This window comes from Loxodonta africana, chromosome 2 (assembly GCF_030014295.1).
Source record: "Loxodonta africana isolate mLoxAfr1 chromosome 2, mLoxAfr1.hap2, whole genome shotgun sequence".
Lineage (NCBI taxonomy): Eukaryota > Metazoa > Chordata > Mammalia > Proboscidea > Elephantidae > Loxodonta > Loxodonta africana.
This window is the reverse complement of record NC_087343.1, coordinates 5,642,056-5,786,234: the sequence shown is the minus strand read 5'-3', so window position 1 is coordinate 5,786,234 and position 144,179 is coordinate 5,642,056. Positions and strand designations below refer to the sequence as shown.

Genomic DNA, 144,179 nt, shown 5'->3' with positions numbered 1-144,179 from the left:
ATATAACAGAAACACCACAAGTATTCTCTCACAGTTTGGGAGGCTAGGAGTCTGAATTCAGAACACCAGCTCTAGGGGAAGGCTTTCTCTCTCTGTTGGCTGGGGCGGGGGGGTGGGGGGAGTCCTTGTCATCAATCTTCCCCTAGTCTAGGAGTTTCTCAATGCAGGGACCCCAGGTCCAAAGGACAAACACCACTCCTAGCTTTTCTTTCTTGGTGGTAGGAGGTCCCTCTATCTCTGCTCTCTTGTTTAATCTCTTTTATATCTCAAAATAGATTGACTCAAATTACAACCTAATCCTGCAGGTTGTGTCCTGCCTCATTAACATAACTGCCTCTAATCCTGCCTCATGAACATCATAGAGGTGAGGATTCACAACAGGTAGGACAATTAACATCAGATCACAAAAAGGCGCACAGATACTACGTAATACTGAGGATCGTGGCCTAGCCGAGTTGACACATATTTTGGGGGGCACCATTCAATCCATGACAGTGGCATATACATTTATTAAGTAATTTGCTGCACCATACTGTTTCACGGTCAAAGGTGTCCAGTTTGGTTAATAAATTATATGATCATGCTAGTTAAAGGGAAATAATTATGGAAATTGTACAATATTTGCGATAGAGTGAAAAGCACTTCATCAAAATTTGTTTTGCTATTAAAGTGGTATTTAGAAGGAAATGAGTCTATAATATGGTAGGCTTTCAATTAAAAAGGTACAAAACAGAAAAATCACATTAAAAAAATGATTGTTGTTGTTGGTTGCTGTGCAGTGGATTCTGAGTCATGGCGGCCCCAGCTGTGCAGAGCAGAGCTGTGCTCCGTAGAGTTTAAAAGGCTGTGATCGTTTGGAGGTAGGTTACCAGGCCTGACCTCTGAGGCCCCTCCGGGTTTGAACAGCCGGCATTTCTGCTAGTCGTCGAGCACTTAACTGTTTGTGCCACCCAGGGACTCCATACAAAAAATGTAGAAGGGAATTGCAAAGTAAAGAAATATACTAATGAAATAATTTTCTATTAGTTTCTAGTTTCCTTAGAAACTAGAAAGAAAAAAAATCAAAAGATTATTGTTTAAAAAGATGAATAAAATAGATATACTCCAGCAAGTCTGATGGAGGAGAAGGGGAAGACCCCGTTGCCATTGAGTCAATTCCGACTTACAGTGACCCTATAGGACAGAGCAGAACTGCTCCATAGGGTTTCCAAGGAGCAGGTGGTGGATTCGAACTGCTGACCTTTTGGTTAACAGTTGTAGCTCTTAACCACTATGCCACCAGGGCTCTGAGAGGGAAAGAGAGAAAACAAATAAACAGTCTTAGCAATTAATGTGGGAAATATAAATTAGTTACAGTGGAAATGTCCACAATTTTGATAGCTTGGAGAATGTGAACAATTTTCTAGGCATCTACCAAAAATTAAGAAATAATAAGAAATCTGCATAAGTCCCAACCTTTGAATTGACTGGCCCAGTAAACAAACATCTCTTTCCAAGAGAAAGTAAGACGTCAAGCCCTGACAGATTTTTACACAAGTTTTTTTTTTTTTTTTTAATCACACATTAAAAACCAAACCAGTTGCTGTTGAATTCATTTTGACTCACGGCGGCCCCATGTGTGTCAGCGTAGAACTGTGCTCCACAGGGTTTTCAATGGCTGGTTTTCCAGAAGTAGGTCACCACCGGGCCTTCCTTCTGAGGTAGGTCTGGGCGGACTCAAACCTCCAACCTCCCTGTTAGCAGCAAGCGAATTGACCATTAGCTCTGCTCAGGGACTCCACTGATGGCATCACTCCCTACGTTTTTGGTATACTCCTGCTTTTAGTTAATCACCAGTTCCAGTTTCTGTTTCCATAAACTTTGTCCCTTCCGCCCTCCTGTTGACATTGGTTAGGAGTGAGAGCCACTGGGTGGCTTTAATGTCCCACTTGTAAAACCATCCCAGATGGAGCTATAGAGGCCCACTGAGTATGCAGGGATTTAAAAGCATTTCTGCATTACTCACCTTCCCACTCCATTGTCATTGAGTTGATTCTGACTTACAGCAACCCTATAGGACAGAGGAGAACTGCCCCACAGAGTTTTCAAGGGGCGCCTCGTGGATCTGAACTGCCTACCTTTTGATTAGTAGCCGAACTCTTAACCATTGTGCCACCAGTTGTCCACAATTATTGCTCCATTAACTACTGTTCTCCGCTGAAACCAAAGGCATTTCAGACCCCCTGAAACCAACACTGAAATGCTCTCTTTTATTTCTTAAGTAGCTAAGTAGTTGCTGTTTTCGCTTTATTTAACATCCAAAATACAGATGATTTGCTTGTGAGAAACATTTTCCTATTTAAACATCCAGGCTCCAAATGTAATCAAATTAGGCAAGGCCTGGAAAAACGCAGCAGGTCAAAAGGTGTACCTGCAAAGACCTGAGCTTTGGAAATCTGCACAGCTTTGCCAGCTAAGGGCTCGGTCCCTTGTTCCCCTGAGATCGGCGTTATTTCTGCCACCGGAAACTTCCAATTCTGTACTTTGTGACCTTGGAATCTGGAGGTTGTATTTTTTGTTTTCTTTTTGGTTTTCATTCACGTTATTTTTGCTCCATCAGCACTCGTGGCCCTTAATGATGCCATTTGGAACATTTTTTTGCCATTCATTCTAACTTATAATGAGAACCAGGGGTGGGGTAGCTTCAGTTAAAAAAAAAAAAAAATGGCTTTCCTACCAAGAGGGCTAAACAGCTGGTTTCTGGTTTTCACTTCCTGGAATTTCAGCTCATGGAGAAGACTGGCAACTGTGTGACTTGAATGATGATGGTGGTGATGATGATGATGGTGAAGATGATGAGGACAATATCTAACATTTTATTGAGCATTTCATACAGATTGTCTCATTTATTCACAGCTCTAAGAGGAAGCTACAATAATTTGCACCATACATGGCCAAATGTAAACCAAAAAAGTTGCCCTAAATAGAGAATTAGAGAGGCAGGGTGATTCCAGCTGGTGGAGGATACTAACATCCTTTCTCCCCCAGTGCTGCACTGAAGCATGGATGTTCAAATGCATTGTTTCCCATTCACTCTACTGGGTTCAGGCAGCAACCATAAAATGCATGAGTCATGAAAGGAAAATGGTACGTTGTTACACCGTGCCATGTCTTTACACTAACAGGCACTGAGAAACAGCACTTTTTTTCTCTTCTCTCCCGTCCTCTCCTATTTTCTTTCTTTTATATGCAACATCTGTGGCTCTACCTGGAATCCTGTGTAATGTACCTATGACCAATATTTAAAAAGCAATAAGAAGACCTTACGCACGTACAGCCTCCAGATGACATGAGAGTCAATGTGCCGTGAAAGTCTGTAGTGGACTTTCACTGTCAAGTTTTGATTCAAAATATATTGCAAATTTAAAACAGAACAGGGCAGCATTATAGGAGTGGGAATAAGGGGAGACATCTGATTCCTACAAATTATACAGACGTGCACACAAGGGCAGAAATATAAACCCTGGTCACGTCTCTTGCCGACTGTGTACAGGAAAGCGGTGCTCCTTCAGCGCACGGCGTAAGCCCTGACATCTTGTAGTCCCGTTACCACCCAGTCCATTCTGACCTACGGAGACCCCATGTGTTTCAGGGTAGAGCTGTGCTCCACAGGGTTTTCGATGGCTGCTTTTTAGGAAATAGATTGCCAGGCCTTTTTTCCGAGGCACCTCTGAGTGGACTTGAACCTCCAGCCTTTCCGTTGGCAGCTGAGCATGTTAACCCTTTGCACCACCCAGGGGCTCCTTGACATCTCATGGCCCTGTATAAAAACTGATGGCAGTCGGCTGACGTCTAAATTGCCTTAAACACTCAGGAGAGAAATGAGCTGTGCTCAGGTGTGCTCTTCCTGTTATGATGACACAGGAAACAGAGCCTTACCTTGCAGACAGGCATGGTGCACGTGAGCTGGAACACCTGCTGGGGTTCTGATCCAGAAAGACAGATAACTGGGAAACTCTCCAGCGAAGCACATCTGAAACAAGCAAATATGAGGCAGCTTGTGTAGGAAAACTACGAAAACTCTTCAGTATGGAAGATGGAGGCTACGAGGGGGCATGGCCAAGGTCTGCACAATTCTGAGCAAGACGTGTTATTAATACTCAAGACACTAGAACTGGGCCCATCTCTTTAAGCCTCTAGAAAGGGGGTTTTGGTTGTGTTTCTCCAGGTTCTCTGAGAAGCATATCCCAACATGAGATTAAACATGCAGAATGTGTATTAGGGGAAATGTCTGTGAGACAAAATGGGGAGGGAACCAGAAGAAGCTGGAAGAGCTCAGACCATCAGACAAAGATGAAGGTCTGCCCCCAACAGAGGAAGGAGAGGGTGGTGGAGGGAGGAAGGAAAGGGAGGGAGGGAAGGAGGAAGGGAGGGAGGGGAGAGATGGAGGAAGGGAGGAAGGAAGGAAAGGAGGGAGGGGAGGAAGGGAGGAGGGAGGGAGAGATGGAAGGAGGGAGGGAGGGAGAAAGGAAAGGAGGGAGGGAGGGAGAGATGGAGGAAAAGAGGGAGAGAAGAAAAGAAGGGAGGAGGAAGGGAGGCAAAAAGGAATGAAAGAGGAGAGAGAAAAGAAAGGAAGAAGGGAAGGAGGGAGAGAGGAAGGGAGAGGGAAGAAAGGAAGGGTAGAAGGAAGATTCTAAGGAGAGTTTGGTAAGACCACTGAGTGAGCTCTCAAATCACAGTCCTTCATCAGCAGAGCCCCTTGTCTTCCAGGAAAGGATATGAGTTGGTGCACCTGCCTCACTCAGGCACTGCCTGGGAGCACCCAAGGGAAGTGTGGCCTCAGTGTAAACACTGCAGTGCAGCACTGGACCAGTGGTCAATTAGACGTAGATTTAGGTATAGACATAATGAAAGATAGAAAGAGAGAGAGAGTTACAGATATAGATATAGGTGTAGGTATAGTTATATATGGAAACCCTGGTGGCATAGTGGTTAGATGCTATGGCTGCTAACCAAAGGGACGGCCGTTCGAATCCGCCAGGCACTGCTTGGAAACTCTATGGGGGCAGTTGTACTCTGTCCTATAGGGTAGCTGTGAGTTGGAATCAACTTGACGGCACTGGGTTTGGTTTTGGTTTTTTTGTAATTATATATATAGAAACAGAGATAGTTATAGGTATAGAAAAAGGTATAAAACTCAAACCCACTGCCACCTACTCCGTTCCAACTCATATTGATCCCATAGGGTTCCCAAGGCTGTAAATCTCTACAGACGCAGACTGCCCCATCTTTCTCCCTTGGAGACACTGGTGGTTTCGAACTGCCAGCCTTTCAGTTAGCAGTCGATTGCTTTAACCACTGCACCACCAGGGTTTCTAGATATAGGTATAGTTATATATATATATATATAGACAGAAAGAGAGATAGTTCTAGACATAGAGAGAGAGAGAGATAGGTGGAAACCCTGGTGGCATAATGGTTAAGAGCTATGGCTGCTAACCAAAAGATCAGGAGTTCAGATCCACCAGGTGCCCCTTGGAAACCATATGGGGCAGTTCTACTCTGTCCTATAAGGTCACTATGAGTTGGAATAGACTCAGCGGCAATGGGTGTGTTTGTTTTTATAGATATAGGTGTAGACACAGACAAAGATATGGATACATCTCACTGGTTCTGTTTCTCTAGAGAACACTGACTAAGGCAGGATTAAAACCTCCCTGTCCAGCACTCCTGGCACGCCTGGGCTCAGTTCCTGCCTGGACCTAGTCCTAGTCCCAGTCCGTCTTTATCTGGAAGCTCCACTGAAACCTGTTCAGCATCACAACAACACGCAAGCCTCCACCAACGGACAGGTCCTGGCTGCGCATGAGGTGCACTGGCTGGGAATTGAACGTGGGTCTCCCGTGTGGAAGGTGAGCATTCTACCACCGAACTTCCACTGCCCTCCTCTACTACTAGTTTACCTGGAAGCCCAACGCTTCAGCTGTTGCAATTCTGCATCTGAGACAGCCCTCAAAGGTCAACCCCTGCAGGATGCCCACAGCAAGCCCAAACGAGGGCATTCCGTCCCTTCTGCCAAGACCCTCCGGAGGACGGGCAGCTCTTCCGTCGCTCACAGAGGAGCTACTGTGCAGCCTGGCCCGGCACAGAGACGGCCGGGATGACACATCACAGCGGGTCTCTGGAAGAGGACACCATCAGGACCACGCTTGTCAATTATTGCTTATTGTGTGTCCCTGACAGATGCCAGGAGCACGTGGTGACATGCAGCTGGGCTTTACAGGCTTGGCAGACCCAGCATTTTACCTGGACTCCCACAAATAACTTGCCTTCCCAGGCCACATCCTGGCAGGAGAACCTTGGCCACGCCCCTGCTGGGAGAGTTCATTAATCTATTGTTGAGTCAATTCTGACTCTTAGGTATCCTACAGAATAGAGTAGAACTGTCCCATGGGATTTCCAAGGCTGTAATCTTTATGGAAGCAGACTGCCACATCTTTCTTCCACTGAGCGGCTGGTGGGTTCAAACTGCCTACCTTCCAGTTAGCAACATAAGGCCTGGAATTTCACCTGTGGCCAGGCTATGATGAAACCTGCCAAAGTGCAGTGAGGTGGGGTGGACTCTCCTGCCTGGTAAGAAACATGACAACAACAGGGTATATCATCCTGGTACAGGAGGAGCAAAGAGATGGGAACAATATCCCACCATTATTCACTTGGCAAACTGCCCTGGGACACCGTTAGGGACACCAAAGCGGAAGTGCTCAGCAGGCAGTGGTGTTTATGGCCAGGTGTTTGGTGTCAAGGTGGGGCAGGGATATGGGGAGGGGAGTTAGGAGATATTGGAATCACAGGCCATCAATGTCACAGGAATAAGACCGCCAAGGACAGGGCACAGAGGGAGGCTTGAAAGGCTGGGGGTCGTGCAGTGCACACAGGAGGGGCAGAAAAAGATGCCTGTGTCGGAGCTTCAAACCAGTTCAGTCACAGCTGATGAAGCAAAACCAAAACAGACCTGAATTTTTTTAATTTGGGTGATCCAGAACCATAACCAGAAGAGGAAAAATAACAGGTAGAAACCCTGCAATTCAAAACTTGGAAGAGGCATAGCAAGCCCTTTCAGGGGCCTGATACAGGAGACTGGATTATTTACAGGACTGAGGAGGAGGACACACATTCAAAGCGGTGTAGCTGGCTGCCATCATTGAGGGGGCTCCACTGTTTCTGGCTCTGCACAAAATTCAATGAGCAAGAGATTTGGTTGCTATGCAACGTGTGTGCTGCCCTTGTTTTCCAAGTGGGAGATTAAGTTTCTAGCAGGGCTTCGACCCGTAGTTTTTCCCATTCTGGTTATAGTTCCTGTTCACCCAAATTTTAAAAATTTGCATCTGTTCCAGTTTCGCTTCCTGGGCCAAGATTGACCTGGGAAGAACCGGTTTGAAGCCCTGACTGTGGGAAAAAAAAGAAGGTGCATCTGTGAGGCTCATGAGGAGGCTGGAGAGGGAGTAACCAGTGGGCTGCGAGAGAAGACAGGTTTAAGCAGCAGGATTTGGCTCACACCAAGCTGACACAGAGGTGGGTGGGCCCCAGAGAAGTAAAAGGATGGAAGGACGTGTTCATGGCTCCTACAGGATGTAGGAGGAGTGGGTGGTCCAGTGGTAGGATTCTCACCTTCCATGCGGGAGATGAATTCCGCATTCCCAGTTTTGATTCCTGGTCAGTGCACCTCACGCGTGGCCACCGCCCATCTCTCAGTGGAGGGTTGTGTGGTGCAGTGATGCTGAACTGGAGGGTTGTGTGTTGCTGTGATGCTGAACAGGTTTCAGTGACGCTTCCAGACTAAGATGGATGAGGAAGAAAGGCCTGTTGATCTACGTCTGAAAAGCAGCCAGTGAAAACCCTACGGATCACAACTGTCTGATCCCATTGTGCATGAGTCAGGTGCCAACTTGACGACAGCAATGTCTGACTCGAGTTCACTTCCTGTTAATCCCAAGACCTGAACATCACTGAAATACATGACCACACCTGAAATCGTAGCGCATCGGGTCTCCAAGAAGTCTGTTAATATTCCACAAGCAGTAGGAATTCCAAACCAGAGCACACAACGTGGAATGTCTCCGTAGGAGTTTTGGTATTTGGACATCTGGTATCACACCAACAAAAAGCAGATTGTAACAAGCCAGGGCGAGATGGAGTTTTGCAACGGCTTACCTATAGGGCAGCTCTACTCTATCACAATGGGTCTCTATGAGTTGAAATCAACTCAAGGGCACCTAACAACAATAACCCTTTAACAGGAAGAATACGTCAGTGGCTCAGGGCAGGATTAGCCTTGGTTCAAATGTTTACTCTGAAATTTGTTTTTACTTTGTACAGCATTATCTCCCATCATCAAAATCCATTCTCATCACCTGAAGTGGGTTTTTACGGCACAGCAAGAGAAATGACAGATAACAAGTAGGACTTCAACGAGATGACTGGCCCAAACCATTCTGCTCAACTCCCCACCTCCCATGAGTGGGCTCAAAAGGTGCCCAAAACGCTGAAGCCAGGGCCATGATCTCCTCCCCTCATATGACACCACATTTCTGATGCCTTTAAAACATGTGGCAAGAGATAGGTCCAGTTGTTAAAAGAGCTTTTGTTGTTGTTGTTGTTAGGTGCTGTTGAGTCAATTCTGACTCATAGCAACCCTATGAACAACAGAAGGAAACACTGCTCGGTCCTGCACCATCCTCACAATCTTTGCTGTGTTTGAGCCCATTGTTGCAGCCACTGTGTCCATCTCTCTCATCACGGGTCTTCGTGTTTTTCGCTTACCCTTTATTTTACCAAGCATGATGTCCTTCTCCAGGGACTGGTCCTTCCTGATAACATGCTTAAAATACGCGAGACAAAGTCTTGCCATCCTCGCTTCTAAGGAGCATCCTGGCTGTACTTCTTCCAAGACAAATTTGTTCGTTCTTCTTGCAACATTGTTCACCAACACCTTAATTCAAATGCATCAATTCTCCTTTGGTCTTCCTTATTAATCAGCCAGCTTTCGCATGCATATGAGGCAATTTTATTTCAATACCATCCTTTTTCCAAATCTCAGCTAGAAGATCTAATAATTCATTAACCATGTAAAATTGCTAAGAACCCATTGTGAAAATAGGGTGATGGGCACATTCGTGGCATCTGCTATGCTGAATTATACCTGTATAATAAATTTGTACATATTTAATGCATAATTGTATATAATATAATATAACACACATATATATATATATACTCCCGGCCAGACCGTCCTTACCCCCAGAGCTGGGTTTTCTTAGCCTGTCCTCTTTACATTTCCATCTCCTACTGCTGATCTGAATGCAGTCGACCCCACAAGCAGAACCATCACAGACCTCAGTATAAATGTTTTTGTGCATAATCATGACAGTATAGTGACCTAAGAAATGCTTGGCCACTGAACAGTCAAAGGGCTTTTGCCCTTCACACGTAAGCCACTCTGACCAACAATCTGTTCTAAGGTGTGTATTGTACCTCGCTTCTGCAGTAACTGCTGAATTTTAGATTCCGTACCTTCCAGGCAGCACCTGAGTTCTCGTTCCTTCAGCGGGTGAAGGAACCCTTCTCAATGCTTTATCACTGTTGATAGGTGCTAAATCAGGCACAGAGAGTTTTTTTTAGCTCACGAGTACTTAGGAGTCATTTGATTCGGCATTTGTCCCATAAGTGACTGTAATTAATTTTGGAAATCAGGTTTTCCTGTTGCTGGTACTCAGTGCAGCCCCCTAGCCTCACCTTCACAGTCTCTTTTCTCTGTGACTGGCTCTGTCTTTGTGGGATTCCTCTGGGTGGAAATGGCATCCTGACGGCCAGTGGTTTCCTCACACGGACTTGCCAGAACCTTCCTGAGTGCTGAGGATGCAAAATGCACAGCTGATTCATGACTGCAGTGGGGGTGCCTGGGTGCCCCCTGCGCCCGGCTTACTCAGGCGTGTGACTCACCCAGCTCTGAGGATCCCGTCAGGACGTGTCCTGGAGGACCCCGGGGATGCCTGACGCTGCACTTCCCCAGCACCTGTGTGTGCGTGAATGTGTGTGTCTGTGAGAATGTGAGAGTATGTGTGAGAGTGTGTCTGTGAGTGTGTGAGAGTGTAAGTATGTGTGTGAGAGTGTGTATGTGAGTACGTGTGGATGTGTGTGAGTGTATGTGAATGCGTGTGTGTATTGATGGAGGTGTTCAGAGTAGGGAGAGCCAGGACACTCTGTGTAAGGAACAATCTTGGACTTTATAGAGATTTTTCTTCTTTCCATAGCAAGGGTTGAGACACCTGATTTCATAGGTCCCCTCAGGCATCAGGAATCAAAGCAAGATGAGGGTTTACCTCTCCGTGCTCCCCGAGAGAAACTGTGAGGAGCCCTGGTGATCATGTTCCTAGACCCAGGGGACCAATGGCTCCCTGCAAATCCATGTCCTCCCATATCCTTGGGGCGGCTGGCCAGGCAAGGCAGGGACTTGCCAGCAGCCGGGAAGCATCAGGGGCTGGGACTCTTGACCCAGAACTAGAACCACAGCAGAAACTCTAGCACGGAACGGGCCCTCATCTGCCCCACGCAGCTGCTGGCAACCTGCTACAGGTCGGTTTGTTTTGTTTAGTTTTTAATGATTAATTTGATTGTACACACTTTTACATGTCCTCTTCGCTAATACACAACCCAATGGTAATAAAACAGTACAGGAGGACTTACATGAGGGGTGAGGACTGTTTGTGCTTCTTGTCGTGTGGTTGTTTTGCTAGGAAGTAAATTCTAAGAGACTGATATCATCCTTGGGGGTTGCAGGAGTGTCTGACCCCCAGAAAACGCAGCCTGTCCTACAACCTGTCACAGTCCATCACGGGAAGGAGCGAGGGGATTGAATCAGATATTTCTATGAGGCTGATGAAATCAGGGGAATTCAGCCCCAGACTGAATGCTTGTCTGGCTTCTTAGCTCACGATGGAGCTTAGATTTTTATGACACCTCTGACGAGTACAAAAACCACGCTGCTTGCCAGCGTGTGCAGATTTAAATCCAGTCGAAACAGAACTCTTCAATTACATCAAAGCCGGGATACAGTCTGTCCTCAAATGTGTGTTTCTGCTATTCCTGGCTTTCCCTTACTCCTTTATATCAACACTCCTCAAGTTACGCAGGAAACCAGATGGCTTCACATGCCGATACGCAATCGTGAAGACAAAAAATGCCTTAAGAGTCACCTGTTTGAAGGATCTTATTTCAGAAATGAGGAAACTGACTCCCATAGAGTTGTTTAAAATGACTTGTCAGCAGTCACACAGCTAGGAGGAGATGACAGAAGAAGTAACATGGGACTCAGGTGAGAAGACCTGGGTGTGCACCTAGTTTTATTAGCTTGGGTTGTGTTGCAGATTGAATTATGTCCCCCAGAAATATGTATCAACTTGGCTAGGCCATGATTCCCAATACGGTGTGGTCGTCCAACATTTTGTGGATCATCCTACGCGTTGTAAACCCTAACCTCTATAATGTTAATGAGGCAGGGTTAGAGGCAGTTATGTTAATGGAGAAGGATTCAATCTATAGGATTAGGTTGTATTTTGAGTCAATCTCTTTTCAGATATAAAACAGAATGGAACAGAGAGGAGGAGGATCTCATACCACCAAGAATGAAGTGTGAGGAGCAGAGCACGTCTTTTGGACCAAGGGTCCCTGCACTGAGAAGCTCCTAGACCAGGGGAAGATTGACGAGAAGGACTTTCTCCCAGAGCCAACAGAGAGAATAAGCTTTTCCCTGGGGCCGATGCCCTAAATTCAGACTTGTAGCCTCCTAAACTGCGAGAATGAATTTCTGTTTGTTGAAGCCATCTAGCTGTGGTATTTCTGTTATAGCAGCACTGGGTGACTAAGACAGGCGGTTTTCTCTGGGCAAGAGATTGGCTGGGATCTGTTTTTGGTATGCATTGATATAGGAACATGGGTCTGGTAGAACAATTTTGGATGTTATAGATCCCAACTGTCATAGTTGTCTGGTGCTACTATAACACAAATACCACATGTGGGTGGCTTTAAAGAACAGAAATTTCTTTTTTGGCTAAAAGTCCAAATTGGGGTCACAGCCCTGTCAATTCCTTTCTTTCGGATCCCTTGGACCCTTGGTGAACCTCATGTAACATCTGTCTTCCCTCCTGTGTGTGTTTGTCTGTGTCTAACCTGCTTTGTGTATCACTGAAAAGTGGTAAGGTTTAGAATCCCACCCTACCCAGGTATGACTTCATCAACATAACAAAGAGAATCCTGTTTCTAAACAAGATCACATCTACATGTACGTTGTGGTTTTTGTTGTTGTGTACCTTCGAACTGATTCCAACTCATAGCGACCACATGGGACAGAGTAAAACTTCCCCATAGGGTTTCCAAAGCTGTAATCTTTACGAAAGCAGGCTGCCACATCTTTCTCCCACAGAGCGGATGGTGGGTTCGAACCACCAATCTTTTAGTTAGCAGCCAGGTGCTTAACCGTTGTGCCACTGGGGCTCCTCATCCACATGTACAGGGGTTAGGGTTCCAACACGTATTTGAGGGGGGGCACAACTCAATCTGCAACACTAGCAAATCCTGCAAAATATCAAAATTATCTGAGAAAGTAGAGCTTAGCTTTCCCACCATTGTTGTCTGAATGTGCAGGTCAATTTTTTGAAGCCAAATGGCTGTACAACATCCTTCTTGGAGCTTTTAGAAGCCATCTAGAAGGATCTGAGGTGGGATCAGAGACCGAAGAATCACATAGTGTTTTAGGGAATTCCGAGAGGTCTCAGAGATTGGCCATTCTGTTACTTTCACCTTACAGATGAAGAACAGAACACATAAGTAACTTGAAGAAGTTCACACAATGAATTAAATGACAGAAAACAGACCAGCCGTGGACTAGAGCTTTCCAGCCCAGTACTTTTCCATGGACCAGTCTTGGAAGCCCTGTGGGGCATTTCTACACTGTCTTATAAGGTAGATAGGAGTCAGAATCCACTTGACAGCAATGGGTTTAGTTTCTTGGTATATATCAAAAAAAAAAGAAAAAACACCATTGAAAATCCTATGGAGCAGTTCTATTTTGCCACACATGGGGTCACCATGAGTGGAGTCAACTTGACGGCAACTGGTGTATGTGCGTGTGTGTGTGTTTCTTCAGAGAACCCTGACTCAGAACACTTCCAGCTGCAGCCATAACTGCCCATCTGACCCTCAGCTGTCACCCTCGTTAGTAGTGACCTTGGTGGGTCACTTGCTCTTCTCTGAGCATCAAGTCTCTCACCTGTGGAATGAGGAACCAGAGTCCAGTGACCCCTCAGGTCCATTCTAGCACCAGCGTTCCATGTTTCCATGTCACAGATAGATTTTTTTCATGGAACACAGCTTCAGAAACAAGCCATTTGAGTGTCATCTCTGGCCTCAGCAGCTGCTTTTACCTGACACACACAGAACCCTGTCCTACCATGCTCAGCTGCTGCAGCACCTACCAAAGGGGCCAGTTCTCATGTCTTGGTGAGAAGTGCATTGGAAACCATTTACAAGCATTCGTATTCACTGTGGTCTTTCTAGCATCTGAGTCACATGTTATCTTGAGTGATGTTGACATTGAAGTATAAACAGCATAAAAGCAAACAGGAGTGCCCAGTTACATAATGCAAGTGGATAAAATTGTTTAAATACATTAAGCTTATAAAGAACATCAAGCATGATCTGTGGCCATGGTATCAGCACCTTGGGAATAGGGAGGGTGACTCACTTTTGTGGCATAGGCATTGCTGAACGGGGATCTTTGTTACAAACCTGAGTCGCCTGGCAGGACCCAAGTCATAAAAACACCCCATTTCAAGTGCCTTCAATGTCAGAAACACCCAGATGTACTCCAAAGGGGATTTCGTTTGTATAGACAATGCCCAGCTCCCCAGGAGACTGGGCCCCCTTCATGCTGGCATAGCTGCGGTCACCCTGTTCTTTCCCAAGGATACTCCCAGAGAGGCATTTGGGCCCCTGGCCTCCTGCCCCCTCCAATTCCAGTGACACCAGGAATGTGGTTCTGAGCCAAAGGCTTCCCTGAAAAAACACAGGTTAAACCAAAACCAGCTGCTATGTGGCAGTGAGTCCAGCTGTCGTGTGGGCAGTGACTCCAACTGTTGTCTGGGCTGTGACTCCGGCTGCCATGTGGGCAGTGACTCCAGCTGTCGTGTGGGCAGTGACTCCCGCTGTCGTGTGGGCAGTGACTCCGGCTGTTGTGTGGGCTGTGACTCCAGCTGTCATGTGGGCAGTGACTCCGGCTGTTGTATGGGCAGTGACTCCGGCTGTCGTGTGGGCAGTGACCCGAGTCCACTTCATGAATGCAGGGTGGAGTGGGCAGGAGCTGGGGGGAGGAAGAACCAAGACCCCAGAGAGATGCCAAGCTTATGATCACCTTCAGGTGCTCTCTGCATCTTATGACTCTCTCCAGATCTAAATTGTTTTCTGTCAATGCAGGACTCAATTTTAAAGAAAGCCAAACCAAACCCATGGCCCTCACTTCGATCCCGACTCATAGCAACCCTACAGGACAGAGTAGAACTGCCCCATAGGATTTCCTAGGCTGTAAAATCTTGGCTGCTGTCCAAAACGTCAGCAGTTCGAATCCACCAGCTGCTCTTTGGAAACCCTATGGGGCAGTTCTACTCTGTCCTATAGAGTCGCTATGAGCTGGAATCAACTCAATGACAATGAATTTTTTTGTTTGTTTTTTGTAATTTTTACAGAAGCAAAATGCCACATCTTTGTCACGTGAAGCAGCTGGTGGGTTCGAACCTCCAACCTTTCAATTAGCAGTCAAGTGCTTAACCATTTTGCTACCAGGGCCCCCTTTGGTTTTAAAAAAGTGGGGAATAAAAAGGACAGCGTTTACTCACACTCAGCCCAGAATGCTCTTGGGACTGAATAGACCACCAGGCAGCAGGAGGTGCAGGCTTTGGGGTGAAGGAATCCCTCAAATTCAGGTACAGGCTTCCTGAGCCTCACATACTCTCCCTGTGTGAACAGCCAGGAGGCCGGCCCAGTCCCCACACTCTCTGCCCACATCAGCCTCAACAGACTCTGCTTCTCAGCAGACTCAGAGCACAAAGCAACACACTGTGATGGGGGGAGAGGACCAGTCCTGCTCCTTAAGAAACCTGGGGCAAAGAAGCAATAAGGAGGGCCTAGCAGGAAATGGGCCAGCCCCCAGACTCTGTCGCTTCAGACATGGGCACTTCTAACCCAGAAATTGGCTTCTTCTCTCCGCCTAGGGTGGCCCCTCAAGGATTTCACACGGCCGTGTTTAAAATAGATTCTTCTCCATAGCCCAATTCCAGAGGCTGATTTGTGAAAAAATATCAGAGCAGGTTGTTGTTGTTGTGTGCCACTGAGTCAACTCCAACTCAGTAACCTTACAGGACAGAGCAGAAATGGCCCGTAGGGTTTCCGAGGCTGTGATCTTTATGGGAGCAGATGGCCAGGTCTTTCTCCCAAGAAGCAGCTGGTGGCACGTAACCACTGCATCACAAGGGCTCCCTCAGAGCGGATGGGCAGTACTGGTTAGTGTGGTGGCTTGAATTCGGAGCCTTAGCATTCATTTCCATGTGACTATGATAAGATGATCCAAGGCCCACAATGTCACCAGCCCTGAGGCACAAATCCTGTTGCCCGTCACCTGGACTCCACGGATCCGTGCAGAGAAGAACCGGAAGAAGTGATGGCTCGGGCCTGCTGACCCTCCTGAGCTTGGGCCTTATTTCCTCTTTGCCTTTGAAAGATTCTGAGCACAGAAATATCACGTGGTTACACCGAGGGTCAACGTGCTTCCTCTGCTATGAGGAGAACCAGCAAGTACTAAATGCCACAAGGAAAAGCAATTGCATCCAGGGATTTTAAATCAGAGAAACAAAATCCTGGGCTACCTTGGTGAGATCAGTTTATGATTTCCAGACCCCATTCCTTTTTCTTTTTTTCAATCACACTGTTGACATTTCCATGCAAAAACCTAATAGGCAACAATGGACCTTAAAATATTGGTTTTAGGTGAAAATGTTCCCAGTGTGGTGGGTAGCTGGAATGATGGGTAAGGACATGGAGTGGACGGACCTTAAAACGTTGGCTTTAGGTGAAAACATTCCCAGTGTGGGTAGCTGGAATGATGGGTAAGGACATGGAGTGGACGGACCTTAAAATGTTGGTTTTAGGTGAAAACGTCCCCAGTGTGGGTAGCTGGAATGGTGGGCAAGGACATGGAGTGGACGGACCTTAAAATGCTGGTTTTAGGTGAAAACATTTCCAGCGTGCGTAGCTGGAATGATGAAGTGGACTTGCTTTCTCTCACCTTCGCGAGCCCCCCCTCCCCCCGAAGATCTGGATCACCCTTGAAAGGCACAGGAGGTCCGTTAGGGAAAGTGTTTACGAGTTAAAGCAAAATAAATGATCCATGCAAGCAGACACTGGAAAGTGACCACAGAGACCTAAGGGGGTTTAACGATATGTTGGGACAGAGAAGTTGGCATAGGCAGGAGTGGAAAGATAACGTTTCTCAACTGCTCCTTTAATTACAGCTTGCGAATAGGAGGTTGTCAGTTCCGCCTTCCTTCAGGAAACCGTCTGGTGACGTCTCCGTTAATTATGACTCTCTGCCGATTGTCAGGGAGGCTCACCATCCCCGCCTCCACCCCGGCTGTGGCAGGGCTCAGGTTAGGGCAGGACCTTCTACCATGGGGTTGTCTGTACAGCTCTCCAAAAGATGACGGAGGTCTCTGGGCCATCCACTCGGACCCACGTGGCTTCTCCTCTTCCTCTGACCAGATGCCCCAGCAACACAGGTACCACTGCCATTTCCATGGCGCTGGCCGCCTGGCACCACACGCCACCATCTTCATTGGGTGAGGGCTGTTATGACTCTGTGGTGGTTGTGTCATCTAATGTTGTTTGGAAAGGAGTGCATTCAGTGAACACTTGGACCCCCCTCTCAAAAAATCCCTGGTTGGGAAGTTTCCAAATAATATGTGTAAATACATACCTCTCCAGAAGGTGGAGCTTAACACGACCCTGCACCCTTGAGTGTGGCATGGTGTTAGTGACTTTCACCCAAAGATCAGAGTCTGGAAAAGGAAAAAGGTGACTTTACAGCAGAAAGACCTGCAAGCCCTACCTGGACCAGATAATCAAGGTCATCACCATTGGTCATGTGCGTACCATGTACGCCTGGTAGGATGCCATAAAATGGACCTTCACTTTGTGGTGTTCTTTCCAAAACCCCATAACACCAGTCTAAATGTGAGGGAAGCATCAGAAAAGCCAAACTGTGGGACTTTCTACAAAATACCTGACCAGCATACCTCAAAACCGTCAAGGTCATAAAAAAACAAAGATGAAGAAACAGATCAGAGGAGGTGAGGAGAGAAGGTGATGAAACTCAACATGCCACCTAGATGGGACTCTGGAACAGAGAAAGGACAGCAGTGAAGAAATCGGTGAAACCCAGAGTCTGAAGTTGAATTAATAGTAATCCGCCAGTGTTAATCTCTTAGTTTTGACAAATGTACCATGCGTCCCCGGGTGGCGCAAATGGTTAAGTGCTCAGCTGCTAACCAAAAGGTTGGATTTTATGTCTACCCAGAGGCACCTCAGAAGAAAGGCCTGGCAATCTACTTCTGAAAAATCAACACTGAAAACCCCATGGAGCACAGTTCAACTCTGACACACATGGAGTCGCCATGAGTCAGCATCAACTTGGTGGTGGGGAGCAACAGCTTAATATTATTTTGCCCCATGGTGGATTGGTGGCTCATTGGTAGAATTCTCACCTTCCATGTACAAGGCGAGGAAAGGCTGTCCACTCCTGCACCATCCCAACGATGGATCGCAGATTGAACAGCTGTGATCCAGAGGGTTTTCAATGGCCGATATTCAGAAGTAGAGCGCCAGGCATTTCCTCCTAGTCCATCTTATCTGGATGTTCTGCTGAAACCTGTTTGGCATCACAGCAACACTCAAGCCTCTCCTGACAGGCAGGTGGTGGTTGTACACGAGGTGTACTGGCCAAGAATTGAACCCAGGTCTCCCACGTGGAAGGCGAGAATCCTACCACTGAACCACTGATGACCTCACACTGTAAACCCAAGCTCCTGTGCTCTGTTACCCATCTCGTCGAGAGTGGGGCTGCAGCTGGGAGGTGCTACTTCTCGGGGCCCCACTTCAGCCTGGGCTTATTAACCGTGATAAGGAACCACAGAATGCTGGGTTCTTCCTGCCTCTCCTGGAGATTCTTGTCTGCAGTCTCTCCAAGGCACTGGCTGTATCTTTAATAGACAGAGACCAGGCATGGGGCAGGATGGGGACGGGGAGGAAGGAGGAGAGGCAGGGAGAGAATGAGGAGGTTTAAGTTCTTTTGGGGGGAATAGTCGCCTTCTACTTGAAGACTAAAGACAGTGCCCCATTTGTGTGGTGGCATATCACTTCCGGGGTCATGCACCAAACACCACTGCGTGGAGCACACAAAGGTCTTCTCCCTCCTCCACAGCCCTTGGGGGCGTGCCCACCCTGGTCAGAGCCCAGGCTGATGTCCACGTGGATGTTAAATGAACACATAAGGGTTTTTAATTGACGGAATGAGAAAACAATTAAGGATCTGCGTGCCTTCCCCGAGAAGTAGCCTGATGTCAGTGGGGAGGAAGAGGCTGAATAAGCCCAGGATCTGTTCTGCGGAAACCTCCCCAGTGCGTCCTCATCCCCCTCCACTGGGACGGCCAATTTTGAGTTTCTTGCTATTTCTATTTTCCTGAGAAATTATCATGTTTTATAAATAGCATTTTAAATGTCAGGCTGGCTGGTTGAGTACTTTATCTCCACTTCTTCTCCTGCGGTCTCTTTTTCCCTGCTCGTTTCCTGGGGTTTGTCTAAGGGGATGAGGGCAAGGAGTTCTCAGAAGTCAGTGTCCAGCATCCATCCTGTTTGTTAAAGGAAAGCCTTCCATTTCCTCTCCTCCCCCTCTCAGGCTGGGCACCCTGTGGCTGGAAGGGGGTCATTGTTTTGAAGTTTCCACGTGGCTCCAGCCAGGTGAGCGAGGTCGATGACTGTAGGCTGGGACCCTGAAAGTGACTCCCCAGGGGCCACGCAAGCCCTTCCCTGCTGCCACCGCCCTGGACGTTCTCACCAGCCTGTGTAGGGCTCTGCGGAGGCATGTCCACCCTGCTGGGTGTGGACTGGTAGCCCCAGCTTCCAGTGAGGACATCTTCTGGCTCCTTGTCTGCACCAGCTGGCATCAGCAGAGGGGACCAGTAGGGTGCGCTTGGCCTGAGCATGGCTCTCGAGAGTGGTCCAGAGAACGCAGCATCAGCGTCCCCTGGACTGTTAGAGCTGCAAACCCTCGCCGGCCCAGCCCTGCTGAGTCAGAGCTCTGGGACGAGCCCTGTCTGTGGGTTAGCAGCTCCCCAAGCGACTGGGGCTGCTCAAGGACGAGAGCCCCGGGTCCAGAACACCAGTTCTCAGACGTGGCCCTGCATTTACAAACAGCGATGTCTTCATCACCAGAGTATGAGTCAATCAGCATGGAGTGTGGCGTGGACACTGGGGTCTTCAAGCCTCCCAGGGGCCTTCCAGTGTGTGGCAGAGTTGGGGAAGGAACAGTGGTCAGAAACGAGCCCAGCACTCTAAGCCTCGGTCCTGCCCCTCTTCCAGGCACTCACGGTGCTGTTCCTCTCCGGAAGCAGCTTCGGTGCTGTGGCTGCACAGTAGGAGCACGGGGAGGCCGTGAAAGTACTGCCACCAACACCAGCTGCCGCCAAGTCGGCTCTGACTCACGGCGACCCCGCTGTGTCAGAGCAGAACTGTGCTCCATGGGTTTTCATGGCTGATTTTTCAGACGTAGATCACTAGGTCTTTCTTCTGAGGCACCTCCGGGTGGACTCCAACCTCCAATTATTCAGTTAGTAGCTGAGCACGTTGACCTCTCCTGATGGATCTCTCAGGTGAGTCTGTGTTCCCACGGAGGGTCATCACAGTGAACAAGAAGGTCCTGGTGAGAAAGGCCTCCCCTTGCCTTAGCCCCCCAGCCCAGCCCCTTTAACCCACAGCATCCTCGATTCTCTACAGTAGAGAGGAATCAGTCTCTCTTTTCCTCTGGAATGCTCCCCGTTGGTATTCCGGGGCATCCATAATTCTGGGACATTTTTATGGAAACCCTTTAAATGAATAATCTCAAATTACATTTCACAGAGCAGATTTCAGGGTAATTAAAGGGCCCAGGTGGATAGAAGCACCTAGAGGAAACTAAGGCCTCTGTTTACAGCATTAAAACAGGAGTACAAATCCAAACTGAGAAGTACCTGAGCTCAGAGATCCTTCCTCTGGGAAGGCCTCTCTGACTTCCCCCTGGTCAAAGGCCTCTGAGCTCCAGGTCACTTCCCAGGACTGCAGCCGTCTCCCTGTGGATGATTCGGCTCCTCATTTCCCCAGCAGCCCTGCGAGGCCAGTGCCGGCTGTGAGGTTTCTTCTGTGTGCCCAGGGCCCAGCCAAGGGCTGGCACATACACTGTCCCATCTGGGCAGCCTTGTCAGAACAGTTGAGGTGAACAGGTGAGGTGAACAGGTGAGGGGAGTTTTATGGAACCCACCGGCTCCATGGGAAGTTCACGCTCTTTACACGGGAGTTTAAAGCCAGGTCTACAGACCAGAACAGGAGGCTGGCTGTCCTGTCATGGAGGCCAGCAGCACACCGCTTTTTTTATTTACTCAGGATGATCACACCAAAGTCTGTAAACTGCCTCCCTTGTGAGAGCCTCAGGTCGCTACCTGGAAGGCTGCCAGCCAAGCTCCCTGGAGTCCTAGTCACAGAGAGATTGGCCAGAAGGGGACCTGTCCCACATGCCTCCCCCGGGCGCACCCCAACAGAGCCACCTTCTCATCTCACTTGTGCAGAGAGCGCCATTTCCGCTTTGTCATTGTCCTCCAAGTCCCTGGAGGAGATGCAGAGGACAGAGGCTGAGCTCTGGGGCCTCCAGCACTCGCCTGTCTCCTGCTCAGATCCTGCTCCGACACCCAAACTATGAATAAAGACTCTTAAAATACAGCAAGAGGGATGAATGGGTGGAGCAAGGGCATTTTTTAGGGCAGTGAAATGATTGTGTGTAGATGAGGTATTCTTCCTCCCCTATAGCTCAACTACCAACTGAAAGGATGATGGTTCAAACCCACCCACGGGCATTTCGGAAGAAAGACCAAAAAATCAGCCATTGAAAACCCTATGGAGAACAAGCCTACCCTGACATATCGTAGGTCAGAGTTGACTTAATGGCAACAGGTTTGATTTTTTTTTTTTTTTAAAGGCTCTGAGAGTTATTGCCAAGACCAAGCCAAGTTCTCCGAATATGAATTTAGGACTTGTCTACCACACTGGAGCCCTGGACCTGGACTTGAGCCTAGATGTGGATGTTGGTGATTGTATGCATTTCCTGTGGTGGCCGTAACTAATTACCACAAACTCAGTGACTTGGAACAGGGGAAATTTATTCTCTTAAAGTTCTGGGGGCCGGGAGTCTAATACCAAGGTGTCGACAGAGCCATGCTCTCTCTGAAAGCTTTAGGGGAGGATCATTCCCTGTCTCTTCCAGGTTCTGGTGGCCCCAGGCATTTTTTAGTTTGTGGCAGCTTCTCTCCAATCTCCTCCTTCATCTTCGCATGGTCTTCGCCTCTGTGTGAGTGTGTGTCCTTTTTTTCTCTTACAAGTACACTTTCATTGGATTGGTATTTTTGTTGTTAGTTGCCATCAAGTTGGTTCTGTCTAATGGTGACCTCATGTATAACAAGTGGCATCATTAGGGGTTGTGGGGGGTGCAGACCACACGGGGTGACTCTACCAAAGGGGATGACACCAAGATGACTGTCTATAAAATATCACTGAGGTCAGTTATAACAACAAAAACATTACTTGTAAGCCCAGTTTACATGTATCAATATATTTACAGAAATAAAATTCTGTGCTAATTTACTTTTGGAACGTCCTAATGCCTTCCGGTCGGAGCTGTGATTACTACCAAATTACAATGACGCTTTGAATCCTGTGGTTTCATCTGCCCATGCTACAAGCTTGAACAGTTGTTTTCATCGCTGCCACCGTTTTTATAGACACTGATTTTGTCAAATCTCCTAGTGTTTTAGCTACAATATTCTGGTCATTAGTATTGGCAAACCTATATTGATAACTTTTTTGAGAATGAAGTAGTAATTAAAGGAAAAGAAGGAGCGATACACAGGAATTATGGCTTACGAGTAACATTAGAACAAAAAAAATTACTAAGGATTCTGTCTACCACTTGTCTGTCAGTTCTTCATACTGTGGGGGCCTGCGTGTTGCTGTGACGCTGGAAACTATGCCACCAGTATTTCAAATACCAGCAGGGTCACCGATGGCGGACAGGTTTCAACAGAGCTTTCAGACTAAGACAGACTAGGAAGAAGGACACAGTGATATACTTCTAAAAGAAATTGGCCAGTGAAAGCCCTGTAATTCGCAACAGAACATTGTCTGATATAGTGCCAGAAATTGAGCCCCTTAGATTGGAAGGCACTCAAAAGACGACGGGGGAAGAGCTGCCTCCTCAAAGTAGAGTCGACCTTAATGACATGGATGGAGTAAGCTTTGGGGACCTTCTTCTGCTGATGTGGCATGACTCAAAATGAGAAGAAACAGCTGCAAACATCCATTTATAATTGGAACCTGGAATGTACAAAGTATGAAACTAGGAAAATTGGAAATCATCAAAAATGAAATGGAAACCCATACACATCGATATCCTAGGCATCGGTGAGCTGAAATGGACTGGTATTGACCATTTTGAATCAGACAATCATATTATCTACTATGCCTGCTGGGAATGACATCTTAATGAGAAATGGTATTGCTTTCATCATCAAAAAGAACATTTCAAGATCAATCCTAAAGTACAACACTGTCAGTGATAGGATAATGTCCGTAGGCTTAGAAGGAAGACCTGTTAATATGACTATTATTCAAATTTATCCACCAAACACTAAGGCCAAAGATGAAGAAATTAAAAATTTTTAGCAACTTCTGAAGTCCGAAATTGATCAAACATGCAAATCAAGATGCATTGATAATTACTAGTGATTGGAATTCAAAGGTTGGAAACAAAGAAGAAGGATGGGTAGTTGGAAAATATGGCCTTGGTGATAGAAACAATGTCAGAGATCTCATGATAGAATTTTGCAAGACCAACAACTTCTTCATTGCAAATACCTTTTTTCACCAACATAAATGGCAACGAGACACGTGGACCTTACCAGATGGAATACACAGGAATTAAATTGACTACATCTGTTGGACGAGACCAGGGAAAAGCTCAAGATCATCTGTTAGAACAAGGCCAGGGGCCAACTGTGGAACAGACCATCAATTGCTCATATGTAAGTTCAAGCTGAAGTTGAAGAAAATTAGAACAAATACACAAGAGCCAAATTACAACCTTCAGTATATCCCACCTAAATTTAGAGATCATCTCAAGAATAGATTTGACACAATGAACACTATTGACAGAAGACCAGAGAAGTTGTGAGATGACATCAAGGACATCACACATGAAGAAAGCAAGAGATCATTAAAAAGACAGGAAAGAAAGCAAAGACCAAAATGGATGTCAGAAGAGACTCTGAAACTTGCTCTTGAAAGTTGAGTAGCTAAAGTGAATGGAAGAAATGATGACATAAAAGACCTGAACAGAAGGTTTCAAAGGGCAGCTCGAGAAGATAAAGTGTTATAATGACATGTGCAAAGACCTGGAACTAGAAAACCCAAAGGGAAGGACATGTTCAGCATTTCTCAAGCTGAAAGAACTGGAGAAAAAATTCAAGCCTCTAGTTGAAATATTAAAGGATTCTGCAAGGAAGATATTAAATGATGCAGGAAGCATCAAAAGAAGATGGAAAGACTACACAGAGTCACTCTGCCAAAAAGAATTGCCACTGAGGGCAATGAACCACAAGACAGAGGGAATACCAGACAACACAAGGAGCTTGGGGATTTCTGCAGGGCCCTGATAATCTCTTCCTGTATCTTTGAGGGCAAGAGGAAAAAACAAGGGTTGGAGGATAAAGTGATTAGCAGAGTCCCAGTCTGCATCCTGGGAGGCCTGGATCAGCCTTAGGGCCTAGCCTCTTACCCCAGCCTCATCCCCCATCCCTGAGTCACCCCTTCTCACCAGTCATCTGTGATGAGTCCCCAGTATTGCTCACTGCCAAGGCGACACAGGCTAATGATAATGACAAGCTGACTGATACAGGGCCCCAGTGTGCTGTCCTGAGGTTCCCGAGGTAGACTAGATGTAATGGAGAGCCCCAAACGGGATGCTGGTAAGGCTCCCAGGGGGCGGGTCACTAGAAAGGGAAGAAGTCATGTAAAGAAGATGGGCTTCGTTTTTCTGATTCCCTGGGCTGACTGCATCCTTGAAATTCTGGGCAGAATTCTAATCTTCTAGTTCCTTTCTGCTTGGTCAATAATTATATATTTGGTTCTATCATGCAAAACTGGGAAAAGAAACAGCACGTTTAACTCTAGAAATTGGGCCCATCCAGAGATAAAATGGGAACTTGAGTCTCTTGGGTCTCCAGACATCAAGTGGCTGATCTTTCAGAAGAAGATTGCCAGACCTTTCTTTCCAGGTGCCTCTGGGTGGGTTCAAACTGCCAACCTTCTGGTTAGTAGCTGAGCACAGGGACTCCTAATTTGACCTGAACCCTTCTATCTTTGCATAATCCTTTATCCTGTGCCTATAACCCAGTGGTTCTCAACTGGGGGAAACTTTGCCCACACCCAGAGGATACCTGGGGATGTCCAGAGGTGCCTTTGGTTGTCATGACTTGGGGTGAGGTACTACTCACACTAGAGGGTAGAAACCAGAGATGCTGCTTAACACCCCGTGATGCCAGGACAAGCCGCCACAACAAAGAATGACCCAGCCACAAATGTCAATATCACCAAGACTGTGTAACCCTGTTCTAACTCCCAAAGACATAGGTTCTAAGTTCTGACAGGTATTTCAAACCCAAGATTTGTTCAATTAAACCTAAAACAATTAAGTATTTAAATAATTATATTATAGTGACCCAAAGAGTCACTTCAAGAAAAAAAGTTCCTAGAAGAGGGTAGAAAAGAAGGCAATAACTAATGATTAACTTTCAGCCAGCATTCATGAAAATTGAACAATCTTATTACATCACAGTGTACAGAAAAATCAAGGACCAAACAGGTAGGTGAGTGTTCTTTTGATGCTGGCTTTGTCCCCTGGGCTTACATTCAAACGTGTTTCAGTTTAACAATGATCACAGGGACCCTATAAGCACAGCGTCAGCCATAGGAGAGATACAAGACAAGACCAGGCAGGAGACCGCGCTTTCCAAATTACATGTTTTTCCAGCTTCACACTTCACACTTTAATAATATGTCATATAATTATACATCGTTACAGCGTGTGATGTCACAGACATGCTCAGAATTCTTCTTTTTTTAGCCATTTTCAGTGGCCAAGCTGCACCAAAATGCTTTCCCAATCTTCAAGATGTTCTAGTCTTTTTATAGATCCAACTAATAAAAATAGAGAAAGAAATTGCAAGGCAGCTGCTGAAGGAGCGTCTCGACGCTGGATGCCTGGGCTTTCACTGGTGTTTGGGGGCCATGGCATTTCCCAGAGGTGACACTAACATGCCCAGAGCTGTGTAGGTCATACAGTGGAAACAGTCCTCAGGCTGTGCGTTGTTGTTAGTTGCTGTCTAGGTGGACCCGATTCGTGGTGTCCCCATGTACAACAGAACAAAACCTTGCACCTCCCTGCACCATCTTTATGATCATTGGTATGTTTGAGGCCATTGTTGTAGTTATTGTGTCAATCCATCTCATTGAGGATCTTACTCATTTTCACTGACCCTCTACTTTACCAAGCATGAAGTCCTTTTGTGGTGATTGGTCCTTCTCATGACGTGTCCAAAGTACATGAGACGAAGTCTCGCCATCCCCGCTTCTAAGCAACATTCTGGCTGTGCTTCCTCAGACTCTGGGCCACTGGTTTCTGCCTTTGTGAGGCTGCAATCTCTGCTCTGGGGGACTTCCTCCTCAACAGGTTTGCTTGCTGTACGGGAACTATCTGCTGACTGCCCACCAAGCACCAGGCATTGCACAAAGCCCTTTGTAAGCCGCCTTGGGTTTAACCCCACCGCGCACCCCAGGCATAGGTCAAATCTACTCCCTCTGTCCTGAAGTGGCTGAGTGGGCATTTAAATGATTCCATCTGTTCACACAGCTGGGAAATGAAGGACTGCATTAAAAACTGGACCTCACCTAGGAGACCCTGAGTGGCAGAAACTGTTAACACGCACAGCTGCCAAACAAAAGATTGGCAGTTTGAGTCCACCCAGACATGGCTCAGAAGAAAACCCAGGAGATCTACTTCCAGAAAGTCAGCCATTGAAAAGCCGATGGAACAGTTTTACTCTGCACACGTGGGGTCGCCATAGGTCGGAGTCAACGTGACAGCGACTGGTTTGAATTAAAATTTAGGCCTGGCCAATTCTAAAGCTCCCACCCTTCTCCAGTACAACCTGCTGCTTCAAACTGCTTGCCTTTATTCTTGTAATTAAGGTGAATTGGTCTTAATTCACCTCTTATGCGTAGAGAGCCCCAGAGAAAGCTGGAAATATTTTGTGTCACAAATACATCACCAGGACACTTGAGTCTATAGTTTTACACTCTCAACTCGGGGCCCAAGGACAACTGTTCAGCTTTGTATTTATTTTCCTAAAACCAGTTCTTACTGCATTGTAGACCTGTACTGAGGGCAGTGGTGGTTTGGTGGGAGAATTCTCTCCTTCCCTGAGGGAGCCTTAGGTTGGATTCCCAGCCAATGCCCTCATGTGCAGCCACCACCATCTGTCAGCTGAGGCTTGTGTGTAGTTGTGATGCTGAACTAAGACAGACTAGGAAGAAAGGCCTGGTGATCTAGTTCCAAAAATCACCCAGTGAAAATCCTATGGGTCACAACAGTCCGATCCACCACCGATCTTGGGGTGATGTAGGACCAGGCAGCACTTCATCTGTTGTGCGTGTGGTCGCCGTGAGTCAGGGGTCAACTTGAAGACAGCTAACAACAAGGCCTGCATTTGCTTCTTTCTTTTGTTTTTCTTTTTTCATGCAGAGTGCTATGCCTTTGAGTTGGAACGGGGTTTGTTATGACCGCAGAGGGCAGCTTCCAGGGCAGCGGAGCTCAGTCCAGCTCTCAGGCAGACAGGCCCGGAGCAGCTGTGGGGGCCGCAGCCCTGCCTCTGCAGCCTGTGCTCAAGTCAGGCTCCAGATGAAGTCATCGCTTATTCCTTCATTGCTCCCACTCACCTTGACCCACTTGCTCTCCCCCGTCTAGCCAAAACCTGACTTGGAAGACAGGCTGTGTACTCTGCTCCACAAATCAGGGTGTTTAAGTACTGCCATTTAAACTATGTCAATGACATCATACCTTACTCACAGATGAAAAACTACTCTCAAGGGAACTGAAATATATTTCACGGGACAATGAGAAGGCAGGCGGCTGTATGGTCAGCACCTTGATATGGGCCCCTCCTGGCCTCTCCCATCTGTCAGTCTGTCATGCTGTGGTGGTCTGCATGTTGCTGTGATGCTGGAAGCTACGTAACCAGTATTTCAAATACCAGCAGGGTCACCTACGGTGGGCAGGTTTCAGCAGAGTTTCCAGACTAAGACAAACTAGGAAGAAAGGCCTGGCAATCTACTTCCAAAAACTAGCCGATAAAAACCTTACAGATCACAATAGAATATGGTCCTATGTAGTGCCGGAAGATGAACTCCCTAGGTTGGAAGGCACTCAAAATACACAGTGGACGAAACAACAACCTCGAGCACAGCAACAATTGTAAAGGTGGCACAGGATGGGGTAACGTTTTATCCTGTTGTCTGTGGGGCCACCATGAGCTAGAGCTGACTTCACAGCAACTAACAAAAAGAACAACCACCTGATCTCTCAGGGACACCTTCACTGTCTCCTCCCGACGACTCGCCCTCGCCACCCTCCACAAAGGCGTCCCGTCTTACTTCTCCTCCCCTTCCTCTACCCCATCACCTTCCCTGTTATGATTCAGCCGGGACCCATGGTAAGGCACAAACGCTGAACTAAAAACCATCCCAGAGAGAATTTTACAAGTGGTAAAAAGCTGAATTCTTCTTAGAAAACCTCTTCTGGAAATGGATTCTTCCCTCTGTTTAATGGGAAAACTCACAATGTCCCCACCACCGCTGTGGCCACCCTCTCTCGCCCAGGAACCAGGATGTAAAATGAACCTACCCGTCCAGGGGCGCCGAGGTCTCTGGAGGGAGTTTGAGACAAGAGTACAGACCTCAGGAGCCTCGCTGGGCCCGACTGGGGGACAGGTGGGGAGGTGGCTGGGACACAGATGGGTCCCTGGGCGTCTTTAACACCAGCTGGCCAGCAGCCTTGTCTCTCCTTCTCAGCCTCCCTGAATTACGGCCGATGTGAACGGTACCGAGCTTCTGCCTGGCTCAACCTCTACCATTAAAAAAACAGTACTCACGAGGGAGAGGTTATGTGGGCCATGGAAATGAACGTGGGCTCACTCACGCTTTGAGAGCCAAAGAGGGGCTTAGAGAAGGCCAAATACAAAACAGAAAAAACCCTTAAAACCAGATGCAGAGTCATCTACAACGATGCTTCCCAACCCTGCTGGCCCCCTTTGGAGTGCTTCTGACCCTACAGTGCGCTAAAGCCTTAGCTAGAGCTGCCGTAACTGAAATACCACAGTGGGCGCTTTAAAGAGCAGACATTTGCACACATTCTCACAGTTCAGGGGGCTAGAAGTCCAAATTCAGAGTGGGCTTTGCCTGTTTCAGCTTCCAGTAGCCAGCAATCCTTGGCTCTTTGCCAGTCTTTGGGTGGCATCTATCTTCCCATTTGGTGTCATTGCTGCTCCTTCTTCTGGTTTAGGACACACCCTACACTGATATGGCCTCCATGACAAAGAAACGCTAATCCCAAATAGGATTACAGCCACCTGTGTAGGGACTAGGATTCCAGCGCATATTTGAGGGGGAGACAATTCAATCTGTAACAGCTAGAAAGTGTTAGTGTTATGGAGCCAGTAAGTATCTGCCAGTACTCTTTATTAACAGTCATTAACTGCCCAAAGCTTTCAATCTAGAGGGAAAAATAGAGGCAGGAGGGGGTTTTGATTTATTCTGTCTCTAAGCAGGTTTCTGAGCAGGTAACTCTACAAGCTTCCAGGGAGTGAGATTTTGAGGTCCTCTTCCCCTTTGCACACCTGTCATCATGGGGTGGGGTAGCTGACTTATCGCCCTGTGGTAGCTTACTCTGAACCCTCTGGCTCCCCATCTTGAGGGTCCTGCCTCTTACCACTGAAGACTGAGAGTACAGACCTGGGAGTGACCCTTGGGTGACACCATGAAGGCCCACATGTTACAGGTGTTCTGGATTTAATTGTGTCCCCCAGAAAGATCTGTTCAAGTCTTAACCCCTGTACTGTTAATGTGGCCATGTATGGAAATAGGGTTTGCCTTCTGTTATCAGTGAAGTTAAACGAAGTTACACTGGAGTAGGGTGGGTCCTAGTCTAGCATGTGGTATCTTATAAAAGAGAAGGGCAAACGCAGAAAGTGAGGCACACTCAGATGCTTCTGCAAGCAGCAAGTGAAGGCCCAGGATGGCGGCAGCCACCAGAAGCTGGAGAGAGGTCTGGAACAGTTCCTCTCTCGGACCCTCAGAAGGAATCGACATGGCAGACACCCTGGTTTGGACTTCCAGTCTCCAGAATTGCGGGACAGTAAATTCCTGTTCTCTAAAGACACCCACTTTGTCATATTTTGTGATGGCAGCCCTTGGAAACCAAGACCACAGGTTTGTTGTGCCAGCGGACCCAGGGCGTCTCTCTCTCTCTGAATCTCCCCCGTGCCCAGCGAGTGGCCTTTGAGTCAGTGATTGGAGGAGGGTGCCTTCTAAATGGGGCCACGCATTGCTCCCACCACTCGCTCAGCCTCCCTGGATGTTGAAGACACTGTCCACAGGGCCACAGTTGGACAGTCTCGCCTACAGTCAGGACGCGCAGGACAGCTTTTTGGAGAGAAGTCTTCCAGAAGGACCAATGACAGCCTCTGCCTTCCTGGCCTGCTGGTCCAGACACTCCCTGGAGCTGTCTTCTGTGCCTGCCAGGCAGAGCCAGGCTTCCTCCTCTGCTTCGCTGCACCGGGTTCCCTGTTACAGCACACTTCACTTCGGACAACTGGTTTACCCACTTGTCTGTGTAGAGAGCAATCCCAACCTTGGCTATCCATGATGCCTGGGGAGATTTTCAAATTACCCATGTCTGAGCCTCACCCAAGAGGCTTCATTTAATTGGCCTTTAGGGAGCCAAGCATCAATTTTCTCAAGACACCTCCCCCCAACCCTCACCCAGGTGAGTCAACAGGTTGCCAGGTTGGAAAAGGCTGAGGTAGACTCTGAGCCTCAGAAGCCCTGCTGCTGTGTTCTAGTCTGTTCTTTTCTTTGTTTTATTTCATTTTAGTTATAAAAGCCTAGCATCATTGCTGTCACATTTAGCAAATGTTCGTTGAAGAATGAGTGAAAATTTTGTGTGGCTTCACCAGGCTAAGAAGAGTTTTAAATTTGATCTCTTATTATGCATATGTAAATATGAAGCTTACTCACCTGTCAACTTTGAATTCACTAGAATCAGTCAGTTGATAGAAAAGGAGAAATGTGGTGTGAAAGTGAAAAATACATGTTTCACACCTGCAAAATTGACTAACAGCAGATCGCCTCTGACTCAACTCAAGCAAAAGTAATTTGACTTTAAAATTAGATGAAATACAGAGAGCTGGACGCATAGGGGAAATGGGGGGTAAACGGGGGTCTCTAATGAAATATTGGCAAATGTAACAGGGCCACTGCCCGCTGCGGTTTGAGCTGAGTGCCCCCTATGGCAGACTGAAATGTCCTCAGTCTTTGTGCGGTGAAAACCCTGGCTAACACATCTGACCTGCCTTCAGACAAACAGCGTCTCGTCAGACTCAGCCAACTGGACTCCAACATGTACACCACAGAGGAAAAAAAACCCTTCAGAAGAGCAAGAGATTAAAAATAATTTTGAAAAGTGTATACGATGCAGGAAATAGTATTAAATTAGGTGTTAGCAACCGATTTTTTAACCAATGGAGAAGTCTCAAATTCTTCACGGAATAAGATCTACTGAAAAGCTCAGATAATAGATAGAAGTAAAAACATTTTGCAAGTAAACCGAGGCTCAGCACATTTAAGTCACTGACTCAAAGAACATGGGAAGATGAGCATTTTACTAAGAAAAATAACCATCTCCTGAATATCAGTCCATCTTTTCAGTTCACGAGAAAACCACGTAATAATTAATATAAAATTAATGTAGTAGGTCCGATAACATTTTATTTTCAGCTTCCTTTTTTCCTCATGCTACACTATGGTAACCCATCTGCTCTGTTCCATTGGATTAAAATGTCCTTAAGGGCTGAAGTTACATCTTGCTTTTCCCTTCAAAAGCCCAGTCGCCTTCAAGTCTGCTCTGCCTCGTGGTGATCCCACGTGCGTCACAGCAGAACTGTGCTCCATGGGATTTTCTTTGGCCAATTTTTTAAATTTTTTCAGGTCATCAAGCCTTTCTTCTGAGGCACTTCTATGTGAACTCAAACTCCTAACCTTGTGGCTGATAGCTGAACACATTGACCATGCGCACTGCCCAGAGGCTCCGTACTTTTCCCCAAAATGTGCAAATTCTGTTCCTAAAGCCATTTAACTGTGGTATGTGTACCTGGAGTATCTTATTCTAATTATCTCATTTATACTAACACACGCATATATGTATATAATATATATTTTTATGTATAGATATATAGGTGTGCATATATACATATACGGAGCCCTGGCGGTACAGTGGTTAAGAGCTTGGCTGCTAACCAAAAGGTCAGTAGTTCAAATCCACCAGCTGCTCCTTGGAAACCCTATGGGGCAGTTCTACTCTGACCTGTAGGGTCGCTATGAGTCAGAATCAACTTGACAGAACCTAACAACAACAACAACAATATACATACATACATGTGTATGTTTATATATACGCATATATATGTGTATTTAAAAAAACCAAACCAGTTGCCATCTAGCCAATTCCAACTCTATAGGACAGAGTAGAACTGCCCCATAGGGTTTCCAAGGAGCAGCTGGTGGATTTGAACAGCCAATATTTTGCTTAGCAGTCAAGCTCTTAATCACTACACCACCAGGACTCCTTATATATGTATAATCTTTAAAAATAGATAGATACCGATGGCCTTCAATTCTCTGTGCACTTGACTAGGACATCACTTTTTTGCCTTTTGAGATAAGAAGCCCTTAAAGGCCTCTGACAGATGGATGAATAGATGAATGATAAACGGACTGTGGATATCTAGATGTGTCTTGAATCAAATGACATTTGTACTAGAGAAGCACCATGAAGGTTATCATGCTTGGTACAACCACAGTTTGTAAAATTATTCCAACATTTCTCCAGAAGCAGATTGTGATCAAATGACTAGAGGAATTAAGAACGCGGCAATTTCCCAGCGCCAATCACCTTGTGCAGGGGTAGTCGGCGCCCCCCCCCCCCAATCACATCCTTCTACCCACGTTTCTAACTTCATGCCCTTCAGTTGCAAAGTAGTTCTGGGCAGGCTCTCTCCCAGGATAAGCACCTATTCCTCTCTTGGCAAAGACAGACTAATGTAGAGACAAAGTAATGACCAGGGAATCCTCCTGAACTGCTCCTGGGCCTGACATCCCAGAACGAGAAATTCAGTCCTTTTTGGTTACATCAGTCCTGCCCCCAGAGGGCATTAGGCAATGCTGGGAGACATTTTTGGTTGTCACGACTGGAGGGTCTACTGGCGTCTAGTGGGTGGGGTCTAGGGGTACTCCTCAATACCCTACAATGCACAGGATAATCCCCACTGCAAAGAATTATTTGCCCAAAAATGTGAATAATGCCACAGTTGAGAAGCCCTGGGTTGGATCACTGTAACAGAAATAAAGTCAAATAGGAACATTACTGAGGTCTTTATGACCACCAGAATATGCCCTAAGCGAGGGTCCATGCATATTTAATGGACAACTAATAGATGCTCAAGAAGCCCTGGTGGCTCAATGGTTAAGTGTTTGGCTGCTAACCAAAAGCTTGTCAGTCCAAACACAGCCAGCAGCTCCTAGGGAGAATGACCTGGCAATCTGCTCCCATAAAGATTACAGTCTGGAAAACTCTATGGGGCAGTTCTACTCTGTCATTGTAATCTGTCATATAGAGTCACTGTGAGTTGGAATGGACTCCACAGTGCCTAACGACAACATGGGCTAGGATCTGTGCTAAGAGTTTTGGAAACGTTATTATATCTAACACCTATAGCAACCATTGTTGTTATTAGTCGCCATCAAGTCGGCTCCGACTCGTGACCACCCTATGTTCAACAGAAAGAAACATTGCCTGATACTGTACCATCTTCACGGTCGTTGGTATGTTTGCATCCATGGTCATAGCTATTGTGTCAGTCCATCTCACTGAGGGTTTTCCTGATTTTTGCTGACCCTCTACTTTACCAAACGTGATGTCCTTTTCTAGAGATTGGTCCTTTCTGATGACGAATCCAAAGTAAGCAAGTTTTCAAAGCCTTGCCATCTTCTCTTCTAAGGAGCATTCTGGTTGTATTTCTTTTAAGTTTGATTTGTTTGTTCTTGTGGCAAAAAAAAAAAAAAAAAATTTGCCGTTGAGTTGGTTTCAACTCATAGCGACTCTATAAGACAGAGTGGAACTGCCCGCATTGGGTTTCCAAGGCTGTAACACTTACAGGGGCAGATTGCCACATCTTTCTCTCAGAGTGGCTAGCTGGTTTGACCCGCCAAATTTTTGGTTAGCAGCTGAGCACTTAACCACAGCGCCACCAGCGCCCCTATTCTTCTGGTAGTCCATGGTATATTCAATTTTCTTTGCCAACACCACAATTCAAACATATCCATTCTCTTTCTGTCTTCCTTTTTCTTCGTCCAGCTTTCACATGCATATGAGGCTATGGAAAGACCATGACTTGGGTCAGGCACACCTTGTTGTTAGGTGCATTTGAGTTGATTTTCAACTCGTAGCGTCCCCGTGTGACAGAGCGGAACAGCCCATAGGGTTTGATAGGCTATGATCTTTATAGGAGTGAGCTTATGACCAGGTCTTTCTCCTGCAGGGCCATTGGGTGAGTTCGAGCCCCCAACGTTTTTGTCAGCGTCTAAGCACTTAACCATTCGTTCCACCACCAGCTTAGTCATCAGGTTTTTTTAAACTTAAAAGCGGTCTTTTGCAGCAGATTTGCTCAGTGCAATACATCGTTTGATTTCTTGACAGTTGCTTCCACACAATAAAATCCTTGACAATTTCAATTTCTCCATTGTGTGATAGATATTATTCTCGTTTTACTGAAGGGGAAACTTAGATTTCATAGAAGTTAAATAAATTGCCCAAATCAAATAGTTCTGATTGTGGTGCCCATATGATTCAGCCCCAAAGACTTATTCACCAAAATACCTCTACTTATCAAACGGAAAAACCTCACCAGAGTGTGGAAGATCCAAACTGCAGGCACATATGAAGAAAAGAGAGTAAACTTAATAGAACTCAATACTCACAAAAGTTAGTTCAAGCTGAGAATAAATGTAACTTCACAAGATGCTGTCTACTCATGAGTGACGTTATAACACGGCATTAAGACGGGAAAGTAGGCCATCTGGGACACACGTTAAAATTTACACCAGGAAGGACAGCCATACCATTCCAGAAACCGCCTTGAAGCTGGGCCTCGTCTTGTGTCTCATGGTCAATATCAGTCCACAATGGCTTTTCACGTTAGTCTGAATTTCTTGGTGCCCTGGTCAAAGATAAAATGGGGATGAGTGTGCTATGAATTTTTCCTAGGCTGGCCATTTCTACCTTCAGATGCTCTTCTTAGCTGAGGGCGGGAGGTGGAGAGAGTAAATTAAACTGAGGCTGGGTAAATTCAAATTAGAAAGTGACAGGTACTGGGTAGCCACACACAGGAATAAATAAGCCAGTCTCAACCGCCATTACAGTGAACCCTCCTTGGGGACAAGGCAGCAAGCACCCTAGGTGTATTTTCCAGACTTTCTCCACTTATTTTTAATTTAATACAATTTCCAAATCTGGGTATTTTCATGCTAGTCCCAAATCTGAATAGTAAAATTTTGCTATTTCATAAAATCCAGCGAGTCCTGGACCATTAAAAACAGTCTTTCTCACCAAAATGTGATAAGATATGCAAAAGATTTACTGGAGGCCATCTGGGAGGGAAAAGGAGGAGGGAACTGGAGATATTGAGGAGTTCTTCAGACCATGATGTATTTTTTTAAAAATCTTTTTTTTTTAAACCCCACGAATTTAGCATCTCTTTTTTTTTTGTTCTGTAGGTCAGGAGTCCAACACGGTCTCAACGGGCTAAAGTCAAGGTGTGTCCAGGGCTGCATTCTTTTCTGGGGGCTCTAGGGAGAACCCCTTTCCCATTCATTTGAGTGGTCGCAGGACTCGGTTCTTTGTGGCTGTCGGACTGAGGACCTACAGTCATTTGTGGGTGAAGACTGTCTTCTTGCTGGCTGTCACCTGGCCGCTCATAGCTCCTGGAGTCCCACACTCCTTGGCTCAGCTCACAGACCGTCCCTCCATCTCTGTAGCCAGCAGCAGGCTGCATTCCGCTCAGGCCCCGCCTCAGCCCCACTCTTCCTTAACAAACAAACTCTGAGTCCTGTGTGTGTCTGAGTGACGTCAGGCTTGGTGACGTTTGGATATCGTCATGAAACGGGTCACAATTTCTCCTTGCGGCAGACTAGCCTATGTCACAGGCCGGGCTTTTGTGCAGACTGTTTAAAAATAGCCGTTTGGGGCCCGAGCCTGGCAAGCTCACTGTTCTGTTTGCGTTCTCTTGGAGAGGTTCCCAGGCTGCGGTCTGGCGGAGGCTTCCAGAGAGGGGAACACCACTAGCCTGGCTCCAGAGAGGCTCAGGGAACTCGGAGTAACCAGAAGCCTCAGGGCTGCTTTTTGCTTCAAGATGTGCCTTTAAGCCTTCCCAAGAAGGCGCTGCCATTCATGAATCTGGGTTTTCAGACAAGGACCAGACTTGAGCTTCTCCCCTGTTTCCTGTCCCTGAAACCAGGACATTGGACCCCACGTGTTTCCAGGGCTTCTCCAGCTGTGAGATAGGGTGCAGTCAGCTCCTGGCCCACAAAGCTGACTCCCTGTGCCCCTAGGTAGCCAGGCTTGGCTCAGCATGGCAGTTCCCTAGAATTGCTCTCCCCCATCCTTCCCTCCTTTTTCATTTAATGTGATTTAATTTTAATTAATTTAACTGGTCACTAAAAAAAAAAAAGCTACATCTTCATGTCTAATACATAGCCATCAGCCATGTGAAATGTAGCTCGTGCGTCTCAAGAACAGAATTTTCAATGTTATTTAATTTTAATTGACTTACTAGTCACTAAACCCATTGCCGTCAAGTCAAATTCCAACTCATATAGACCCTATAGGACAGAGTAGAACGGCCCCATAGGTTTCCAAGGCTGTAATCTTCAGGGAAGCAGACAGCCACATCTTCCACCCAAGGAGCAGCCGGTGGGTTCAAACCATTGACCTTTCTGTTAGCAGCCGAGTGCTTAATCACTGTGCCACTAGGGCTCCTTTGTCCTCCCTCTTACAGATGCCTAGGACCATCTTTAAACACCAAAGAGGATCACGTTCCCAAGTTCAGAAGTTAGGATGTCGACATAGCTTTTTGGAGGACATAATTCCTAGCAGAGGGATCACTTTCCCTGGAGACAGGTGTGTGGGGTTCCATGCAACCCGAGTGTACATCAGTGTCATCGCTAGGGGGGTGTGCGGGTACGGACCGCACCAGGTAACACTGTACGAGGGGTGACACCAAAATGAAGTGCCTTCAAAATTTTTTGCAGTGTTTCAGCAGAAATTTATTATTTTTTATAAAAATATCCAGTAATTATCACAACAGCAAAAATATTTTTCCCAGCTTACATGTATCAATATACCTACAAGGGTAAAACTCTATGCTAATTTACTTTTAGAACCTTCTAATGCGCTCGGGTCAGAGCTGTCATTATTACCCAGTTGCAGTGACACTTGGAATCACGTGGTTTCATCTGCACATGCTACATGCAGGCGCTATTGTTTACATTGCTGCTGGTGTTCTTACAATCACTGACTCGTCAAATTTCCTGGTGTTTTAGCTACCATATTGCGGTAATTGGTATTTGTGAACCTATATTAATGACTTTGAGAATGAAGTAGTAATTAAAGGAAAAGAAGGAGTAATATACAGGAATTACGATTTACGGGTAACAGTAAAAAAAATTACTAAGGATTCTGTAAGGTCTGGTACAGGAGGAGGTCCATGGGGAGGGGGTGATACCATGAGTTACTGCACTGGGTGACACCAAACCCAGTGACGCCACTGGTGCACAGGGAGGCCTTGCACAGAAAGGGCACAGGGACCCAGAGAGGAAATGACACTAGAGTCCTCTGCTTCACTGAGCCTGGCAGGACTGGCCCTGGGGCTGGGGAGCAGCAGGCAGTTCATCAGACAGGTTGGATGTGAGTAAAAACATTGATATTGATCAAAAAGGATCTCTCTCTCAACTCTCTCATTTCTCCAGCCCTCAGAACCCTTACCAAAAGTACAAATAGATTCACAAAAGCCACATCCTGCAAGACAACATTCTGCATTCCTCGCTCTGAAAACCACACCACTGTGCAGGTACTGCGTTGGGAAATATTAGAAAACGGTCCTCATGAGTTCTGACAAGGACATTATTCTGTTCAGGGTCATCTTAATTATAAAACTACACAATGAACCTCAGTTTCAACAGTTATTCTTCTCCATCAGGCAGATAATAATTGCTTTTTAAAAATATATGTACATGTGTATACAACTTCTCTTATCTAAGTTATCTGTTTTGAGGAAGTAATATCTATCTTTTTTAATTACCTGATTTTTTTTTTATTCTGCAAAGGCTAACTTTGAATAAAATCTGTTTTCAAGAAAAATATTGCTGTCCAGATGAGAAAACAGCACTAATAAAAACAAAAGAAAAAGGATATTTTCTCAGAAAAGATTAGATTGGAAAGTGATGAAATTCAGAAGGAAGTATTATAAGTATTTGCACCCCCACCCAAAAACCAAACCTACTGCCATTAAGTCGATTCTGATTCATAGAGACCCTATAGGATTGGGTAGAACCAGAGAGTTTCCAAGGCTGTAAATTTTTACGGAAGCAGACTGCCACATCTTTCTTTCGTGGAGCAGCTGGTGGATTTCAACCACTGACCTTTCGGTTAGCAGCCAAGCACTTTAACCACTGTACCAGCAAGTTCCCTTAATTTGCTCCCCCAGATACTTATAAGTGCAAAAAATCAGGAATAAAATTGGGACTGTTCTACCCACACCTGTGCCCTGGTCAGGTTGTGGTGTTCCTAGTCTTGGTCAACCCCCAGGGCTAGGAGATGGGAGGAGGATGAGTTTGGGTCATCTTAGGAGTAGCTTAGTGTTGATTACACAAAAGCGTATCAGGACCAATTCCTTTCTCTAAAAGATGCCTTCATTTCCAGTGTTCCAGCCTATGATTGCATAAAGCAATTTGACCTTTGTTCTTCGTTCCTGAGAGCCAGAACACAGATGAGGCTAATGCATGGGGGACGGCTAGGCCAAGAGGGACAAGTTGGTGGCCCAGTGTTGACTAGCCTCAGGAGGCATGATGTAATCGATCATGAACATGTGATGAGGCCAATAAAGATGCTGAGCACTAAGGCTTGGAGAGCTTCCTGGTTGGCAAAACCATCTGCTCTCAGGAGGTAAGGGAACACGGAAGCTCTGTACTAGGAGCCATCCCAGACCTCACCCTATTCATCTCTTCGTTTGTATTCTTTTTTGGCTATAATAAATCTGTAAGGATGCCTTAACAAAAACACTAAAAGTGGGTGGCTTTAAAGAACAGAAATTTATTCCCTCGTGGTTCTAGAGGCTAAAAGTCCAAATCAGGGTGTCAGCCGTGTTGGTTCCTTCTGAGGGCTCTGAGAGAAGAGCTGTCCAGTGCTTCTTTCCTAGTTTCTGATGGCGGCTGGCAAACCTTGGCATTCCTTTGCTGCTTGTAGATGCATCTGCCTTCTTCATCATATAGTGTCTGTCTTCTCCCCCGTGTGTGTGACTCTCCCTATTATCAGACACTACTCAGAAGGGATTAGGACCTACCCAACTCTGGTATTATATCACTAACGTAACTGATAATTTCAGCAAAGAAAACCCCTATTTTCCCAAACGAGGTCACATTTGTAGGTACAGAGGTTAGGATTCCAACATATTGTTTTGGGGAACACTTGGAGCCCTGGTGGCACAGTAGTAAAGAGGTTGGCTGCTAATCAAAAGATCGGCAGTTCAAAACCACCAGCCACTCCTTGGAAACCTTATGGGGCAGTTCTACTGTGTCCTATAGGGTTGCTATGAATCGGCAATGGGTTTTTTCTTCACCCATAGCAAGAGGATTACATTCTACTAGTGGAGGGTGAAGTAGGGTAGAATTTTAAATCAGCATGTCAAGGCCCATTAGTAAGGAGATAAATTAACCTAGCATTTTCTTCAAAAAGCAAAATAGAATACACTAGGCAGTAGTGTATACTCACCTTCTATGTGGAAGACCTGGGATCAGCTCTCAGCTAATGCACCTCATTATTCTCACCTTCTCTGTGGGTAACCTGGCTTCGATTCCCAGCTAATGCACCTCATATGCGGCCACCACCCACTTGTTAGTGGAGGCTTGTATCATGCTATGATGCTTAGCAGGTTTAAGCACAGCTTTCAGACTAAGACAGACCTGGAAGGCCTGGTGGTCTACCTTCAAAAACCAGCCAATGAAAACCCCATGGATCACAATCTGCAACTGATCCTGGGGATGGAGCAAGACTGGGCAGTGGTCCACTCCATTGTGCGTGGGGTTGCCGTGAGTCAAGCTGACCGTGCAGCAGCTAACAACGACAACAGGCAAGTCTAGGAAAGGACAAATAAAAATATACTCCAGTGCCTTGCCCATCAGAAGAGTAAGTGTCCTTTCACAAAACTTTAACCCTTTCGGGGCTAAATAACAGTTTACTCTGGGTCTTCACTCACCAATCACCTACATTCTGGACAAAAAGAGCTAATGCTGCCTCTGATGCCATTTTGTGTAGGACAGAAGGCATTGGAAAGGTCTGGAGGGTGGCTTAGCCCAGTAACTGCTACACCCAGCAAGCACTGGAAGTCAACCCATCTCATCGAGGGTCTTCCTCTTTTTCACTCTTTACCAAACTTGATGTCCTTCTCCAGGGATTGGTCCCTCCTGATAACATGTCCAAAGTACATGAGATGAAGTCTCACCATTCTCGCTTCTAAGGAGCATTCTGGCTGCACTTCTTCCAAGACAGATCTGTTTGTTCTTCTGGCCGTCCATGGTATATTCAGTATTGTTTGCCAGCACCACAGTCCAAATGCATTGATTCTTCTTCAATCTTCCTTATTTGTTGTTCAGCTTTCCTGTGCATATGAGGCAATTGAAAGGCCCGTGGCTCGGGTCAGGTGTACCTTATGGATCAGGCACACCTACACTAATATAGCCTCATTAACAAAGAAAACTGTATTCCCAAATAGGATCTCATGCACAGGTATAGGGGTTAGGATTCCAACACATATTTGGGGGGTACACAATTCAATCTATAACACTCTGTGCCAGGGATTCTGAGAAAATATAGGAACTCAGAGCCCTGTGGCATTGGCAGGATCCTCGCAGCCAAAGAGCAGTGACAACTTGTTCCGTGATAAGGTCACCAGGGTGATTTCTCTTCACAAAGTGCCTGAGTATTTGTGCCCTCACATCCCTCAGAGTAGTATGGGACTTAGCAGGGCAGATGTACTGAGCTGAGCTGCAGTGATAATCCCCTGCTTAAAAAGCAAATGTCACAGCAGTTTGGACCGTACATAACTGAAACCACAAAATCAAAACCATGACTCAGGTGAGAACAGCTGACCCTCAATAGCTGCAGTCCCTGGATCTCTACACAAGAAAACGGCACAAACGTATTTCTGGAGCGGCAATATCACTGATGTGTAATTGCTTTGATTAGGACACAGCCTTTTCTATTTACTCATTCCCTGATTGGAGTTCGTGGGGGTGCAAATGGTTAAGCGCTTGCAAGATTTTGCAAGTTTCTTATAAAGTTAAATATATACCTATCCTTCAACCCAGTCGTTTCATTTATCACCATTTACTCAAGAGAAATGAAAGCATGTACCCAAAAAGACTTTTGCACATAAATGTACATAGGAGCTGTATGGCCAACACTCAAAACCAAAAGCAAACCAAATGCCCTTCAGTCGGAAAATGGATAAGCAAATTGTGGTATATTATTATAATAAATCCTAATCCACAATGAAAATAAACTTCCAAAACATTGGACTGATAAACAACATCATAAGTGAAGAAGAAATTGATGTTGTCAATGATTTCATTCTACTTGGATCCACAATCAACACCCACAGAAGCAGCAGTCAAGAAATCGAACAACGTATTGCATTGGGAAAGCCTGCTGCAAAAGATCTCTATAAAGTGTTAAAAAGCAAAGATATTATTTTGAGGACTAAGAGGCGCTTGATCCAAGCTATGGTATTTTTAATCACCTCATACGCATGCAAAAGCTGGAAAATAAATAAGGAAAACAAGAAGAATTGATGCATTCGAATTGTGGTGTTGGCAAGGAATGTTGAATGTGTCATGGACTGCTAGAAGAATGAACAGATTATTCTTAAAAGAAATACAACCAGAATGCTCCTTAGAAGAAAGGGTGGTGAGACTTCAGCTTGCTTACTTTGGACCAGGGCTTCAAACAAATTCTGTCGTGGTCTACAAAGCGTAAAAGGAACAGACCCAAAGTTTTACAATTTCGGTAATTCTTCAAGGTAACCAGAAGGGGAAAAATAACCGATTGAAGCCCTAGAATAGGAGATTCAGAAGAGGCATAGTGAGCCCTTTCAAGAGCCTGATGCACACAATTGGATTATTGGCAGGATTGTGGAGAGCCACACACATTCAAAGCTGTGTGGTCAGCTGCCATCTTTGAGCAGGGCACAGCTGTTTCTGACTCTGCTCAAAATCTGATGGTCAAGAGATTTGGTTGCTATGCAATGCGTACTTTCTGGAGTGATGAAAATATTCCACATTTTGATTGAGTTATAAGTTACACAGGTTATACATTTTTTCAAAATCCGCTGAGCTTTAAGATCAGTGCACTTCACTGTAGGTAAATTAATCTTCTGTTTAAAGTAGTTTTAAAAATAAGATACTATTTTCTAGTGCCAAATTTGCAAGGTATATTTTCAATTATATTTTTCAAAGCTGACATGGAGACTAAGACATTTATTGTCATCCACCACTGCTAATATAAATAACAAAAAAGCTCAAAAGACTTCATTGTATTCTAAAGCTTTGGAAATGTATAATATAAACATAATACATACTCTCAGCTTTGACTAATACTATTTCACTCACTACCCCTCAGCTGTGCCAGGAAGTGGAGTTGACTTTCCTTTCTCAGAATACTATATTTGGGCCTATATTTAGACCTTTCACAAAAGGAGATAATATTTAAAGTAGCATTGACTAGAGACACTACCTTGCCATGTAATATCAGCTGTCAGTTCACACTTCCACATAACCAGAAAGTAACTGTCTTTGCCTCAAACAAAGACGAAAAGGACAGGGAAAATGAGGATATTCTCTCTGGAAATATCTTTAGGACCAAGCAGTTTCTCCCTCAGAATTGAAGGCATGACTCATCTTCTCACTCAAGAATGCCTTCAGCTGCCAGAGAAAATCTATACTCCATAATGACACAAGCCATCACAGGTACCTTCTCTGCTCAAAAAAGTTAAGTATAGCCACAAGGACCACTTCAGGGATTGCCACGGTGACTGTTTAAACAGCTCCTCCTCCAGGGAGTCCGTGGCTGTGCTTGATCTCTCAACTTCTGGAGGTCATAAATTACACAATTTATGATGTGACTACCATCTCTTTCCCCTACGTGTCTGTCAGTTTGTCATACTAGGGGGGCTTGCATGTTGCTGTGATGCTGGAAACTATGCCACTGGTAGTCAAATACCTGCAGGGTTACCCATGGTAGACAGGTTTCAGTGGAGCTTCCAGACTAAGACTAGGAAGAAGGACACGGCAGTCTACTTCTGAAAATAATTAGCCAGTGAAAACCTTATGAAAAGCAGTGGAACATTGTCTGTTATAGTGCTGGAAGATAAGCCCCTCAGGTTGGAAAGCACTCAAAACATGACTGGGGAAGAGCTGCCTCCTCAAAGTACAGTTGACCTTAATGATGTGGATGGAGACAAGCTTTCGGGACCTTCATTTGCTGATGTGGCACAACTCAAAATTGAGAAGAAACAGCTGGAAACATCCATTAGTAATCGGAACATGGAATGTATAATTTATGAATCTAGGAAAACTGGAACTCATCAAAAATGAAATGGAACTCATAAACACTGATATCCTGGGCATTAGCCAGCTGAAATGGACTGGTACTGGCCATTTGGAATTGGACAATCGTATGGTCTACTATGCCTAGAATGACAACTTGAAGAGGAATGGCATTGCATTCATAGTCAAAAAGAACATTTCAAGATCTATCATAAAGTAAAATACTGCCAGTAATAAGATAATATCCATATGCCTACAAGGAAGACCAATTAACATGAATATTATTCAAATTTACGCACCAACCACTAAGGCCAAAGATGAAGCAATTGAAGATTTTTACAAAATTCTGTAGTCTGAAATTGACTGCAATCAGGATGCATTGATAATTACTGGTGATTGAAATGCAAAAGTAGGAAGCAAAGAAGAAGGATCAGTGGTTGGAAAATATGGTGATAGAAATGGTGCCAGAGATCGCATGATAGAATTTTGCAAGACCCGTGACTAATTCATTGCAAATACCTTTTTTACCAACATAAAAGGCAACTATACACCTGGACCTCACTGGGTGGAATACACAGGACTCAAAATGACAACATCTGTGGAAACAGACAATGGAAAAGTTCAATATCATCGGTCAGAACAAGGCCAAGGGCTGACCGTGGAACAGACCGTCAATTGCTCATATGCAAGTTCAAGTTGAAATTGAAGAAAATTAGAAGAAACCCACAGGAGCCAAAGTACGACCTTGAGTACATTCTACCTGAATTTAGAGACCATCTCAAGAATAGATTTGACGTGTTGAACACTAATGATCAAAGACCAGACGAGTTGTGGAATGCTATCAAGGACATCATACATGAAGAAAGCAAGAGGTCATTAAAAAGACTACAAAGAAAGAAAAGATCAAAATGGATGTCAGAAGAGACTCTGAAACTTGCTGTTGAACATCATGTAGTTAAAGCGAAAAGAAGGAATGATGAAGTAAAAGAGCTGAACAAGAGATTTCAAAGGGAGCCTCAAGAAGACAAGGTAAAGTATTGTAATGACATGTGCAAAGATCTGGAGATAGAAAACCAAAAGGGAAGAACACACTCAGCATTTCTCAAGTTGAAAGAACTGAAGAAAAATTCAAGCCTCAAGTTGCAATAGTGAAGGATTCTACCTGGAAAATATTAAATGACGCAGGAAGCATCAAAAGAGGATGGAAGGAATACACAGAGAAACTATACCAAAAACAACTGACCAGCGTTTAACCATTTTAGGAAGTAGCATATGATCAGGAACCAACGGTACTAAAGGAAGAAGTTCAAGCTGCACTGAAGGCATTGGGGAAAAACAAGATTCTCGGAATTGATGGAATACAAATTGGGATGTTTCAGCAAACAGATGAAGCTCTGGAGATGCTCACTCATCTATGCCAAGAAATTTGGAAGACAGCTACCTGGCCAACCGACTAGAAGAGATCCACATTTATGCCTATTCCCAAGAAAGGTGATCCAACAGAATGTGGAAATTATTGAACAATAACATTCATATCACACGCAAGCAAAATTCCTTTAGGTGGTACAAACAGTTAAGACACTCACCTGCTAATTGGAAGGTTGAAGGCGTGAGTCCACCCAGCAGCACCTCAGAGAAAGCCCTGACAATCTACTTCCAAAAAATCAGCCATTGAAAATCCCATGGAACACAGTTCTACTTTGACAACTATGGGATCACCAGGAGTCAAGATTGCCATGGGTCAGACTTGACTTGAGGGCATCTGATAACTTATTGAAATACCTCCCCTGTTTCTGTGTTCCTGATTGTATCACGAGTGGGCTCAGAGAGTGGGATGACCATCTAATTGGCTTTGACCTTGAACACAGTGATAGTGCCAATGCCAGTGGAAAATGGGAATACTGGCAGTTAATGGCAAGCAGCAGCATCACAGTTTTGTAATTATCACCACCTGTGGCTGCCTGAGATGAAAAACATGCTGGAAGGAAAGCTTTGGGAGAGCAAGTAGCTGCTGCTGCACTGGACTACTAAGCAGGAACGATGAGGACAATGGCAGAGTGGTGGACTGGGCTGACTCTGACTGCGGGAGAGCTTGCAGAAGGAACAAGATAAGCTCAGACATTTTGAAAACCCCAATCAATACCCCTTCCCCCTCCCCCTTTTCTTTGTCTTGCTAACCATAAGCTTGTTTTGAGCAACATTTTTCAGGAAGTCACAGCAGGTAGTGGCTCCAGCCACTGAACTACCCCAAGCTACACCTTGAAGGATGCACAGATGGAAGAGATCATGTCCTTCAACCCACCCGGGACCCGATTGTCACCGGAAAGAACGATACTTCCCAGTCCATGATTTCACCCGATTCCATTTTGAAGCAAGGGGTCCCACTACACGTACATCTGACTGAAGATGATTCAATATACAGACCTCCAAGTATGGGCATGGGAGGGCTAAGAGTGGAGAGTTCTGGGTACCAAACCCAACCCCCAATGCCATTGGAAACAAAAAGCTCCCCAGCCCCCTTAGACGGTGGCCTTATGGTTGCTAGACCCCACGTTGCTCCTTGTCTGCACAGACAATAAATTTCCATTTTCTGTTTCCCTTGCAACTAATGGTGTGGTGTCCATCTTATTTTGATCAGCTAATTGGACAGGACAAGAACCCTTGTTCGGTTACAGATTTTGGCAACTCTGGCCAGGACCTGTGGACTCTGAAACCTGGGCAGTGAGCATCTTGACCCCTGCAACCCCTTAAGGTGTGCCTCGATCCCGTTTGGTCGGTAAGGAGTTTCAGGTGGCCACTATGATCCCTGCCCCAGGATGAGGTCCACTGGGTCCCCACCTCAGCTCGAAAACAGAAACTGGAAACTGGATGGGAAAGGCCTCAGAATTAAGGTAAGCACATGTGGGACCAGGCTGTTCCACTGGTCACCTGAGGGGGGTTACATTCCACCCTGAAGGGGGTTACAGTCTCCCCAGGGAGCTAGCCAAAGAAGAGAGTGGCAACTGTGCAGTCCTAAGACCCGACCCCAAAGGTTGTAAAATGAGGACAGTGGGCTCATGGCCCCTGGGACCCATCCTCAGCCTAGCTGGGGTCCCTCACCCCATCTGAAACCAAGGGTATCAGGTCACTCTGCCATCGGCGATGATCTTTGTCCATCTGTGATCACCCAAGGTTAATTGGTAGTTGATAAAGGGCATTTAAGTCCCTCAGAGGTTGCCCCACCATCACAACAATCTTTCTTTGGGAACACTCTTTTCCTCTTTCCCTTTCTTTCTCTCTCTCTCCGCTCTCCGACAGCAGAAAATGGGTAATTTAATTTATGGTCATTGATTTCTGGTTAATTCCTGGTTTGGGTTTTGGTTTTTGGTTTAGGGGACATCCTTTTTGCATTGGTATTCTTAGTCTGATGGGCGCTCCTCTAGGTTGGGGGGGCGTCCTTCTGACTGAATGCATTTAAAAATGGTGTTCTTTGTTGGTCTGTGTGTGTGTCTCTTTGTGAGCGTGTAGGTGTAGGAACAGGGATAATCCTAAAAACATTCCAAAGCATTCACCCTTAAGGGTGTACTTCAGAGAACTGAGATTAATTCGGCTGTAATTGTGGGAAAAAGAGAAAGTCCACCATGCCACCGCCAGGGTTGGTGATGAACAGCCTTTACAACTCCAACAGCATGCGCAGCTCCCTCCTGGACCTGTGCCGGGTGGGTAGAAAGGGTGGAGAATTAACCAGGGAAGGCAGTTCAAATGTCCTGAGAATTTGCCCTTGCCATCGCCCCATATGAGGGGTGGACACCCTACAGAGGGACAAATGTGGCCCTGGGTGCCGCAAAGCCAGAACGGAGCCAACAGGGAGGGCTAGTCCCCGGCCAATGTCCCCTCCCTCCACCAAAAACCTCCAGAGGCAAATAGGGGCCAGTTCCCTTTAGTACAGCAGACCTGATTAACTGCAAAAATAACATCTCAGGATGTCTAGAACACCGTCCACCATGACTGTGTCTGAATGGTGGGCCTGGTCCATGCCAGCTGTCCAGACTCACAAAATCAACCTCTAAGAGATGCCAGTTTAGAGATCTTCAGAAGTGGGAGTAGCTTTGTTGAGGGTGGCCAAAGGAGAGTGGGCTATGCAGTTGTCAGCCACACCAAGGTCCTAGCGGCAAACGCTCTCCCAAATAAAACCTCAGCCCAAAAATCTGAGCTGGTTGTGGTGATCCAGGTCTTGTGGCTGGCCAGGTCCAAGTGAGTGACCATTTATATAGATTCGGAGTACGTGTTGTCAGTGTTACACGTATATGAGACTTTGTAGGAGCAAAGAGAGCTTTTAAATTGGGTCAGTAAAGAAATCAAACATGGCCAACAGATTTTACAACTCCTTGACGGGGTGTCACTCCCCGCTATTCTGGCTGTAGTACACCGCAAAGGACATCAACAAGAAGATACAGTAGTGGCCCAAGGCCACCAAAGGGCCAACTTATAGGCCAAGTGAGCAGCGAGAATGGTGACCCCATTAATAGTAACTGATTCTAGCTTGCCATAAGCTACAAAAGACCTTTATAGTTGCAAAAATAGGGGCTGGACAGGAAAGAAACAACTGATGAGGCTTGGAAGAGTAAAAGGGTAGAGAGCAAGACGAATAAAGAGAAAACAAAAATGTGAGAAGGAAGTAGAAAGGTAGAGAAGAAAGGGAGGGATGGCTCCAGACCAGACTGTCCTGGGTTTCCCAGAAAAACCTAAGTGTAAATATATTGATTTATTCTGCTACTAGATCAGGTTTTAGAGTCTTGTAAACAGCTGGCTCTGCACCACTTGTCATTCTGTATGGTTCCTCTCAATATTAAAGACCACTACTGAAAAAAAAAAAGAGAGAGAGAGAACAAGATCTTCTCAGGAGAGTAAGAAGAGACTAAGCACCAGGAATAAGTTCCGGAAAAAGATTACAAGAAAAAGGGAAACTGGACTATTGAAACCCATTTGGCCAAACCTTACCAAAAAAACAAACAAAAAAAAACCAATTAGCATGGGCTAAGACCCTTCCCTTGGCTCTGTCCAGGACTAGGGTTGTACCTCAAACCAAACTTAAGGTAAGCCTTTTTGAGCTTATGTATAGGCGTCCCCTCCTCGGTAACTTATGGGAAAGCTTTATTACTCTGGGTCCTGAGGATACCTTAGAGGCTAGAGACATGCACAAAGCTAACTCACTATTAAACAATATTTGTATTCTGTGGCAGGGCTGCTTGAGTCTGTTTATAGATACACGACATGACAGACTCTTCCACAACCTGAAGTCTCTCTCTCTGTGTCAAGACCTAGAGCACTACAGACCCGACAGGAGAACAAACCCCCGGCACTGCAATCAAGATTGCCAGAAAGGGAGCGTGGATCCACAACTCTTGCATCGAGCCGGCTGCTACTCACGATACCAGCCAACAAAACCTGCAGAGCAGTAAGAGTTGACAAGACAGTGATAACTGAAAAAGTCAGGCTTCAGAGGATTTAAAGTGATAGACAGCTGTGCCAGCTGACTGTCATCCCCCGGCAACTGTGCAGGTTGTTATTCATGACTCTGTTCACGTTTACCACCTCTATATGGCCTTATATCCTGCTTGTTTATTTCTTGTGTCTCTCTGGACTAAAAACAGGGCCCCCAGAATGGCAGGATAATTATCTCATAAGCACCTCAAATGCTCCCCACTTAAAAGACCACTGGGTCTGCTTCACGACCCCTACCAGAACTAAAGACAATGCAAAGGCAGTCCAGGTCCAAGTGCCCCCACCTACCAAAAACACCACTAGATTCCCCATGTGATGGGTATCCCCCCGGGCCCATCTTTCCTTAATTACAATAAGGACTTTGCAACAGACAATCGAGAGCCTCACTGACTCGGCTACTAAAGCCCCAGATACTTAGAATGAGACAACTTCTCTCCAGACTAATCTGACCAACCAAGTCTGTTACATAGAGATACCTACAGAGAAAAAATATCCAAGAATTTCCCAAGAGCTTTTTATTTACTCCTTGACTACACCCCGGACACACTCATTTACCTCCGAAACATATTTACAATGTCTCACACACACACAGAAACCAAAGCCCCAAGGGCCACGAGTACCAGCCTGGGCTTTGTGGTCCCCTGGCCCCGAACGTGTGGAGTGGCACTTGGCTCGAACGAGCTGGTGCCGCCCTCGGTGGTTGTGCCATCACTGAATCTCTGTGTGCCCCCCGTGGGTGTGTCTGAGTGTGTGGGTCTGGCTGGTGCCTGTGTGACCGCAGCCCGGCTTGTCGTTGTCCTGGCTGTGAATGGACAACTTCTTACATTGGCCCTGTCACAACCACCAGTCAGTGTTCCCTAGGACTTTTGTTTCTCTCAGGCACCAGTGTCTGCAGGTACTGGGCGTCCAGGTGAGCCTCAGGTTGTAGACTAAAGAGTGCACTGGGTTTAATCCTAACTGGGGCAGGAGCAGTAATAGGGCTCCTGCCCCCTTGCTGAGGACTTGAGCCCCTCTGTAATAAATGACTATACAAGTTCAACCAAAGCCCAAATTCACAAGATATCTAAGATACAGTAAAGGCAACAATCCCGAATTTAACATGATGTCTTCCCCTTCTAAGATCCTTGGCCATGGTCATCCTGCTGCTTATATTCAGGCCTTGTTTAACCTTTTTTAGTAAAGTTTTTGTCTTCCAGGCTTCAGAAGTTACACCTACAAATGATGCTGTGACAGGGATATCACCCCATCTTCCCCGAGCAGGTTCCAGCTAGAGCCCAGTTCTATGCCAGCGCCCCTAGCCAGCAGGAAGAAGCTACAGAAGATGAGACCTTCGGCCCTAAACCCCTCCTAAGATTAAAAGGAACCTGTTAGAAGGGGGATTGAAAACCCTAATCAACACCCCTTCCCCTGCCCTTTGTCTCACTAACCACAAGCTTGTTTTGAGCAACATTTTTCAGGAAGTCACAGCAGCTATTGGCTCTATCCACTGAACTACCCCAAGCTACACCTTGAAGCACGCACAGGTTGAAGAGATCACATCCTTCAACCCACCCCGGACCCGACTGTCACCGGAAGGAACGATATTTCCCAGCCCATGATTTCGCCCGATTCCATTTTAGAAAAGAGGGGTCCCACTACATGTACATCTGACAGAAGACCATTTAATAATCAGACCTCCAAGTACGGACATGGGAGAGCTAAGGGCGGAGAGTTCTGGATACCAAACCCAACCCCCAATGCCATTGGAAACAAAAAGCTCCCCAGCCCCCTAGATGGTGAGAATGTGGCCTTACGGTCGCTAGACCCCACATTGCTCCTTGTCTGCACAGACAATAAATATCCATTTTCTGTTTCCCTTGCAACTGGCAGTGTGGCGTCTGTCTTATTTAGATGGGCTAATAGGACGGGACAAGAACCCTCGTTCAGTTACAATTTCAATTTTGGCTCAAGAACTGTCAGAACCCCAGAAGCATTCTGTGGTAGCCCTAAAAGTTTAGCATAACTCTTGTAGCTTCAGGACTGGTACAGCTGAAAATCAGTCTCAAAATCTGATTCTTGCAGTTGCAAAATATAAGGACACTGAATTGACAGCTTTGTTGAAGCTCTTATGTGAGGGTTAGAGTATCAATTGTGAATGGGGTGGGAGCCTGAAGATTGAAATGAGGACATTTGGGTTGACTTTGAGGCCTGCAGCCCCCAAACCCCTTGAGCTTCCCTTGCCAGCAGAAGTAGTTTTTCCTCACCTGACTGAGAATGCTAGCCTTCCTGTGACGTACTCACAGGTTGTCCCAGATTCCTAAATTGCCAAAAAGGCACCAGTCACCAATAGTGTTCCCTCCATGAATATCACGTGCTCCTGCTCAGAGCCTGAATTCACAAGATGTCCCAGAGCATTAGCGCATGGGAAGTAGCTTTCAGTACTTACAGTATACAACAGAAAAAGTTCTAGGACCAGCAGTCCCCTCTGACTCCAAGCTGTCCGGGTGGAGATGGAAAACTCTTCCACACATGCCAGGCAATGCACTGTAGCTGAGGGACTCAGAGGTAAGGGTTTCACAGAGTTGGTCCCCCCTAGCTTCTAGAAGCTGTCCTGGTAGAAATGAAGACTCCTTTATGCATGCCTCCACCTGACACTATAGGAAAGGGGCTCAAAAGGGGGCTTACCTTCAGCTGAAAACTGCTGGCTAGGTAGACTTAGTTAGGTGGGCTGAAAAACTCTGCTATGCATGCCTCTTCCTGGCATGGTAGCCAAGAGACCTGGAAAGTTCCTCCCTCAGCCACTTTTATATTCCAAAGCCTTTGTGATTCCCTACGTAGGGTGCAAGTGTAGGTTTTCCCACCTAACTACCCAAGGAGGGGGAGGTGGTTTGTTTTGATGCCTGTTGCCAGGTGATGCTTTGGGGACTCCCAACTAACTCACTTGCACATGTTTAAGGGTTGTCTGGCTGGGTTTTTGCCCCTTTGTTTTGTTTTGTTTTTAAAGGTACATTGATTGTTCAGGAATTTAAAGGGCTATTTTCAGAAACCAGAGACAAAAGGCCAAACTTAGTTCTTTCTCCTACTTCTCCTTTGCCCTAAGACCCCAAACTGTTCTTTTTTTTTTTTTAATAGATGAATTTTATTGCATCTTTAAAATATCACCCATTGGTCTTAGGAATCATCTGGTCTCATTTCCATAGCTGGACAACTCTTAGATCTTAGTCATCAGCCTATTGAACAGTTCCTTTTTCAGAGATACTGATACCATCCAAAAATTTTCAGATAGCCTTGTTTTTAACTGTCTTGGCTTGCTGAATTAAAGCAGATGAATTTGATACAAGTTCAACGTTATTTCCTTCAAGAATTAACTCATCTTTCTTGGCTTGAGATACTGAAGAAGCTACACGTGGCCTCGTCTGAACCCTACAGATATATTTTTCACCCAAGAAGCTTCAGATTTCAACAAAAGACCCACTCTCCTGAATGACAACATTGATGAGGAAGTGAGCATAAGCAGACCTTATCTTGTAACGGAAGCCTGGTGTGACGCCCTCGATCATGTTCTGTACATGACTACAGATAGTACGAACTGTAGACAGTTCCTATTTCCCCACCAGTTTTCAATGCGAAGACTCTTCTTTTTCTTTCTAAGGAGATTGAGTTCTACACTGATGTGATTGAAGTCCCTCCACAAGGTACCTCTGGGGCCCTTCACAATAACTGTGAGTCCCTTCAGAGTGATGTCGACATTTTCTGGAATGTCAACAGTCTGGTTGCTGAGGGTGGTCTTCGTTCTTGCAGTAGATGTGGCCACGAGCAACCCCATACTGTTCTTGCCCAAGGAGGTTGCCCTTTGTCATGGATTGAATCGTGTCCCAAAAAAATATCTGTCAACTTGGCTGGGCCGTGATTCCCAGTATTGTGTCATCGCCCACCATTTTGTCATCTGATGTGATTTTCCTACGTGTTGTAAATCCTGTCTCTATGATATTGATGAGAGGAGATTAGTGGCAGTTATGTTAATGAGGCAGGACTCAATCTACAAGACTGGATTGTATCTCGAGCCAACCTTGTTTAAGATATAAAAGAAAGAACTGAGTAGAAAGATGCGGGGGATCCCATACCACCAAGAAACAAGAGCCAGGAGAATACCGTGTCCTTTGGACCCAGGATCCCTGTGCTAAGATCAACCAGTGAAAAACTGATGACAAGGACCTTCTTCCAGAACCAATAGAAAGAGAAAGGCTTCCCCTGGAGCTGAAGCCCTGAATTTGGACTTCTAGCCTCCTTATCTGTGATAGACTAAATTTCTCTTTGTTAAAGCTATCCACTTGCGGTATTTCTGTTACAGCAGCACTAGATGATTCAGAAACCCTTCAAGGGAATTCCTGTTCTCCTCATGCCCTACCCACCCCTCTCCACTGCCATCAAACCCATAATCAGAACCAGAGTCCAGCATGCTCCAAGGGGACAAATGCTATGTCTTACCCAAGAGGAGATAACTTATACCTCAAGAGAATTGCCAGATGTCATTACTTTATACTTGCAAAAACCTGTGTCCTGATCCGACACGGGCATAGACAAGAGAAAAAGCCTCATAAAGATCTCATACATGCATGACTTGAATCCTTCACCTTACACTTTTACTCTCTGAAATTGAGTTATTAATGATCCATTTAAGAAAGTATATGTAGCAAAAACTTCTAATTGACCCCCAGTGTCCATGCCTCCCTGCTTTCTTTCTCCTGGGTTTAAACTGACCACATGCTATGGAGCCGAAGGCTACATTGCCCAGGCTCCTTTGGAGCTAAGTGTGGCCGTGTAATTAAGACAGTGGGATATAAACAAAGGCGGTGTACGCAACTTCCAGATCATTGAATTACAGACATTTCCAGAGACAAGGAAAGGTGGCAATTGGAGCCACCCTGGATCCCTGGGTGACGTCATGGAACAGAGTCCATCTAACTGCCCTGCCCTATTACGTGTTGTTATTTTTGTTAGCTGCCATCAAGTTAGCCCCCTACTTACGGCCCCCCATGCACAACAGGATTGGATTATTGTGATTCGTCTTTCTTGCAGTCCATCTTAGTCTGGAAGCTCCGCTTGGAACTGGTTCAGCATCATAGCAATGCACAAGCCTCTCCTGACAGACAGGAGGTAGCAGTGCACGAGGTACACTTGCCAGGAATCGAACCAGGGTCTCCCACATGAAAGTCGAGAATTCTACCACTGAGCCACCAGTGCCCTCACCCTGTAACGTAGGAGAGAAGGAAGCTTCTTATTTGAAGCTCTGAAGGGTTCCTTGTTAAAGCAACTAATACAACATGACATGTTATCTTAAAATATCAAAACTCCCAGGGAGCTATGGGTTATCTTAAGTCTCATAAAAATTTGTTGCTGCTGCTGCTGTTGTTGTTAGTTGTCTTTGAGTCAATTTTGTCTCATGGTGACCCCATGTGTGCAGAGTAGAACTGCTCCATAGGGTTTTTCAAGGCTGCAACCTTTCGGAAGCAGATCTGGGTGCCTCTGGGTGAGTTTGAACCTCCAATCTTTCAGCTAGTAGTCAAGCGCTTAACAGCTTGGGTACACCTGGTGGATTCAAACTGCCAACCCTTTGGTTAACATCCGTAGCACTTAACCACTATGCCACCAGGATTTCTAGAAAATACTTAGTTTAACTAAATTGTTTTCTTTCAGGCTGTGTTAGTCATCTAGTGCTGCTATAACAGAAATACCACACATGGATGGCTTTAACAAACAGATGTTTATTCTTTCATGGTCCAGAAGACTACAAGTCCAAATTCAGGGTGCCAGCTCCATGGAAGGCTTCATCTCTCTGTCAGCTCTGCAAAAAGGTCCTCGTCATCAATCTTCCCGTGATCTAGGAGCTGCTCTGCGCAGGAACCTCGAGTCCAAAGGATACACTCTGCTCCAGGTGCTGTTTTCAGGATGGTACGAGGCCCCTATGTCTCAATTCTCTCTTTTATATCTCAAAAGAAATTGGCTTAAGATACTATCTAATCTTGTAGATCTGATCAACATAACTGCCGGTAATCCATCTCCTTAACATCATAGTGATAGGATTTACAACGCGTAGAGAAATAATATCACGTGACAAAATGGTAGACAATCATACAACACTGGGAAACATGACCTAGCCAAGTTGACAGATATTTTGCGGGGACACAACTCAATCCATGACACAGGCTCCTTGAAGTTAAGTCACTCCCCAACACTTACAGCAGACATCCTCAGTTGATTGCGATATTTTCCTGCTAAGCCCAGCACCAAGCCTTCTCAACACGGTACTGCTAGCAGCTTCTGATAATTGCTCCAAGTTAACGGGGAGATGAAACCCATTTGCCAAATCTAATGAGTTAGATTTTGATGTAAAATAGCACATTGGAGTGGTCAGCTTAAGTGAAGTCCTTGAGAAAGTAAAAGACTGCATGAGGGCTCCCGAGTTAGGGAGGAATGTACAGTCAATAACCACAAACTCCAGTGGAACATTTACTCTGTGCCAGGCACTGTTCCAAGCAAAAAATCAAAACCAGACCCATTGTCATCGAGTCGATTCTGACTCATAACGACCCTATAGGACAGAATAGTACTGCTGCATAAGGCTTCGAAGGAGCAGCTGGTAGATTCAAACTGCCAACATTTTGGTTATCAGCTGAGCTCTTTAACCACTGCACCACCAGGGCTTCTGTTCCAAGCAAGGGCAGTCTGAGTTGGACAGAGGTTGTATAAGTCAGAGTTCTTGGTTATAAACAACAGAGTTCGTTCTAGCTATTGCAACCAAAAAGGGAATTTGTAGATGTCATGCAAAGAATCTCCTGGAGGGCCAGAAATTTTATTTGGAGGCTACGCAGTCTGGAACGACACCCAGACTATTCCTCTACACGCCCTACAAGAGAACCTCCGCCTCCAGCTGGGCACAGGCTCCAGACATGGAATCATCAACATGGAGCCCCAAAACCCTATGAGGACTTAGGCAGCTGCTGCCTCTAAAGGCTGAACAGCACTCCATCCACTGCTCGGGTGCGCCATATTGGCTTAGACCCAGTCACGTGCCTGTTCGCAGCTGCAAGAAAATCTGGGAAAGGGGGTTTCTGGCTTCAGCGAGGAGAGAATCATAAAGAGCTATTTTGGTTACCTATTGTAGCACAACAAATTGCCCCCAAAAGTAATAGCTGAAAACAATAATAGTCTTTTATTATTATCATTATTCTTCTTTCACAGTTTTTATGGATGAAGAATTCAGACAGGGCACAGTCAGTGTTATGGATTAAATTGTGTCCCTCAGAACTAAGTGTTGTAAATCCTAACCCGTACACCTATGGATGTAATCCCACTTGGGAATAGGGTTTTCTTGGTTACGTTAATGAGGTCATATATTAGTGTAGAACATGTCTTAAGGTAATCACTTTTGAGATATAAAAAGAGCAGATTAGATGCAGAAGCAAGCAAGCACAGACGGCTGAAGAGAGACACCACACCATACGAAGATTGTTAACGAACTAAGGAATAGAAGCTGAAAAGAAGTGAGGCTCTTCCCCAGAGCCTACAGAGAGAGACAGCCTTCCCTCAGAGCCAGTGCTCTGAATTTTGGACTTCTAGCCTCTTAAACTGTGAGAAAATAAATTTCCATTTGTTAAGGCCACCCATTGTGGTATTTCTATTACAGCAGCGCTAAGACAATGGGGATGGCTTGTTTCAGCTCTACAATGTCTGGGGACTCAGCTAGAAGCCTTGAGGGCTGGCAGCTGGGATCAGCTCAGGACTCATCCACTCACATGTATGGTGGATGCTGCTGGGGCTGACAGATGAGACCTTAGTTAGGGCTGATGTCTGGAACACCCATGGCCTCTCAGTGAGGCTGGGGCTTCCTCACAACATGGCGGCAAGGTTCCTGACAAAAAGCCAGTCAGAAGCCTTGTATGTCTCCTGGACTCATTGCATGTTCCATTGTTCAGAGCATCCATGAGCCCCACCCAGTTTCCACAAGAGGGAACTTAGACCACCACTTCTCAGTGTGTGTGGGGGGGGGAAGGGGTTATGGGGTGTGATCATCAAACTGTAAGAAGAAAATGTAGGATGGGCTCAATTCTTCAGTGTGGCCATCTTTGGAAAATACAGTCTGCTACAGGAGAGTGAAGAGTCAGGCTCCTGGGTACAAACCCAGGTGTGATCTTTCAGGCTTGACCACAGGCGGTCAAAGAGGCTTCACTTGGCAGCCTTAAGAGAAGCTGTCCCCACACCAGACCTGGAGCAGGGCCCACGCACCGAAGTCTCTGAGAGGAGTTACACACAAGGACTTAGGCCCCCCATCCAGCCACGCTTTTTCCCACATCTGCATTCCTAGCCCAGACCCTCCACAAGGAGGCCTCCTTATAATGGGGAGAAGGGGGAACTTGAAGATACTTGTCCCCACTCTGACTCAGTCCTTGGTGCTTTTCCACAACTAGCCCTCCCCCTTCACCCTCCTCCAGCCTCAGAGTCCATAAAAATGCAGGAGGAGCCTTTTGTTCATGGCTCCCTCAGCTGTGAGACAGCCCCAGGTCTGCTGACCCACCTGCCCCTACCTGAGTGCCATTCCTGGGGAAGTGTAGGACAGAAGTTGATGCCTTCTTTCCAGTTTCTCTTGCTTGTACCAATGTAGTAAGCGATGAAAGGCTTTTGGCTCCTTGTCTTAATTGGCTACTCAGTCACTCTCTCCAGCTCAGCTCTCTGACAGCGAACATTCTCCAAAGTTAGGAAGAGTATGCCAAAGATGCCAGTGGACAAATGCGTGATAAAGTCCTCTACCACCTAATTCACACTCACAGGGCTGGCCTCACACCCCGTCCTTCCTTTCATCTTTCCCAGCCCTCCTCACCTTCCTTTCCTCCTTCCCCTCTGCTTTTCCCTCCTACGCAGGCTTGAGAGCCTGTTGAATGAGGCCTGGGAAGAACAGCTTTGTGGAGGCATGAGGATTGGGCTTCCAGGCTCCTTCTCCATGACCTCCCGTGTGACTTTGGGCAAGACACTGACTGCTGTGGCCTCAGATGTTTGTAATGAAAAATGAAAGATTAGTTTCAATTCAATTCAACAAAATTTCATGTGTGTGTCTGTCCTGTGTCTTGGTCAAATGAAGAGGTATGACACCCTCCTTGACTTCCCCCAAGCTCTTTCCTTTATCATCTGCTAGAGAAATTTCTCTGGTGTTATTGGAAGATGATAAGGCCGTCCTCCCTAGATGCTTGGCTCCAGGAGGGCAGGGACTCTTCCACTGCTCTCTCCACAATGGCTGTATGCAGTAGGCGCTCATGCAGCTCTGGTTACAAATACTACCTGAGGCCAAAGCTGCTTAGCTAAATTCTGGCTGAGATTTCTACAGGGCGCATTTGGCATGTGGAGTGGTATTGAGTATATCTCATACCTTTGGCATCAGAGGTGGGTGATCCCAGCCCCCCAGACTGGTTTGATACAATTGGGAAAGCGAGCAGGGTTAACTAAAGAGCATCCTGATAATGCAAGGACCAACTAAAAACTTGGAGTGCAGTCCTTTGAAGCAAAAAATAAATGGGTAAACCCCAGTTCTGCAGGTCTTTATAAAAATGGCAGCTGGAGACAGCTCGCACCCAATACCACTGGTTCAAATGTGCACAGAAGTAGTCATTGGCTGGTAAGGCTCGGTTCCCAGATGCCCAACGATGTTTGTGATTACTGGCTTTCCTCCTTCCCTCCCTCCCTCCCTCTTGTGGTAGACTGGCTCAGGCTCTCTGCAGAGATTCCCTAACCACTTGCCTCCCCCACCCCATCCCTACATAGGAAGGCAGGAAGAGCTAGAGCCACACCTGTTCTCAGATCGCTTTACATAACTAAATGCTCTCAGTCAACTCTCCCAGTGTGGTAAGCTTCATTCACTAAACTGATTGTTTTTTAATTTTGTTAATTTTTTTTTTCATTATAACTATGGTATACACCTTTTGGGAATATTTGAAAATCAAATGAAAGAAAATAACTACAGCAACAAAAATGTAATCTCTACACACTGCTGGATTCTCAGGGCTGGGTGGGCTCATTCGCTGGGTGAGGTGGAGTTTCGTGGAGTCTCCAGAGATGATGCAACGAGGGAGTTTTAAAAACCACACAGGCCCCTCTCTTCACCTGCACCCCCATCATCCTACGGCTGAAGAAAGTTTTGGATCCGTGAGCTGGAGGGCAGCGAGGGCGCGGTGCACTGAGAATACTCAGCCCTAGGAGCATAAAGCTGATGTATTTTTTTTTAACAGCTGTTACCATTTAAATGTATCTCCTTCTAGTCCCTTTTCCTAGGCAGGGCTACAGTGTCGTCACAACTTTGCACTCTGCTTTCTCACTTAAAATTACTAGGTATGTCATAAATGTTTCCATTTTGCAATACAGTCTTCATAACTGTACGTCATTGCTGCATAACACACCCTCAGGTGAATAATACTTCCTCTCTTGTTGTAAATTTAGGTCGTTCACAGTTTTTTAACTACCATTTGGCTTTAGCATTTGAAAGAGTTGATCGGAGATTCCGTAAGTGTGTGGTTGTGGTTAGGTGCTGTCAAGTCGGTCCTGTCTCATAGTGACGCTAAATACAACAGAACGAAACACTGCCCGGTCCTGCACCATCCTCACAATCGGTGCTATGTTTCAGCCCATTGTTGCAGCTACTGTGTCAATCTACCTCATTGAGGGTCTTCCTCCTTTTCGCTGACCCTCTACCTTAACAAGTATGATGTCCTTCTCCAGGACTAGTTCCTCTTGATAACATGTCTGAACTATGTGAGACAAAGTCTCGTCATTCTTGCTTCTAAGGAGCATTCTGGCTGCATTTCTTCCAAGAGAGACTTGTTTGTTCTTCTGGCAGTCTACCATATATTCAATATTCAGGCAGGAAACAAGTAAGATGATCACTGTCTCCATTTGCTAGCTGGTCTCAGTTTGGCCTCTTGTCCCAGCATGCTTCTCTTGCTTTCAAATAATATCTGCCTTGTATTATATCTGCATATGGTAAATTTTATGATCACACTAATAGTAATCCCAATCTGCCAGACTACTCCCAAACCACACCTGATGACACCCCTGCTTCCAGGAGGCCTGGTCACCTTCAATGCTGCAAACTTCTCCAAGGTGTCGTCCAAGGTCAGCTCTGTGATGATGAACGTCACACCCAGAGGCTTTCTCACCCTCTGGACCCTGCCTGAGACCTGGCTGTGCGTCTGCTATCAGGGCTGCTGGCAAACCAGCGGACATAGAGCTTGGAGGCAGAGGGACCAGGGTGTAGGAGCCTCTGTGCCTCCCAACATGTGGCTGAGTCTGTGCAGCTGCTGAGCCTCTTTGAAACTTGGTTTCTTCACCGATAAAATGAGTCTGGTAAAACCTGAGAAGGCTTCTGTGGAAGTAAAAGGACAAAACATGTAACCCCTGTCTATCCTTCATCGATGCCAGTCTTCGTCCATTTATACCTCCTTCCTCCCTTGTGTTAAATTAACTCACAGTACTTTATAGACAGGCTTTGTCATTTTCCTTCCCATCCTACCTTTAAAAAAAAAACAGAGCTGGCTACTGTTTACAATAGCAAAAAGATGGAAGCAACCAAGGTGCCCATCAACGGATGGATGGATAAATTATTGTATATTCACACAATGGGAACTATGCATCGATAAAGAACAACGATGAATCCATGGAACATCTCATAACATGGAGGAATCTGGAAGGCATTATGCTGAGTGAAATTAGTCAGTTGCAAAAGGACAAATATTGTATGAAACCAATATTATAAGAACTCAAGAAATAGTTTAAACACAGAAGAAAATATTCTTTGATGGTTACAAGGGTGGGGAGGGCAGGAGGGAGAGGTTCATTCAGTAATTAGATAGTAGACAGAACTATTTTAGGTGAAGGGAAAGACAACACACAATACAGGGGAGGCCAGCACAACTAGACTAAACCAAAAGCAAAGAAGTTTCCTGAATAAATAGAATGCTTTTTTTTTTTTTTTTTTTTTTTGAAGGTCAGAGTAGCAGGGGCAGGTGTCTGGGGACCATGGTTTCAGGGGACAACTAGGTCAATTGGCATAATAAAATCTATTAAGAAAACATTCTGCGTTCCACTTTGGTGAGTGGCGTCTGGGGTCTTAAACACTAGCAAGCAGCCATCTAAGATGCATTAATTGGTCTCAACCCACCTGGAGCAAAGGAGAATGAAGAACACCAAAGACACAAGGTAATTATGAGCCCAAGAGACAGGAAGGGCCACATAAACCAGAGACTACATTAGGCCGAGACCTGAAGAGCTTAATGGTGCCCAGCTACAACCAATGACTGCCCTCACAGGGAACACAACAGAGAATCCCTGAGGGAGCAGGAGAGCAGTGGAATGCAGACCTCAAATTCTCGTAAAAGACCAGACTTAACGGTCTGCCTGAGACTAGAAGGAGCCAGGTGGTCATAGCCCCCAGACCTTCTGTTAGCCCAAGATAGGAACCATTCCCAAAGCCAACTCTTCAGACAGAGATTGGACTGGACTATAAGATACAAAACGATACTGGCGAGGAGTGAGCTTCTTGGCTCAAGTAGACACATGAGAATATGTGTGCAGCTCCTGTCTGGAGGGAAGATGAGACGGTAAAGGGGGTCAGAAGCTGGCTGAATGGACACAGGGAATACAGGGTGGAGAGGACTGTGCTGACTCACTAGGGGGAGAGCAACTAGGAGTATACAGCAAGGTGTATATAAATTTTTGTATGAGAGACTGACTTGATTTGTAAACTTTCACTTAAAGCACAATAAAAATAAAATAAAAAACCAGAGCTGTCTAGAACAGTCACACACGCAAGCATGAGAGGCCAGGACAAAAATGCTGAGTTCCTTGCAGTGAGAAGCTTCACCTGTCACTGGCCTTGCCTGGGCGGCTGTTCTCCCCTCGGCTCCACCCACTTCAAACAAAAGGGCAGGAGGAAGGGCCCTCGGGAGATCCCTTTTACAGACGGCCAGCTCTCCAGGGGAGGGGCACTAGGAGCGAAGGCATCCCCTGGTCATTTGCCCAAGGAGCAAGGCTGGTGCTGACACCTCCCACACCTCTCCACCCAGGGAAAACCACCCCCAGACCCGCTTGACCTGTGCCTGCCTCCACAGGGCCCAAAGAGTCATTTTCCACAGTGAGCTTTCTCTTAGTAATTTGGGGAGGGAAAATGATAAAGATTTTCTCTTTTAAATCATCATGGTGGCTCTCAAGAAATGAACACGCTAAGCGTGTTCTGATGGAGTCCAGATGAACTTGAGGCTCGCCAAGCTGAAAGCAGACTGCGACTAGCAATGAAGTTCAGAGACCTTCGCGGTTCAGGTTTGGGGGGTGAAGGGGTCGTTTTCCGGTATTTCGGGGACCCTTCCGGCGTTTCCCACTGCGCAGCGCGGCCCCACAGTGCAACATGCGTGCCGACCGCTTCCTGCAAACACCGCTGCGCCTTCAGCAGTTCCAGGTTCGCCCAGCTTCTGGGGACCCCAACTGAAATCTCACCAGCTAAACCTAAGAGTTTCAATGGGTTAAAGGAAGAAGGGGGAGGGGATGGGAGCCTGCAGGTTCACCGGCCGCCCTCACCTTTCATGGGCGCTCCCAAGGGTCAGCGGTGGCCCCAAGGACTCTAGGGATCTCAAACGGGGCTGCCCCGCGCCCTGAACACTGCCGACGCTGGCGTGGGGCTGATTTTCCCCGCAGCCTTTCGGAAACAAGTCACAAGCCAGTGCTCGGCGGTCCCTTCCGCTGGGGACCTCACCCCGGAGCACAGGGCCCCTCGGCGAGCCGGCGGGGGGTAGCGGGGCCGGCGTGGGGCGGTGCATTCGCGTGGTGTTAGACCTTTCGTAAGAGGTGCTGCGAAACCGCTCCTCTTTAGGAGGCGGACAAGCGTCCCGCATCTTCACCTCCAGCCCCTAGCTCCCGATCCTTCGATCAGGCCTCATGAAAATGTCCCCCGCCACTTGTCCCCGGCCCCCACCAACGCGGGACTGCTGGCGGGATACGGCTGCGTCTGATCCCGGGAATCAATCACAGTTTGCTTTCCACCTGTCCCGGCTCCTGTCCCCTCCGGAGGGTCTAACGGGGTTAAGTGGGGTCGCAGGCTGAGGGCCGCGGCCAGCCCGGACCCGGGGACGGAGACCCGTGCCTCTGAACCCGGTCCGCGCGCCCCTTGGCCGCCTGCGCCCTTGGCGGCTCCCAGCTGCACCGCCCGCGCCCCTACCCGGCCCCGCGCCGCGGCCGCGCGCTGTCTCCCTCCAGCGGCCGCGCGCGTCGTCGCGGGAGCCGGGTGGCGGGCGAGCGAGCGGGCGGGGCGCGCAGGCAGCCGGCTGCCCCGCCCCGGCCCCCGCCGCCGGTGCCGCCCCCTCCGCCGCGCTCGGCTCAGACTGAGCAGCGCCTCTGCAATGTCAGCAGCCGCAGCAGCGGCGACGCGAGCGCCAGCGGCCGGGGCTCCGCGGTAGCAGCCAGTGCTCACGGCCCGGCGGGCGCGCACGGCGCCGGCCCGGGGCCACCTCGCTGCTCTGGGCGCTGCGGGCGGCTCGGCGGCCACTCGGACACGGACTCGCCGGCAGCCGCGCACAAAGGGCCGGCGACCCGGCTGCGCGCCGCGTTCCCCGCCTCGCTGCCCGCCCGGGCGCCGGCGCCGGAGCGGCCCGTCCTATGACAGCGGGCTGAGCGCGCGTGCTGCCCGCTGCGCTGCGCCACGGCCGCCGGCCCCGGGGTGGCCCCGCCGCGCCCAGCTGAGCTGCCTCGCCGGCGGGGCAGGAGCCCAGAGAGCCTGCCGGCTCCGGGCCGAGCTTAAGATGGCCACGCTGCTCCGTAAGATCGGGCTCATTCGCCTGCACAACCGGGACACCGAGGACCCCAAACACCACCACAACCACCGCGGCGGCGGCGGCGGCCAGCAGAGCGCGTCGCTGCGCGGCAAGGGCGGCGCCAAGAGCGGCGGCCACAAGCAGCCCCCGCCGCACCCCGGCGGCGCCGGCGACGCTAGCCCGGGGCCCGGCAAGGGCCGGCGAGCGAACGAGCTGGCCCAGCGTGACAGGCCCGCGGTGGGGGCTGCAGGCGCAGCGGGGGCGGCGGGCGCCGGGGGCCCCCGCGAGCGGGCGGCGGGCGCCAGGGCGGGGCCGGGGCCGGCGGTGGCCGCGGGCAGCAGCCTGGTGCCCGCGGCGCGACAGCAGCACTGCACGCAGGTGCGCAGCCGGCGGCTCATGAAAGAGCTTCAGGACATCGCGCGCCTCAGCGACCGCTTCATCTCCGTGGAGCTGGTGGACGAGAGCCTCTTCGACTGGAATGTGAAGCTGCACCAGGTGGACAAGGACTCGGTGCTGTGGCAGGACATGAAGGAGACCAACACCGAGTTCATCCTGCTCAACCTCACCTTCCCTGACAACTTCCCCTTCTCGCCGCCCTTCATGCGGGTGCTTAGCCCGCGCCTGGAGAATGGCTACGTGCTGGACGGCGGCGCCATCTGCATGGAGCTGCTCACGCCGCGCGGCTGGTCCAGCGCCTACACCGTGGAGGCCGTCATGCGCCAGTTCGCCGCCAGTCTGGTCAAGGGGCAGGTAAGGCCGCGGGCCGGGATCCGAGGGCGCTGGGGGCGGGCCGGGGCGACCGCCGAGAGCAAGGGCCCGCGGGGGCACAGGGGGCGCGGGGGTCGGGCGCGAGCCGGAGGGCAGCCGAGCTCAGCGGCCGGTGGTCGCAGGATCCCCTGGATCTTTTTCCCTGCCCGCGGGCAGCCGGGGGCGCAGCGGCTGGCGGGCGCAGGGTCCCTGGGGTCTCCCTCTTGTCGCGGTCTGAGCGCGCAGCTCGGTTCCTTCTGGCATGCCTCCGACGCGAAGAAGCTCCTTGTGCCCCCGTGTCTGTCACCTACGCTGTATCCCCTTCCTGGCTCTCCAGTCCCTCTCTGGGGCTTGCTCCCCATTTCTTTGAAATTCGGTATTTCTCTTCCTCCCTGGCTCTCGCTTTCTCCTTCTCCTCGCTCCCCTATCCTCTTCTCCTGTCTTTCTCCCCTGGCTCCACTCTCCGATCTCACAAGCCCTCCAGCCTCTCCCTTCCCCTCCCCGTCTGCCCCTGTCCCCTGCAGGTCTTCTGTCTCCATAATCTCCGTGAAGACGGGAACTTTCTGTGTACCTGATGATCTAAGTGTCCGGCCCAGCCTATCGCCCCTACACACACACAGGCACACGCGCACATACCACATACGCACGCAGGTTTCTCCGGAGATGTCCGAGGAAGGTGCTCTGCAGACGGCCACATGCCCGCTGGGGAACCCGCTCCCTGCTCCCTCCTCCTGAGCAGAATCTAGTCCAAAGGTGACAGTTTCGCTCTTGAGAAACATCTTTACGGAGGAGGAGGTGTGGTTTAAGCACTCCCTAAGTGACAAAGGCAGACTCCCTCAAAGAAAGGCCAGTTCCTTCTGGGGAGCCTCCTCTCCCTGCTGCTGCCTGGTCTGGGACCCTCACGTTCCCAGTCTTGGTCTTTCACATACCTTGTTTCTTCCTTTTGTTTCCTGCTGCCCCCAGGAATTAAATCTTTTATTTTATATGTGTGTTATTTTAACTGAATACTGAAATAAGGGATAAGCTGTGGCACTGAGTCGTCTCACCTAGGGCACCAGGAGGCAGCTCTACCTAAAGAAACCCCTGAGAACTTGAGGGCCGTGAATGAATGACTCTTCAGAGATATGTCCTCACCTGGCTGTAGGCCGGGGCATAATGGCCTTAGCTTCCCACATTCTATGCTCTTTACCGTGTTCAAATCAGTGTTTCCCTGAATCACTATTACACACTCCGTGGTTAGATTGTGTTTCATTCGGACATCTATGAGATCTGTGAAGAATCACTGCTTTGTTGGCAGACCCTTGGTGGCTCCTTTGATCTTTCCACAGCTAGCAAAGAAAGAGCCTTGAGTCCTGTCCCATCACCTGCCTCTGTCACTGCTACTGTGGGACCTTTCACTTAAATCGAGTAACACTGCTTCTGCCAGTTTCACTAGCAGCAGAGACCCTTGGATTCTAAACACACGGCATCCTAGCTCAAATGTGGGAGGGCACATAACTCATGACTGGCCGGAGGGCCTCAATAGCTCTTCTACCAGTCCATCTCTTCTGGGGCACAGGCGCCACACATTTCCTCAGTTAGGAATAGGAAGGATGTAACATCTCTCAGAAGACGTCCTTACCCGGGAGAGGATGGCAGAGCTTCATTTTTCGTCCTGTGGTTAAGTGTTGGCTGATGCAAGGAGCGTGTGATTGATTCAATACAAGCCACGGGGGCAGGGAGTGTCTCTAGTTTTCACACGGGACTGAGACAAATGATCAAATGATGCAGGAGAACATTCCACAAAAAGGACTGGGTTAATTCGTTTGGTATATCCTGGCTGATCAGAATTCTCTGGAACAGTCTGTTACTTTCGTTTGTTCATTCTTCACAGTTTGAAGATGACTTTGGGAACCAGAGGAAGAAGAGATGTGTAATTCTGAATTACAGAATCACGGCATCATAACATTTTAGATTCTGGAGGTCACCTGGGCACAGCTTTTACTCCAGAAGGCGCAGGAAGATAAAGATTGCCAATGAGAAAGGAGCAGGTTTTATTTTTTAAGGGATTATTTCTTAGTAATTTAAATGCTTTTAACTTTTACATTAATGCTATTAATAGTTCTAAATTGGTGCCCAGATACTTCTCTTAAATTAGACAAGGCCTTAAAAAAAAAAATCCATATGAGACCAAATAGCCAACAATTCCTTTAAAACAAAGATACGAATGTAAGGGGACAGAGGAACTGGACGAATGGAAATGAAACAACCAGAACAGAAAAAATAAGAATGTTCACACATTGTGGAGAATGTAACCAATGTCACTGAACACTTAGTGGAGGAATTGTCGAATGGGAACCTAAATTGCCGTGTAAACCCTGAACAAAAGCACAGTAAACCTTTTCTTTATAATCACTTAAGGCACAGTTTCCAAGTTAAACAGACTTCACTATTGAAAATAACTATCTACACGTTTATTTATAATCTGATTAAATCTTAACTGACATCAGTGCCCTCCACCCAGCATTTTATTATCCATTTTGAATTCTATTGCATAAAATTTCTGAATGAAGGTGAAAACTCAGCAATTTTTTTAAACACAAATTCAATTTCTTTGCATGGCCCACGCCAATTTTAGCCTACGGCTTTCCGAAAGAGACTAATGTACGGTGTATGTAGAAAACTCGAGTTGCACTTTAAGAATTGAAAAAAGAATAGTAGTTAATGTTTTGGGATTTTGTGTGTGAAAAGAGTCTGATAGTGTCTCAGATAGCTTGACCGTTACTGTGACTGGGGATCTTGAGTGAATTCACTTACAGGTTGTTCACTGCATATACTGTAGTTAACAAATTGTTGTTGTTGTTGTTGTTAGGTGCGTCAAGTTGGTTCTGACTCATAGTGACCCTACATACAACAGAACAAAACACTGCCCGGCCCTGCACCATCCTCACGATAATTGCTGTGTTCGAGCCCATTGTTGCAACCACTGTGTCAATCCACCTCATTGAGGGGCTTCCTCTTTTTCGCTGGCCCACTGCTTTACCAAGCGTGATGTCCTTCTCCAGGGACTGATCTTCCCGATAACATGTCTAAAGTAAGCGAGATGAAGTCTCACCAGCCTCACTTTTAAGGAGCATTCTGGCTGTACTTCTTCCAAGACAGTTTGTTCGTTCTTCTAGCAGTCCGTGGTATATGCGGTATTCTTCACCCACACCATAACTGACAAGCATCAGTTGTTCTTTGGTCTTCCTTATTCTCTGTCCAGCGTTGGCATGCGTCTGAGGTGATGGAACATACCATGGCTTGGGTCAGGTGCGCTTTAGACCTCAAGGTGACATCTTTGCTTTTTAACACTTTAAAGAGTTCTTTCTTTCACAGTAGATTATCCAAAGCAATGCCATCTTTTGATTTCTTTCTGCTGCTTCCATCAGTGTCAATTGTAGATTCAAGTAAAACAAAATCCTTGACAACTTCAACATTCTCTCCATTTATCATGATGTCACTTATTGGTCTAGTTGTGAGGATTTTTGTTTTCTTTATGTTGAGGTGTAATCCACACTGAAAGATATAAGGCTTTGCCCTTCCTCAGTCAGTGCTCCAAGGCCTCTTCACTTTCAGCAGGCAGTTACCAAATTACCCCCACAGTTAAAGGTAATACTCTTTAGGAAAGCAATCAAGATACCCGATTAGGTATTCAAAGAGAATCGGCACTACTACCAAACCAATAATTAAGAAAGAATTCTTACATCCCAGTTATGTTCCTCTGTTTGATGTGAGTTACTTTTTAGGAGTCATTCTTCTTAATCTACGAAGTTAGAAGAGGCTGGTTTTCCCCTTGGTAACTGCTCAGCTTCACTTCCTGACCTGGGGTTATGCTAAATTCATTTTGTTTCTGTATCTTCAGAGGAATGAAGCTATTTTAAAGGTTTCATTTATAATATTATGAATATATCTGGTTAAACATTTTTGTGTACAAAATAAGGTTATCTTTATCACATGATGCAATAAATTCAATCATTTAACAAGCCTTTCACCTGACTGAAAATTTGGCCCATGTGATCAAAATCTTACCCATGATGTGTTTTGGATTGTGGCTGTTCTGCATTAAATTAACATATAAATTACTTACATAGTATAGTTTATATATAAATACTGATATATGTACCTAGCCTATTTATCTATTACTAAACCGTCTTTTGACTATACAGAAACATTTCAGATAACCATTTTGGTTCTCTGCAATCGGATGAAAATTTCCTGTACTTTTAACATAAACCGGTGAAAATGCTGGACATTTGCATCCTTTATCATTTACTAGACCAAAAGATCCCAGTCTGCAGCTCCTGTGTTGGATGTTTGACACTCAGAAGGTGTGAGATTCTGGTTTGGAAACTAAGCTAACTCGCTGTGTAAGCACAGCACCTGGACTACCTGGACGGAGACCCCGTGTTGCAGTGACGTGAACAGGAAGGACGGTTCACAGACTCAGAGTCCTAGGGTCAGATCAGCTCCCTTCCGCGGTGTCCTTGTTAAGACTGTGATGTTGCCAGGGGCAGAGAACCAGACGGAAGTCAGATGACAGTTCCTTATGCCTCCTCTGTCCCCTCTGAGTGGCGGTGATGATGATGATGATGGCAGCAGCACTCGGCTCACCTTCACTGCTTACACTGGACCACACTCTGGGCCAGCTAGCTCTGAGGAGTCTACCCTAACTTGATTCTACCCCTACCCTGGCCATTGTGTGGGTTAGGAAAGGTGGCTAGGCAGAGCTGGGGCAAATTAATAGGGCTCTCAGTTCTAATAATAGCTGAGGAGTGGCCGGCTGCACACCAGCTGGCATCGGTGGGTGGGGATGTCAGCCCTGTGGGCGAGTAAGCACCTTGATGTTTCCAGGGAAGTCATTTATTAACGCAACCCGCGTGATGACCGCCTGTGTCTGCAGAGAGCAGATAGCCAGCCGGCCATCAGCGGAGGAGTCTGAGAGCTATGAGACTAAGGGAGCCTCAGACCCTAGCGTCTGAGTTAAAAGTGTGTGAGCCACTCCAGGACAGCACGTCTGCTGACAGTGCCGGGTCCTGGGATTTCTGAACACAGGAAGTGGGCAGGCAACCCCAGTTGTCTGAATGGGGTGAGAGGGGAAGGAGCTTGTGTAGCTCGGTTTTGTTTAAGGCTATCCTGCATCATGAGTCGACATTAGGGCTTAAAGAAGACTCTCCCATGTGTGTAACCGGAAAGCAAACACACGCACAGAGTACATACACGTGAGGGCAGTGGCGGGTCAGTGGTAGATTTCTCACCTTACACGTGAGAGACCCAGGTTCCATTCCCAGCCAACGCATCTGATGCGCAGCCACCACCTGTCAGTGGGAGCTTGCATGTTGCTGTGATGCTGAACGGGTCTCAGCGGAGCTCTCAAACTAAGACAGACCAGGAAGAAAGGCCTGGTGATCTACCTCTGAAAATTAGCCAGTGAAAACCCCATGGATCACAACAGTTTGATACCATTGAGCATGGGGCCACCATGAGTCAGGGGCTGACTCAACAGCAGCTAACAACTATATATACACGTGTGTGTGTGTGTGTGTGTGTGTGTCACACCACACACAAAACCTATCTTCAGAACTTTTTCCAAATTACTAGACCTAGAAACAGCATTTTACTCCTGACTCCCAAATCACTGGGTGTCCTCCAAAGAAAAGTGACGAAGATGGACAGCCCCTTGGGTTCCTAAAATCCACGGACTTCTCTGTTGCCTTCTACGCTAACGCTGAGTGAGTGAAACCAGACCGAGGGAATCGGATTCCCAGAATGGGCCTCCCTGCTAAGGACCAATAAATATCCTTTGCTCCTGACCTAATCTCAGTGGGCCATGGTGAATTGGAGCCACTTAAATTCTTGGTCACATATTATGTTTCAAGGCCCCAAAATGCCTAATTTATCTATACTCACCTACTCATTGCTGTTGAGTGGATTCCAACTCACAGGGACCCTATAGGATAGAGTAGAACTGCCCCGTAGAGTTTCCAAAGCTCTGCTCCTTACGGAAGCAGATGACCACATCTTTCTCCTGAGGAGGAGCTGGTGGGTTCAAACCACCGACCTTCCAGTTAGCAGCTGAGCACTTAACCACTGTGCCACCAGGGCTCCCTAATTTCTCTATTGAAAAAACAAGACATTGCCATCAAGTTGATCCCGACTCATAGCGACCCTGTAGGGCAGAGTAGAACTACCCCATAGAGTTTCCAAGGAGCGGCTGGTGGATTCAAACTGTCAACCTTTTGGTGAGCAGCCAAACGCTTAACCGCTGCACCACCAGGGCTCCAATTTACCTGTAGAACTGTTAATTTCCTTAATCTAAAATCTCTAAGACCCCCACGTCAGTGGAGTTGAATTAGACTAGTGACCTCCCTGTATTCTGCACTCCTTTTGCAGAGCCGAATCATTCCTTTTGAACTAAAATTTCACGCCAGAAATTTAGTTCTTGGCATAAAAGAATGGCCATAGTAAATGTTTTATGTGGCAGAGGAAAAAAAAAAAATCTGTGAGCTTCTCACCTATTTCAGCTGACACAAAACTTTAAAAACCCAAACGGGAATTGATGAACCTCGTCATCACCTCGTTTCCCTGGAGGTTGTTGCTGGTTTGGAAGGTAACGTGGTGGAGCCCATTTGGCTGTCCCAGGGCCACATAGCAGAGTGCGCAGGATCTGGTGGGGACCTTGGGCACAGCTTTGAGAAGAGAAGCAGCAGGTGTGTAGAGGAAGCTGGATGAGCTGAAGGGTACCTAGGATCGTCAAAGGGCGGGATGGCGCCCCCTGACTCATCCAGTTTCCAGTGTTCTTTGAGTCACTGTGTTTTTCTGTCCTGTACTGTGTGTCAGGGACAGAGAGAATCACCAGTGACTGTTGACTGTGCAGCCTGAGGTATCCATAGGCTTCGCGGTTCAAGAAAAAAATAGCTTCTTGTTCTGCTATCAAGTAGGGCAGGCAGGAGGGCTCCACGGGACTCTGTGTCCTAAAAATAGTGCTGGTTCCCTGGTGAGGGTTCTTATCCCGCAGTGAGCCCAGCAGTTAGTAAAATAACCACTTACTTTACCCTGAGCTGTGGCCTTTGCAGGACGAGCTGCATTTGTAAGACCAGAGTGTAAATGCATTTGTGTTTCCTTTTCTGAGTTACATTAAGGGACAGTAGAGATCTGCTTTTCTTGGTAAGGTGCAGCATAGTTTTTGTTTGTTTTTAATGGAAGGGGCCAACGAGCACAGCAAGATGAAGTTCATATTAAAGCCTGACACCTGTGATTCTGTACCCCCTTTTTCATCCCGAGGAACAGACACACCTGGATCCAGGTTTGGAATTAAGGAAGTCTCCCCAAAACCATGTTGGGGATGACTGAGGAACCAGCCGAAAGGGCTTTCATATTTAAAAAAAAAAAAAAAAAAAGAGCTGCCAGTCATACTAGATTCTTTGAGCCTCTTTTCAGATCTCCTTGAATCATGGTTTTACAGCTATAAACATGATGATAAGGTGGGGTGTGGGGAGAGAAGGAGGATGGTGAACTGAAGGGTAACTGAAAAGCCCTCTCTGCCTGCCCTTCTCCACCTGGCCCTAAGTCAGATTCCCTGGGGAGCACTTGGAGTCCCTGGGGGTGCAAACGGTTAACACGCTCAGCTGCTAACCAAATGGAGGTTTGAGTCCACCCAGAGGCACCTCAGAAGAAAGGCCTGGGGATCTACTTCTGAAAAATCAGCCACTGGAAACCCCATGGAGCGCAGTTCTACTCTGACTCACGTGGGGTGGCCATGACTGAGAGTCAGCTCCATGGCAATGGTTGGTTGCTTGCTTGCTTGGCTGGGGAGCTCTTAAATTATTCTGGCCCAGACCTGCACCCAAGATTCCCATTTCTTGGATCCAGGATGGGGCCCTGGAAGAGACTTGTAAAAAATCTCCTGGGTGAATTCTTATGAACAGCCAGGGTTGAAACCTGCTGCCTGCATACCAATAACTGTCCGTCTTTTTCCACCTCTATCTGGGCGTATCACCTCTCCCATCAGCAACCACAGCAGTGAGTTTCTGGTGGTGGAGGGTATAATTTGAACCCTCTGCCCCCACCTTGCTTGGAGTCACTGGGTCTGTCAACCCTGACTCAGTCCTCTTGAAGCCCCGCTTTTGTAGAGAAGGCCATCGTAAAACCAAGTCCCTCTGCCATGAACAGCTTGCATTGACCATGAGAAGCTGTGAACTCTAAAAAATAATGTGGTCAAGAAAATTCACTCACAGTTGAGGAGGTCAGACTTCCCAGAACATCAATCAATCAATCGGTCAATTCGGATGACATAGGTATAGAGTACCTACCATGTACCAGATAACCCCCTGCTGTCGGGCGGATTTTGACTCACGGCAACTCCATGTGTTCCAGAGTAGAGCTGCTTCATGGGGTTTTCTTGGCTCTAATAGTTACAGAAGCTGATTGCCAGGCCTTTCTTCTGCACTGCTGTTGGTTGGGTACCAACTGCCAACCTTTAGGTTAGTAGGCAAGCACAAACTGTTTGCACCGCCCCGGGACTTCAAGTGCCGGATACTTACTAAATTTCAGGCATACATGTAAGGTCCTGCCTCGAGAGAACATCTGTCTAATGGGGATAATTCAGAACCACTCACGTTTGCCTCTGAAGCTCATCAGGACCTACCGAGTGCCTTCACAATGATATTTGGCTTCATATTTGGGTTAAGTGCACATTCCTTGAATATAAACGGACCGGACAATTGTCCTTGGCCTGGGTGTGCCCTGGAGATGTGGGAGAGGTGGGGTCCTGGGGCTGGGAAGGTCTAACAATCCTGTGTGGCATCCGCAGAGGGAACACTTCCCCTAAGAGGTCAAGGCCTTGACTTTAACAATGAGCATTGCTCCCTTGTTGCAAAGTGTCATCTACACTTCCCTACTGGGTCAGTCAGCAAACCAAGATAAGGCTTATTGTCCAGTGATGTCCTCCCCTAACCTATGTCATTCATTCACTCACCACCATTTGCCGGGCCTGACCCTTGGTGTTCCCATGGTGAGGCTTCCCTTTTCTGTGTGTCGTCCTCACTGCCTCTCCTTGGCTGGATAATCTGGTGAGAGCAGGAGGGAGCAGGCTGAAAGGGGGTGTCTTCATTCCCTAGTGCTGCTGTATGCATCAGGAATACCATGAGTGGGTGGCTGTAAAGAACAGAAATTTATTTTCTTACAGTTCAGGGGGCTGTAAGTCCAAATTCAGGGTGTGGGTCGAGGGGAAGACTCAGCGTTAGCTCCTCTCTCACTTTCTCCAGCCCGGTGTGCCTCAGCTTCTTGGCGAGGTCCATGTGGCACCTGCCTTCCCCTCACCTGTGCCTGCTTGTCTCTGTCTCATCTGCTCTTCTTTTATTTCACAGGTGATGAGGTTAAGACACACCCTACACTGATAAGGCCGCATCAACATAACAGAAAAGCCAATTCCCAAGTGGGGTCACATCAACTTGTATTAAAAAAAAAAAAAGCAAACCCATTGCCATTGAGTAGATTCTGACTCATAGCGACCCTACAGGACAGAGTAGAACTGCCCCATAGGGTTTCCAAGGAGCAGCTGGTGGATTCAAACTGTTGAACTTTTCCTTGGCAGCCAAACCCTTAATCTCTGTGCCGCCAGGGCTCCTCCACTTGTGTAGAGGTCAGGATTCCAAAACACAGGGCCGGATTACCCAATAAGCAAGGTCCGCACGGGATCAGTTGTGCCTTCCCGCCAATCTGCAGTGCACAATTTTACCTGTCCCCCACCTCGTCAACACTGTGGTGAAACCCATGTGAAATTGCTCACCACAGATTAGCAAGTAAATGCAATGAAGCCCATGCGCCGTGCTTACTGGTTAACCCGCCCCTGGCCAGGAAGCTATTCAGTCCATAACAGGGGACCTAGGACAGCAGACTGGGAAGGCTGGGACACGAAGATGTTGGGACTAATCTGGCGGCAAAGATTGGAAAAGGCTGCAGGTGTGGCTGCAGAGACAGGCAGGGGGTGCCTGAGGTGCCCTTCCCAGCTGGCAGGTCCAGGAGCCTTCAGGGAGCAGGTGTGGACCTGTGTGAGGGCCAAGGCCAACTCATGTTTCATAGCTTTTGAGCCCATCCTTCCACTCATCTGCTTGGAGTTCTTCAGTCCCCATGTGGATCTCTTGCCTCCCTCCGTCCTCCCTGCTGCCACCTGAGGGGTTCCTCTAAAATGCACACTGGCCTTCTTGCACCGTGACCCCCTTTCAGAATAGCGCCGGAGCCCCTAGCCTACCCAGCAGACCACTCCCACCGGCCTGGCCCAGCCACAGTGCCCACTGGGCTGGCTTTCTCTGTGCCAGTGCTTCAAACTCGTTCCTTCAAATTTGAATGCCTGCTGAGAATTTGAATTTCTAACAAGTTCCCGGAAACCTTGGTGGTGTAGTGGTTAAGTGCAAGGGCTACTAACCAAAGGGCCAGCAGTTCAAATCCACCAGGTGCTCCTTGGAAACTCTATGGGGCAATTCTACTCTGTCCTACAGGGTTGCTATAGGGTCGCTATGAGTCGGAATTGACTCGACGGCAGTGGGTTTGGCTTGGTGGTTTGAACAAGTTCCCAAACCAAACAGAAACCAAACCCATGGCCATCCAGTCGATTCCGACTCACAGAAACCTTACAGGACAGAGTAGAACTGCCCCATAGTTTCCAAGTAGTGGCTGGTGGATTCAAAGTGCCAGCTGTTTGGTAACAGACCGAACCCTTAACCACTGCACCACCAGGGCCCTGACAAGCCCCCAGGCAGTGCCAATGCTGCTGGTTAGGGATCACTTCCGAGAACCACTAGTAGAGCAGTGGTTCTCAAAATTTTTTGTACTTAAGAACCATCTGCGGATCTTGTTAAAACGTAAATTCAGTATATCTGGCAGGCAAAGGCAAATTCTCAGCAGAGGGTTGAACCGGAACAAATGGGTTTAAAGCCCTGCTGTGCACCTCCTAAGCCTGGAAAGTCCTCTCCCTGTCCTCAGGGCAGCCTGGGTGCAGGATACAAACCCTGCTGGGTGCCCTGTCCTCTGCAGAGCCTGTGACCACGCCGCCAAAGAAAGCCATGCCTTCCTCCTTGGAACTGCTCTGCTCAGTCTGCAAAGGGCAGATTTCTGTGCTAGACTGCGTTCACATATTTACAAGGATGTTTTCCCTTCTCCTTCACGGTGGTGACATGTTGTCTGTGCCAAATAACCATGTTTGTCACACTACTTGCTTATCTGGGCAGACACACCCTCCCCTCTTACAACCCAACATCATAATTGCAAACGTGTGTCAGGTGCTTCTAGGCAACAGCTGCTGTACCGAGTGCTTCATAGAAGCCCTTTGATTAATTCCTTACAATCCCTGCGAGGTGGGTTCTATTGTTATTTCATTTTTTCTGGACAAGGAAACTGAGTCCTGATGAACTGCCTATTGGCGAGCAGAAGCCACAGTGACCAGATGCCACTTGCAGAAATGTGCACAAATCCTGGTGACCCCACGTGTGCAGAGTAGAACTAACTGCCCCGTAGGGTTTTCAAGGCTGTGACTTTTCAGAAGCAGATCTCTAGGCCCGCCTTTGAGGCGCCACTGGGTGGATTTGAACTGCCAACCTTTAGATTAGTAGTCGAGCAGAACAGTTTATGCCACCCATGAGAATCGATGCGATGGCAGCAGGTTTGTGGGGTTTTTTGTACCTAGATGGGTGGCTGCGCTTCTGTGTGGCTTAGCAACAACTCTTAGAAACCATCAACAAGGGCAGGGATAGTGGCTCCATCCAGTCTGGAGTGTGGTGCTGAGCGGCTGGCAAAGGTGGACGAGCACATTGGTCAAGTCCGCTCTGAGCACATTGCCGCCTTTGTGCACACAGGAGAGTATTTTCCTTCTCCAGCTGCAGGAGGAAGGTACTTGTTGCTGCTCTGCTTCCTCTTCACCCAAAAAGGAAAGGCATTTTAAAGATTCTGAAAATAACCCCAGAAGAAAGAACACTGTTTAAAACGTAATTGTTAATGTTGGTAAAGCTCGCTCAGATTGAAGAAATTATTACTTTAAAATTAAATTCTCATCAAGTGATTACTAACTCCCCATCACGGTATTTGGTGGGCTTCTGGAGATTTTTTGAGTTCTTTGACGAGAGACAGTAAGGAAGGGCTATCTTATGAGCAAAATAACTAACATAATGCACCAGACCGCTCTTACCGCTGAAATGTTTCCAGCTTACTTGGGAATTGAAGGAAAAAAATTTCAGAAAAATATCGTAAGGGTGCTATCTCAGTTTCCTAGTGCTGCTGTAACAAGAATACCACAAGGGGGTGGCTTTAAAGGACAGGATTTTATTTGCGCACAGTTCTGGACACGAAAAGTCCAAACCTGGGTCTCAGGCACGTAGAATCCTTCCTTGTGGGTAGTCCCGGGCATTCCTTGGGTCCCTGGCTTGTAAACGACCCTCTCTGGATCCTGCAGCTGCCTCTTGTTTGTCTGACCTCCAGTTCTTGGGACCAGGTGGGCTTCTCTGTCTATCCTGGTCTTTTTATAATTCAGGAGTTGATTAGGTTTAGAACCCACCTTTGTTATGTTAATTAGGTCACACATTAGTATGGCCCATTAGCATAACAAAGAAACCCTTATTTCCAAACAGGATCACATTTATGGGTACAGGGGCCAGAACTGGAGCCCTGATGGCATGGTGGTTAAGAGCTTGGTTGCTAACCAAAATGTCAGCAGTTCGAATCCACCAGCTGCTCTTTGGAAACACTACGGGCAGTTCTACTCTGTCCTATAGGGTCACTATGAGTCCAGATTAACTGGACAGCAGTGGGTTTGGTTTATTTGGTAGGGCCAGGACTACAACACAGGTTTTAGAGAGACACAATTCAGTCCTTAAGAGGCACTTTCCATGTTTTTAATCTTGAAAATCAGACATTTCAAAAATCAAAATATGGAGTTACAGAATTTATTATTGTGCTGGTTATGGTAAAAAGCAGTTTTTAATATTTTATACATTTGGCCATGTTGTGCACATAATTATTAAAACAATTATTTTTGCCTTTTTATCAAAAAAAAGAGCCCTGGTGGTACACTGGTTAAGTGCTATGACTGCTAACCAAAAGGTCAGCAGTTCGAATCCACCAGCTGATCTTTGGAAACCCTATGGGGCAGTTCTACTCTGTCTGTAGGGTCGCTATGAGTCAGAATCAACTCAACAGCAACGGGTTTTGGTTTTGGTTTCAAAAGATACCAATACGTATGTATTGGTGTCTTCAGCTGTGTTATCTAGAGAAGCAAAACCAGTAAAGCATATAAATAGATGTGTAGAGATTTATTTCAAGGAAACAGCACACATGATTGTAGAGGTGGGAACATCCCAAGTCAGTGGATCAGGATAGAGGCTTCTCCTGATTCGTGTAGCCGCAGAGGCTGGCGAACCCAAGATTGGCATGTCAGAGATCAGGGCTCTTGCTCACAGGCTGTGAAGGCCAACTAATCCCAAGACTGGCAGGTAAGACCGCAAGGCTTCTCCTGATTCACAAAGCTGCAGGGGCTGGCGAACCCAAGATCAGCAGGTTGGAGAACAGGACTCTTGCTCACAGGCTGTGAAGATTGACGAATCCCAAGGTAGGTAGGTAAGCTGCTAGCTCAAGTCCCAAGAACTGGAGGTCAGACAAACAAGAGGCAGCGGCAGGATCCAGAGAGGGCAAAAGCCAGAACGCCCATTTATATTTGGATTCAGGCTACATGCCCAAGGAAACTCCTATCCAACTGATCGGCTACTCACAGCAGAGTCCATCATGGGGGTGATCACATACAAACACTGAGAACCGTGGCTCAGCCAAGCTGACACACCATCTCAACCATCACAATTACGGTGATTTTTAAATGTCACGTGGGGTGCCGTGTTGCTTCCCATGAGATGTCAGTGGGAATTGGGTAGAATTGTACAAAATAACTATTAATTGCTGTGACTTTTCATCTGAGCTGGAGCCCTCTCATGAATGACATACCCCACTCAACTCTGCTTCCCAGGCAGGGGAATGTTATGGAGGAAGCTAGCTGGAATTGAACTTGTTGCCAGCTTGATCCACTTGTCACTAGTTGGCTGTCATGAGCCTTTAAAGTACAGCTTTCTAAAAGTCATCAAAACAATAAGCCAGTAATAAGATCTGTACCTTCCCTCTGTGTGATGGGATGGTTGTTCATCTTCATGGAAGCTGCCCCCTGCTGCTCACGGGTGTATCTGGGGGCATCCCCTTCCCCTGGGGTCGGAGCCCTCCTCCTGGCTGGCCTGGGGAAAGGGAAAGAAACAGTTGCCGTTCAGCTCTGATTCATACTGACCCCCCGTGTGCGAGAGTAGAACTGTGCTCCGTAGGGTTTTCCATGGATGATTCTTCACAAGTAGATCACCGGCCCTTTCTTCCTAGGCACCTCTGGGTGGACTCAAATCCCCAACCTTTCCATTAGCAGCTGAGCACATTAACCTTTCACAACAAATCTGCTGCCATTGAGTCAATTCTGAATCATGGTGACCTTGTGTGCTCCAGAGTAGAACTGAGCTCCATGAGGTTTTCTTGGCTGTAATCCTTATGGAAGTGGGTTGCCAGGCCTTTCTTCCCAGCTGCTGCTGAGTGGGTTCCAACCTGTTGTTAGGTGCTGTTGAGTCAATTCCAACTCATAGTGACTCCATGCGACAGAGTAGAACCACGTCAGAGGGGTTTCTAGGCTGTAACGCCAGGTCTTTTCTCCCACAGAGCCACTGGGTAGGTTCAAACCACCAACCCTTTGGGTAGCTGCCAAGCACTTACCCGTTGTGCCACCAGGGCTTCTTTAGATGAGCACAAGCTGTTCAAGCTGGAAGAAGCCCCATGCACAGTAGCAGGTTAGGATGTCCCAGCAGAAGTGCTTTCATCCAAAGTGAAGCATTCCTGAAACCCTTGAAGGTGAGCTGCGGGGCGTGGCTGCTGCCGACCCCACCACCCAAAGACCCTCGGCTTGCTTTCTCTTTGGTCGTTTTTATAGTTTACATTATGAAACATCGTAATCTTAGAAATCTCCTAGAAGACGTTTGCTCTAACCATAGAGGTCAACCAGTAAAATTGCATAAAGCTTAAATGGCATTATTATAACTCATAAATAATGCCAACCTAATAAAAAGTGAGTATGAATTCTCTGGAATTGAATTATGGTGATTGTTTTCTAAATAATATTATTTAAAAGGGGATCCTGGCATCTGCGTTTTTATAAACAAGAAAGAGGGAAGTTTCTTGTCGGTTATTCTCATAAATCAGTCAGAATGGAACAGGAGACCCTGGGAGCCGCCCCCTGCCCCCTCTTACCCTGACGAGGCCATCTGGAGGACTGCCACAGGCTCCTTGGCGTGTGGGGACACCTGTGGACCCCTCCCCAAAACAGTGTTTTTAAATTCATGAAAGAAAATGCATAAGACTCCAAGGGAAGCCAATTATACTGAAATCTGATTATCAAATTAAAAAATGTGATTAAAATGAAAATATGAAATTTTGAAAACACTTGATGTTTAACCCATTCAATATCAAGATCTAGAGGCAGGTCTAATAACTACCATAATTTGATGTAGCAATAAGCATAAAATGATATTTCAAGGCATCTGCAAACTGTAATTTTGTGATTTCTGTTGTTGTCAGATGCCATCCAGTGATCTCCAACTCATAGTAACCCTTTGTACAACAGAACAAAACACTGCCCGTTCCTGTGCCGTCCTCCTGATGGTCGTTGCGCATGAGCCCATTGCTGCAGCCACTGTGTCAGTCCATCTCATCGAGGGTCCTCCTCTTTTTCATTGACCCTCTACTTTACTATGCATGATGGCCTTCTCCAGGGACTGATCCCTCCTGACAACGTGTCCAAAGTATGTGAGACGAAGTCTCACCATCCTTGCTTCTAATGAGCATTCTGGCTGTACATCTTTCAAGACAGGTTTGTTCATTCTTCTGGCAGTCTACGGTATATTCAATAGTCTTCGCCAACACCATAATTCAAAGGCATCAGTTCTTCCATCTCCCTTACTCTATTGGGGACAAAATCAAGGCATTGGTAATACTGCTGTGGTTTTTTCTCCTTCAACCATAATTAAAAGGAGTGCTGAATTTCATTAGACATTAGTGAAAAAAAAGACATTTTCCCATCCAAGTTTACATCCCTTGGGGTCGGTGGGCCCCAGGTTAGGAGCCCCAGATCATGCATAGCACTAAATGTTGAAAGCTGTCCCAGGAAAGATTTCAGAACTTATGTGCAGCTGGGGGCCAGAAGCATCAGGAGCGAGGTCTGGGAGCCCCATGTGTTGTGTCAGTTCCTCCCAGGCTTTGAACTGGTTCATTCCAGTTTGAACCCCTGCTGAGAATCTGCATTTCCACCCCAAATATACTGAACCAGGTGATTCTTATGTGTAATACATTTTGAGAACCACTGCTCTACTAGTGGTTCTCAGATCTAGTCCATAACCAGCAGCATTAGCATCGCCTGGGAACTTAGAAATGCAAATTCTCAGCAGTGGTTAGAATCGCCACAAAGTGGTTCCAAGCCGTGGCTCCTCCATTTTGTTATGTGGGATCGGGATAAATCCTGGAGCTAGAGGCAGAGACGGCTCCAGTCCTATTGCCTTCTCTTGCACACAGATCACTGCTGGGCAAGTGTCTCCCTTCTGAGCCTCAGGTGCCTCACCTAAAGGGAAGGAACAGAACCCGCACTTCGCAGAGAATCCTGGTGCTCAAAGGGCCTTGCGTACAAGCGGTGATCAATAGATGTTGCTTTTTTAAAATAATTTTATTTGTTGTTGGTGTTGAGAACATGCACAGCAGAATCTCTACATGTACAATTCAGTGACATTGGTTACATCCTTAAAGTTGTACAGCCATTCTCACCCTCCTTTTCCAAATTGTTTCTCCTGCATTAACTCACTGCCCCCTAATTTCCTGTCTAATCTTTTGAGTTGTTGTCAGTTCGGTCCCATATAGATAGTTCTTAAAAGCTCACGTGCTCAAGACAGACATTCTTTGCTAATTAAGCTAAACTACTGTTTGGTTTAAAGAAGACTTCAGGAGATATTTTTGATTTAAGGTATAATGTTTAAAGAGTATCTCAGGGCAATAGTTTCAGGGGTTCATCTAGCCTCAATGGCTCAAGAAAGTCTGGATTCCATGAGAAATTGAAATTCTGTTTCACATTTCACTCCCTTTTGACCAAGATTCTTCTATAGAATCTTTGATCAAAACTTTCAGTAATCGTAGCTGGGCAACATCCAGTTCTTCTGATCTTACGGCAAAGGAGGCAGTTGTTCATGGAGGCAAACAGCTATGCATTTCATTGTTCCTTTTTTTAAAAGAAGTAGAATATTTGTTGAAATTAATATACAAGAAAAGTGTGGCCCAAAACCCAGAACTGGGTTGCATTCGACACCCATTACACAAAGGGATCTTTCTTAGCTCTTTGTATTTCACAGTGATAGTGACATCCAGTTGACTCAAATTTTTCCATTCTTGACGATAATTTTACAGATGTTCACAAGTCAGGTTAACCTTGTTACCCTCTTGAAACCAGTGCCTCTCATTGTAGACTCTTTTCATTACCTCTGTGACTTTCCATCATCAAATCATTTCGCACAGTCAGGAGCTGATTTCTGATAATGACCATAATCAAGTTATTGTCCAACCACAGATTTGGCATCTATTTCCTTTCACCGGCGGCACAGTGTTTAAGTGCTCGGCTGCTAACCAAAAGGTCAGTAGTTTGAACCCACCAGCCACTCTGCAGGAGAAAGATATGGCAGTGTGTTTCTGTAAACATTATAGTCTTAGAAACCCTATGGGGCAGTTCTGCTCTATCCTATAGGATTGCTGTGAGTTAGAATTGACTCTATGGCAACAGATAATATAGGAGATTAATGTTATTTAAAACATTTAACCAAATGCTCCTGATATTCATTAAATATTTTTGGAATATTTTCTTCACTACAGAATACAATCCACTTGAAAACTTTCTGGTACCATTTAGTTTCAAGAAGAAAAACGAGTTCATAGATCAAATTTAAATTAAAAAAAAGAAAAAGAACTCTGGAGGCCTTTGAGAATGATCACAGCTAGAACAGAATGAACACACATTATTTCAGTACAATTGAAAGAGAATTTCACCGTCGTCAATTATGCCTTTCTTATACCTTGAGGAAAGGCCCTCTTTCAGTGGCATACAGAGAAACCTAGCTGAAATATTTGACCTGCAGGAATTGTTGAATTTTCTCGTAGACATCTGGGATATTGTGTATGATACTGTGACAGCTGGTGGCTAATCAGCAGTGGATACCCAATGCCCAGTCTCACATAGTCTCAACTGCTCAGTCTGTTGGAGCTCTGAGCACTGATCCAGAAGGTAGGCAACGACTTCCCGCATTGGGTGGAGGTTGCCTAGATGTCTCCAGGGCTCGTCCCACCTCTTAAGACTCTGGTGGGTGGAACTGGAATTTTCACCAGAAGAAGGAATGACATATGGTCAGTGGATGCTCCAAGAAATTTATGCTTTTTTGTGGCATTCTCAACAATTTCCCCCCAGCTGAGCAATATTGAAATGTCACCATCTGAGATCATTCCAGGCATGAACATTCTTCCGTCTCCAGTTCCTCAGCCCACTGTCGTTTTAAGAAAGGACATTATTATTTCACATGGAAACGGTGTTTATAACAATATCTGTCAGTTTGGGAGCCAGGGTGGTGTTGCCATAACGACTGCTCTAGGTTTGTAATTTTTTCAGCATCAGAGTCAGCAAATAGGAACAGTTCTACCTAGCATTGCTCAGACTGTTTTCTTCACGTTTATTTATGGCTTACTCCCTTTCTCTCTCTTTCTTTCCCTGATAAACCAATTATTTAACTATCATTTAATCTTTTGGTTGAGATAGTTTTAGTTGCTCTCATTTCTAATAAAAATCTTGTTGTTGTTAGGTGCCATCAAGTCAATTCCAACTCGTACGACCCTATAGGACAGAGTAGAACTGCCCCATAGGGTTTCCTAGGAGTAAATCTCCAAGTCAAGCCACTGGGTTAGGAGCCTAGCACTCAACCATTGAGCCATTAGGGCTCCAATTCCCGTGTTGCTCCAAACACATCATATAAAGGTCTCAGAAGTCTTGCTGGTTTTCTCCCAGGTATCCCGGTCATATAACCCCTGCTGCTTTCCAGCCCTCACGCCCTCCTGGCTTTGATGGAAAGGGCAGCTGAACCCAGAAGCAGTGATGTCACGATGGGGGTACAGAGGGTGCCGGACTATACCAGGCGACACTGTCTCAGATGTCTTGCTGGTTTTCTCCCAGGTATCCCGGTCATATAACCCCTGCTGCTTTCTAGCCCTCACGCCCTCCTGGCTTTGATGGAAAGGGCAGCTGAACCTAGAAGCAGTGATGTCACGATGGGGGTACAGAGGGTGCCGGACTATACCAGGCGACACTGTCAGAGGGAGTGACACCAAAATGACTGTCTATAAAAATTTTGTGCAGTGTTTCAGCAGAAATTTATTATTATTTATAAAAATATCCCTATAGTTAGTTATAACAACAAAAACATTTTTCCTAAGCCCAGCTTACACGTATCAATATACTTACAAGGTATACTGTAATTTGCTTTTTGAACTTTCTAATGCGCTCTGGTCAGAGCTGTCATTACCCAATTTCAGGGAGGCTTCAAATCACGCTACAAACACACGCTCTTGTTTTCGTTGCTGCCGGCGTTTTGCCAAATTTTCTGGTATTTTTGCTACAGTATTGTGGTAACTAGTATTTGTGAACCTATATCAATAACTTTTTGAGAATGAAGTGGTAATTAAAGGAAAAGAAGGAGTGATATATGGGAATTACGACTGATGAGTAACGTTAGTACAAAAACATTACTAAGAATTCTGTATGGGAGGAGGTCGGGGGGGTGACACCATGAGGTACCATGCTAGGTGACACCAATCCTAGTGGCCCCACTGGCCAGAAGGCTGGACAAAAATGAGTGGCCATTGTTTAACCCTTTGAGGCCTGTCGAAAAAAGGGACAGATGGTCCCAAGCCATCTTTGTGGCTTGTCAGCTGAACATGGTTGGAAGACTCTCAAGGACATCAGAACTGGGTCTCAGTCAGCATGCACCCAGGAAGGACATCAGCAATCCCAGACCCCAAAACTGAATGTGAGAGGAGTTTATGAATTCTGAAGCCAACAGGCAGGCTTTGGAGACAACAGTGTGGCCTCGACAAAGGAGTGGGGACCCTCCAGCAGGTGTTGAGGGGCCTGTAATTGAAAAGAGGTGGTAAGAGCAAGTTGTTAGTTGCCATCGAGTGAGCTTCAACTCATGGTGAGCCCACGCACAGCAGAAGCACTGCCCAATCCTGTGTCATCTTCCTGACCGTTGGTGTACGTGTCGTCTTCCTGACCGTTGGTGTACTTGAGTCCATAGCTGTGGCCACTGTGTACGTTGAGTGCATTCCAAGCTAGGGCCTCAGCTTCCAGCGCCATATTTTTGTGACGTATGTTGTGATCCACAGAGTTTGTATTGGGTGATTTCTGGAGGTAGGTCACCAGGCCTTTCTACCTGGCTGTCTTAGTCTGGAAGCACTGCTGAAACCTGTCCACCATGGGTATTTGTAATGCTGGTGGCAAGCTTCCAGCCTCACAGCAACACGCAAGTCCCCACAGTACAACAAGCTGGCAGACGCGTGGTAGGCAAGAGGAAGACAGACGATAAATCCCAGGGTGACATTTGCATTCAGCTTTGCAGTTTACAGAGCCTGTCCATATGCCCATATGCACAATTTCCTTGGGGGTGCAAGACAGGGAGGTGCTTGGGCACGAGCACAAGACGGGCCTGCAGACATGAGGAGTGAGCAATTAAGTCCCCTCTTTTCTGGAACTTCTCAGGGCAACATGATTGTACCACACCATTACTTCCCAAGTAGGAACCAGGGGCCTTGCTCGTTCTTCTTTCCACCCAGTCAGAATTTCCAAGAGGCGTCTTCTTCCCTTCACGTCATCTCATTTTGAAGCCTCATCAGTTGCAGTTGTCAAGCATCCAAGTTTGAGAGGCCACTACTTTGAGAGACAACAGTCCACCACGAAGGGCTGGACAGATGGGATTGTTAAAGACTCAAGCAAGTAGAAGGCTACCCCTCACTTAGTGCATCTCCAGGGCAGAGCAAGCTCATCCAGAAATTCCTGTGGGGCATAGTTAAGCTCTTGGCTGTTAACCGAAGGATCGGTGGTTTGAGCCCACCAGTTACTCCATGGGAGAAGGGTGTGGCAGTCTGTTCCCGTAAAGATCACAGCCTTGCAAATCCTATGGGACAGTTCTACTCTGTCTTATATGGTCACTATGAGTTGGAATCAACTCAACGGTAATACGTTTCGTTTGGTTTTTTGGACCCACGCTTAACTCTGTTTTATCACCCACCAGTCAGTCTCATTTATATCACTAGTTTCTGCTATTTTTTTAAGCTGGTAATTGACAATATTTACAGATGAGTAGTGTTATAGAAAATACTTTAGAATATTCTGGGGGGTTTCACTTTGCTGTTGGGTGGCTAAACCCTTTCAAAATTATTTCTTGCAAACCTTAAAACCAAACACACTCTTTTAAATTTATAGTAGTGGTTCTACAGAAAGTCTAAGGAAATAGTAAAAATTTGGGGAGAAGCTGGGAGTGGAAAGGAATGCTTGAACAGGTGAAGAAGAACACACTGTCCTCAGTGTAGGGTCTCTGTATGGGGAAGGCATTGAAGAACGGGCTTGATGCCCTCAATTTCCCTGCAGCGTTGTAGACTGCGAAAGGTATTGGCTTGTGGTATGGCCACTGCTCCCGGCACATTCCAGGAGCTTCAGGCCATGGGCAACAGGAGCTAAGCCTCCATCTAAGGTTCTCCCGAGGCCCAGCTTGGCTTAGTATTTGTGCTGTGATTTTATGCTGAATTTTTGTTCCAGAATATTCTAAGGTTTTAAATATATATATATACACGTAAAAAAAAAAAAAAGTAGAATCTTATAATTAAGCTGAGTCGGAGAAACTTGTCATGGTGAACACAGTCTGTAAATCAAGATTTTAGTGACGTTTACCACACTGTGATAACATTTGTTCATTATCATTTAAAATTCTAACAGAAAAAAGAGCCTGGTGGCGCAAGGGTTCAGCACTCAGCTGCTAACTGAAAGGTTGGTGGTTCGAACCCATCCAGTGGCTCTGTGAAAGGAAGACCTAGCAATCTGTTCCCATAGAGACTCCAGCCTAAAAACCCTATGGGGCAGTTCTACTCTGCCACATGGGGCGCTGTGAGTCCAAATCGACTCGACGGCACCCAACAGCAACAACAGAAACAACAAAGCTACAAAATCCCAAAGTCAAGATGGTGAGATGCTGTCTCCAAGAGAAAAGAAATGGAAAACAGCTTATAGTCCATCCTAATAGAACTATTCAGTATATATAGTCTCATTTGGTTTGTTATTTTTAAGGTCCTCAAGGTCTCTACCAGAGAGAGCTGGTTCCACTGTCACGTATTTGGGGATTCTTGGCCACTTCTGGCTCCTTCTCAGGTAGAGAGGGACGGGGTAGTTATGGTGAGGGCTGGGAGAGCACAGAGAGGAAGCCGCCTCCCAGGAGGGGCTTCCTGCAGCACAGAGCTGGGGACAGCCAGACAGCCAGCGCCTCTGGGAGGCTGGGCTTGCTCCATCTACCGGTTACACTACACAGCGCTAATTAGACACAGCGTGCCTCGGGTAACCCCTGGATAGTTTTAAATGCCTTAGTGACCTCTCGAAAATAGAGAGTCATTTGGACTTTGGGTGCAGCTATTTTCTGCTCTGGATATTTAATCAGCAGCAGACAGAGACACTGGTGAGTCTGAAGGTGCCTCAGTAGATCCTTGAGCCTCAAGAGCTCAAACATTGATGGGTTAATAATGTCACCGGTATGCCTGACTCTGAGGAGCAGCAGGCACAATTAGGGTGCTTTTAAAGCATTTCTCGTTTTGTTAGATTCTTTCTTGATGGATGTGCCTATTGAAATTCAGAGCACAGTGAATGGCGGGCAATAATGAGATGGTGTCCAAATAAAAGCCGATATTTCAATTTTGTAACAAAAAACGGGAGACCAGCAAACACTTTTCTCCAAGTCTATTCTCACAGTCAAGGGTGCCCCACCTCCCTTTCAAGAGACCTGTGGGGCGCTCCGTAATTCCAATGGCAAGGACTCTGCGTGGGGCCCCCTCCCTTCCCCACAACCCAGGAGAGATGCTCGGTGTCACCCAGGGATGGGGAAGGAGACACTGGGTTTCTGGTCTCCCGCCAGCTTACTTCCTGTTTGGGAATCCCTGTGGGGAAAGTGGGCCTGCTCACCTGGGTTTCCAAGCACCAGATCCCAGAGCACAGCATGATTTCCAATTAAGTCTGCGCTTGGCTTGGATGAAAATGGAACTTTGACTCGCATCATCTCCCAGTTTTGAAATCTTTCTTTTGTCCCTTCTGGGGAGCACTTATTTCATGCACTTTTTATTTTCCCTGTATTTGTTTATCCCCTCTGCTCCACCACCATCTGCCTCCCTCTCTGGTTCTGGACCCTAAGATGGCCTTCCCCCTATGGCGTCCCTCCTCCCCTCAGCCTCTCCCACCTTCCCTCAGCCTCTCCCACCTTCCCTCAGCCTCTCCCACCTTTCCTCAGCCCCTCCCACCCTCCCCTCAGCCCCTCCCACCCTCCCCTCAGCCCCTCCCACCCTCCCCTCAGCCCCTCCCACTCTTCTCTAGGCCCCTTCATTCTCCCTTTCCTTCTCCCTCTCCCTTGCCTTGGGGCCCCAGAGGAGCCTGGCGGCGGGATGGTGGTGAGGACTCAGGATCGACCTGGGACCCAGGAGACCCTGCTCTGGAAGTCCCAGTGTGGCTTGGCCTGGTCCCTCCACTGTTTCTTCTGAAAGTGGAGCAAGTGCCCACCTTGCCCGACATAAGGACTCTGAGCTCCTGGTGTAGGGCTCAGCCCAGCCCTGGGTCAGTGCGAGTGCCTACTCAGCTCCCCCAGGCAGGTCGCCCACTGAGATCCCCCCACCTATCCAGGCCTACCCCATGACTGACTCATGCAATGTGTGATGGGTCCTCCCACACAGGCCTGGGTGAGCACGCTACCCTTCTGGAACCCCAGAGCCCTGTGTGGCGGCCCGGGATGCAGGGACTTCTCCCTGGGAACTGTGCCTGGTCCCCACCACTGGGCTGAACACAGCCCCCATGAGCAGCACAGTGTGACCCAGGACAGGCAGTGACCTGCAGAGCCAGCCCAGTCTACCCACCCAGCGGGTCCTCCACAATGAAGAGTGCCACTCGGCTGGTGACCTTCAGGCTCTGAGACCTTGAGTCAGCAAAGAAGGTCTAGGGGTGTGGAGGGCGCTGGAATTGCAGTGCCAGTCAATGGGACACTGCTTTCCATGGAGGGACTCTCAGTCAAGAGGCAATTTCTGGTTGGTCCTGAACACCGAAGCGACACGTAATTAGTATTCCTGTGTTTCCCTAAATATGCCCTAGACTTGGTAAGCGAGAGTTGGTTTTACGGGTTTTTATTTCTAATCATGTGCTCTTGAAATGCTGTCATACCATCTACCAGAAAAATACACCAGCCGGGACATTGGATAGAGGTTTGTATTAGAGTCCAGGAGATAAACGAAAGGACCTGCTCACTGTCCTCAGGTGATCAGTCAGCAGGTTTTCTGTATTTCTCTGTTGAGTAATTTCATGTGAAGGGTGCTATTTGGGGACACTGTGAGTCCAATGGACTCAAGGGCAACCAACAACCAACAACAACCTTGTAAACATCTGTTTTTGGGTGGTCTTGACCTGGTTTGAGATTTCTATACTATGTTGTAAGGTCATTCCTCTTCCTCCTCTTTCTGCTTCTTCCCTCTTCCAACTCCTGTTCCTCTTCTTTCTTCTTCCCTCCTCCATCTCCTCTTCCTATTCTTTCTTCTTCCCTCCTCCATCTCCTCTTCCTCTTCTTTCTTCTTTTTCCCTCCTCCAACTCCTCTTCCTCTTCTTCCCTCCTCCAATTCCTCTTCCTCTTCTTTCTTCTTCCCTCCTCCTCACCCTCTTCCTCCTCTTCTTCTTGGTGATCTGCTCGCATAAAGATTACAGCAGAATGAGCCTGTCCAAAAATTCTTGTGGGTCATTCCTCTAGATTTCCATGGAAATTTCATACTGTAAGTTTAAATTAAGTTGCCCACTAAGGCTGAGGGGAATGTTAAGATGTTTGTCACAGGGAAGTCCCTCTGCCATTTCCCGCTCCCGAACCCACTGCGAAAGCTGGCTCTTCTTGTACTTGTTGTGGTTCTTCTCTTCCTCCTTCTCATTCTGTTCCTTCTTCCTCTCTTTCTCTCTCCCCCTTTCCCTCCGTCGACTCAGCTATGGTTATTATTGGTGCCTTTCTTTCAAAACACACAGTAGTCTTCGCTGTATTTTCTTTTTTTGACTTTCATCTTACAGTTGCAGTCCCCGCCCCCTCCCGCCCTGGCTTCCCTGCCCACAGGGACCCGCCCAGCCTCCCCTGGCGCCATTGCCCCTTGCTGTCCTCTGGGTCTCCGGTGTTCGCCGTTGCACTTCCTCCCTTTCACCCACTCCTGCTCCTTCTGCCTGCTCACACATTCCTCTTGGTGAGGGATTTTTATTTTAATTCAGGTTTTTATTTTCCTTAGCTTTGCCAGAACTGTCTTCTTTTCTGTTTCTCTCATCATTTTAATTGCCTTTATGTTTTCATGCTTCACTTTTCCTTTTCACTTCAAGGATTCCTTCTTTCTGTGTTTGCTGTGAGCGTCTCTTCTTGGCTTTGTCAAAATTAATGAACAGGGGCTCTGCCTATCCTCCCTGGCACTTTTCCTGTCCCCTCCTCCTTTATTCCTGTGCAGCTCATTATTTGTTGTCCCAGTTTACCACCCCCCACGCCTGCTCCCCTGAGCTCCTCTGAATCATGGGAGGTTAACAAGAGTATTCTTTTCTGTCCTTTTTTCCAGCCATTACTGTCTTAAGAATTCCTTTTTTTCTCTGGACAGTCACCTGCCCAGTTTCTTCAGTCTGGGTCAGTGTATTTCCCCTAGTGGCACAATGGTTAAGTACCCAGCTGGTAACCAAAAGGTTGGCAGTTTGAGCCCACCAGCTGCTCCATAGAAGAAAGATGTGACGGTCTCTCCTGCAAAGAATACAGCCTTGGAAACCCTGTGGGGCAGTTCTACTCTGCCCAGTAGGGTCGCTATGAGTCAGAATCGGCGGCAACAGGTTTGGTTTTTGGCTACTTTTCTCAGGATTCTGTGTCTGCACTTTTATCCATCAGGGAAGCCCTGCCATCCCAGCCTGGGGACCGTGTGGGCTGTACCTGAGAGAACAGAGGGGACTTTGGACAAAGTGAGAGTGTGGAGGGAAAAGAGTAGGGCAAGCAGTGTAGACCTTCTGGGTGGAGCACTCGTCAGCTGCAGCCAAAGATAAACGGTGTTCGTTGGTTGATGATTCTTTCACACAACTAGTGTGAGAGTTGGTGATGTTGGAAGGCCGCACTAGTGGACCAATAGGTACTGAAAATTATCACGGTGAATATATTTTCAATCTACTTAGTTTTTATGCTGGTGCACCCAGTTTGGTGCATTTTTTTAATCAGAAGTTATTTTTATCATTTTCGATGTCCTTAGTGAATTTGGATGTAGAATGCTTTCAGAAAGTCCTCAATTCCATTTTTTATGGTAGTTTCTGAATGGGGAAATTATAGAACAATATCATTAATATCACACACAAGCAAAATTTTGCTAGAGATCATTCAAAAGCGGCTGCAGCAGTATATCGACAGGGAACTGCCAGAATTTGAGGCCAGATTCAGAAGAGGTGGTAGAACTAGGGATATCATTGCTGATGTCAGGTGGATCCTGGCTGAAAGCAGAGAATACCAAGAAGATGTTTACCTGTGTTTTATTAACTATGCAAAGGCATTTGACTGTGTGGATCATAACAAATTATGGATAACATTGCAAAGAATGGGAATTCCAGAACAGTAGTGCTCATGAGGAACCTGTACATAGATCAAGAGGCAGTTATTTGGACAGAACAAGGGGATACTGATTGGTTTAAAGTCAGGAAAGGTATGCATCAGGGTTGTATCTTTTCACCATACCTATTCATTCTGTATGCTGAGCAAATAATCTGAGAAGCTGGACTATATGAAGAAGAATGGGGCATCAGGATTGGAGGAAGACTCATCAACAACCTGCGTTATGCAGATGACACAACCTTGCTTGCTGAAAGTGAAAAAGACTTGAAGCACTTACTGATGAAGATCAAAGACCACAGCCTTCAGTATGGATTACACCTCAACATAAAGAAAACAAAAATCCTCACAAGTGGACCAATAAGCAACATCATGATAAACGGAGAAAAGTTAAAGATTTCATTTTACCTGGATCCACAATCAACACCCATGGAAGCAGCAGTCAAGAAATCAAAAGACACATTGCATTGGGCAAATCTGCTGCAAAGGACCTTTTTAAAGAGTTGAAGAACAAAGATGTCACCTTGAAGACTAAGGTGTGCCTGACCCAAGCCATGGTATTTTCAATCCCATCATATGCATGTGAAAGCTGGACAATGAATAAGGAAGACCAAAAAAGAATTGACGAATTTGAATTGTGGTGTTGGCGAAGAATATTGAGTATACCATGGACTGCCAAAAGAACAAACAAATCTGCCTTGGAAGAAGTACAACCAGAATGCTCCTTGCAAGCAAGGATGGAGAGACAGTGTCTTACATACTTTGGACATGTTGTCAGGAGGGATCAGTCCCTGGAGAGGGATATCATGCTTGGCAAAGTACAGGGTCAGCGGAAAAGAGGAAGACCCTCAAAGACATGAATTTACACAGTGGCTGCAAGAATGAGCTCAAGCATAACAAGGATTGTAAGGATGACACAGGACCAGGCAGTGTTTCGTTCTATTGTACGTAGGGTCACTGAGTCAGAACTGACTCGATGGCACGTAACAACAACATGTAAGGTTTTGTATGACAGACTGACTTCATTTGTAAACTTTCACTTAAAGCACAATAAAAATATATTTTTAAAAAATCCCCAAATATCTCTGCCAGTCCACCACCAAGATGTGAAGCAGGGCAGGGGAGCTGTTCCTTATAACCCTGGCAGAGGCTAACATAATTTCTATGTACAACTATCCCACCTGCCTCTTCCCTTTCGTCTTTTTTAAGTTCTTCGCGTTTAGCTCTAAACAACCCTGGAGCAACCCCGTATCTCTTGCTGCCTTGAAACTTTGAATTCTGCAAGAGCAAGAAAGACTTAATTTCATCTACTAACAATTACAGAAGGATCACAAAGCTGTTTGAGCCCTCATTGTGTTGCCTTGTTAATACGTCCCTTCTGTGTATCCAGATGCTCCGCTTGATAGATGACACTAAGCATCTTTTCCAGGCCTGATAGCCGACACTGACCCCCCCCCCCAGATGTTTCGTGAGCAGAGGAATTTCCCGTAAGCTTCATAAGGATAAAATTCTATCAAACTGTTGTAAGACTGGGCCCATCTATACATAAGACAAGGCTTTTTGTAAAATCAGTTATGCATGTTTATTTGTATAAATGTTTTTACTCAAATAGTATGCACTAAGATGCTTACATTTTCATTTCAGGACAACATCCCTGACTTTTACAGTATCATAGTTAAAATGATCTATAGTCTTTTTCTTCCACTCAATGTGTTTAACACACACACAGAGAAAAAATTAAAAGAAAAATAATATAAATGGATTTTCTCCATTGACATTGACTTTTATCTGCCCTTATGATGATAACGATTTATTGGAGAAGTAAATTGCTCTAATTCATTTTAATTGAACAAATATTATAGAATTGGAATCAAATGCCTATCTGTGAGACGTTTTCTGATGGAGACACAAGGAGGACCATGGGTTGGTTGGTGGCGATCGCAGACCGAGAGTGCAAACGATGAGTGAGCTGCAGCAGTCAGGGCAGAGGTGCTCTTCTCCTTGTGTGGACTGGCACTGGGTGCAGAACTCCGTACAGGACGAGAGCTCACATCGACAGCAGGGTGTGGTGCCAGGACTGAGACCTTTAAGTGAAAGGTAGACCCTTGCAGAGACCCCCTTCTGTGTGTGCTGGGGGCCGCACTGCAAAGGTGCCTGTTATGGACTGGATGTCCTGAAGTCCTGACCCCTGTACCTGTGAACAGGGCCTTGTTTGGGGAAATGGGGTTTTTCTTTGCAGATGTTATGAGTTAATGAAGTCATTCCAGAATAGGGTGGGTCCAAGTCCTAATCCCTTCTGAGTGGTGTCGTATAAAACAAAAGGACAGACCCAGGAGACAGAGTCACACTCGGGGAAAACCCCACGTGAAGATCCACCTACAAGCCAAGGCACGCCGAGAGACACCCAGGGCTGCAGAAGCTGAAGGAGGAAAGGGTCTTCCTCTAGCGTGCACAGAGAGACGATGAACCTGCTGACACCCTGCTTTTAGACTCTCAGTCTCTAGAACCGTGAGAAAATAAATCCCTGTTCTTGGAAACTGCCCAGTTTGTGATATTGGTCATGGCAGTCCTAGGACACTAAGGCAGTACCTTTGTCCCCTCTGGCTGGTCCACCCACGTCAGGGCCTCCAGTGAGGCAGGAGAGGCCCAGTCTGCATGAGGCCTCACTGGCTCTACTGGCTGGGACCTGAAATGGTAGCGGCGTGGCCTGCAGGGGGGCAGTCCCTCCCCCCTCAGAGCCACGGGAGGAGCAAAGCAGCTTGACGTGAGAAGCAGCCCTGCCCGTCCATGGATCATTATTATTCTCTGTTCTTGCCACGACTGTCAGTGTTTCAGTGTCCCGTGAGGGGGCCAGTCAAAGCACAGATTCAATGATAACGCACAAAAATTTAATGTTACTTGTGTTCTGCCTAGCTTTTAAAACTCTTAAGAGTTTTTCTGATTGTAGAAAGTTATATATGCTTTTACAGAATTGAAGCAGTATCAGCATGTACGAAGTGGAGAATGAAAAGTTCCCATAAAAAAGTTTCACAAAAGTTTATTGTCTTACAGTTCTGGAAGCTAGGAGGCTGAATTCAGGGTGTCTTTCCCCATCTCCGCTTGCTTGCTTCGTGCCAAATCTCTTTTTGTAACTCAAAAGTGATTAGGTTTAGGAGATATCTTACACTGATGTGGCCTCATTAACATAACAAAGAAAGAGCTATTCCCAAATGGGATCACGTCCTCTGGTACAGGGATTTAGGAATTACAGCACACGTTTTGGGGGACACAATTCAATCCATACGAAGTGCATGCTGGGTTTTATTGACATGGGAACCCTCACCTGTGTAACACCTACAGATGTGGAAAGGTGCAGTGCCCTGGCAGCCCTGAGCTGGCATCAGTCCTGTTTCGGTATCCAGTCCTCCATCACGCCCTGCCTGGTGGAGCCTCCTGTGCTCAGATGAACAAGAAACCAGTGTAAGGGTCCACCCTCCTTAGGAGGGAAGGAAGGGAAGGTGTGGGTAATGGGGGTAGGGAGGCATGAGAGAGAGAGCTAGAGGCGGCAGGGGCACGGTAAAGGAGCGGTTCAGTGGGACAATCCTCACTCTGTATGCGGGAGACCAGCTTTTATTCCCGGCCAGTGCACCTCATGCACCCACCACCCATCTGTCAGTGGGGGCTTGTGTGCTGCTGTGATGTCGAGGAGGTTTCAGCAGAGCTTCCAGACTAAGAGGGGCTAGGAAGAAAGGCCTGATGATCTATTTCTGAACATTGTTGTTGTTGTTAGGTGCTGTCGAGTCAGTTCCGACTCATAGCGACCCTACGCACAACAGAATGAAACACTGCCCAGTCCTGCGCCATCCTTACAATCGTTGTTACGCTTGAGCTCATTCTTGCAGCCACTGTGTCAATCCACCTCCTTGAGGGTCTTCCCCTTTTCCGCTGACCCTGTACTTTGCCAAGCATGGTGTCCTTCTCCAGGGACTGATCCCTCCTGACAACATGTCCAAAATATGTAAGATGCAGTCTCGCCATGCTTGCCTCTAAGGAGCATTCTGGCCACACTTCTTCCGAGACAGATTTGTTCATTCTTCTGGCAGTCCATGGTATATTCAATATTCTTCGCCAACGCCACGATTCAAAGGCGTCAATTCTTCTTCGGTCTTCCTTATTCATTGTCCAGCTTTCACGTGCATATGATGGGATTGAAAATACCACGGCTTGGGTCAGGTGCACCTTAGTCTTCAGGGTGACATCTTTGCTCTTCGACACTTTAAAGAGGTCTTTTGCAGCAGATTTGCCCAATGCAATGCATTTTTTGATTTCTTGACTGCTGCTTCCATGGTTGTTGATTGTGGATCCAAGTAAAATGAAATCCTTGACAACTTCAATCTTTTCCCCGTTTATCATGATGTTGCTCATTGGTCCAGTTGTGAGGATTTTTGTTTTCTGAACATTAGCCAGTGAAAACCCTATGGATCACAGCAGTCGGATCCAAACTGATCATGGTGATGGCACAGAACAGGCTGCATTTCATTCCGTTGTGCACGGGGTCGTCATGAGTTGAGGCTGATTCAGTGACTGCTAACAAACAACAGCAGCCATGGATGTGAAAGGCTCTGCCTGCTGCTGGTTTGGGCACTGGAACTCCTGTCCTGGCAGGAAATGTGCTCCCGCTGGTGTGGAGAGAGCCAGCCAGAGGGGCCTGTGCCATGCTCACAGTGACAGACACGCAGGCTGTCCAGAGCTGGCTCTGTTCATGGGGTAGTCGATTTCACTGCAGGGCCCGTCAGTAAAAATGCAGTGTTGGCATTGATTGTTGATGGTTACTGGTTGTTGTTGGTCGTGGTTGGTTGGTTGGTTGGTTGGTTGGTTGGTTGGGTTGGTTGGTTGGGTTGGTTGGTTGGTTGGTTGGTTGGTTGGTTGGTTGGTTGGTTGGTTGGTTGGTTGGTTGGGGCGGTGGTTGGTTGGTTGGTTGGTTGGTTGGTTGGTTGGTTGGTTGGTTGGTTGGTTGGTTGGTTGGTTGGTTGGTTGGTTGAGGCGGTGGTTGGTTGGTTGGTTGGTTGGTTGGTTGGTTGGTTGGTTGGTTGGTTGGTTGGTTGGTGGCGGTGGTTGGTTGGTTGGTTGGTTGGTTGGTTGGTTGGTTGGCTGGGGTGGTGGTTGGTTGATTAGTGTTGGTGTTGTTGCTGGTTAACATTGGTTGTTGTTGTTAGTTGCTGTTGAGTTGATTCTGACTCATGGTGACCCCTGTATGAAGAGTAGAACTGCTCCACAGGGTTTTTAGGAGCACTGGTGGTGCATTGGTTAAGAGCTCAGGCTGCTAACCAAAACGTCAGAAGTTTGAATCCACCAGCCACTCCTTGGGAACCCTATGGGGCAGTTCTACTCTGTTCCTGTAGGGTCACTATTAGTCGTAATCAACTAGACAGTAACAGATTTGGTTTGTTTGTTTTTTTTAAATAGGGTTTTCAAGGCTACGATCTTCCAGAAGCAGATCACCAGGCCTGTCTTCCAGGACGGTGCCTCTGGGTGGGTTCGAACCACTGACCTTTTAGCTAGTAGTCGAGCACTTATCTGTTTGCACCACCCAGGACTCATAACAAAAATATACTTATTCCTTGAAGTAAGGTACACTTTATTGTGGTAAGTTTGTCACATCCATTGAAATCACTAAAAATGGGGTCCTCCATAATCAGGCCTCGGAACGCCCCGCTCATTTACGGGATCCTGAGGTTGGCAACCTCCGCTCTGCACCTCTTCCTTGTAACAGCCAGGCCCCACGGCGCAGAGGTGCAGAGTCATCACGTCTGTGCTGAGTGGGTGCCTCCTCCTGCCCAACAACGCTGGCACCTCATTAGCACCTCATTAGCAGCCACTGCATGAAGCAGTCAAAACTGTGTTCTCAGGGCAAAGTACCGCTCGCTCATTATAAGGTGTTGGGTTGTTAAAGTTTTTAAGTACACAAAGGCTAATTTGCCCACAGGGGAGCATCCCAGGTCGTGGATCTGTGTTGGGTTGTCCATGGATCAATGGAGTTGTGGTGTCGGTGCTGCCCTGGGAAGCTTGCTTCAGGGCAGTGCCGGGTTCACCCACCCCAGGAGGGGCCCGATGATGGGAGTACTCAGGCTGGTCAAAGCACCTCCTGCCACACTCCAAGCTGCACCTCACCGTGGGAGATGACGCTTATGGATATGTCACAGAGAGCAAAAAGGCTCTGTGAATCCTAGAACGTGTTGAAGATAATACCTCGACGGTGCCTTTGATTACCTGGTGTAACCTTCAGGCATACTGCACTAGTGATGCCCATTTGCTAGTTAATTTGTTTCCTCAGCAGGAGAAAGCATTCTGATAAAAGCAGACTGCAATTGTCTTCACCAGGCGCAAGTTGCCACCAGCAGTGATTTCCCATTTACAAGGGCAGCACTGACCCACTCAGTCCCATCCCCGTCCGTTCCTAGGAATGGTCGATATGATGGCCAGTGCCTTACTCTTGGTTCTCTAAAGGAGCAATACCAGTGGGAGGGATGGATGGACAGATAGATGATAGATAGACAGATAGATGATAGATAGCTAGATAGATGATAAATAACAAAACTACAAAACACAAATTCATGGAAATTAATGCACTATTAAATATCTGTTCTGTCAAAGAAGAAATCAAGAGTGAACTATATGTATACATATACGTGTACAGAGAGAGGGAGAGATTTACTTTAAGGAAATGGCTCATGCAATTGAGGAGCTGGCAAGTCCCAAAACTGTAAGTCAATCAGCAGGCTGGAGGCCTCTGCTGGTTAACAGGATTGTGGGTGCTGGTGAATCCAAAATAGGCAGGTCAGGCGGCAGGCCCGAGACTTCTGCAGGCTTATGTCCCAAGAACCAGAAGTCAAGTGGCAAGAAGAGTGCAGGTTCAAGAGGGAACAAGCTTTGGCAGAACATCCATTTATATTCTGGAAGCAGACTACACCCCCAAGGGAACTCCCCTTTCAACTAATTGGCTGATCACAACATGGAAGGTGATTATATTATATTACATTATGGGAGAGCAGTGTCTGCCAAACCACTGAGAACCACAGCCTAGCCAAGGTGACAATACCATTAACCATCACAGCCAACTAGACAATGCCGATAGCATAATCAAGGTAGCAAAAGGAAAGGGCTATGGTTGACATCTAGTGTCCAAATTGAAGAACTAGAAAGAAGAGTTACAGACCCCAGTTAGCTGAGACATGGCCCATACAGACATACATGCGCGCACGCACACACACACACACACACACACACACGACCTAATAACATTTGTACTTCAACGGTACACATAAGGATCCAGGGCTACTCATTGCTTAATGATGGGTATTGAATGTGAACAGCTATTTTGCTTCTGTCTTCTCTCTGGACTATTTAGGATAAAACAAATATTGGTAAGAGGGCCAGAAGATCCCTATGAGAAAAAAAAATGATAACCCTAATTCACTAACAAAAATGCATTTAAGCTTTTGGCCCAGGGGAACAATAGTCCAAGGTTAAAAACAATAAAAACCTTGGAATTGAGATTTCTGTCCTGTGAACAGACATGGTACTAGACAACTTCTTGTGGTCAGGTGCCATCAAGTGACTTTAACTCATAGTGACCCCACGTGCAACAGATCAAAACACTCCTCAGCCCTGCACCATCCTCACAATCGTTAGGCTTGAGCCCATTGTTGCAGCCACTGTGTCAGTCCATCTCCTTGAGGGTCTTCCCCTTTTTCACTGACCCTCTACTTTACAAGGCATGATGTCCTTCTCCAGGGACTGATTCCTCCTGATAACATGTCCAAAGTGTGTGAGACGTAGTCTCGCCATACTTGCTTCCAAGGAGCATTCTGGTTGTACTTCTTCCAAGACAGATTTGTTCACTTTTCTCGCAAAACCAAAAACCAAACCCAGTGCCGTCGAGTCGAGTCCAACTCATAGCGACTCTATAGGACAGAGTAGAACTGCCCCATAGAGTTTCCGAGGAACGCGTGGCAGATTTGAACTGCCGACCCCTTGGTTAGCAGCCGTAGCGCTTAACCGCTATGCCACCAGGGTTTCTGCTCTTCTGGCAGTCCCTGCTATATTCAATATTCTTCACCTAAAACCATAATTCAAAGGCATCAATTCTCCTTCGGTCTTCCTTATTCATTGCTTAGCTTTCACACACCTATGAGGTGATTGAAAACTCCATGGCTTAGCACAAGGTGACATCTTTGCTTTTCAAAAGAGGTCTTTTGCAGCCAATTTGCCTGATGCAATACGTCTTTTGATTTCTTTACTGCTGCTGCCATGGGTGTTGATTATGGATTCAAACAAAATGAAATCCTTGACAACTTCAATCTTTTTTCTGTTTATCATGATGTTGCTCATTGGTCCAGTTGTGAGGATTTTTGTTTTCTTTATGTTGAGGTGCAATCCATACTGAAGGCTGCTGTAGTCTTTGATCTTCATCAATAAGTGCTTCAAGTCCTCTTCACTTTCAGCAAGCAAGGTTGTGTCATCTGCGTAATGCAGGTTGTTAATGAATCTTCCTCCAATCCCCATGCCCCGTTCTTCTTCATATAGTCCAGCTTCTCAGATTATTTGCTCAGCATACGGATTGAATAGGTATGGTGAAAGGATACAACCCTGACACACACCTTCCCTGACTTAAAACCATGCAGTATCCCCTGGTTCTGTTGAAACAACTGCCTCTTGATCCATGTAAAGGTTCCTCATGAGCATGATGAAGTGTTCTGGAATTCCCACCTTCGCAGTGTTATCCATAGTTTGTTATGATCCACACAGTCGAACGCCTTTGCATAGTTAATAAAACACAGGTAAACATTTTTCTGGTATTCTCTGCTTTCAGCCAGGATCCATCTGACATCAGCAATGATAGCCCTGGTTCCACGTCCTCTTCTGAATCCAGCCTGAATTTCTGGCAGTTCCCTGTCGATATACTGCTGCAGCTGCCTTTGAATGATCTTCAGCAAAATTTTGCTTGTGGTGATATTAATGATATTGTTCGATAATTTCCGCATTTAGTTGGATCATCTTTCTTGGGAATAGGTATAAATATGGATCTCTTCCAATCAGTTGGCCAGGAAGCTGTTTTCCCTATTTCTTGGCATAAATGAGTGAACACTTCCAGCACTGCACCTGTTTGTTGAAACATCTCAATTGATATTCTGTCAATTCCTGGAGCCTTGTTTTTCACCGATGCCTTCAGTGCAGCTTGGACTTCTTCCTTCAGTACCATTGGTTCCTGCCTATACATTACCTCCTGAAATGGTTGAACTTCAACCAATCCTTTTTGGTATAGTGACTCTGTGTATTCCTTCCATCTTCTTTTGATGCTTCCTGTGTCGTTTAACATTTATTTTCCCCATAAAATCCTTCAATATTGCAACTCGATGCTTGAATTTTTTCTTCAGTTCTTTCAGCTTGAGAAACACCGCGCGTGTTCTTCCCCTTTGGTTTTCCATTTCCAGGTCTTTGCACATGTCATCATAATACTTTACTTTGTCTTCTCGAGCCGCCCTTTGAAATCTTCTGTTCAGTTCTTTTACTTCATCATTTCTTCCTTTTGCTTTAGCTACTTGAAGTTCAAGGGCAAGTTTCAGAGTCTCTTCTGACATCATTTAGGTCTTTTCTTTCTCTCCTATATTTTTAATGAACTCTTGCTTTCTTCATGTATGCTGTCCTTGATCTCATTCCACAACTCGTCTGGCCTTCAGTCATTAGTGTTTAATGTGTCAAATCTATTCTTGAGTTGGTCTCTAAATTCACGTGGGATATACTCAACGTGTTACTTTGGCTCTCATGGACTTGTAATTTTCTTCAGTTTCAACTTGAAACTGCATATGAGTAATTGATGGTCTGTCTATATCAATGTTCAGCTGTTATTCATAAGGTTTTTGCTGGCTAATTCTTTTTAGAAGTAGACTGCCAGGTCCTTCTTCCTAGTCTGTCTTAGTCTGGAAGCTAAGCTGAAACCTGTCCACCGTGGGTAACCCTACTGGTATTTGAATACCAGTGGCATAGCTTCCAGCATCACAGCAACACACAAGCCCCCATGATATGACAAACTGACAGACGCGTGAGGATAAGATATTAATGACATTGTTCAATAATTTCTGCATTCTGTTGGATCACCTTTCTTTAGAAAGGGTACAAATATGGATCTCTTCTAGTTGGTTGGCCAGATAGCTGTCTTCCAAATTTTACATGTATCTTCACCATTTATGTCGGTGAAAAAAAAGGTCTTTTCCATGATTAAGTCTGGTATTGCAAAAACTCTGTCTTGCAATCTCTGGCATCGTTTCTGTCACTAAGGCCATATTTTCCAACTACCAATCCTTCTTCGTTTCCAACTTTTGTATTCCAATCACCAGTAATTATCAGTGCATCTTGATTGTATGTTTAATCAGCTTCAGACTGTAAAAACCTTCAGTTTCTTCATCTTTGGCCTTAGTGTTTGGTGTGTAAATTTGAATTATAGTTGTATTAACTGGTCTTCCTTGTAAGTACACCCTAGTCAGGTACTTTGTGTAAATGCTGTAGACTTCAAGTATGAGGAGCGCAGCGAGCATCAGACCTGGTCTTCCGCAACATGCTCATGAACAAGGTAGGGATACCTGGAGCGGACAAAGGACTAGTAGTTGTTGTTAGCTGCAGTTGAGTCAGCTCCGACTCGTGGTGACACCCCTGCCTACAGAATGAAATGTCGCCTGGTGCTGTGCCACCCTTGGTATCATTGGTATGCTTGAGTCCATTGCTGCAGTTATTTCGTCAGTCCATTGCATGGAGACTTTCCTTCCTTTTCACTGGCCCTCTGCTTTACTTGTGATCCACAGGGCTTTCACTGGTTGATTTTCAGAAGTAGATCACCAGGCCCTTCTTCCTAGTCCATCTCAGTCTTGATGCCCCACTGAAACTTGTCTGCCATGGGCGACCCTACTGATATTTGAAATACCGGTGGCATAGCTTCCAGCATCACAACAACACATGAGCCGCCACAGTATGACAGACTGACAGACGGGGGGTGGACAAGGACTGCAGTCTTCTCCTTTGGTGCCATGGCACAGCCGGCAGTGCCCACTCTTTCTGTCAACCTCGAAGGAAGCTGTAATTCACGCCATAGGACCTGTCCTCTGCTCTGTCCTGCTCACTGTTTGATCAGGGACGTTTGTGCTGGGCAGCTTCTCATATCTGCAGATGAAAGATTGTGAAAAGACACCAAATATGATGAATGGCAAGCCAAGAGTCCAAAAAGATCATGACAGATGACAGGAAGCAGGTGAATCGAACCAGGTAATGGGTCAGAACTTAATGCAGAATTCTTTACTTGAGTCCAAATCTCTGCTATAGGACAGCCCAAGGGAGCCAGCTGGCTCAGCAGCACCTGTGAGCAAGGCTCACCGTCAGCCCTTAGCACCCACCCCAACCTGCACTTACCCAGCCTGCTGTCTTCACTGGAACGAATCTTTCCTCCCTGTAAAGTCGCCCCTGGACAGCAGGGTGGGGCCTCGCCTTCACTGTACTGTACTGCCTGGCAGCGGGGACCCCGCTTGGGGCTCACCAAGTGCTAGGGAGCGAGTCATGTCTCCTTCTCAAATGTTGACCCCCACCACCACCCGTTGCTGTCGGGTCGACTCCAACTCATGCAACCACATGTGTGTCAGAGAAGAACTGTGCTCCACAGGGTTTTCAGTGCCTGATTTTTCAGAGGTAGGTTGCCAGGCCTTTCTTCTAAGGCACCTCTAGGTAGACTTGAACCTCCAACCTTTCAGGTAGCAGCTGAGCGCTTTAACCGTTTGCACCCTCAGGGACTCCACCCTGCGTGTAGGCAGCTGGAGTGATTTCTTAGGCAGAAGGCATGGGAGGAGCCACTGTTTTGTGTTCACTGTGTTTTCGCTTGAAAATGGAACCCAGCGTTTTTGGCTTGGCCTGATCAAAGGCATCTTCCTTTGGCATTCTGTGAGGAGTAAGACTGGAGGAGCCAGGTTGCTGGTTATTTCAGGAAGCGGGCCTGTGTGGGAGCGCAGTTTTAGCTGGGGAGCATCCCTGTCCATCCATGGTGGACTCGGGATGGGGTCAGGAGGGGGCTCACACAGGTCAGAGTCCCAGTCCCAGCACGAAGGTGTGCCAGCGTGCTGACACGCTGTGGACAGTGATGTCATAGGCAGTCCAGGAGCTCCGTTCTGCAAACAGAGTGCAGGTCATGGGGGTCGTGGCCCACGTGGTCCTGTGTGCTTTTGGAGCAAGGCCAGGGCAGGAGTTTGTGGCCCCCAGAAGACAGCATCCACACCTCAGCAAAGGGGAGCAGCAGTTCACACATAAACGGTCACTGCCTCACTTGCAGTGTGTCCTCTCACCGTATTCCTGAGATCCAGCCTGAAGTTGGGGCTCAGAGCGTGGTCTCCAAAGCCAGAGTCCCGAGATCAAATTCTGGTCTCAGCCACTTACTAGCTGTGTGACTTCGAGCACGTTATTGATCTTTTTTATCTGTTTCCTCATCTGTAAAGCAGGGTTGATGGTAGCAGAACTCACCCGATGGGGCTGTGGGGAGGGCTTAGTGGGTGTGTTTAAGAACGTGGTAGGAACAGTGCCTGGGACATGGCAAGCCCGCCCTGTCTACCTTTAATGAGTATGTCTACTTGCCACTTGAGGGCAGTGCTGGATCAGCGGTAGAACCCTTGCTTCCATGCAGGAGACCTGGGTTCGATTTCCAGCCAAAGTGCCTCATGCACAGCCCCCACCTGCCTGTTGGTGGAGGCTTGTGTGTTGCTATGATGTTGAACAGGTGTCAGCAGAACTTGCAGGCTAAGACAGACTAGGAAGAAGGTCCTGGCAATCCACAACCCGTGGATTCACAGCCGATCGCGGGGATGGCACAGGACCCAAGAGCGCTTTGTTCCGCTCTGCATGGGGTCACCCCACTGCAGCTAACCACAGCAGTTGTCATTTACTGCATTAAATTAATGAAGCTCAGGGGGGCCAGGCTGCTTAAGCACACGTATTAACAGAATCTCCAGAAAATAATTTTGAAATGGTTATCTGAGTTAATTTTTTTAGCAAAAAAAATATTTTTTAATGACTTTTCAAGGGATCAAAGCTGACAGATTTATGTTTTAAAGGAGGGGTTTCCTGTTTCTGGAACTCCTTTTTCCATGCTTGCTTCCTCCAAGAAAATGCACTGTTTCAAAACAGAATCAACGACTGCTAGAACTTCCTTTAGAAATGTAGAGGGTAGAGATACTAATATCTTACGAACATCAAAATATCCATGAGTTGTGCCTTTGGTCCTGCTTGCCCTCAGAAGTAGATTGCCAGGCCTTTCTTCCAAAGTACCTCTGGGCAGACTCCTGAACCCCTCTTCCAGGAGGTCCCCCTGACTGTCCTGCTCCCCATGCCAGATTAGGTGCCCCCTTCTGCCCTCACACAGCACCCACCCTGCATACTCTAGAGCAGGGTTCTCCACCAGGTGATCCCGTCCTCCAGGGGGCGCTTGGCCATGTCTAGAGATGTCTGTCATTGTCACAGCTGCAGGGGAGGGTGCTACTGGCATCTAAAAAAAAAAAAGAAATCAGGGATGTTCTTAAACACCCTACGATGCACAGGACAGCAGCCCCCACAACAAGGAATCACCTGGCCCCACACATCAACAGTGCCAGGGTTCCTCAAGTCTGAATGAGAGCCATTAGGTATTCACGTGCTGGCCACCTGCTCCCTGTGCGGACAAACAATGCCACCCACCACAGGGCCCCTGCCCAGCCCCTGGCACCCAGTGCCTCTTCTCTAGATAATTAGGAAACAGGTCAAACATTTCATATAGCATCACACAGTCTTGTCAGTATCCAAGGAAAAGAATACGTGTTTGACCTTTTCTATAGCCCTTTCCACATCAATGACTTCTACAGACCACGCTTGTCTTCAAGGCGGGGTAGCCCCCAGACGTAAGGCTGACAGTGCGTGTTGAGTGAAAGGTCACATTCCACGTGGGGGAGAGTCACGGCTTCCTTCTCTGGGTCACCATCACCTGGCTGTGTCTCTGAAAAGCGCCTCGCCACAGGTGCCCACTCCCCTCACCTGGGTGCACAGCCCCTTGATACGCTCTGAGGGCTGAGCACATTCCTGCTGGGGATGAAACATCAGTGTTTGGCAATGCTCTTCTTAGGGAAACATTTTAATGTTTAGAAGCTGACCCAAGAGTACACTCCATCCCAGGTCTCTGAATGGGAAAGGAGCCTTCCTACCTAAAACCAGCCGAGGGGCAGCTCCAGGTGCTCCGCTAGCCCTGTGGCCCCTGGTGCCCCACCCTAGTGCCCACACAGATGCCTCTGCTCTCGTGGAATGTTCCAGTCATCCACCTTGGAACTTGCTTCTCTGATAGATAGCCTTTATGTGTTTGGCTGAGGCATGAACGAGGGGCTTTCTCAGAGGTATCCTCAAAGGGTGTTACTTCAAGAAAGACCCACTTAGTTTACTGCGTCTGTGGTGACTGTTTTGAGTTGACCGTGGAGTCCCTGGAAACCCTAGTGGTGTTGTGATGAAGTGCTATGTCTACTAACCAAAAGGTCAGCAGTTCAAATCTACCAGGTGCTCCTTGGAAACTGTGTAGGGCAGTTCTACTCTGTCCTATAGGGTTGCTATAAGTCAGAAATTGACTCAATGGCAGAGGGTTTTTATGGAGTCCCTGGAGCCCTGGTGGCACAGTGGTTAAGAGCTCAGCTGCTAACCAAAGGGTTGACAGTTTGAATCCACCAGCCACTCCTTGGAAACCCTATGGGGCAGTTCTACTCTGTCCTATAGGGTCGCTATGAGTTGGAATTGACTCGATGGCAACATGTTTTCTTTTTTTTTTTCTTTTATGGAATCTTTGGATAGTGCAAATGGTCAATGCACTTGGCCACTAACCAAAAGGTTGGTGCCTCTAGTCCACCCAGAGGCACCCCGGAAGAAAGGCCCGGCAATCTACTTCTGAAAACTCAGCCTTTGAAAACCCTAAGGAGTAGTTCCACTCTGACACGCATGAGGTTGCCATGAGTCAGAATCAACTGGATTGAAAATGGTTATTTTCAGAATCCATCTGACAATTTTTTTAGCAATAAGATAGCTGGGGGCAGAGGGTGGGGTATGAATGTGTGTGTTATATTGTTGTTCTGTGCCAGAGAGTCGAGTCCAACTCATGGCAATCCCATGTGTTACAGAGTAGAATTGCCCTACAGAGTTTTCTAGGCTGTAGTCTTTACGGAAGCAGATCGCCGGGGTCTTTCTCCCATGGAGTGGCTGGTGGGTTTGAACCATTGACTTTTCTGTTAGCAGCTGAGCGCTTACCCACTTTGCCACCAGGGCTTCTTGTATAAATAATGGTGGTGAACCAAAGCCATGCTGGGTGCTAGCTTCTGTTTAAAACCTAACTGAAAACAAGGAGACCTGGAAGCCCAGCACAGAGAGGGCAGAAAGCAGGGAAGCTGTTAATGGAAGATCATGGCCACCTGGAGGGTAGCCCTTCTATGGAAACCTGGAGTGCCTGCCCTCAGCACCTCACCCTTGAGCCTGACAGTCCCTTGCAGCCCCATGGGTCAGCACACGGAGGCTCAGGGGCACACTTGGTTCCTGAGACCTGGTTCATACCCCAATGCTTCCTGTAGCCATTGGCAAGTCATTTAATGGAGGCTCAGTGTCCTGACAAGCCCTGACAATCACGGCTGTGTGAAGGTTTAGTGAGCTGGCGTGTGGATACAGCCACACTCAGCCTCTGATCAGAAGCACCAGCTGAACTTGGAGCAACTCCCATTGTGCCTGCTGTGGGCGGAGGCCTGGGGGGACTTTCACAAAACTCTGATGCCAGCTTGTATCCCTCCTGCATCCCTGGCATCTGGTTCATCTGCCTTATTTGCCTGCAGTAGGCTCCTACCCCGTCATTTCACCCTGACCCCTTCCTGTACCTCTGGCCTCCTCGGCGTCCCCCTTCCCTGCATTGGTTGGTGCTCGTTGAGGGGGGGTCCCTCTCAGGCCTGGAGCCAGCCAGGCTGAAGCCCCTGTGCAAATTGACCACTGCCCTTCTAACCAGTCCACATGACTTGGGGCACCCTGGGTTCTGCCACAAGGCTTCCTGGGAGTGACTTTTGGTATCCAGAAAATCATCATGTCACTGCAGGGACCCTCAAATGTCCTCCAGCAGTGGGAACATCACCACACGCACACACATGCACGTGCATGCATGTACACACGCCCATGTCCTCCTGCAGTGGGAACATCGCCACACGCACACACATGCACATGCATGCATGCACACGCATGTACACACACCCGTGTCCTCCTGCAATGGGAACATCACCACACACACACGCATGCACATGCATGCATGTACACACACCCGTGTCCTCCTGCAATGGGAACATCACCGCAGCCACACACACACGCACACACACATCTGCACACATAGGCACATGCCTTTGTGCACACACAGGCACACGCACATGCTTATCCTCCTGCAATGTGAACATCACCACCAGCCACACACACATACATGTGTACACATGCAGACATGTACACACATGCACATGTGCACCCATGTACCACTACACACATGTACATAGATTCATGCACATGTGTGTATGTGCTCACATGCATGTGCACACATGCACCCCATCACACAATCTGCACACACGCACAGATATGCACACGAACTCAGACCCTGGTATCAGCTGCAGATCCAGCCAGTGCCCCACTCCCCAGGCTCCTCCTGTCCGATGGTTAATTGCACCAGATTCAGCTAAGGCCCCTCACTTCTCAGTGGCTTACATGGCACTATTTTATTTTGGGAATTTGTTTCTTTGAAGCAGGGGCTTTTCTGATGTGGCACTTTATCTGTCCTCTAGAAACTTCCAAATAGATCTTTTCTGGGGTTTGCTTTCAATGCCAGCCTTTAAACAACAGGTGAAATCACTGCTGTCTTCCCAGAGTGGACCTTCTTTCAAAGATGGTCACGAGCGTCTGTGTTCTTCAAGCTGAAAGCTTGGCTGACTGAATCCCCAGGCAAACGGCAGTGCCATGCAGAAAGTCGACACTTGGCTAAGTCCCCAGGCAAACGGCAGTGCCACGCAGGAAGTCTACACTTGGCTAGTCCCCAGGCAAACGGCAGTGCCACGCAGGAAGTCTACACTTGGCTAGTCCCCAGGCAAACGGCAGTGCCACGCAGGAAGTCTACACTTGGCTAGTCCCCAGGCAAACGGCAGTGCCACGCAGAAAGTCTACACTTGGCTAGTCCCCAGGCAAACGGCAGTGCCACGCAGAAAGTCTACACTTGGCTAGTCCCCAGGCAAACGGCAGTGCCACGCAGGAAGTCTACACTTGGCTAGTCCCCAGGCAAACGGCAGTGCCACGCAGAAAGTCTACACTTGGCTAGTCCCCAGGCAAACGGCAGTGCCACGCAGAAAGTCTACATTTGGCTAGTCCCCAGGCAAACGGCAGTGCCACGCAGAAAGTCTACACTTGGCTAAGTCCCAGGCAAACGGCAGTGCCACGCAGAAAGTCTACACTTGGCTAAGTCCCAGGCAAATGGCAGTGCCACACAGAAAGTCTACACTTGGCTAGCTAGGTCCCCAGGCAAACGGCAGTGTCACGCAGAAAGCCTACACTTGGCTAAGTTCCCAGGCAAACGGCAGTGCCATGCAGGAAGTCTACACGGAAGCCCTAGGTAGGGCCTGACAGTCATGAGCGCATTTGGACTGACAGTTACAGTTCCAAGTCTTTGAAACCAGCAGCAGCTCTGTAATTCGGGCTCAGGAAATGATCTCGGTAACCTCAGAACTTGACGTTTTCTCTGTGTTTCAGGAAGCATAAGGCTGTAATTCACAGTCAGTGAGACACAGAACACCGAGGAAGTATGTTTGCAAGCAAATGCAAAAATGAAGGTGAAGAGCTAATTGGGTGAGGAATATAGGCTTAAAGTCCACCTGTAACAGTAGACAGAGTTGAAAGGGGTGAAAAATGAGTCATACAAATCCAGTATATTGGTTTTGTCTGAAGACACTTCTGTGACCTAATAAGCCAAGTCATAATACCCACATGAAAGACAGCACTTTTGTATGATTTTGTAAGGACAGAATGAACCAAAGCACAAGACCCACCATGAATGGTTAGAAGCGCCCAGCACCGTGGAGGCACCTTATATATTTTACCACCTTACATCCTTAGAAAACACCAGTGTCATATAATACCACTGCTATGCTTATTTTACAGATGAGGAAATTGGGAGTCACAGAGGTTAAGTAGCTTGCCCAGGTCACAGAGCCAAGAAGTGCTGGAGCAGGCATTTGAAGCCAGGTCTGTTGAATTCTGCACCCCTCCCTCAACACACACATACCCTGAACACGCCATGCCCCAGCCCTGCCCAGCATCTGCCCACGATTGTCTGAATGAGCAGGCTCTTTCAAGTCTCTGTCCTTGGAACCCCTTATTCTCAGCCCACCATAGCCTGGTAAACACCTGTTGTCGTTGTTATGTGCTGTCCAGTCAGTTCTGACTCATAGCAACCCTGTGTACAACAGAACGAAACACTGCCCAGTCCTGCGCCATCCTCACAATCGTTGTTGGGCTTGAGCCCATTGTTGCAGCCAGTGTATCAACCCATCTCATTGAGGGTCTTTCTCTTTCTTGCTGACCCTCTACTTTACCAAACATGATGTCCTTCTCCAGGGACTGATCCCTCCTGATAACATGTCCAAAGTATCTAAGACGCAGTCTCGCCATCCTTGTTTCTAAGGAACATTCTGGTTGTGCTTCTTCCAAGGCAGATTTGTTTATTCTTCAGGAAATCCGTGATATATTCAATATTCTTCGTCAACACCACAATTCAAAGGCGTCAGTTCTTCCTCGGTCTTCCTTATTCACCGTCCAGCTTTCCCATGCATATGATGCGACTGAAAATACCATGGCTTGGGTCAGGCACACCTTAGTCTTCGGGGTGACATCTTTGCTCTTCATCCCTTTAAAGAGGTCTTTTGCAGTAAATTTACCCAATGCAGTGTGTCTTTTGATTTCTTGACTGCTGCTTCCATGGCTGTTGATTGTGGATCCAAGTAAAATGAAATCCTTGACAACTTCAATCTTTTCTCCATTTATCATGATGTTGCTCATTGGTCCAGTTGTGAGGATTTTTGTTTTCTTTATGTTGAGGTGTAATCCATACTGAAGGCTGTGGTATTTGATCTTCATTAGTAAGTGCTTCAAGCCCTCTTCAATTTCAGCAAGCAAGGTTGTGTCATCTGCATAACGCAGGTTGTTAATGAGTCTTCCTCCAATCCTGATGACCCATTCTTCTTCACATAGTCTAGCTTCTCAGATTATGTGCTCAGCATAGATTGAATAAGTATGGTGATTGTATACCCTTCAAAATTCTCAGTGTTTTCAGATTCAAAGACATGTTTTATGTTCATGGTGCTGTGAAGTGGGTGTTGGTGTCCCCATTTTACAGACGAGGACACAGAAGGTCAGAGGAGTTAGGTGTAAGCGCCCCTGAAAGGCCAGATCCCAGGAGACTATATTCTGTAAGGAAGAACAGGGGAAGCCACAAACATCGAAAGCAGCCAGGGAACATCAGGGACCCGGGATAGAGACAGAGTGAGCATTTCAAGGGTCCATTGCATTTCAGCAAAAATAGCTCAGCAGGCCTGGCAGAGCCTAGAAATAGAAGTTGTGGTTTTCCAGGCCAGCATTTCAGTGGATAACATTCAAAGAGCCAATCAGAAGAGGACAGGCAGTCAATGAAAAGATGTTTGTTAACTGTAGCACTGGGTGTAAGATACAGGAGACGAGGCCGGCCTTGTTTATTACAGACGGCTGAGTGTCGTGGCGGTGTGGAGACCTTCGACCAGCTCATCACAGACTCGGCCTGCTGGTCGTTGAATTGCCTGAAGCTGGGGCTCTGGGGCTCTGTGTTCATCATTCCTCCAGGGAAGAATGGGCGACAAAGGAGGCCTGTCCACTTGGGCCTTTGTCTGTTGTTCTTTGGAACAACCAGGACTTTCACAGTGAATCTGCAGAGTGTATGTTTACGCCAAAAGCGACAGAATATTCCCAAGGCTATTGTGAGCTTGTGTTTGTCTGGATGCTTTTCGTTCAGAATTCTCAAATCGTCCCACAGATTTTCAGCATTATAGAGAAGAATAGTAGAGATGGTTAAGATGTGCTTTTTGTACAAAAGAGCTGCTCCCGTTTGATGTATAAATTGATGCCAGCGTTGCTGGGAAGATGCATTAGTGTTTGTTGAATGAAGTAAGTCTGGACTTAGACCTCAGCCCGTGATGACGATGACTGTGCAGGTGTTAGCTTCTTGCAGTCCCTGTTTACCAGGTGCAGTGATGCTACATAAGCAAATTATGAAGTTACAAAATCAAAACAGGAGCCATATCCTCATGAGAAGTGGGGAAGTCTCCAGCTGCCAACACACGGCTGTTTCCTTTCCTCTCTTCATCTGCCTTTGTCCTTCTAACAGCTCATTTGATGGCGGGTAGGAAAACCAGTTGCCTTCGAGTCGATTCTGACTCATGGCAGCCCCATGTGTGTCTGAATAGAACTGTGCTCCATAGGGTTTTCAGTGGCTGGCTTTTCAGAAGTAGATTGCCAGGCCTTTCACCTGAGGCACCTCTGGGTGGACCCAAACCTGCAAGCTTTCAGTCAGCAGCCAAGCACCCAGGGCCATTTGATGAAAACCAAGCCGCAAAGGAGAACAGGTGGCACGGCCCTCGTTTGGCAGACAGGGAGCTAACCCAGAGAAATGACCGGCAGAGCAGAGCTCAACTCTAACCCTGGGCCTCTGACTTCTCTGCTAGGGCTTCCTCTGAGCATCCACGGTTGAAAAGACAAATGCTGAAAAGGAACCGCAAGCTCTGAATTCAGAGCGGCAAAGGGGCTTCCCTTCCCAGTTTCTAGGGTTCGGGTGCCATCGACCTCGCGGAGTTAGAGCCGACACAGCTCTTTTACCACAGCAGCAATCAGGGCCTTACTAGAAAGGGTAGGTGGTGAGCCTTGCTCACCTGTGGCCACACACACCTGGGTGGATTCTCCCTCCCATGACTGTCCGGGAGAACGTGTCTGCCATTGGGCATAGCGAGGCCGGCGGGTGGTGAGGCCCGGGGCCCATTCGAGTCACATGAGGACAGCATGTGCCCACCCAGGACTGCGCTGCATGGAACATCCGTACCGGTAATGCGGAGAGAAGTACTGCCAGTAAAAGTTCATTGCCAGCAGGAGGCAGTTGGTAATAGCGTGTGCGTGCTCATTAATAGATGAAATTCAGCCAGGCCTTCCCCGGGTGCTCCCACCCCATCTGAGAAAGCCGTGCGTGAGACAGACACTGAGAAAGACAGTGGATCGTCCAGGAGAGGTGAAGGGAAGTTAAGTTTAAGTGTGCCCAGGATGCTAAGGGGGAGCTAAGCGGATTGACTATCGAGGGGTTGAACGAAGAATCACTGAGGCTGGAATCAAGGAAGAAACAAGACCTTCATCCAACCAAGGCCCCAGCATCGCCCCGACTCCTGAGTACGTTCAGTCTGCTTCCGTCCTTCAATAGACCACATCGCACAGGCATCGCTGGAAGCTTGCCGATGTCCTCAGACGTGGCCACATCCGTAGCTGTCTCGTGGCTGCTTCTCTCTCGTGGTCTTCAACCTTTTTGGCTTCTTCTTGCCGGTGGTCTAGAACCTAAATCTGTCTTGGAAGAAGTACATCCAGAATGCTCATTAGAAGCAAGGATGGTGAGACTTTGTCTCATGTACTTTGGACATGTTATCAGGAGGGATCAATCTCTAGAGAAGGACATCATGTTTGGTAGAGGGTCAGCAAAAAAGAGAAGACCCTCAGCGACATGGAATGACACAGTGGCTGCAACAATGGGCTCAAGCCTAACAAGGGTTGTAAGGGTGGCGTAGGACTCAACAGTGTTTCACTCTGTTGTATGTAGGGTTGCTATGAATCAGAATCGACTCAACAGCACCTAACAACAACATAACCTTCCAGTGCCACCTTAGGTGAACCAAACCTTCTTGTCCACTGCACAGCCAACTGCTCCGTCCTTTGGACCAGATGCACCTGGTCACTGCGAGGTCCATCTCCCAGGAGAGCGTAACAAAGGTCCCTGACGTTTACCACCTCGAGGTGACTCAGGCCAGCCTTCTTCCTCCATGGAGATGGCTACAGGGTCTTCTCCTGAAATGGCTCATGAACTCAAAGATATTCACTATCCGCTCCTGAACTTGAATTTAAAAGCTAGAGGCTTTGTGTGTGTGTGTGTGAATATATAAATATGTACATCTACATATAAATAGATATATTTACTGTTATCAGAGAGGAATTATAAGTTATCATTAAAAGCATCCTTCTGAGGGAGAGAAAGGAAGTGAGGACAATATCTTGCCTTTGGGAGAACATGCTGGGTTCTGAATTGACGCTCTGGATAACCCTGCTTCCCGGATGCTGTACTGGGAACTGGGTGGGGTTGCATCCCAGCATCATGGAATGAGCGGATAAGTCAATGCCGTGGGCTTGGAAGGCAGCACCCAGCTTACAGTTTTGCTGAGCAGCGGTGGTTCAGTGGTAGGATTCTCACCTTCCATGTGGGAGACCTGGATTCGCTTCTGGCCAGCTCACCTCATGCACACTCACCGCCCGTCTGTCGCTGGAGGCTTGCGTGTTGCCATGACGCTGAACAGGTCTCAGCAGAGCTTCCAGACTAAGACAAAGTAGGAAGAAAAGCCTGGCAATCTACTTCTGAAAATCCAACAACAAAAACTGTATGGCTCAAACCATCCAGTCCACAACTCATCATGGGGACGGCACAGGACTGGGCAGTATTTCGTTCTGTTGTGCATGAGGGTCACCATGAGTCAGGGTCCAGCTCAGCGGCGGCTAACAACAGTTTTGCCACTCTGAGTCCTGTCTGTCTTGTGCCAGGCTAACTCCATAGGGCTGTCATGCTCCTTATCTGCTCAGCCAGGACCACTCCCTTGCTTCGGGTCGCCAGTGCACCACAGGGATTCAGATATCAGAAACCCCCAGCTTCTGGGCCTTTCTAACCAAGATGGCAGGAGACAGGATGGGTGCAGGAGGTCTAACCTGGTTTCTCTCTCTGTTTCACGCAGGGGCGGATCTGTAGAAAAGCCGGCAAATCAAAAAAGTCCTTCAGCCGCAAGGAAGCCGAAGCGACCTTTAAGAGTTTGGTGAAGACGCATGAGAAGTATGGCTGGGTCACCCCACCCGTCTCGGATGGCTGATGTCTGCCTGGGCCTGAGCCGCTCAGCCACCACCACACACCACCCTGCCCGACACCCTCCTCCACGCCGCACACCACCCACCCTTTTCTACGCCAGCCAGGACTGCATCAGGAATGCCGAGGCGACCTTTAAGTTATTTACGAACAGATGCGTTTGCAGACAGGAAGAAGGCGCAAGCGCTGCTTGGGATTCTGTCTCGGTTCTGAATGAACGAGCATCCGTGAGCCACTTTAGAACAAACGCTGAGATGGGGACATCTCCCAGCCCCCGCCCCCTCCCGCCCTGCTCCGGCCACATGTCCTTCGCTTCTTTCCATGGCAGCAGCTCCCGGGAGCCGCAGGCATCCCACCGCCCCGCTCGGTCTGCGTCCCCGGCAGGCGCCCTGCGTATCTCACAGGACACTGCATGGCCGGTGCCTGTCTGCTGTGCTCCACGTCTTTGTTCCTGTCCCTGGCAGGTCAGCATAACTTGAAGACATGTCCTTCTGCGGCCCCGTAGTCTTCTGTGACGACATTTACACCTCATTCGTGCTATGATCTTCGGCTCATGAAAACAAAAATTTAATATTGCCAGGTTCTAGTGATTAAAAAAAAAAAAAAAAACTGCCCATTTGGTTGAAACGCGCTCCCTATGCTGATGTGGCTTGCTGTGCTCCAGAGATGCCGCTAGATGCAGGCAGGGGCACCCAGGAGCAGAGGCCAGGTGGCACCGGGCACACCTTCCCGGGGGTGCAGGCCGCCGAGGCCAGATGCGAACAGGCTCTCCGGCTGTGGAGAATTCTCCTCTGACAGTGCTCCTGTCTTCTCTCCGAGGGCCAGACAGCCACCCAAAGCAAAGACAGTTCCCCGTTCACTGATGCCATCTGACCCACGTGATCATAGGTGACAGTGAATGCCTGAACTCCCAACAGAGGCCAAGTGACGTCTGACAACTTGCATGACCGGATCTCCCTCACCCAGTAGTCACTTGTGTGTGCCCAAGGCTGGGACATGTGAGTGTCCTCGCTGTGGTATGATATAAACTCCCTATTATTTAATCATCAGCGTTTCATTTTTCTCTTCTGTTAAGTTACTTAGAACTTCCTGAGAAACTCCATGGACTGAGGAAATGCTGTCTATGATAAATATGCAGAAAGAGGTTTAAAATGTTCATTCCAGGTGGGAGATCTTATTGGACACATTTTAAATAAAATCATGCACACCTGATCTACCGCCTCAGAGATCCAGTCATTGTCGGCTAGCCCGCCACTTAAAATAATTCATCTACTTAAATCTTTTAACGTTTCAAGGGAGTCCTTGGGTAGCCCAAACGGTTAACGCTCGCGGCTGCTAACCAAAAGGTTGGCCGTTGGACTCCACGCAGAGGCTCCTCGGAAGAAAGCCCTGGCAATCTCCTGAAAAATCAGCCTTTGGAAACCCCGTGGAGCACAGTTCTGCTCTAATACACACGGGGTCACCGCGAGTTGGAGTCAACATGACAACACTGTAGTGGTTCTATCTCAAGTCTTACAAATACCATGCTATTCACACTGCATAAGTAGTATTCTTTCCATCAAAAGGTCCAGGAAATGAGTCTTAGAAACCCACACCAAACACCAGACACCCCGCTACTGTCCAGCTGATTCTAACTCATAGCAACCCTGTACGACTGAGCACAGCTGCCCCATGCGGTTTCCAAGGAGCGACTGATTTAACCGCCGACCTCTTGGTTAGCAGCCATAGCTGTGAACCACTGCGCCCCCAGGGCTCCTAGAAACCATAGTCTTTGCAAAATAAGCCAAATCAGTTGTCATCGAGTTGACCCCGCCTCCTGGCAACCTTATGTGTGTCAGAGTAGAGTGGTGGACCACAGGGTCTTCAGTGGCCGATTTCACAAGGAATAGGCCTTTCTTCCGAGGTGCCTCTGGGTGGACATGAGCCTCCAGCCTTTCCGTTAGCAGCCGAGCATGTTTTAAGAGTGGATTGAAATGGTCATAAGAAGCAGGTGGGGACAGAAGTTAACGGGAAGCTTTGGGGCAGACTGGGCAAGCCTGAATGCTGCCTGTGGTATTTCACCTCTGTAAAGAACAGAGTCTCCTTTCTTGATGACCTTCAGGTAGCTTGGCTCCTGGGGACGTCTGCTCAAAGGACAGGTGCCGGCTCCTCCTCACTTGCTTGAGGAGGAACCAAGTCTAGCTTTCGCTGTAGCTTTTAGTCTCTGCTACTGGCTTCTGCGCCCCAAACACACAGGCACTGCTCTCTGGGCCACGGGGCAGTGCCCTGAGTGCTGACCTCTGCTGGCGGCTCTGAGGAGCAGCAGTCACGAAACCCAGTGACATGTCATCCTCTGCTAGGAGTTCTCCACCCTGGCCACCTGACCTTTAGCGGAAGGTCTTTGAGCCCCCAGGCTATCTGCTGTAATGCAATTACACTGTGTACACAAAGGATCCGGGCAGTCATCTTCCCAGGAAAGCCCCTGAGCATACTTCTTTCCAGACATTTTCCTCTCCTGATGTAAAATGAAGAGTGACTCTTTAGGGAATAGTGTGTGTGCGTGTGTGCATGCGTGTGTGTATGATTAACTAGCTGCCATCCAGTTGGTTCTAATTCATGGCAGCCCCACGTGTGTCAGAGCAGAACTGTGCTCCATAGGGTTTTCAATGGCTGGTTTTTTGGAAGTAGATCACCAGGCCTTTCCTCCAAGTCACGCTTCTGTGTGGACTAAAACCTCCAACCTTTTGGCTAGGTAGCCAAGCACGTTAACAATTTGTGATATAGATAGGTAGGTAGGTAGATAAATAGATTCCAGACCCTGGAGGGTACAAATGGTTAAGTGCCTGACTACTACTCAAAGGTTGGCAGTTCAAACCCACCCAGAGGCACCCTGGAAGACAGGCCTGGCGATCCATTTCCGAACGGTCACAGCCTTGAAAACCCTATGGAGCAGTTCTGTTCTGTACACATGGGGTTGGAATCAACCGCAACTAACAACAACACGTATTTTAAAGAAAAAGTTTCCAGAGCTGGGCCGCTACAATGATTGAAAATCCTGTCAACAGTTATTTCTGGATCCACTGTGCCTGAGGGGCAGCCAGAAGGTTTATTATACCCTAAAGGTTGGCTAGGTTACTGGCAACATTTGGCTTGATTTCAGCCTCCCCACACGTCCTGAAGAGTCCTGGTGGTCAAGTGGTTAAGGGCTCAGCTGCTAACCAAAAGGTCGGCAGTTCAAATCCACCAGCCGCTGCTTGGAAACGGTATGGGGCAGTCCTTCTCTGTCTTGCAGGTTCCTATTTTTGGTATATGTCCTGAGCTGGATTTCTTTTGCAAGCATTTCCGTTAGTTTTATTAGAAACTGGAAGTTAAGGAAGAAATGTATTTAATGAAAAAGTACTACTATTTTCCACTTAAACTGATGAGAACTATTCATTTTAAAAGCAGTGGGAAGTAGTTTAAAGCTCCACTACTGCTTCAAGTCTTACTCAGACCGGGATGGCCCCATTGGCGGCCAGGCCAGTGCAGGGAAACACAGGGGTCCAGTCACATGGAGGCGAGCCAGCGGCGGTGACCGCCCTCATGACCACACGTGCTAGGCCCTGACCATGGGGCCCAGGCTGCCTAAGCCTTGGCCGCAAGCCTTACTCCATCCCTCAGAGGTGTCAACACCCAGGGAGCCGGGGTGGAGCCCTGCAGCTGGCTCACTCCCAGGAGCCCTGAGCTCTGCCTGTGAACCCCAGCCCTCTAGGACAGACACCCACACCTCCACTGACTGGAAGGAAATCGAGTCAAGCCAGACACCACAGAGCGAAAGGGAGGAAATAAGGCAAACTCACTGTGCTTTCCCTTCCTATTCAGTAGATTTCCCGGAGGCAGGCCCGGTTCTTGCACAGCTCCGCCCTGCCCAGCAGTCCAGCTCAGCAGCCCAGCCCAGCAGCCCAGCCCAGCAGTCCAGCCCAGCAGCTCAGCCCAGCCCAGCCTAGCCCAGCAGCCCCGCCCAGTCCCACCCAGCAGCCCAACCCAGCCCAGTCCAGCCCAACACAGCCCAGCAGCCCAGCCCAGCCCAGTCCAGCCCAACACAGCCCAGCAGCCCCAGCCCAGTCCAGCAGCCCAGCCCAGCAGCCCAGCTCAGCCCAGCCCAGTCCAGCCCAGCCTAGCCCAGCAGCCCACCCAGTCCTGCCCAGCAGCCCAGTCCAGCCCAGCCCAGCCCAGCCCAGTCCAGCCCAGCCCAGCCCAGTCCAGCCCAGCCTAGCCCAGCAGCCCACTCCGTCCCGCCCAGCAGCCCAGCCCAGCCCAGCCCAGTCCAGCCCAGCCTAGCCCAGCAGCCCACCCCGTCCTGCCCAGCAGCCCAGCCCAGCCCAGCCTAGCCCAGCAGCCCACTCCGTCCCGCCTAGCAGCCCAGGCCAGCCCAGTCCAGACCAGCAGCCTAGCCCAGCAGCCCACCCAGTCCAGCGCAGTCCAGCCCAGCAGCCCAGCCCAGCATAGCCCAGCAGACCAGCCCAGCCGCCCAGCCCAGCAGCCCAGTCCACCGCAGCCCAGCCCAGTCCCGCCCAGCAGCCCAGCCCAGCAGCCCATCACAGTCCAGTCCAGCCCAGCCCAGCAGCCCAGTCCAGCAGCCCAGCCCAGCAGCCTCAGTCCAGCCCAGCAGCCTCAGTCCAGCCCAGCAGCCCAGCAGCCCAACCCAGCAGCCCAGCCCACCCCCCTCAGCAGCCCTGTCCAGCCCTGCTCCACCGAGCCTGGGAGCCCAGCCCAGCCCAGCCCAGCCCAGACCAGCAGCCCAGCCCCCCACCCCGGCAGCCCAGTCTAGCCCCGCTCCGCCCAGCCCAGCCCAGCAGTCAAGCATAGCCCAGCAGCCCAGGAACCCAGCCCAGCCCAGCCCAGCCCAGCAGCCCAGTCCAGCCCCCACCCTCCCCCACACCAGCAGCCCCAGCCCAGTCCAGCCCAGCAGGCCAAGACCAACCTGCAGGCAGTTTACAAGTTGATGCTCAGCCAGAGAGAATCACCAAGGCCTTAGGGCTCCGGTGAGCAGATTACTACCATATTCCACCCCAAACTCACACAGGCTCCCATGAGGACACAGGGCCTCTCAAGTCCATTGCTCGGAAAAGGCAGGGCTCAGTCCTAAATTTTTCAGCTCCTGCGTTCACTCCACACGGTTTCTGTGTGGAGCGGTTATCAAGTTCACCTCACTCGGGAAAGGTCCCCCATGCAGAACAAATAGGAACAGGTTTCTTGGAGCCCTGGTGGTGTAGCGGTTAAGTGCTATGGCTGCTGAGCAAAAGGTCGGCAGTTCGAATCCACCAGCCACTCCTTGGAAACCCTATGGGGCAGTTCTAGCCTGTCCTGTAGGGTCGCTATGAGTCGGAATCGACTCGATGGTAACAGGTTTGGTTTTGGGTTTACGGTTCACTCCACCTTCGGAAATACAGCTGATACATTGAGAGGGAAATCTGTGGACAAGGACTGAAAGTCAAAAGACTGCGGGGTCCGTGTGACTCTGGCAGGCCCTCCCCGCCTGAGCCTGCCTCCTCAGCTGTAAGTGTTTATGGGGCCCCTGTGAGAACTGACCACCGCAATGGAGGGAGAGGGCTGGGGAAAACCACATTTGTTGTATGAGCTTCAGGGCCGTGGGCGTTGCTTCAGGAAACCTCTACTGGGGCAGCAGACCTGAGCTAGAACACACCACAGAGAGAACCGAGAGTGAACAACCAGGCATGAATATGCACTCACCTTGTAATCACTCGTCCTCTAAGGGAAGTCAACCAGCCACATTGGTGGCCCATCACTCGCTCAGCATCTCCACTGTGCTAGAGGCCAAGCAGAAGCCTAAGACACGGCTCCGTCCTCGGGGGAACTCATAGGGCAAGGAAAATACATGGGACAAGGAGCGAGTAGGCCACACAGGAGACATTTCAGTGACAAGTGGCATTGGATCGATTATGGACATTTCATGGGGGCCGTTTTGTGGAAGTAGCCAGATGAGGGACAAGGACAGGTGTGGAAATGGAAGTACGACTGAGGACGTGGTCTGTGGACTCACTGGCCCTGGAGGGGAACTGAGCAGCATCACCCAATGCTTGCCTCCAGAGCCTCTCCTAGAAAGGTGAGTAAGGGGGCAGGACTCAGCCCACCTCCCTGCTCACCTCCAGAGCCCACACCTGGAGAGGTGAGTGCAGGGGCCAGGACTCAGCCCACCTCCCTGCTCACCTCCAGAGCCCACACCTGGAGAGGTGAGTGCAGGGGCCAGGACTCAGCCCACCTCCCTGCTCACCTCCAGATCCTCTCCTAGAGAGCTGAGTGCAGGAGCAGAACTCAGCCCACTTCCCTGCTCACCTCCAGATCGTCCCTGAGAGAGCTGAGTGCAGGGGACAGTACTCAGCCCACCTTATAGCCCAGTGTTCTGTCTAAATCCTTCACACAGCGTGCAGAGTTGCAATGGCGTTTTGCTACCTAGAGGGAAAGCACTCCCTTCCTAACTGCAGTATGGATAGAACCACATGGGGACTGAGAAGCTACACTTTTTAAAAGTCATAGGCTCTGCAGTGGAGGAAAGGAGACCCAGAGAGGTTGAGTGGCTTGTCCTAAGTCTATTGGTAGGGCCAGACAAGGGCCACCATCTTGCTGGCGCTTTCTGATCCTCCACACTGCTTCCCAGGAGACAATGAGGCAATCCAGGTGGCCCATAACCAAGCACACTTTGCACCCAACCACTGAGTCAGCATCACCACAGGTCCTCCAAGCTGGTGGTGAGTCACCCATGGTGACCCTTTACATGTCAAAGGTGACAGTGCAAGAGCCATCCATGCTGCTCCCCACTGCTTTGGGACACTGGGGTGGGGGCTTGGAGGCACCAGCCTGGGTGACCACAAACAGTTTTTCTTTTCATCCAAAAACATTGAGATAATATAAAGCTCCATCCCTCAGCTTTATGCTATGTTCTACCCTATCTTTCAAATTCTTACAGCCTCCAGTTCACACAATATTGGATATCATTGAACCCCACAGCCCGCTGGCCTGCAGAACGTAGCCAATGAACCAAAAAGGCCAAGCAAACACTGGTGACATTCAGGAAGGCAGTAAGCGATGTTAGCTTGGCTCCAGAAGAAATAACAAACGGTTATGTTGCACACAGGAGTGAAGTGGGCTGGACAAACAGAAATAATCAAAGCACAGTATTTGGAGAGAGTGCGGATCCAAAGAGAAGCAAGATTGTTTCTCAAGGTTGAAACTGGGCTGGGCAAAGAGCAAAGTGGACTGAGGGAACCAGGCACCACAGGCATCCTCTAGGGTCAGGAAACCGTCTCTAGTGAGACAATAAACACCACATGGCTACCCTCTGCCCATCGATCACCCCTGACTCTCTTGCAGAGTTAAAATTAGGAGGTTGCTTCCCCTTTTCTTCAACTGGAGGTAAAATAATTAATCATCTTCATTTGTAAACAGGCCATCACTCTGTATCTCTAGATCTTGGGCCATTGCTGGTGATGAGAATAACTGAGCTAAAATAGAAAGAGAGACATAAGGGATGTACTGTCTTCTCTGCTGCCTGCCCTACCGGTGTGATTTTACGTTGCGACGTTGTTGCCATTACGGTGATGATAGGAGGCTGACCTGGGTATCACAGGGTTACAGGAAACTTCTAGGCTATCAGCACCATTCACTCTGAGACTTCGGTGAATACTCTTTCCAAAACTCCCCTACTCTGAGATCCCAACAGGAGAGAAGAAAAGCGCATGTTCCATAAAACAAATAGGAAAGAGATGCTCACTGCTGGAAGAGGGTGGAAGGGTTCAGGAGTCAAATTATCTCCAGGCACTTCCCTCCTGGGAAAAACGATGATTCCGGAAAGCAAAACTCTGAAAGCAATAAATGTCTTTTCACGACTGTTCTTCGTGTCCTGGAGTGGTCCGCATTAGTTGTGGGGTTTCTCCACATGTGTTATCCTCGGTGGTCTGCTGTGGAAGGCTCTCTGTCCTGCGGGGCCCCTGGACCTTCTGTGCCTTAACTTATTTGTGATTGGCCAAATGAAAATTTTGAAGCATGTCATGGGGATTCTCTATAAAAACCAATGATATGTAACTGAACCAAATCTAACTAAGCATCGGCATGATTTAGAAGACTTCTTCGTCAGTGGTCGCTTGCTTATAAAGATTTGTAAACTTACTTGCCAAAGATTCCCGTTAAAGTCTCTCAACATTAATTGAAATTGCTTGCTTAGCACAAAACACTAGCCTAAACGGCTATTAAATTATAGAGGTGTTTCTTTGGAAAGAAGTTATACGTCCCATGGTGTTTTCAATCACCTTATATGCATGCAAAAGCTGGACAATGAATAAAGAAGACCAAAGAAGAATTGACGCCTTTGAATTGTGGTGCTGGTGAAGAATATTGATTATACCATGAACTGCCAGAAGAATGGACAAACCTGTCTCGGAAGAAATACAGCCAGAGTGCTCCTTGAAAGCAAGGATGGCAAGACTTGGTCTCACATACTTTGGGCTGTTATCAGGACATCATGCTTGGTAAAGTAGAGGGTCATGGAAAAGAGGAAGACCCTCAATGAGGTGGACTAATACAGTGGCTGCAACAATGGGCTCAATTGTTTCATTCTGTTGTACATACGGTCACTGTGAGTTGGGATCCACTGGACTGCACCTAACGACAACAACTACGGAAAGTGATAATTTTATGGTAATTTTAAGCACAATTTTATAGTAAACTCAATTTATTTCAAAGGTACTTCAGCTAATTTTTCACACTAGTATATAAGTTGGTTTTAAGTTCTTATTTTAAACCGTTTACCAGAGGAATTTCTCAGCCCTTGTCAATATACTTCAGATCATTTTCTGAACACATGCACTTTTTTAAATCCTAAATTGTGACTATTTTAATATTAAAAGGTGGTGGTGGTGTTAGCTGCCATTGAGTTGACCCACAACTCATGACAAACCCATGCACAGCAGAACGGAACACCGCCCGCTCCTGCACCGTTCCCAGGATTGGTTTTGATTTGGACTGTTGTGATCCATGGGATTTTTCTTGGCTGATTTTCAGAAGTAGCTCACCAGGTCTTCCTTCCTAATTGAATAGATATCAGCTGTGGAATCAGTCTTAGGTTGAACCCCCTTCTGCCTCTTCCTATATGTGTAACATTTGATAAAGAACTTTGCCTCCCAGAAACTCAGTTTCTATTTCTAGGCTACATTTACAAATTAATATCTATCAGTGAGGGATGTGGTAAGAAGATAGGCAATATATGGAAAGTCCAAAGCCCAGGGCAGACAGCTGGTGCTCAATAAATGACTTTGGGAATAACAGTGAGGTTGATTTGGTAGTCAGAATGAAGCTTGAGCTGACTGTTCCGATCTTATTCCAGGTGGTTCTCTTCATCCCAGCTGAATTTTCATCCTTCCCTTCAGGTGGAAACATAGAAGATCTGCCATCAACAGGCCTTTGGCTCTGACTTTCTCTTTGGGCTGGAGATGGGTCAATGTGTCTCCAACCACAGCTGTGTCAGAGTTGGCTGTGGTGGCCAATGTAATCTGTGTCCATGGATATATTTGACTTAAGGCAAAATTAAAAGACCCAACAGGAGTGAGCCCAGGACCAGGGCTGTGAAACAAACAAGTCAAGGGGTGGTCTCTGTGTCACCAAGAGGTGTAGGTCAAAGCTACATAAATTCATGCCCTGAACTCCTATCTTAGTTATCTAGTGCTGCTATAACAGAAATACCACCAGTAGATGGCTTTAACAAACAGAAATTTATTCTCTCACAGTTTAGGAGACTAGAAGTCTAAATTTGGGGCACCAGCTCTAGAGGGAGGCTTTCCTCTGGGGGAAGGTCCTTGTCATAAATCTTCCCCTGGTCTAGGAGCTTCTCAGCAGCACAGGGACCCTGGGTCCAAAGGATGTGCTCTGCTCCTGGCTCTTCTTTCTTGGTGGTAATGAGGTCCCTCTCCTCTTTGCTTGCTTCTCTCTTTTATATCTCACAAGAGATTGACTCAAGATACAAGCTAATCCTGTAGATTGTATCCTGCCTCATTAACATAACAGACAGCTCCTCCCAAATAGGATCATAACCACAGGCATAAAGTCTAGGATTTAAAACACATAGGAAAATCACATCAGATCACAAAATGGAGGGCAACCACACAGTACTGGGAATCAAAGCCTAGCCAAGTTGACACACATTTTGGGGGGATACAATTCAATCCATAACAGCTTCCCTTTTTTTCCATATAAGAATTTGTCTTCAAAGAATTCTATTTCCCCAGCAGAACAAATGCTTCATGCCATTGGAAACAAGTTATTTTTACTTAAACAGGGAAAATCGTAGACATATTAAGGTAGATACATACATGAATTGCTGGCTCACATCAAGTTTAGTGTATCGTGTTGAGTTTGCCCAGCCTTTGCACACATAACCGTGCAGGGACAGGCTCAGATACAGACAGCGGGGTCTGGATAGAGCGATGTTTTGAAAGTATGATTTGCTGTTGTTTGTACTGATCTCAGAGCATTTTAAAAAGGGTTTTTGAAGTCATTAAGGCTTTCTAACAATTAATTTTGAAGACTAAACCCATCTAAATTATTCTAAGCAGCAACCGACACACTTTCCCACAGAAGACTGTTTCTTGTCTTTTGCTACATTTGCCAGGTTTTAATTTTTTCGAGGACCTTTTAGAACTATTTTATCATTGAATCTCCATAGAAACGCTGTGACGTAGGCTTAGCAGGCAGTACTATGACAAGTGTATAGACAGGAAATAGGTGTTAAAGGCGTAATTGATTTTTCTAATCCGGATCGACTCGACAGCAGTGGGTTTTTTGGTTTTGGGTTAATCTGATTTTACTTACACACTGTCAATTACATTCCTGTGTCACTAAAACATGACATTATGTCTGTCCTAAAAACTCTCAAATATCTAGCTTCTAGGGATATTTCTAGCTACAGCTTTCCAAAGTTTAAAAACTATTTGCTGTCTCTGACAGCAACTCTGACTCACAGTGACCCCATTTGTGGCAGAGTAGAACTGTGCTCCGCGGGGGTTTCAATGGCTGATTTTTTCCGAAGTAGATTGCCAGGCCCTTCTTCTGAGACACCTCTGGGTGAACTGGAACTTCCAACTTTTCAGTTAGCATTCAAGCACATTAACTGTTTCTACCACTAGGGACTCCTTGCAAATTTGAGCTCATTTTAATCATACCAAAATTGTACGTTAGGTGTTGTTATTGTTGTTGTCAAGTGTCATTGAATCGATTCCAATTCAAAACCATCCTCTGTAGGTAACTACTCTCCTTTTGAGAAACAGTTTTTGGCTTGTTACTGGGCCTTAATAGAGACTGAATGCCTAACTATGGGCTACCAAGTCACCATGCAACCTGAGCTGCCCATCATGAACTGGGTGTTGTCTGACCCACAGACCCATAAAGTAGGACAAGCACAGTCTTGTTGTTGTTAGGTGCTGTCGAGTGGGTTCCGACTAATAGCGACCCCATGTACAAAAGAACGAAATACTGCCCTGTCCTGTGCCATCTTTACAATCACTGCTATGTTTGAGCTCATTGTTGCAGCCACTGTGTCAATCCATCTCATTGAGGGTCTTCCTCTTTTTCACTGACCCTCTACTTTACCAAGCATGATCTCCTTGTCCAGGGACTGGCCCCCCCAATAACATGTCCAAAGTGTGTGAGACCAAGTCTTGCCATCCTTGCTTCTAAGGAGTATTCTGGCTGTACTTCTTCCAAGACAGATTTTTTTGTTCTTTTGACAGTCCATGGTATATTCAATATTCTTCACCAACACCATAAATCAAAGGGGTCAATTCTTCTTTGGTCTTCCTTATTCATTGTCCAGCTTTCACATAAATATGAGGCAACTGAAAATACCATGGCTTGAGTCAGGCACACCTTAGTCCTCAAAGTGACGTCTTTGCTTTTTTACATTTTAAAGAGGTCTCTTGCAGCCAATTTGCCCAATGCAATGCGTCCTTTGATTTTTTGACTGCTGTTTCCATGGGTGTTGGTTGTGGATCCAAGTTAAATGAAATCCTTGACAACTTCAATCTTTTCTCCGTTTATCAGGATGTTGCTATTGGTCCAGTTGTAAGGATTTTTGTTTTTTTATGTTGAGGTGCAACCCATACTGAAGGCTGTGGTCTTTGATCTTCATTAGTAAGTACTTCCATTAGTAAGTACTTCAAGTCCTTTTCACTTTCAGCAAGCAAGGTTGTATCATCTGCGTAACGCAGGTTGTTAATGAGTCTTCCTCCAATCCTGATGCCCTGTTTTTCTTCACATAGTCCAGCTTCTTGGGTTATTTGCTCAGTTACAGACTGAATAAGTATGGTGAAAGGATACAACCCTGACACACACCTTTCCTGACTTTAAGCCACGCAGTATCCCCTTGTTCTGTTTGAATGACTGCCTCTAAATCTATGTACAGGTTTCTCATGAGCACAATTAAGTGTTCTGGAATTCCCATTCTTCACAACGTTATCCATAATTTGTTATGATCCACACCGTCAAATGCCTTTGCATAGTCAATAAAACACAGGTAAACATCTTTCTGGTATTCTCTGCTTTCAGCCAGGATCTATCTGACATCAGCAATGATATCCCTCATTCCACATCCTCTTCTGAATCCCACTTGAATTTCTGGCAATTCCCTATCAATATATTGTTGCAATCATTTTTGAATGCTCTTCAGCAAAATCTTACTTGCTTGTGATATTAATGATATTTTTTTGATAATTTCAACCTTCCTTTGGATCATCTTTCTTTTGGAAGAGCAGAAATATGGATCTCTTCCAGTTGGTTGGCCAGATAGCTGTCTTCCAAGTTTCTTGGCATAGATGAGTGAGTGCTTCCAGCCTTGCATCAGTTTGTTGAAACATCTCAATTGGTATTCCATCAATTCCTGGAGCCTTGTTTTTTGCAAATGCCTTCAGTGCAGCTTAGACTTCTTCTTCCAATACCATGAGTTCTTGATCATATGCTACCTCCTGAAATGGGTAAATGTTGACCAATTGTTTTTGGTACAGTGACTCTGTGTGTTCCTTCCATCTTTTTTTGATGTTTCCTATGACATTCAATATTTTGCTGGTAGAATCCTTCAATACTGCAACTTGAGGCTTAAATTTCTTTTTTTAGTTCTTTCAGCTTGAGAAATGTCGAGTGTGTTCTTCCCTTTTGGTTTTCTATCTCCAGATCTTTGCACATTACATTATAATACTTTACATGTCTATAAGACAGATATATTCTCCACATTTATTTATCTTTATCTAATTATCTTTATCTATCTTTATTAAATTTATCTTTATTTATTTATCTACCTAAGATAGATACGGAGCCCTGGTTGTGCAGTGGTTAAGAGCTATGGTGAGCCATGGCCTTTAACCAAGAGGTTGGCAGTTCAAATCCACAAGCAACTCGTTGGAAACCCTATAATGGCAGTTCTACTCTGTCCTATAGGGCCGCTATCAGTCGGAATCAACTCAACAGCAATGGATTTTTAAGACAGATATGTCTTCCAAATTTATCCTCTTATCTGCTGAAAAGTACCCAGAAAAAGAAATAAAGGAAAGAAAGAATTTCTTCTTTCTTTGGATAGGATATACTCACTTCAGGCTGTATTAGCTCATATAATCTTATAGTCTGACAATGGAGGACATAAATTTGTTTAAAATGTCAGTTTTTTAATCAGACCCCCAAATTAGATCCATTCGAAACTACCTAGGCATAGCAATTGTAAGTACAGGTCATGGCCAGTAGCCTGGAGGATTCCATACAAAACACAATGAACCACTTCAAAAATTCCATTTGAATGTGTATCTTTTCAAATCACCTTGATTCCTATACTAGTCTCAAGCAGCAACCTCCAGGGGGTACTCAAGGAGCTCTCCCTTCAATATCACTAATGGTAAAGAAAAAAAAATGGATTCCTTTTGGGGCCAAGTTGCTATGGAATGAAGCTTTGGGGTTGAGAAATAAATGGGTTAAAAATGCAGGCTTCCACATAAGAGTTTTCTTTGGATTCAGTTTCTTTAAACCGCCGGTTAGTTGATCACTGTGGATTCCTCCTTGTTTTGGATTTACCATATTTTAGGATCTTCTCCCATAGGGCTGGTGTAGTGCATAGGGCCACCTTGATTGGATGATAAAGGTCAGATGAAAACCAGGTAGGGCACATGGGAGGAATGGATGGATGGAAGATGGTTATATAGATGAATGGACAGATGGATGGATGGTTGTGAATGGATAGGTGAATGGATGGGGGTGGGTGGGTGGATGGACAGACGGACAGACAGACAGAAGGACAGACAGATGGACGGATAGTTGGAGAGATGGCTGAATAGATGAATCAACGGATGGATGGATGGATGCACGGACAGATGGACAGGTGGATGGATGGACAGAAGGATGGATGGATGGATGGGTGAGTGGAAGGGGGTTGGTGGTTGTACAGATGGATGGACGGATGAAGGGGAAGGATGGCTAGATAAATGCATGGAAGGATATTTGTAGTGATAAGTGGATGCATGGTTCAGGCCTGCCCTGTGGGCCTTACATAGAAATATCTTTACCTTTTTCTCTGGATGATTTTTCTGGGGTTAGTCCTTCCTTAGAGGCTTGGGTTAGGCTGTGGGTCCCGGCAACAGGGTCTAAGGAGGAAGTTCCTTTGGCTTTAAAATCAAGCCAAAGTCCAAAGTCACACGAAGAGTTCTTTGGCCTCATAGGAGGCACAGCCCCAGCTCACTAGGATTCCTCTGAAACCTAGGGGCAAAACTCATGCCAAGAGTACAGCTTACATCTGCCTGAGTGTCCTCTGTGCAAACATGTCCTTCAGGTGCCTGGTGGTCTCTGCAAAAATTTAGACCCAAGTGTCACACTCTTAAATGCTAAGGACCTCACAGATATGAGTGTGGCTAACTAACGAATTATCAGCAAAGTGTTAATTTCTGGTTTCCAGCAGTGTCATAATTGCTCTTTGTTTGGACAAAAATAAATAAAAACAAAATAAGTGGAAGACAGAAATTGCTAGATAATACACTTCTATGCTTGATGCAAGTGAAGAGGACTTGAAGCACTTGCTGATAAAGATCAAAGACCACAGCCTTCAGCATGGATTACACCTCAACGTAAAGAAAACAAAAATCCTCACAACTGGACCAATAAGCAACATCATGATAAACAGAAAATATTGAAGTTGTCAAGAATTTCTTTTTACACTAGCAAGCGGCCATCTAAGATGCATCACTTGGCCTCAACCTACCTGGAGCAAAGGAGAATGGAGAACACCAAAGACACAAGGTAATTATGAGCCCAAGAGACAGAAAGGGCCACATAAACCAGAGACTACGTTAGCCTGAGACCAGGAGAACTAGACGGTGCCCGGCTACACCTACCTGGAGCAAAGGAGAATGAAGAACACCAAAGACACAAGGTAATTATGAGCCCAAGAGACAGAAAGGGCCACATAAACCGGAGACTACATTAGCCTGAGACCAGGAGAACTAGACGGTGCCCGGCTACAACCAGTGACTGCCCTAACAGGGAACACATCAGAGAACCCCTGAGGGAGCAGGAAAGTAGTGGGGTGCAGACCCCAAATTCTCATAAAAAGACCAGACTTAATGGTCTGACTGAGACTAGAAGGACCCCAGAGGTCATGGTCCCCAGACCTTCTGTTAGCCTAAGACAGGAACTATTCCCAAAGCCAACTCTTCAGACAGGGATTGGACTTGACAATGGGATAGCAAATGATACCGGGGAAGAATGAGCTTCTTGGATCAAGTAGACACATGAGACTATGCTGGCATCTCCTGCCTGAAGGGGAGAAGAGACCGTAAAGGGGGTCAGAAGCTGGCTGAATGGACACGAAAAGAGAGAGTGGAGGGAAGGGAGTGTGCTGTCTCATTATGGGGAAAGCAGTTAAGAGTATATAGCAAGGTGTTTATAAATTTTTGTATGAGTCTGACTTGATTTGTAAACTTTCACTTAAATCACAATAAAAATTTTTAAAAATAAATAAAAGAATTTCATTTTACTTGGATCCACAATCAATGCCCATGGAAGCAGCATTTGAGAAATCAAGCAACACATTGCATTGGGCGAATCTGCTGCAAAAGACCTCTTTAAAGTGTTTAAAAGTAAACATATCATGTTAATGACTAAGGTGCGCCTGGCCCAAGCCATGGTGTTTTCAATCACGTCATATGCTTGTGAAAGCTGGACAATGAATAAGGAAGACCAAAGAAGAATTGATGAATTTGAATTATGGTGTTGGGGAAGAATATTAAATATACCATGGACTGCCAGAAGAATGAACAAATCTGCCTTGGAAGAAGTACAGCCAGAATGCTCATTGGAAGCAAGGATGGCGAGACTACGTCTCACGTGCTTTGGACATGTTATCAGGAGGGACCAGTCCTGGAGAAGGATATCATGCTTGGCAAAGTAGAGGATCAACAAAAAAGAGGAAGACCCTCAATGACATGTATTGACACAGTGGCTGCAACAATGGGCTCAAGCATGGCAATGATTGTGAGGATGGTGCAGGACCGGGCAGTGTTTCATTCTGGGGTTGCTATGAATCAGAACCTTACGACCACAACATACTGATTAGTTCTCTACATTTTTTATTAATTTGTGTTCTTTTGATAAGACCTTCAATATATTATTAGCACTATTAGTAAAACGGAGTTTGAAAACTTTACTTTCTAATGCCATTCTGCTCCCTTTCAAACGCACCTTACAAACAGAGGGAGTAATATCCTTCATGATGTTCCAAGCAATGCCTAAGTTCAGAAGAAGCCTTGACCTTCTTTACTGGTTGTTTCCAAACCATCCCTTTCAGATGAGCACGTTCCACAGCCTGAGCACTGGGGAGTTGAGAGTTCTCTCCCTGCAGTTTGCAGACAGGCCACAGGACAGAGGAGGCAGGACTGCAGGTGTGAGTGACAGGCATCAGCACCACAGCCATGCTCTGAATGAGGCACCTGGCACCCATTGTCCATTCTGCAGCTGAGGGAGAACAGTAATCAAATCACTAAGTCACCCATCCAAGCTCACGCTCTGATGGGCAAAGTTTGGTTTAGAATGAATTCCTCAGAACTCCTTCGTGGGTTGGCCAGATTATTTTGTACTCTCTCCCTAAAGGCCATTCCTTTGAGTTTTTCTCTGTAGGTCTTTGAAAATATAAGTGCCAAGGTTTCAGTGGCATTGACTCTCCCACCAGGAGCAATGATCACAACAGAAGAATGGCACTGAGTTCCAGGTGAGGAAGGAAGAGGACAGGAAAGAAAGAGAAAGCCTGACAACAACAAAAGATTAGTGGTCTCCAGGGGCTGGAACTGAATTCAAAACTCATTGCCGTGGAACCAATTCCAACTCATATTGACCCTACCAGACAGGGCAGAACTGCTCCATAGGGTTTCCAAAGAGCAGCTGGTGGATTTGAACTGCTGACCTTTTGGTTACCAGCCAAGCTTTTAACCACAATGCCACCAGGGGCTGAAGGAAGGGGGAGATGGGGAGTTAAAAACAAAAATTAGTAGAAAATTTGGGAAGAGTAGGTATGGGAATAAAGTCACCCATGTGTGGCAGACACACCAAAGGTGACACCCCAGGAGATCAGTTTGTTGTTGTTAGTTGCCATCGAGTCCATTTCAACTCCTGGCGACCCCACGTGTGTCAGAGTAGAACTGTTCCATAGACTTTTCAAGGCCGTGACCTTTCCAAAGCAATCCATCAGGCCTGTCTTCGGAGACACCTCTGGTTGAGTTTGAACCAACAACCTCTTAGCTAGTAGTGTAGTGCTTAATCGTTGACACCACCCAGGGACTCCAACAGATCAACAAACCGATAGAATATGGCAAAGATAATGGAATATCACTCTGAGTTATGTTACGTTTTATGGCAAAGATGAAGGATTTTTGAATATGTAATTAAGGTCCCTAATCAGTTGACTTTGAGTATTCAAAAGGGAGAATGTCCTGGGTGAGCCTTACCTAACTAGGTGAACCCTTTAAAAGTGTCTAGGCCTTCCCTGAGGAGTCCCTGCATGGCACAAACACTTAAGTACTCAATCACTGTGATGGTTAAGATTGTGTGTCAACTTGTCTGGGCCATGATGCTCAGTGTTTTGGCAGTCGTATAATGTTGTGATTACTTCCCTGTTGAGATTTGATACGTGATCACCCCCATGATGGGATCTGCTATGAGTGGTACTGGTGAGGGCAGGGCCTATGGCATCTCGCTAGCCCCTCAGCCTTCATCTCTCAGCCCTTTGCCACCTAGTCCTTCCTGCTCTTCTTGCCAAGGCTTTTGCTTGCTCTGGATCCTGCAGGGGGCTCCTGTTCATCTGACCTCCAGTTCTTCGGGCTTTAGCTAGCAGTTTACCTGTGGTCTTGCCTGCTGATCTTGAGATTCATAAATCTTCACAGCCTGTGAGCAAGAGCCCTGCTCTCTGGCCTCCTGACCTTGGGTTCACAAGCCCCTGTGGCTACATGAATCAGCAGAAGCCTATAACAGCTCTGCTTTCCGGCCTGCTGATTTTGGGTTTGCCATCCCCTGCAGCTACGTGAATCAGAAGGCTCTTTTCTGCCCCACGAACTTGGGACGTTAGAGCCTCTAAAAACCACATGAGCCATTTCCTTGATATAAATCTCTCTCTCTCTATATATATATATAAATATATATATATAAATATATATATATATAAATAAATAAATATATATATATATATATGCACTTTACTGGTTTTGCTTCTCTGGAGAACCCAGCCTAAGACAACTACTAACTGAAAAACTGGCAGTGTGAGCCCACACAGAGGCACCTCAGAAGACCATTTTGCTTCTGAAATGTCAGAGCCTTGAAAACCTTATGGGGCAGTTCTATTTTGCACACACGGGGTCACCATGAGTCGGAATCAACTCAACAGCAGCTAACAACAGTCCTTTCCTGAGGAGAGGGGTTCTTCTGCTGGCTTTGAAGAAGGAAGCTGGCAAGTTGTGAAAAGGCCTGGGAGGAGGCCATGTGGCAAGGACTGTGGGGGCCTCCAGGAGCTGAGAGAGGCCCCGGCTCACAGCCCGCAAGAAAACAGAGACCTCAGTCCTACAACCACAAAGGACTGGATTCTGCCAACAACCACACAGGCCTGGAAGGGCCCGGGAAGGAAGGCAGCCACTGACACCTTGGTCGCAAACGTATCAGACCCTAAGCATAAGCTGTGCCAGGAATCCCGGTCCACAGAAACTACAAAATCATAAATGTGTGTGGTTTTAAGCTGCTAAATTTCTGGTAATTTGTTACAAAGCAATAAAAAGGGAATATATCAGGCAGTCTTTACCTTTTTGTCCCAGTCTGCCCCTCCCTGAGACACTGAACTCCGCAGAGGAGAGAGACTGCGGCAGAGAACAGTGGCCTGTCTTCGCCCAGCTGTCCATTTGAGGTGGCTGCTATGCCCTTGGGCATTGTATTAGTTTTCTGGAAATTCTGTAAAAAAAAGTACCCCAAACTTGGTGGCTTAAAATCACAGAAATTTATTTTCTCACCTTTCTAGAGTCCGAAGTCCAAAATCAATCTGCTGGCAGGGCCACGCTCCCTCTGGAGGCTCTAGGGGAGCATTCTTCTCGGCATCGCCCAGCTTCTGGTGGCCTCAGGTGTTCCTTGGCTTGTAACTCCAGTCTCTGCTCTGTCTTTGCATGGTCATCTTCCCTCTGTGTTGGTCCAATCACCCTCTGCTTTCTCTTGTCAGCACATTTGTCATTGGATTTACACCCACCCAGATAATCCAGGATGATCTCCCTATCTCAACACCCTCAACTGCATCTGCAAAGACCCTTTCTCCAAACAAGGCACCAGTCACGGTTCCAGGGACTAGGACATGGGAGTATCTCTTGGGGCCGCCATTTTAACCACCCCGGGCCTCACTGTCCAGGTTAAAATCTGCACACACATGCCCGTCCCTACTCCACCTGCCTTGGCTGCAGGCCAGCCCTTCCCCGATTCACAGGCCACCACCTCCCATGGAGGGCACTGTCCCTATTCCTCATCCATGAGCCAGTGCTCCTCCATCCTGGGAGCCCACGCCCATCACCTTCGTGGCAGCCCAGCCTGGGGTGGGAGTGGGCCACAGGAGGCAACCCCCGTCAGTGTTCCCGGCTGACAAGACACCACCCCACAACTCAGTCCTCCCTGGCCCTACAACAGAGACACATGGGAGACAGGAGTGGGCTGGCTGGCACGGATCCGTTTGGTTTGAGGACCCCAGAGGGCACCTCCAGGAGAGCTCAGTGTGTCAGGAAACCCCACATTGACTCCTGGGGCAGTGAATCGCCAAAAGCCCAAGAGCAGCCTTCATCTTTAATTTGATTTTCCTCCATCAGATTTGCCCCAAAAATGGGTACCTGTAGTTAAATGTCTGCTGAGTCACCACTGGCGGCCATACACATCCCCCCTTGGGCCGTGACTCACTGTCCCCACTGCTTGCTATGCTCCTGGCTGGTAGCAGGCATCTTTGGGGCTGCACCAGGGGAAAGGGCAAGGAAGGGATGACTTGGGTATAAAAGGTAAATCTTTTTTCCAGGAAGTGAAGCCGCCAGCCCTACAGATTCATCACCAACAACCATGTGGGAGCTTGGCTGCCCTCTGGGAAGCAAAGTTCCCTCCGGTGGCCCTGCTGACCCTGGAGGCTAACAGGACAGGGTCAGTCCTAGCAGGAAGCACACACCTGCTCAGAAGCACAGCTGAGCCAAAAGGAGACTCTTTCTTCTTGCTGTTCTCCAGGCCCCTCTCAGTACTTTATCCTTGTTCTTGCCACAATAAACCAAAAACCAAACCAGCTGCCTTGAGTCGACTCCAGCTCACGGCAGCCCCACGTGTGTCAGAGAAGAACTGTGCTCCATAGGGTTTCCAGTGGCTGAGTTTTCAGAAGTAGATCGCCAGGCTTTTCTTCTAATATGTCTCTGGGTGGACTCAAACCCTCAACCTTTCAGTTAGCAGCTAAGCACGTTAACCGCTGACCACCCAGGGACTCCTCTCTCTCCACGGCAGACGTTCAGATTTCTCCAGAAACAAATCACCCCTCCACCATACATCTAGGATTTGCCCTACTCACTAAACAGCCCTGTGGCTGATATTCTTGTAGCCCCCTCTGGTCCCACTCGCCAGCCAGCATTCAACTCCCAGCATGGCTCTGTTCCACAGTAAATTCTGTAAGACCTGTTGAAGGGTTAACTAGAAATCAGAAAAATTTAATTACAGGGAGAGTGGAAAAAGGAACAGAAAAAGAGAGAGAGACGGAGTCGTCTCCTTGTAAATGTCTGGCAGGTGGGTCTGTCTGGGAAAAGACGTGGGCGGTTCTCGAGATGTAAGTACTTCTCTTCCCGAAGCTCAACCAGTGCAGGACTCAGCGAGACACCCAGAGAAATATGGGCAGTAACCAGTCCTGAGTGAGGGCAGACTCTCCTCCCAGGAAATTGGGGGTGCAGAGTCCACCCTCCTTGAAACTGCCTCTGGCTGTGTGGGTCAGAGGCTCCTCCTGGACCCTCTTCCTGACCAGGGGCCCCTGGATGTTGGGGGGCTCAGGTGATGCTGGTACAAAGGCAGGGCTGGGGTCCGCAGGGGAGACACGCCTCCAGGAAGAGAACTGGCCTTCAGGTTCTACCCTAAACAGAGGGCTGATGCTCCTTAGCAGCAATGGAACACAACCAGCCACGTAAGCAAGACCTGGCCAACTCATTGGGCCTGACCGCGCCCGGGAGTCTGCCTCCCTCCCGCATGCGGAGGACGATTCTTTCCTCTCAGTAGCTCCCTTCCTCCCCATTCTTGTGCACATCAGGCAGAGGGCAGAGAAGCTTCAATAGCAGAGCGGCACCCCCTGGGGTCTCAGCCTTGATGGCATTTCCCATGGGGCCCAGAATAAAGGTGCCTTGGCAAGGAGGGGTGTGGGCATGGAAACAGCGTTCTCCCAAAAGATGCCCAAATTGTCGCCTGCGGTTGCCAATGTCCTGTTTGTGTGGCTCTGTTTTGCCTCAGGAAGGGGAAAAAGCCATGTTTCCTGTCATTTTTTACTTAAAAGGAAGAAAAAGATGAGGGGAGCAGCAAGAAAGCAGAAAGGGAAAGACGTGGTTGGGAGGGTCCAGGAGAGCGTATGTGAGTGATGAAGCTGGGGTGGGAGACAAGGAAGAAAAGGAAAGTATTGCAGGTCCCCGTACATACCATGCTGAGTGAAGTAAGACAGACACAGAAGGTCACGTACTCGATGATCCCACGTATATGAACTATCTAGAAGAAGAAGAAAAAAAAAAAAAAACTAGAAGAGGCAACAGAAAAAACAGATCAGAGGGTGCCAGGGGCTAGGGTGGAGAGTGGGGAGTTACTTTATATAGATATAAACCCATTACCATCAAGTGACTAGTAGTGACCCTATAGGACAGTGTAGAACTGCCCCACAGGGTTTCCAAAGCTGTAATCTTTACGGAAGCAGACTGTTACATCTTTCTCCGTCAATTGGTTGGTAGATTCGAACTGCTGACAGTTCGGTTAGCAGCGAGTGCTTAACCACTGTCAGTGGGCTTGGTTTATATACAGATACAGCAAAGTAGACAAACCATAGTCATTGGAATCAAACCAATGCAAATTTTGGCTCTAATGCACACAAAAAAAAAATCATGAAAAAATACAGATTCCTGGGCCCTGCCCCAGACCTAAAATAAAAGTAAGGTCCTAATGTTTTGTCAATCAAAATGAAGAGGGGGAGGGATGGGGCACTCCCAGTTTTACTGGGGGCTGGTTTGAGGGGGGAAGGGAACAACAAACACATCAGTGCAGGCTTGTTCCTCCGTGTCCCTCAAAGGCCTTTACACAGGGGCAGCAGGAGTGTATGGGTTAAGCTGGTTAGTTCTCCTGGTTAGTAACAAGTGAGCAGCTCAGGGCCAACCTGGAGGACAAGACACCTGCAAGGTTGGTGAGGGGTTTGATGTGACTCTGCAGGACGTACCCTATCCCACTATATTGTGTTCCCCAAAAGACATGTTCAAGCCCTAACACCCAGTGCCTGTGACCCTGTTTGGAAATAGGGTCTTTGAAGCCGTTACCAGTTAAGTTAACATGAGGTCATGCTGGAGTAGGGTGGGTCCTAACCCAATATGACTGGTGTCCATATAAGAAAAGGAGAAGAAATAGACATGGAGAGAAGGCGGTCATGTGAAGATGGAGGCAGACATTGGAGTGTTGTGTCTACAAGCCAAGGGTCGCTGACAACCACCAGATGCTGGAAGATAAAGCAAGGATCTTCCTCTAAACCCTTCAGAGGGAGCACGGCCCTGCTGACACCCTGATTTCAGAGTTCTGCCCTCCAAAACTGTGAGAATAAATTTTTGTGACTTTCAGCCACCGATGTTGTGGTACTTTGTTACTTTTGTTACGACAGTACCATTGAAGGTGTTCATGTCTAGATGCTAGAGCAAGACCTGGTTGCCTCAAGGGGTAGCTGGAACCCTTAAACTTGGAATAAGCTCCATAATTATCTCAACCAGGCATTGTTGTGGCCAGTGGCTGGGTGGGGCTAGGGATGGAATGCTAATGAAATTTCCGGATGTTCAATGTTTAGAGGAGACCCAATCCAGACATCACAGAAGGACAGCTCAGAAACCAAGGTCAAGAGGCTGAAATGTTGGGCCACAAGGAGCCAGGTGAGATGGAGCTAACACAAACGTAAACCCTGGATTCAGACGCATGGCTCCAGCCCACCTCTGAGAGACACAGCTGCAGGGACCATGGATGTCGCTGGCCTTCACATTGAACAGAGGGGAGCCCCTCTTGGGTCTTTGGCCTGGCCGCTTCCCAAGGGAGATATCCCTTGTGCCCTTGCACATGACCCCCCACAAAACCCAAAGAAAGCATTTTTACCCTGCTTTTGAAGTTAGAGTCTTGGTGTTTGTTTGTTTGTTTGCTTGCTTTTCCTAGCTTCTGAGTTTTCCCTCCGCAGCACAATGCCTTATCCACGCTCGTCCTCCTGCCCCTGGTCTGGGGGCACGAGCAGCTTTTCAAACTTTGCCTTTGGCTATGCTGAGCCCCTGGGCACAGGGAGGTAAAAAAGTCAGGAAGTGTTTCTAAGTCTTGAAATGACAGAGGTCATCTTGTCTTCTCAGTGCTCTTGTTTATGATGCAGGAGACTTTGCCTTACTCCTCCCCACTCCCCACTCTCCCCTCTCCACTACGGGCTCTCCTCCCCTTGGAGCATCAGCCAACAGTTGGGACTTCACCCCAGAAACTTCAGGAACTAAAGGCCCAAGGTATCTGAGAAATAGGATGAGCCCTTCTGTGTCTGAACAGGGCCGAACCACAGCCCCTGGTAAGATTTACAAGATCAATTTAGCCCAAAATGAGGAAGATCTTTCTAATGAATGGAGCTGCTGGATAAGGGAGAAATCATCCTTGGGGTGGTAGTGAGTTCCCCATTACAAGGAGTATGTAATGGCTGAATAAGCACCAGTGGGAGTGTTGAAGAGCTGTCTGAGTTAGATAGTAGGTAAGATGAGAGTCTAAATTCTAGGATTCCGACAAGAGGGCCTCACCCAGGGTCCCACAGTGAAAGCTAGGGATACCATTATTAGTAAAAGGCAGAGCTGGAGTGAGGGGGCTGGAAACCAGGGAGAGAGGCCTGAGAGAGCCAGAGAACTGGTACTGACTCCAGGAATGGTAGAGGAGGTGAGAACAGCTTCAGGAGAAGGTTGGCTGAACACCCAGCAAATCTGGCTCCCACCTAGGCTTTCCCCACACGCCAGGGATGAAGTTTCTCGAAATAGCTTCTGCTTTTGACCCTGTAGGATAAGCCCCTGTGGGACAAAGAGCTACATTTGGACTTCCGTTTCTGGTTCCTGAAAATTGCCTGAGTGATAAAGATCCCTTTTGTTATAACACGTCAATATGTGCAAGTGAACAAATGAATTGGGAGTCCCAGGCTCATCACCTTGGCAACGGGCCTCAGGTAAGGAGGAGACATGAAGGCCCTGCAGGCTCTGGGGCCTGATGTTTGTCCAGGCAGCAAGTCATGGAGGCTTTGGGGTAAAAGCTGACTACACAGGGGGCCTGGGGCCCCCTCAGCTATGGTGCTAGAGGGAAGCATGCATAGTTCTCAGCCCACCCAAGTAAGCCTACCTGGCCTGGGGGTACGGGCTGGCAGAAGGCAGCCCCCTTTGCGTCCCTGACCCACCATGCCAGGCGGAGAGCTTCCTGAAGCCGGGGGACCGGCCTCTCCTATGACTACCCCTTTGAGTCCCTCGTCTACAGCACACACAGAAGTCTTCCCTCTCCTCCCAGACAGCTTTCAAGGCAGGGGTCTGCTCTTGTGTTGTATGCTGTCTGCTTCTTGCCGGGAGTAATACAAGCTTTGGCCTGGAGCACCTAACGCACTCAGCCTCTGATGGGAAGGACGTGATATCCAAGGAGGAATTGCTGTTAGTGATGGGTCCCCTGTTTCTAACGGCCCCCTGGCTATTTAGAAATCTGGGACAACTCAGTACCACGCAGTTTTGGTGGGGTGTCTCGCATCCCCCATCCTTCCTGAAGAAAGGAGGAACAAAAGAGCTGGTCACCCCCTTAGGATGGAAAGGACAAGCAGAAGAAACCTAAGCCAGCACCTCAGTCAACGACTCTCTCAGGAGTGCTTTGCATGGGTGGGCGGCGGGCAGCCTTCCTGACAGCCCCTGGGACAGCATGCTCATTACCTGCTCCAAGGCAGGAACGTGAGGGGAGACGTGCCTAGTCCCTTGCCTGAGACTGCCCGCTGGAATGTGAGAGCAGGAACCCCGGCCCTGCCAGCACCCAGAGAGACAGTCACGTGTGTATGTGGATGGCATGGGAGCTCCCCAGGCCCCCACCCTGATGGGAGCACTCAGTGACGCACACGGGAGTTTACGCAGGACCCCCGGGCTCCATGTCAGCCCCCTCTGAGCCCTTGCCCCCTCCCAGCACCTCTGCTCTCCCTGATGGCACTGACCCTGAGGACACCTTGCCCCCTCCCTCAGGGCCTCGCTGGCGGGGAGGCATGGGTAGCGCCGTGTGTGAGTGTGTGTCTGGGGAGCTGGTCCCATTTATGTTTCTTTCAAAATATTGAAAGTGTTTCCCTCCTCTAAAATGTCAGCCTCCTGACAGGTTTTGATCTGTCTCCTTTGTTCTCTAATTACCACGGAGACGCGGTATTAAGGGATGATAAAAATCCCCACGACGGCATCACTGTAATTGAAGGTTTTGAGAGAGAAACATGTTAGCGGGATCCCGCCTCGCTCTGTGAGGTCCCAGCGTGTGTCCTTGAGAAGGGATGTTCCCACGCAGACGGCAGTGAGTGTCAAACTGGGCCAGGGCTGCGTTAAGGGCTTGGTGTGTCAGCTACAACCGCGAGGCCCCAGTCAGCTGGACTGTTTGGTGGAAAAGCCAGCCAAGCCATGTACTGGACTCAAATAGTCAAAGAGAAAACTGGCTGTTGAATGTTTTTAAGAAAAGTCCCTGGTTGGTGCAAATGGCTTGCACTCGGCTACCAACCAGAAGGCTGGTAGTTCAAACCCACACTGATGTGCCACATAAGAAAGGCCTGGTAATCTTCATCTATAAAGATTATGGCCAAGAAAACCCTGTGGAGCAGTTCTACACTGTGACACATGGGGGCGCCGTGAGTTGGGAGCCAACTCAGTGACAGCCAAGGACAACAATGTTTTTAAATATTACAGCGTCGAGTCACATCCTGAGACAAAACTAGAAAGCTAGGGAAAGGTGGCTTCGTGTTTCTGAGATAGGAAACAGTGGTTGGGAGTTGGAGCCGCCCCCTGGCTCACGTTGTCATGCAGAGGCCTCTGGACGGAAGCTCGCCTGGGCTCCAGCCCTGGAAACATCCTGACACACAGGTCCTTCTGCAGGCTGCCCGGGGTCCCCGTGCCACTCCCGGGAACAATCGGCAGGCCCTCGGGGGCTGCCTGGTGCCAGGGTCTGCAATGGGCTGTTTATCTCACACCCAGGTCCACCTCTGAGCTCTGGGACTCTGACCCACCCCGCCCTAAACACCCCGTTCACCTCTCTGCCCCCGCTTCCATCCTGTAGAACCTAGCCTTGGCCCCTGCCTGTCACCCTTTCCCTACACCCCTGGACCATGCTGCCGCCCCCCACCGTGCACCTGGGCCTAGGACCTTCCAAATATATTTAATGAGTCCTGGTGGTGCAACAGTTAAGTGCTCTGCTGCTAACTGAAAAGTTGGCAGTTCAAACCCACCCAGCGGCTCTGGAGGAGAAAGGCCTGGCAATCTGCTCCCATAGAGATTACAGCCTAGAAAACCCAAAGGAGCAGTACTACTCCATCACATGGGGTGACTATGAGCCCAAACTGACTCGACGGCACCTAAAAACAGCAACAACAAAAAATATAACCACAAGTTTGTCATTTTAACCATTTCCAAGTGCACAGTTCAGTGGCACCAAGTACATCCACTAGGCTGTGCCATCATCGCCACCTCTACTTCCAAAACGTCTTCATCACCCAACAGAAACTCGGCACCCTCAGCAGTAACTGCCCGCGGGCCCCCAGCCCCCAGTAGCCTCCAGTCAGCTGGTCTCTCTGCATTTGCCTATGCTAGCTATTTCATACACGTGGGGTCATACATTAGTTGTCCCCTTTTCCAGGCCTACCCACGCCATAGCGTAAATCAGAACTTCATTTCTCTTCCTGGCTAAGGAGTCCCTGGGTGGCGCAAACAGTTAAGTGCTCGACTACTAGCCAGAATGTTGGCTGTTTGAACCCACTCAGAAGGCCCTCAGAAAACAGGCCAGGAGACCTGCTTCCGAAAGTTCACAGCCTTGAAGACCCTACGGAGCTCAGTTCTATGCTGCACACATGGGGTCGCCAGGAGTCGGAATCGACTCGACAGCAACTAACAGCAGCAGCCATACGTCACCATACATATGTGCCAGATTTTGTTTATCCATTCATCTGTTGATGGACATTTGGGCTGTTTCCTCGACTCTGCTCTTGATAGCACCTAGGTGCCCTTGCCTCTTTGCCAGGACCATCTCTTCTCTCCACAACTCCCATCAGACTACAGAGTTCTGCTAGAAAAAAATGAGTGAGATAACCTTGCCAAGTGGCAGCATGATGAACATGGATTCTGGTGCTGCCAGCTGCCCCAGGCCCCTCCCTCTCTGGCCGGTCCACTATCCCGCCTCCCTGTTCCCTCCCTCCTACCTCACTGTCTGCTCCTCCAGTACCTGTCTTGCTGGCCGGCTGCTACTGTTGACTCTCTCTTCTTGCACCTCCCCATTCTCGGGTTGATCTCACCAATGTGGGGCTCCACCTGTTATTCCACAACACCTGGATTAGTGTTTAATTGAATAACTAAGGAAAGCAGTTGTTATGGATTGAATTATGTCCCAAAAAATATGCGTTGTAAAGCCTAACCTCTATGCCTGTGGTTATAATCCCATCTGGGAGTGTGTTGTCTCTGTTATGTTCATGAGTCAGGATTAGTGCAGGGTGTGTCTTGAGTCAATCTCTCACAAGATCTAAAAGGAGCAGATTAAGCAAGCAGAGATGCGGGGAATAGAGATGCCTGGTCACATGGAGATCTCCAGGGAAGACAGCAGCTGAAGAGACACGGACCATCTCTCAGAGCCAACACAGAAAGCCTTCCCCTAGAGCCAGCACCCTGAATTCAAACTTCTAGCCTCTGAAACTTCAAGAAAATAAATTTCTGTTCATTAAAGCCACCCACTTGTGGTATTTCTGTTATATCAGCACTAGATGACTAAGACAGTAGCCTAACCATGTTGACACATAAAACTGACCATCACAGTGTGCCTGCCCCATATCCTACCCATCAGCAACCCAGAGACGGATGCCTAGGGGGCCTCTACCTCCACACCCACGTAAAGAAGGCTGTGGTGAACGTCTTCAGGCAGGCTACCACAGAACCTTAGTGAGACGTTCTTTAGGATCCGTGTAGGTGTGTTGCTGTTGCTGTGTGCCACTGCGTCCATTCCAACTCACAGCAACTCCCTGTGACAGAGTAGAGCTGCCCCTTAGGGTTTCGGAGGCTGTAGTCTCTACAGGAGCAGGATGCCAGGTCTTTCTCCAGTGGGGCAGCTGGGTGGGTTTGAACA

General features: G+C 47.5%; 2 protein-coding genes and 1 pseudogene across 2 annotated transcripts; 2 read left to right on the top strand and 1 right to left on the bottom strand.

Annotated features, from left to right (window-relative positions):
* Positions 1 to 52,391: 52,391 nt before the first annotated feature.
* LOC111749983 (large ribosomal subunit protein uL6-like) lies at positions 52,392 to 52,987 on the bottom strand (annotated as a pseudogene).
* Positions 52,988 to 63,973: 10,986 nt separating this feature from the next.
* On the top strand, positions 63,974 to 115,283 carry UBE2QL1 (ubiquitin conjugating enzyme E2 QL1). Its single transcript, XM_064270482.1, has 2 exons — positions 63,974 to 64,754; positions 114,922 to 115,283. Exons 1-2 carry the CDS (start codon positions 63,993 to 63,995, stop codon positions 115,051 to 115,053), a joined length of 894 nt encoding a protein of 297 aa, XP_064126552.1. The 5' UTR covers positions 63,974 to 63,992; the 3' UTR covers positions 115,054 to 115,283.
* Positions 115,284 to 115,348: 65 nt separating this feature from the next.
* LOC135230422 (uncharacterized) lies at positions 115,349 to 119,835 on the top strand. Its single transcript, XM_064279683.1, has 2 exons — positions 115,349 to 115,465; positions 119,311 to 119,835. The coding sequence occupies exons 1-2, from the start codon at positions 115,349 to 115,351 to the stop codon at positions 119,833 to 119,835; spliced, it is 642 nt and encodes a 213-aa protein (XP_064135753.1).
* Positions 119,836 to 144,179: the final 24,344 nt, after the last annotated feature.

Bases quoted from the DNA above. Each gene is read 5' to 3' on its own strand.
- UBE2QL1 (XM_064270482.1), top strand. From the start codon at position 63,993: ATGGCCACGCTGCTCCGTAAGATCGGGCTCATTCGCCTGCACAACCGG. The intron at 64,755-114,921 runs GTAAGGCCGCGG...TGTTTCACGCAG, and splicing joins CCAGTCTGGTCAAGGGGCAG to GGGCGGATCTGTAGAAAAGC.
- LOC135230422 (XM_064279683.1), top strand. From the start codon at position 115,349: ATGTCCTTCGCTTCTTTCCATGGCAGCAGCTCCCGGGAGCCGCAGGCA. The intron at 115,466-119,310 runs GTGCCTGTCTGC...CCCGCCCAGCAG, and splicing joins CACAGGACACTGCATGGCCG to CCCAGCCCAGCCCAGCCCAG.